This window comes from Dryas octopetala, chromosome 1, assembly GCF_963921425.1.
Source record: "Dryas octopetala chromosome 1, drDryOcto1.1, whole genome shotgun sequence".
Lineage (NCBI taxonomy): Eukaryota > Viridiplantae > Streptophyta > Magnoliopsida > Rosales > Rosaceae > Dryas > Dryas octopetala.
Window position 1 is genome coordinate 25,859,220 of NC_141366.1, and position 144,179 is coordinate 26,003,398.

The window sequence follows — 144,179 nt, forward strand, 5'->3', positions numbered from 1 at the left end:
TAATGCATGGCCTTATGTTAATGCAAAATTTTGAAGTAAAGACTTCAAAATTTGGATTACTAATTCAAAATTTGGACTACTAATGCAAAATTATAATAATGCATGGCCTTATGTGAGACCCCGTATTTTTCCAGATAATTATTTTAAATATTTTGAATATTTATTTTAAGGGTTTTGAAAATTTATTTGGAATTTAAAATGGTTTTGGGTTAATTTTTATTTTTTGTTTTAAATTGGGCGTGACCCAAAGTTGACTGTTAAATTAAATGGGCTTTTGATTTTGACTTTGGGTCCGTTGGAGAGGTCTCGAGTCCACGAGTTCGTAGACACGTAGCACGCGTCGATTGGAGTTACGGTTCGAAAAATATGGACATGTGAAGTGAGTGGCAAACTTGTAATTTATACGAAAGTGGGTTTTAAATACCCAAAAATCAGATTTCCTCTCTCTCTCTCTCTCTCTCTCCTCATTTCTCTCTCCTCTCTCCCCGGTTCTCTCTCCCCGCACCTCTCTCTCTCGCGCCTCTCACCTTCGCTGATCTGCCACCGGCGCGTGGCGGCGCGTCCGGTAGCGGATGGGCTGGGTTTTCGGCCCACCAGCCTCGCCGTCCCTCCCTTTTGCCCCGCTTGGCCTCCGTTCAACCCAGAAAAGCCCCGAAACCCGAGACCCAGTTTTAGGCCGGTTTGGAACTCCGGTGTTGACCCAATTTTTCCGGCGGATTCGAGGCCGGCGACCACCCTCATCCTCTTCTTCTCGTCCAACCAAGCACGGTGGTGTACTCCAATCGTCCACCCGACGCTCCACGACGGCGGATCGAGGCTGAGAAGACCAGTGACTTCTCCGGCCAATTTCGAGCTTTTCCGACGAGAATTGACCGTCGATCTAGGTATAAAAGTTGATCCTCTCGACATCTCCTTCGTGCCTGTGTAATTCGTTTACGTTGATTTTGAGTTTTGAATTTCGTGCAGGTCGACCACCGCGGGTCCCGCCGCGTTTGGCCGTGTCGATGGCTGGGATTGTTAATTTTTGGCCTCTGGCCAGTCACCCGAAGCTTGTGGTGAGTTTTCGGTGATTTTTGTGTGTTGTTTGGGGCGGGGCAGCCACCGTGTGTGGTGGCAGCCGCCCATTTCGGTCGTTTAGTGGCCCAATTGTGTTTCTGAATTGTATTTATTGATTGTTTGGTCTTAACAGGTACACAGCATCGGGAATGAGGGTACACGGCCTCGGGAAATCTCATTCCCGATGCCGTTATGCTGCCGGATTTGATATCCGAGCAATGGCGCCGTGAAGGTCACTTCGGTCATTTCACGTGGTTGCACTCTGAGTGAAACTTATATGTTTATATTGTTGAGTACCGTGGATTAATTGTCTGTTTGTGTGATTTGTTGCTTTATGTTTAGAAGAGGCTAAGTGTAGGATTTGAATCATGAGAACGTAGTGATGAGGATTTGAGATTTAGGGATTAATTGGGAATTATAGAGATGCTATAATGATAATTGCTTAATTAGAGAAGAAATGTTTATTGTCGAGGTAAATGAATGAGGATTAAACAATTATTATGCAGAATGATCAAATTAATTATTGAGAAAGTATTGGTATGATTTAAGTGGCAATATAAGTGAGGAGTCGAGAGTAGGAATCAATTTCGGAAAGGATTCGGTATAGTTCGGAGTAGACAGCGAGTGGACTTTTGGTTTCCGAAATATTTTGCACATTTCATAATTCAACTCTTTTCTTGATTTGATTAAGTATGGATAGTTTCTGGAAATGGTTTTTGGCATTATTTTGGGGAAGATTTATTATTAAATTTTCGTCTTTTGGAAAATGATTTTTGATCGAGCAACTTTCAAAATTTGAGGATAATTTTATTTAAGCGGGTTAATTAGAAGATTTAAATTTCAGTTTTTATCTGAAGAAGTATTTTCGAGATGTGGTTGATTGAGATATCCAAAAGCAGTTTCAAACCGCCATATTAGTACCTCTTTCAGCAGGTATAGATTCGCTCTGCACTCGCCTAAAGATGACTCGGCGGTGTATGACCAGCACTTGCTCTGCACTTGCCTAGTTGGCGGTGTACGACCAGCACTCGCTTTGCACTTGCCTAGTTGGCGGTGTATGACCTGCATGACATTTGCTCTGTACTTGCTTAGTTAGCGGTGTACGACTAGCATTTGCTCTACACTTGCCTAATCGGCGATGTATGACCAGCATCACAGCAGGTATAGATTCGCTCTGCACTTGCCTAGAGATGACTCGGCAGTGTATGACCAGCAGTTCCCCGGGTACTAGTGTGGCGTGAGTTTTCAGTTGTGGAGTATTTTGAGAAATGATATTACATCAGTAAATATTTTAAATCACAGTTTCAGTAAGGCATTACATTTTATTTCAGACATTTTAATCGTTTTACAGCTTGAGAGTATTATTTTTTTTTTCAGAATTTGATTTACGGTTTGAGAAGATTTGAAAATGGATTTGAAAGAAGAGAGTTTGAAAATAGTTTTAAAGCTGGAGGATTTCAAAGAGCGACATGAGTGAAATTAGATAGTCTATTTCGTTGCTTTGTGTGCTTGTGTGCATTTGTTTGCTAGGACTTGGTAAAGTCTAAGCTTGAATCATGGTGGAATTATGATGTGAACTTGAGGAATTATATTTGTCTTGATGCTTGGATGAAATTGTTGATGAAATTATTATGAGATTTGAGTAATTATGGGTTTTATTGTGGATTATTTTTTAGCATGGAAATTGAAGGATTATTTGAGGATTATTGCTTAAGTCATTTCCCTCATACGAGCTCTAGTGAGCTTACCGGGTTGTTTGTTTGAATGACCCGATGTACCATGAATATGGTGCAGTGTGGTTGTTGGTGTTTTGCAGGTTAAGCAGGCTGAGGAAGCAGTGAGGAGAAGTTGAGGCAGCGGGACTCATTTTAAATTTAACCGATTTTATACAGTGAATTTTACATAAATGTTTTGGGCTCACACTATGAGTTATCAAATGTATTTATTTATTATGTTAAGTGCATGGCTCATTGTTTGAAAAAAGGTTTAAATGTCAAGGTTTCAGTGCATTTATGGTCCCGAGGTTTGGGGCGTTACACCTTATGTTCACAAAATGTCCTTTTCAAGTTCTAAATATATAAAATATGTGTGAATTAACGATTAATAATTTCTTTTATGTCAAAATTACACTGATTTGCACTTATAGAAAAGCCCACCAAGCATAGGAAGAAGAGAGGTTTTTGCATAATGAGGTCTATGTTCTTCATCCTTACACATAAATAATTTGTCTCTCAGTCCAACATACATAGAGATAATGAAGTAGATAAAGAAAAAATTATAGAAGTCATTGAAATTCCATGAAAGTCTACCAATGTCTATGAAATTTTTTTAATAAACTCTATGAAAGTTTATGAAAGTTTGATACATTTATAAAAGTCTATGAAAATCTGTCACTGAAAAAAAGTCTTTAAAAGACATTATAATTCTGAATTGAGTACAACCCCCTAAATCCCTAATAGGGGCTTTTGAATTAATTTCATTAAGGATGGGGGTTTTTAATTAATCAAATTCAATGCAGGGGGTTATGAATAGTTTACATTAATATAAATCCTTAAGTTTATATAATTTCATTTACTTCCAAAAAGTGGTGCGAATTCATTTCATTTTTTATTCTTTATACTTGAATAATAAATATATAACTAAAATTAAAGTCAAGCAAACAAGCAAAAGAATAGCAAGAAAAAACAAGTGGATGATCTGGATCTTTCTTTATGACATGTTTACTTACTTGAAATAATTATGGATAAATCAGAATCAATCAAATTCATGTTATTTCATTATTTATTTGCATTAATAAACCAAAAGTCATGTGTGGGCCCACATAACATGAGGAATCTCATTATTAAATAAAAGACTAGAGAACGGGAATTAGTTGACAGGCCTTCCACAATGGTTGTGTTGTGTGAGTATGATAGGCTCATAGACATACAGTGGCCTGATAAGTGATTTTGTGATATGAGAGAGATAGTCATATGTGCTAAAGCTGCAGTGGTGCTGAGAGTCATATATGTGCACTTAATTAAATTAAGTCTAATTGAAATTAAGTGATGGTTAAGTTATAATTCATAACTTAAATATTTATAAAAATTATATTATTGGTTTTATTTTAAAGAAATCTTCAATATAAAGTCAATATTTAATATATTTAAATATTTTATATTATTACCCAAATTGTAATTTCTATATTTTCTCCCCACCAAATTGTCTTTTAAGTTTGTTATTTTTTCTACAAAAAGTTAGTATGCAAAAGATATCTAATGAGTGAAAATATGAGGTGAGAATAACCAATTTATAGAGGAAATATTAAATTTTTCAGAATTTTTATGGATTTTTTATGATTTTTTTATTTGAAATTAACGGACAAATAATGTGAGCCATTGGATGAGTAATTGTCACTTTTTTGGAGGGCCCAGATTTCGCCAGTACATTACCCAAGTTTGAAAAACAAAAAATCAACGATCAGTTTCTCACAACCGTTGATCGCTAACGGCTCAAAGATCCCAGCCAGGGGCGCAGGGAGCCCTGACACACGTGATGCAGGAGTGGACCAAGTGTGATCGGCCACATGCATGCTAATGGTCTTCACTTTTGGTGCGTGTCCCACTTTCTATTACTCTAACTCTCTATTAGTCTTATATGGACCCATACATGGCCCTCATTTATTGGACTCACTCACTCTCTCTCACTCTCACTCACTTTTTCAGGCCAATGTAGGAGCGTGATACCCATACATCACAATTGTATCACTCTCACTCTCACCGACCCACTGCTGATGGCCTGGCTATCAACGGTGGACCTAAAAAGTGAGAGTCATATCCATATATGGGTACCACACTGGATAGTGGATGGAAAATGAGAGCCGAACTCAATTTATAATCATTCTACATAATTCGAATGGAAAGAAATTGAGAGCTGCGAGGGATCTTGCAAGTTTCATTTTCTTTTCTCAGCTACCAAACAGATAGTACAGTTCATGGAAGTAACTATCACATAGATAAAAAGAAATTTCTTTTAATCATGGAAGTAACAATCACATAGATAAAAAGTTGAAAGAACAAGAATTTTAGTATCCATCATTATGACATTATCCAATCTCAGCGGTAATGCACTAATGAAAATGAAAAGAGATATGTAGTGACGTATCACGTATATATCTCACCAATTAATTACTCATGCATTTCATATGCTCTAATGCCTAGGACTAGCAAAGTAATGAAACAATAGTGTGAATGCGATTTTATAAGGTTGATGAAAGAAAAGTTTGAAGCAGTCACGTTTCACACAGCTCGCAGCACTGCATTGGTAGTATTTTAACGTTTTCATTTACAGACAATATAAAACTGGCAAAATAGGAATACATTTTCAATATAAATTTTGTTTTTTTTTTTTTTGGCTAGTGTGCATTTTCTTTTCAGTAAATTTTTCTTGTGCTGCCAAGGTTATCAAAAACAAAATAGAAAAATACATATCTTAATTAATAAGACACAAATCACAATACTAATTTATATCGAATAAATTGCATCTTAAATATAAAAATTAGGCTCAAATACAAATACAAATACATCTACCAACTATAGGGGAGTATTTCAAATTGGTCCACCAACTAAAAAAACTTCCAAATTCATCCATTAACTAAGGAAAATGTACTTAAGAGAAGATGAATACCTTATTTTATTAAACGATGAATACCTTATTGAAATGATAAGAAGATTCACATAATCAAGAAATTGGTTCTGAAGTTTTATGTTCTTCTGGAGAAGAATACACGTAGGAGAGACCACTAACAATTGCTCATTATCAAAGAATCGTAATCAAATTTCAGACACTATCCCAATGAGGAAAGGAATGTTATAAGAAGCGGAGGGAGGGAGAAAAAAAAATCCAAAACTCTCATAGGATATGGACTCCACTTATTTTAGAAGAAGGTTAGAATTTCGATCATACCAAGTTAGTTATTTCTGTTATGTAGTGATTGCCATAAATACTGTTAGGAAGCTTTTTACTTTATAGAAGCACTTTTACTGCATTTTAGGGAAGCACCTGACAGGTGCTTCCATAGGTAGGGCGTTCAAGTGCATTTACCAGAAGCCCTTGGAATTTTAACAAAAGAAATTTATGTGCTTCTAAGCAAATGACTACTGAGGAAAAGCACTTTCCGTAGAAGCACTCCCAAAGAAGCCCTTGCTAGGTTAAACAGAACAAATGGACTCCTATAGTGTCATATGCCCCCCTCATCAGTAAGTCTGTAGCAGCCAACTCCAATGGTATCCATCAGGGAGAAAGCTTCCTAGGAAAAGATACTGACATTAGCAGTAAAAAGAATGGAGACGAGTGCAAGAGGATTTCAACTCATAAGACTTCCTCGGTTTTACCAAAATCACTTGTGAGACACTTGTCAATGGTTTCATTATGAAGCCTTGAAACCAAAACAAGTAAAGGAACAGATTTTGCAATGGAGAAACTCCAACCCAAGTATCCTCCCAGAATCTCACCCTATCTCCTTCGCCAACTACTAACTGACAACCTTGCAGAAACTGTTCTGAGGAAGTCTCTGCTTTGCAACTTTTATTGTAAAGGGTTAGACTTTCTGAGGCCAGATCAGATTTGGGGAGGCGGAGATGGGGATCTAGCATGCATTATATATATGCTTGTTCTTCACCGTCTTAGCATAAATATCCAGTCCAAACTCCTAACATATCATTGGGCATCACTTGAATAAATTAAAGCATAAGATCTGAAGCTATATAGACTGTTTAAGTGGGACTGTGGGAGTGCTAAAATATCACCATCTTTTTAACCATATCTTATTTGCCCAACACTAACAGTACCCCAACTACCTTGTAATATGGTATAGTTTTTTCTTTGGTTGTCTGGTCCAAATAAAATTTGTCCCCATCTACTACTAGTACTGAGGTTCATTTTCTGTCAAATCTTTTTTGGGAGCTCATGATGCAGCTTCAGTTTTCCATCCAGCTGGGTAATTAGGAAAGCCATATCCCTTCCAAAGATGAAGGTTCTAGCTTAGATAGTGGGCACATGCAAGGGTCAATACGTGCAATATGCTTCAAAGGAGAAGGCCAAATTGGTGTCTTTCCCCTCATTGATGCATTATGTTTAAGAAGGCTGGAAAAGCTGTTGACCATACTTTTGTGCATTTCCCTGTAGCTCTCAGTTTGTGGCAGAACTGTTTTATTAGAGCTTGGGTGAGTTGGGTGGTACCAGGTGGTTGCTATGCTTTCTTAAGCAAAAAACACTCGGTGTTTGGGAAGAGAAGAAGGCCAAGATTCCTCTTTAGGATGCAGTGTGTTGGCTGTGCTTTGTTTTATATTTTTTGGGTACATTGGGGCGCCAAAGCCAAACAAGCAAAAAGAACTACTTAGGGATTGCCTTGGGCGGCTTTGGGTCATTTGAAAGGAGAGGAATAGGAGAATATTTGATGGCAGTCCAGGGGCTGGAGTGGAGGAACTATGAGATAAGAGTAAGGTTATGGGCTTCTCTAAGAGCGTCTGTCTCAGTAGCTTTCAAGGATTTATCTTTTTCAACCATTCTTTTTTATTGGAAGGCAGATGTGAGTTAGGTTTATTGTATAGATTGGTTAGTTTTGGTTTAGCTTTGTTTGCTGCAGTGTAATGTCTTTAATGATTTATTTTGTTGTGGACTACTTGTCCTCAGCTTTGTATACTAGTTTGAGTTAATGAAATTCAGTTGCTTTTCAAAAACTAAAATAAAAATAACTTGCGGGACACAAGAACTTGTTCGAATAAGAGAGATCCCTATGTGGCTCAATTCATCCCATCATTTAATACACACGAAGAAGAGAAGAAGGGACACACCTATGTTCTAACAGAGGAAACTCACTTTTGGAAAAATCCACTAACTGGCTGCTCTATGTATCAACACTAAAACGTTGGTAGTCTTAAATCCGTCCATTCCCCCACTCTTTATTGGCTCCTTTCATAGGAAAAGAGTAGTAAAAGTAGTTGCTTCTATCCCTGAAGGCAGTCAAAAGTCACTCAAAGCTTTAGGACTACACTACTCAGCTCGTTACAGTCCATTAGTGTTTGAAATCCCTGACATCTGTAACACACTACTTGCCTGGAGTAGTAAAGAGTGTTCCATCTGTTTCTTAGCCAGTCACTGGTAGTGCTGGTGTTCCTTATGGCTCTGATACCAATTTGATGCAGGACAGGAGCAAAGGCTGCTGTCTTGCTGCTATACTAAGGCAAAAGTCTAGAATAGACCAATCTTCCAGCAACAAACAGTAGAGAAAATAGAGATTTAAGCTATGAAATCAAAGATGGAGCGTTGATAGATGAGTTCTAGGGTTTAGGAGCCCAAAAGAAACTCTCAAATCTGAACTATCAGAAAAATATAATGCATAAACTGTCTATTACAACTAAAGCATTTAGCTTATATAGGGGAATATAAACCTAAGATGACTAGGAAAGCATAAACCTAAACTTACTAGGAAAACATAAAACTTAGTTAACTAGGAAAGCATAAAGGTAAATCCATCTAATAATCAAGAAACTAGACTCCTAATCAAACTAGGAACTGAAAATTGGAAAGTTACTAAATTCTGGAAACCCTAGCAGATGCTCCTGCATCAGTATGTCCCATGGTGGCTGGCATCAACAAGAATTCTAATTATCAACCAGCTGAGCAGGTGCTACAAACTAGTAAACAGTGAGGCACAGAGCCACTGGTACCTTCAACTTAAGATTGATAACATTCTTCAGTAAACAAGTGGAGATACTCTTTCGATTTGGGTTGAGGTATGTTTTTCAACTTCTCTCCAATATTTTTTTTTATCACAATTTATAATGAGAAGCCCAAGTATATGATAAGGCACTATGCAAAATAAAGTGGAGGCCTACCCCCTTTTGCCTTCAATCTGTGAGACCGTACACCATCTGATGCAGTAGCTAATGCTTGGTTAGAAAAGAAATATCCTCTTTGGAAGCCCAAGATTAAGCATGTTGGACCAAATCTAACAATAAGGCTTTTTTGATCTAAAGAGAAATGATCCTGGGTAGTGTACGAGTCAGTCAATAAAAAATAATAACTAAATAAGCCAAAGAGGGAGCCCAAGATTAAATATTAAATTCTATTAAGAGTCAATGTATTTGGGTCTTAGAAAGACTCAGTGTCTTTATAAGTTTTCTCAGAGTCTTTTAGTATTTTAGCGAGTCTTTCTAATATATAATGAGTCTTTTAGTATTTCTTCATTATCTAATGAGTATGTTAGCATTTTAGTGAGTCTTTGTATTTGTAGGAGTCCCTGGCTGTTCTATTGAAGCCTATAAATATGGCCATCTCTCTGGCTGTTGTATTTGTAGGAGTCTCTGGTTGTTCAAGGTTGGTGCCTTGATATCTCCTTTAGTTTTTGTTCTCTCGTCTCCTCCCTATTATTCATCTCTCTAATTTCTCTAAAATTATAGCAACCCTAAATCTTCTTTTCCTAAACCTCTTTGATTACTGAATTTCTACCACCTATATAGCCCACTATAATCCTAGGCAACAACCCACCTTTTCCCCACGTTATCCTACATCATTATTCAATTGCAGTTACAAAGTAAATTGTCAATGTGGAAAAACTATAGTAACCATCAATTTCGCATTGATACATATACAAATCACAACCATGTAAATGTCACTAAGACTAAATAGTTTTTACATCCATATTTTATAGAAGGTGGCAAACTAAGACAAATATAAAGAGAAAAACTTAAAAAGAAGACTAAGGCATCGGAAGTTCTATAAACAATCAATTTACCATCCGGCAGGAATGCCATAAATTTATACCTTAATGCTAACATGAAGACCAAGTATCCTGAATTCATATCTTAGCTAAGGGTAACCAGAGTGACTATACTCTCTATATCCAATATTCCCTGTATGACAAATAAATTTGTATCTCCATTAGTTCAAAAATCATATCTATTAAAATGTGTTTACCAAGGAGAAAAAGAGCCCACCTTCATAAGAAGCAAACAGAAGAAAAAATAAAAAAAATAAATAAAAAAAAGGCATGTAAAATGAAGAATCCAAGTCCCTGCATGTAATCAGGAGAACATATAATCACAACAACATTTTAGTGGCATAGATGATTAAAATAAAGAGTGTGAGAAGATTAGAATAGAACATCCAACCTTCATCTGCAACTAGAATTCATCATCTGGGGCAAATCCCCTTTGCAGCATTTCATCATGGAACCGAAATGCCTCCCTCAAATTGTCCTGGGTCACATGTCCATTTATCAATGACGTATAAGTGGATCTACCAGGTTGAACACCTCTCTCAATCATCTTCCGCAATACTAGCTCAGCTTCATGCATTCTGCCTTGTCTACAGAAACCATATAGAATTACATTGTATGTAATCACATCTGGCAATAGTCCTTGCTTTTCCATCTCCTTAACTGCAAAAAAAGCTTTTTCCAGATTCTCTTCTTTTACATATCCATTAATCAGGGTGTTGTATGTAATACTATCAGGAACAATTCCTTTCGAAATCATTTTGCCTACGAACTCATCCGCCTTTTCTGAGTCACCAGAGCAGCAATAGCCTTTTATGACAGTGTTACAAGTCACTAGAGTGGGTTTGATACCTTCTTCAATCATCTGGTCCCACAACCTGAAAGCCTCATGCACATGTCCCATGCTACAAAATCCATTGATAAGAATGCCATATGAAATGTGATTGGGGGATATTTTTCTAGAAACCATGTCATCCCATAACTCCTTAGCTTTATTCATTTCACCTACTTTGCAGAAGCCATCAATCAATGTGTTGTATGTGACAATGTCAGGCTTGATATTTCTTTTAGTCATCACCTCAAACAAATTTAGAGATTTGGTCATATTCCCATGCTTGCAATATCCATGAATTAGTGTTGTGAATGTATAAAAATCAGGAAAGACACCCCTTTCCTCCATCTCATTGAAGAGCTCATCCGCATCAGCAAGCATCTTCTCCCGGCACAGTCCATTTAAAATAGTATTGAACGTAACAACATCCATAACACAACCTTGCTCAAGCATTTCATCCCGCAACTTCAAAGCCTTTGACATCATCCCATTTCTACAATATCCATCTATAAGGATAGTATAGATCACATTATCTGGAACCAAGCCTGCCCTCTTCATATCTCGAAAATATACTAGCGCATGATCAATCTGTCCATTCCTCGAAAACACCCCAATTAGTGAACTGAAGCTAACTAAATCAGGAACGACACCTATACGTGACATTTCATGGAAAAGTCCTTCAGCCTCTAAAATATCATCTTTTCTACAACTCTCTGCGAGCAGTGTATTGTACGTGGTAGTATCAGGACTCAATCCAAGCTGCAACATCTCATGCAAGGCTTCCTTTGCTCGTGCATAATTTCCCACCTTACATAAGCCATTTATGATAGCATTATAAGTGAAAAGCTCAGGTCTCAACCCCTTACAAGACATAGAGTTTTTTAACTGAAAAGCTTCTTCTAGAAGCCCTTCGCGACAATATGCATTGATTAGTGTATTATATGTCACAATATCTGTGAAAACCCCCTTCTCTTCCATATTTGATAAGAACAATTTAACACTATCGATTTTGTGATCTTTACATAAAGCATTAACCATAATATTTAGTGTATAAACATTTAACTGAATCCCACTACGAACGACTTCCTCATATACCTCCCATGCCAAATCAACCCACCCAGCCTTCACAAGCCCGCCAAGAAGACTATTACAAGCATTTATTGAAACACAAAACCCCTTGCTTCCACATACCCGGAACGCCTCAAACCCTTCTCTCAACTTCCTAGCCTGCACATAAGTTCTAACCAACAAATCGAAAACCAAAGAACTTGAGCCGCAATCGCTATAAGTTGAAACCAAAGAGTCAACTACTTCAACACGCGTAACGCCACTCTTTCTAACCATTCTAAGTATTAAAGCTTGTGCATCCGACACCCTTCGCCCGCGCACCAACATGTGAATCATTGCACTCAAGGACCGTGATGAATGCTTAAAATTCGGGCAATTTAGCACAATGCAATCAATAAATTTCAGACCCAGTTGCACATTTTCACGGCAACGATAAAGAACTTCAACCACAATAAATGGGTTTAACCGAAACAGATAATTACGCAAAGAATTGAGATTACCTTGCTTCAAACCCAACAAAATCTTCTCCACCATAAGAGAATCCGATAGAGAAGCTGATGAGAACGGTTCTTGGCTTGGAATGTTAAAGGCCTCATGGGATTGCGTAAGCCTAACACCATTTTGCAAGTCACGGTTTGATGGACAATAAGATAAAGAATGAGGTCTATGCGAGTGAAAGAGTGGGTGTTGCGTTGGTTTTGAGAAGGTTGTGAGAGTTCTCAAAGTAAGATTTTGAAGAAGCAGCCGATGAGTGCGCATATTTGAAAGTAAAACTATTCGGTTAGATTTCAGAAGATAGTTGGTGTTCTGGTTCGTAGTGAGCTCCAGACTCCTGGGTTTTTTTTTTTTTTTTTTTCGGTCGAGGAGTCCTGCCTCCTGGGTTGAGAACAGCAACAGATAAAAGGTTAGAAGTATCATTTTAATTTTTTTAGAAACATACTTTATTTAACACTTCGGCCCTTTTGGCTTGAAAAAGCTTATTGGCCAATTTTTGCTTGGCCAAGGAAGCTTGTTGGCCAATTTCCATGTACTGGCCAAGAAAATGTTGTTGGCCCGTATACTCTTGTTTCGTTGGCCAAGAGGTGATGGCCAAGAATAGTTTGTGGCCAACTCACTTTGGGGCCAATGGATGTTTTAACTTATTTCCCTTTAATGTGGTTCAAGGGCCGATGATTGTTTAGAAATATTGGCATATATGACCTAAGACCCAAAGAAAATTTTTAAGGCCAACGACGGAGCCATAAAATGGATAAGTCCATCTCAATAAAAAGGTTGGTAGAAATTTTTGCGGCCCATTCACGCAATGAACTTCGAATTATGAGTCCAAGATCACGAGGGAAAAAAGACGTTAAGCAATGAGTCCTACTATGAAAAGGATTTATATCCTCATTAATGATGAAATTCAATCCAAGATCCTCCTTGAGTCCAACTTTGGAAAGTATTTGGAAAGTTTGGTGAACAAGTCACTTAGTTGGACAAGGATTCAATACAAATCAAGCAAGGACTCCTACAATGGAAGTAATTTCAATCATCATCAATGACAAAACTTGGCCGCTAAGAAAAAATCTTAGAAGTTCGAGCCCTACTCAAACTAAGAAAAAAGAGTTGATATCGGGCCAAGAAATGGCCCATTATCTAGGGTTGTATCCTAGCACCCTTATAAATAGATACATTTGAGGAAAGAAAAACACACACTTAGCATTCACATAGACAAGCTCTCAAGTCTCAAGAAACTCTCAAAATTCTTTTGCTTTCAATTGTTCTTACTTGCTACCATTCGAGATGCCTTTAGGTTTTCATAGCCTAGTTTCAAGATCATTAGGTTTGTAGTTCTACCATTTCCTTCACATAGATTGTGGTATCGATTTATTTTATGCACTTTTGTTTTATGCAATTGGGTTGTTCTTATTTCAATTCTTGTCCAAGTTCTTTGCTCAATACATAGATATTTATTTTGTTCATTGTTCTTTTTAACATTGAGGTTGATTCGGTTGGCAACAATAGTGATGAGTTCCATTATAAGTTCATCGTGCATAGTTTCTTTCATCTATTTGGCCAATTTCATCATTGCATTCACAAGTTCAACCACACCGTTCTAAGGAGGCCGAGACGTTACTCGGACTCTGATTCTGACTAAAGGTCTTATCCTCGAGGCTTGAAAAGAATCTAGGCCAAGAGTGGTTCCTAACTTGACCGAGCAATCGTTTAGATTAAATTTCAGATTTAGGCGCAAAACCCCAATATCACCATCCCAATTCTATTGAGGCCTAGTTTGAGACCTAATAGTGGCACGCTCCACACGTTTACATCCAAACAGACCAATTCACTTTTGGCCAACCTTGGCTAAAAATAAGTAAACATATTTTTGACACGCCCCGCACACTCACATCTGAACGGACCAAAATTCACTTTTGGCCAACCTTGGCTAAAAAACAAGTAAACATATTTTTGACACGCCCCGCACACTCACATCCGAACGGACTAAAATTCACTTTTGGCCAATCTTGGCTAGAAAACAAGTGAACATACTTTTGGCAAGTCCAGTGGGATTTTATTTGTTGTCTTTGCTACCGTTGCATGGTTGCTAATATTCGTGCGTTTTCCAATCATGATCAGGAGTTTCCTTATCGTGATCCAATGACGAAGGGTCAAGCGAACCCAAGCAACCCCTCGGTGGCAAGACAATCGGTACTGTGAATCCAAGTAACCAACTCGGTGGCAAGACGACCGGTGGTGGGAGTTCGAGCAAAATCCTAACCTCGATTCTGGAAAGAAGCCTTAAGTTGGCCAACAAGGCCAGAGCGATCATGTTCAACCCACTATTGATCCAAAATTGGACCAGAAATTTGAGGATGGAACTAATGATGATGTCAAAGTTGAGGATGAGCCGGAAGAATCAGGTTCGTTTCTTCACCCGAATCTGACTATGGCTGAGGATGTCCAACAACTTCTCCACTTAGTGAGGGATGAAAGTCGCATCAACCAAGCCCATATACAGACCGTAGCTACCCAAGTGAACACTACATTGGACCAACTTGAACGGACTAACAATTTGATGGCTAATAACATAACCGACATGGGTGTCCAAATTGGTCAGCATATTGTCCAAGCCATCCAAGAAGGCCAGGGCCAAAATCCACCTGTGGCAAATCAAGTGCAAATTTCTGAACCCTATAAGCCGCTACCTTTGACAAATCAAGCACGAGCTAGTTCAATTAGGATTGGGGGGCAATGGTAACTGTCAGAATAATGACCATGCTTAGAACTAAGAGGTGAACCAACAAGTAGCCAACAACTAAGGTGGAGGCAACTTATGGCTTATCCATCATGTTGGAGCTAATCAGGCCAGATTCAGCCAAGTCCCAGTAGGAATCGATTGGAACATGATTGAGATGATTGTTCAAGACATGTACGGACCTCAAGCAAGGACAACTTGACCGGTATATTGTAGGCCTTACTCTGATTATGTGGACCAAACAAAGTACCCAAACGGTCGAGTGGGTTCATGACTTCACTTTGTTCTTCGGCTAAGACTGTCAATCTTCCGTTGAACATATAGGCCGATTCATGGCCCAATGTGTTGAAGTTGGTAACAATGATAATTTGAAGCTGAAAATGTTTCCCAACTCACTTACCGAAGCTGTTTTCACATGGTATGTTAGTTTACCGACCAATTCAGTTCCAAATTGGCAATCCATGAAACGATTTTTCCATAAATAGTTTTATCGCCATGAGCCCGAAGTATCCATGGCCGACTTGGCATGCTTGGTCCAAGGTTCAGACGAGTCAGCCCAAGGGTTCATTACTCGATTCAGACTTGCAAGAGGTAGGTGCACTGTGCCTTTGCCCGAGATCAAGTTTGTAAAGTTAGCCTACAATGGCTTGTCTTTGGAGCTTTGGAAGAAGTTTGAGGGAATGGAGTTTCGAAACCTTTATGACCTAGTTATGAGTGTGGATAGGTATGAGGCTATTTTGAAGGAAGAACGTCAAAAGAGAATTGCGACTAAGGCTACATGGAATAATAATAAATCAAGCGTCCAAATGGTGGACATGCAAGAAGAGCTGGAACAATTAGAAACTGAATCAGATGAAGAATTGACCGAGATCAATGCGGATGAGATTGTGATTTCCAAGCCACATGTGTGTAAGGCCTTGGTAAAGGCTTCTAAAGACCAAAAGGTGCATCAAGTTAGTTTCTTTTCCAAGCAAAAATGGTTAACTACTAGAATGTTCACCTTTGACCTTTCAAAGGCCGAACAAATATTCAATCAATTGTTGGCTAAAAAGCTTATCAAGCTCACCAACGGCCAAAGTGTCACCAACTAATGAGCTTAAGGATCAAACTTATCGCAAATGGCACAATGCGTGAACTCACTCAATTGCTAATTGCATTACTACAAAAACTTTAATAGACATCACATTTTCATTATTGGTCATTAAAAAAATTGATATCGTAAAATTTTAAATATCGGTTGATTTATCGGCTCATATGTAAACTAATTAACATATCACCACAATTGTAAACTGATATTTTAAAATATTCCCTTTCACCATCTACATCCTAAAAACTGAAAACTAAAGTCCTAACCGATAATTTTAGTTGACCTAAACAAACAGGCGCTAACTTTTCCCTCCCACTTAATATATTTTTTTTTACTACTATTGACTTAGACACGATTTGAAGAAAACTCTCTGCACTCACTCCCTCAGAAAAGCACTCACTCTCTCAGACCCCCAAGACTGAAATCCTTCAAACCACCTCACTCTCTCACTGTCGTTGTCCCTGAGGTCGCATTATCCCTCTCATTATTGGTCGAGGCGAAGCTCCACTACTATTCGTGGTTTTAGGGTCGGTGAAGCTTCGTCACTGGAAATCTACTAAAAGGTATGGGTTCCAGCCTCTATGTTTCCTCTATATCTTCCTCTCCGTCTTCTATGTTTCCTCTATCTCTTCCTCTCCATCTTCTCTGGCTTCTATTTACTTAAATTAGGGCTTTGGTGGATCTAGTTGTTATTTAATTTGGGTTTAGAAATTAGTTTTTCCTGGCTAAACTATTTTCGATTTGATGATAATTTTTTGATAAGATGCAAAGTGTTCTGAATTTTTGTCATTCCCATGCGTGTGGTGGACACTTTGGAGCTAAAAAGACAGCAGCAAAAGTTATTCAAAGCGACTTCTATTGGCAAACTCTATTCAAGGATGCGCATGCCTTTTGCTTGACTTGTGATCGGTGCCAAAGAACGGGTAATATTTCTTCTAGACAACAAATGCCTTTAACTAATATCCTTTGTGGAGTTGTTTGATGTTTGGGGGATAGATTTCATAGGGCCGTTCCCTCGTTCTTATGGCTGTCTATACATTCTCGTGGCGGTTAATTATGTAAGTAAGTGGGTGGAAGCCATTCCTAGCAAGACTAATGACCATAGAGTGGTCCTTAATTTTCTTAAGGACATGATTTTTGCAAGGTTTGGAACGCCAAGGGCAATCATTAGTAATGGAGGCTCTCATTTTTGCAACAAGCCTTTTGAAGTCTTAATGAAGAAATATGGCGTTACTCATAAGGTTGCTACGCTTTATCATCCTTAAACAAGTGGTCAAGTGGAGATTTCTAATAGAGAGCTTAATTAAGCATATTCTTGAGAAGACCGTTTGCTCTAATCGGAAGGATTGTATCTTAAAGTTAATGAAGCTTTCTGGGCTTATAGGACGGCGTACAAAACTCCAATTGATATGTCTCCTTATAGGCTTGTTTTTGGTAAAACTTGTCACTTACAGGTGGAAATTGAGCATAGAGTTTATTGGGCTTTGGAAACCCTTAATTTTGATCTCCAAGAGACGGGTAATTTGAGGAAGCTTCAAGTTAATGAGCTTGCTGAATTGAGGAATGAAGGTTATGAGAATGCTAAAATACACAAGGAGAGGACTAAGTTGTTTCATGACAAGCATATTGTAAGGAAGACATTCGAGCCTCATTACAAGGTCTTGTATTTAATTCTCACCTTCATCTATTTCTAGGAAAGCTTAAATCTCGTTGGTATGGTCCATATGAAGTAGTGGAAGTTTTTCCCCATGGTGCCGTGATGATTTAAGATTTGAAGACGAGGAATGTGATAAAAGTAAGAGTTCGTTAATTACAAAGTATTGACAATCTTTAATTAACTAAAAACACCCAAACAAAAATAATTACTCAAATCTCACCTTCTACTTACTTGCAGCCCACCCCCTATAAAGCCTAACAGAAAACACGTGACACAAAGATAAAAAATGACACAAAAATGCACAAGCCCACAAAAACTAACTTCCAAGTAATATATATTAACCCAAATTTCAACTTTAAAATTGAATCTAGTCAACCATGAAAGCGGAAAGTGATGAACACTACCTGCAAGCTAACGACACATGCAAACAAATTCCTTTGACTGCGCGCCCAAATCTAAAAACATTAAAACTAGGACTCCATATTTCAGAAAATTATTAGATATGCAAACCCAAAAAAATGGAAAAAAAAATGAAAAAAAAAAAAAAACACACATACAGAATAAGAAAGCCTTTATGAAAATGTTACGGTAATGAAGAATTTAAGAATTATGAGACTTCAAATTCAAACTAGTACATCAAATTCAAGAATTTTCATAAATGAAATTACAATTGAAACTGAAACTGCAATTGAATTTTTTCAACTTCAACTGAAACTGTGAATTGAAACTGAAACTGTGAACTGAGAACTGAGAACTGAAACTAAAACTGCAAACTGAAACTGAAACTGTGAACTGAAACTATGAACTAAAACTATGAACTGAAACTGCAACTGCAAACTGAAACTATGTCACACCCCAATCCTGAATAAAATCTAATATCTAGGAGTGAAGCGTGACTTACGTCTTAATCGCAGATTAATAAAAAATTTTCTACAATTAAGACGTGAGAAGAAAATAAAAATAAAATAATTGAAGAGACTAAGTAAAGTGAAAATGAAAAATAGACTTTATTTAGCAAAATACTATTCCAAGAGTACCATACTAGATGTTCATCTTCTTATATATTACAATGTATTGTTAAACAAACAAAACATAGTACTCCAGCAAATTCTTTAAATTTCCCTTGGGTATTCCACATCATTGGTCATATTTCCGTCACCTGCATGATTTATTAGGGTGTGAGCTTTTAAGGCTCAGTAGGGTATATTGATCCCTCATGGTCAGTTATCACATTTAATCAATGTCTCAGTAAAAGAAAATAAATACAGATAATGATTTCAATTATATGCAATGCGAATGTGTGTACTCACTCCTTAACCATTCCCGTTGACACATACCCAAGACAAACAGGCCTACACGTCCCATACCGTGCATCCTTCCACTGTGGCCCCGAATGTCCCAACTATGAGCCAACACCCATCCGTCCCTTAAGCCCAAATATTTTGAATATAATTAATTCCACTTTTTCTTCAATAATTCTTCCACAAATCATGAGATCACCAGGTACATCTCCCTTTCTCCATGGTGTCTCTAATAAATCACGAGACCACCAAGTTCATCTCCCTCTCTTCTTGGTGTCTCAATTAATCATTTTCTTAACCTTGTTCACAATCACCCTTTCCTTATGCACTTATGATTATGCATGTAAAGATAAACATTAATGCATGTATAGAGAAATTAAATAGTACATGCATAATAATTTAACCTTACGCAATTTGAGTATAGATAAATTAAATAGTACATGCATAATAATAAATATCACAGACTTAGGAATTTCACAGTGCACACACAAGATTAATAATAAAAGCTTATTCACAAATATAGTGCACTTGATACATTTAATGAAGAAATAACATCACAAGTAATAAAGATAAATTATCACAAGAAAATAAATCACACAACATGACACAAGGATTAATTGTAATATAGTCCAATCATTGGGGAATTAGAGACCCTACCTTAATCTCTTGAGCTCGAGTTCCTTCTTGGTCCGTTCCTATGTGTTCGGGTCTAAAAGTTTAAAAAAAATATAGTTTAGATATAACTTAATTAGATTTAAATTTATTTCACTCTCTTTTTAAGGAGAGTGTAACTCACACTCTAACTTAGAGGTGTCGGATTGACGCGAAACTTAATACCATTGGACTCATATCGAAAAATAGAGTTAGGGGGGGTGAAAATTGGGCGAAAAAGGTCGCCGGAAACAGCCGCACGCGCCACCACGCGCCGGCGGTGCGAGTGGGGTGGCTGGCCGGGCACTGTTCATCGTCACTTTAAACAGCCCCTGTTTTTTTCCAGATTTCCAGTTTTTTTATCTCATTTTTGACTCGACTTTTGACCTATCAAACGTTCCCCAAATTGAGCAAACTTATACTTGTTTTAAAGCTCTGTATCACCTCTTTACAACCATATAAAGAACATGAAAAACGGACTGTTAAAACTCAAGTTATAAGGCTCGAAAGGAGGCCATACAAACATGCGAATTTTCTGGAAAAAATTCCAGATTTTTCATATTCCTTTGTTTTTCATTTTCCTTCAATTCCAAACCGCAAAACATGTTTCTAAGGCTATAATAAGACTATCTACAACCAAATTTTAGTTTTACAACATAAAAGAAAGGCATGTAAATAAAATTATAAAACAACAAGTTTTGAGAAAATTTGTTAAGGACACCCATGTTTCCATGGGTTCCTTAAGCTCACCTTTTTATACCCCCCTTGAGTTCTAGAGAGGCTAAAAGCTGTGAGTTCCTACAGTAAAGAAAAACACAGAGACTAAGAGAGGTTAGTTTAAGGAAAGTTTAAAGAAAAACTTTTAAGATAAAAATTTCAGTTTCTAACCTTTAGAGTTTCTAACCTCTCCTTCTTTAACTCTTTCTAGTTCACTCTCTCTCTCTCTCTCTCTCTCTTTCTCTCTCTCTCTCTCTCTTTCTCTTTTTCTCTCGGGTTTCTTCTTTGTCTCCTCTGTTCAGTTTTCTTTGTGCTGCTCTTTTTGTTGCTCAAGACTATTCTTATAGTCTAATTGGCAAACATCTTCAGTTAAGAGGGATGTATCTAATGATTATTTAGATAAGGATTATCCCTAAAGGAATCACCACCCTTGATCAAAGCTTAGGTGTGCTAGTTTTGAGAAAGCTAATGGCGTTGGTGATTATCTTCAAACCCTTTCAGATTTTTTTTTTTTTTTTTTTTTTTTTTTTTAAGTTGGGCTTTTCATTTCTTGTAAAACAATTGGGCTAAAGCCCAAACTTAAGAGTTTAACCCAAATTTAAAGCCCAATAAATATTATTATTATTATTATTATTAATATATATATATATATTTTTTTGGACATTACAAACTATGAACTGAAACTGAAACTGAAACTGAAATTGAAACTGTGAACTGAAACTATGAATTGAACTGAAACTGCAACTGCAAACTGAAACTGTGAACTGAAACTGAAACTGTAAACTACAACTACGAACTAAAATTGAAATAGTGAACTGAAAAATCGATTTCAGTACAATCAATTACAGATTTAAGCTAAAAAGAAAAGATAAATATAGATCTGCAATCGAAATCAAATAAACTATAAAATTGAAAACGGAAGTTGCTATAAAACAAAAAGGACAACCATAGTCTCTGACACATTTACAGACAGAGCATTATTTCACAGAGAGAGAGAGAGACTTGGTTGCTGGTTTGGTTTTTTCTTCTTCTTGCTTCTGTTGTTTTTTTTCTCTCCGCCTATTCTTGATCTCTCTGTGTGTAAACTGAAGCTCAACTCAAAAGGTACACGGCAAGCTAATATTAATGCTTCAATCCATTAATTCAACATTCTTTATTATTAAAGTATTAAATATTGTATGGTTGAAATCAAAGGCAGCTAATAAATTTTCCACCAAGAGACAACAAGGCAAAATGACACATAAAAGGATTTGACATGAACAGTATGATCATCTGCTATGTGACTAATACTTACAAAGGTTTCCTTATAGTTAAATTTGAACAATAGGTGTAGTAGAAGTTAAATAAAATGTTTGTCATGTATCCTACGTTAATTAATTCTAAAAGTAAACGGCCATAGACTTAAACCTTACTTAAAGTTAGTTTGCATGGCCAGTGAGAATGAGGCGTGTTGCCTTGACGATCCTACTCTTTCTTGAGGAAGTTTTATGTTTGGTTGAAGATGTAAAACTTAGCGCTTCTTGGGAGGCAACCCAATGTTCGTAGAACACCCTTTGAAGAAGATGGTTTTGCTGCGCGTACGACTTTTGCTTGGATCGTCCTACTCGCATCAAGGGGGAGTTTTCTTTACACTTTTGCCCATTTACTTTTACCTCTATCTTTGTCTTTACTCATTCGTTGCATGCTTTTCTTGTTTTAACATTGAGGCCAATGTTTGATTTGAGTTTGCAGGGAGAATTTAAGATTTTTTTTTTGTTGTTGTTTTGTGTTGCTTATGTTTAACTGAAACTGCACAACAATAAAAACGAAAATTCAAAAGCATATAGCAAATCTCAGTTAACTTAAAATTGAAACTAACAAAATCATGAATAAATATCAAATAACCAAAACTATAAAAATCGTTCACAAAATTAAGAAACAAAAAATCTCGAAATCGATTTCTACTGCATGCAACTACAAAATCAAAATTAATAACAAATTAGAAATACAACTACAAACTAAGGGTTTAAAATCAAATCATCGAACACAAAAACAGAACCAACTGAAACAGAGCAGTAAAAATTAAACACTATAAACTTCAATATGAAACGCCATAAACTGGAAATCGAACAAACATATCGATCTCGATCTTCAGAAATCAAAAATCCAATTCAAAAATCAAAATCAAACATTAAAATATAAAATCAAATCATAATTCAAACAAAACCAAACTTGCAAGTCGATTAGCAAAGCTTCAAAAGCTCGAGCGCATAATTTGCGTGATGAGATATTGAAGCACAAAATTTGAGAGAGAAGAGATGAGAGATCGACTCGCGAAATCGACTCAGGGATTTGAGAGAAGAAAATTGAATTCAAAATGAAAAACAAAAAAATTGAAACTAAATCAAATTAACTAACGAAAAAAAACTAAAAAACGGAATAAAGGGCAAAAACGTAAATGAAAAAGTGGATAGTTAGCTAATGAATTGACCTAGGTGACTTGGAGGTTACAAAAGTAACCTTATTGTTACATTTTACAAGTAGGTGTAGTGCAGCTTAACCCGTTTGACACTGCTTCTTAGAAAGCGCTTATACTCAGTAGTGTTTTTGCTGGAACGCTTTTACTTATAAGCACATAAAAATTTTTATAAAAATTTCAAGTTGTTCATGCAAAAGCACTTGGAAGTGTTTCTAAAAAATCTTAAAAGCGTTTTTATAATCTATAAGCACTTTTATTTATTTTTGCCAAACAAAATCATAAACACTTTTACTAATCTGAAAACACGTACTTTTGATAGTTCTAAAAGTAGTCCCAAATGGGCCCTAAATAGGATGTTTGTCATGCATCCTACACTAATTTATTCAATTAAATATTTGGTAAAATCTCCAAAAATTAAGATAAAATCAGCAAGGTAATTATCAATAGTCATAATTATCTTGATTTTCTTCCAAATCTTCTCCAAAATCTACTAAATCTTGGTCTAATAGTCAAAAATCAAGATGCTAAAAACGGGTGTAAGTAATAAATCTTTTTATTGTCTAAGGTAGTACCAAGGAGTAAAATTTCGGTTTTGAGAAAATTTTCGTTGGAAATTTCGATTAAAATTTTGATTTCGACAAAATCGGACAAAAACGACAAAAAATGCTATCAAAATACGAAAATTTTGAATAAAACTTGACCATATGTTTATTTAACATATTATTTACTACACTGATAAAACACATTGAAGAAACCAAATTATATAGTAGGTTTCATGTGATATAAGGTGAATATAATGCGCACTAGAGGCAAATACTATTAAAAAAATAGGTCACTAATTAATAATTAATCTCTATATACCTTAATACTCTTTATAGTTTATAATCTATACATTAAACCCTATATACTCTATATTGTTTAAGATATGGTATAAGATATTAGAATTTAGGCCCTTTAGAGTATTTTTTTAATAATTTTTTATATAGAAATGTATTAGGGTTTAAAAATAAACGAAACACCAAAACAGCCAAACGAAACCCTAAACAAAACCTAAACCTTTTTTTTTTTTTTTTCTTTCCAATTGCCCAAAAGCTCCAAACCCCAATCAACCATAAACTTTTTTTTTCTTTTCTTTTCTTCCCCCGTGACTCTCCAGTAGTCTTCCTCTCATTTCTCTTCTCTGTGAAACCTTATATTTCTCTCTCCTCTCCCAGTCCTTCACTCCCTCTTCCCTCTTCCCTCCTCCCTTGTCCCCTCCCTGATTTCTTCTCCCTCCCCGATCTCTTCCTCCCCTGATCTCCCTCTCTTCCTCCTCTCCCTCCCCGAATCTCTTCTCTCCCTCCGGTGACGGCAACTCTGTCTCTTCCTCCCCGATCTCTTCTCTTCCTCTGGTGACGGCATCTCTACCTCTTCCCCCCCTCTCTGGTTTTTGCCTCCCTTCTCTCCCTCTGGTCTCTACCTCCGAAAATTTCGCCGAAATTTTGGCGAAATTTTTCAAAATTAATTTGATATGGTGTTAAAATTTCAATACCCCAAAAAACGAAATTTTACTCTTTAGACTTCAATTCTCTCTCTCTTTTGTTTTTTAGAGGACTCATTCTTTTTATTTTCAAGGGTTTATTTCATATTTAGTACCTAAACTTTGACCCTTGTCTTAATGTGGTACCTAAACTTTTATTTGTCCCAATTGAGTACCTAAACTTTTATTTTGTGTTAATAGGTACCAAAATGAATTTTTGTTAAAATTGTCAATAAAAATTAAGGGCAATATAGTCAAAGTATATTTTAATTATTTTCTTTATATGTTTAAAATTATTTAAAAAAAACACACAACAAACAAAAAAAATTAAAAATTAAAATTAAAAAATAAATTTTTTGAAGTGACTATATTGCCCCCAACTTTTGTTGATAATTTTAACAGAAATTTATTTTGGTACCTATTAGACACAAAATAAAAGTTTAGGTACTCAATTGGAACAAATAAAAGTTTACGTACCACATTAAGACAATGGTCAAAATTCAAGTACTAAATATGAAAAAAACCCTATTTTCAAAATAAAACTTTTTGGTCATTTTTGTTTTTGTTTTTTTGTGCAGGGTGCGTTCGTTAAAACTTAAAAGTCAATTTGGATGAAGAAAATTAACAGAAAAAAGGGAATGAATAGCCAAAATTGGATTTAAATATAAACCAAAAATATCGGATTTAAATAAATAAAGCTAAACCGAAAACGGCAAAAGAAAAGAAAAAGCCCAACTGTGAGAGTTAATTTGGATTTTGGTTGAAGAACCAAACCAAATGAAGGAAAACAGAGGAAAACAGAAGAAAGAGAATTCCCTCTACCTTTGAACCTTTTCTTTCTCTCTCTAAAACCAAAATTTAATTGGGTGCAAACAAAAACTTGCAGACTCAATTGTATACTCTTTTGCTTCAATCTGTTTCGCCAAACGGTCTAATGGGTTTCGCATTTTAGGCCTTTAGAAGTAAAAAACTAACAGAGGAGAGAATCCTCGGAAACTCACACCATGGAAGGTATTGTTGCTTTTCTCTCTATCTAAGATATTTTTGAGATATGGATTTTGTATTTTCTGATTGATTTATGTGAATTCCTTTCTTTGGATTGCTTGTTTGTATTTGGGATTTTGGTTTATTTTATGCATGGAGAGTTTGTTCTAATGGTGAAGAGGGTATGTGGCTTTTGAATATTGGGTGTTTGGTTATTGAGGAATTAAGATAAGTGCAGGAAATTGGGGCTTTGATTTCTAGTTGTTTTGTGTTTCCTTCTGTCTTATCGAGTACCAATGCTAGTAGAGTCTAATATTTCATTTTGTTTGGCCGTGAGTCTAATATATTTTTAATGCTTTACGTTTCCTACATTTTATTTTAGACACAAAATTCGGCCTTAGGGTTTTATTTTAATTTTTAAGTTTACTGAGTTGTTTTCTGAGCTGCATTTAGTCTATTGGCACAAAGTATGGTAACATTATTAATCACGATGATGTGGAAATGTTAGGAAATTCTTCACTGTTTGTAGAAATTATCCCTTTATGATTTTTCCTGGTAGGCTTGTTCGACCTTATAAATTCTCTGTAATTGCTATGGTTAATATTGTTATGTTTTGTCCTTGTTATATATTTGATTGTCAAATGTTCTTGTGCTTCACTAGCAAAGCTCAAGTATTTGGATCTGTTTTATATGATTGTATCAATCAGTTACGAAACAAGAATGTTTCTACAAAAGGGAAAAACTGGTTTGTGTTTGAAATTTTGAATTAATATATGAAAAGCGAGTGTATTAGCATCACATAAATTTTGGTGAAGTTAGTGAAAGAAAAAACAGTTAAGCATTTGTAAGTATTTTTTAGGGCATCATGAAATGCATGAATGACAATATCATTTAGGTTAACTTAAAAAGTTTGTGTTGATTGAAAAAAAAGACTTGAAAACAGCTTGTGAAACAGGATGCTGTTTGGCATGTGAACATGACCTGCCTACATCCAGAAACAGGCTCTTACACCTATGGGTACACTTGACTCATAGGTCAAGGCTTTGGAAGGGACTCGTGTAATAAATAAGTTTCAATACTGTCAGTGTGAGAATGCCCTACTGTAAGAGTCCCGCTAGTTAATATAGGGGATTAGGGAACTCTATTAAAATTGAAAAAAAAGAAAGGAAAAAGTTTACATGACCACCGTGTTTACTGAAGTTAAGGCAATCTAATATCTTTCCTGAATACTATATTTGTATGCTTGAACTTTGAATGTACAGAAATAGGTTGCAAACCTGTTTATAAGTTACATGTTTTTTAGTTCATGAACAGAAATACTTTAGATGTTTTTGTAAACTAAGCCATTTGTAGGTGTGACCTTCACAATCCAAGTTTTTGGCTGAATGCTTCTGATCTGAAGAAGCATGAAAGATCAGAAGCATGAAGTTGCATAGGTGGGAGGTTTAGCTTTGCAATTATCATGCTCATTTGTCTTGTTAGGAGTGAGAATTACAGGGAATCTTCTAATTTTCCCACTTGAATATCGAGAATTGGAGTGGTGACTAGTTTTGGAAGATTTTGTTGGAAAGGTTCAGTTTAAGCAATCATTTCATATAGAAGATTCCTGCAACCTAGGGAGGGAATTGCATATACTTCCCACCATTTTATGTTTCTGTCAGGAGGTCCTTAGCTGAGGAGACCGTTTTATTATTTGTTGTCTCAAAAAGAAAAGTCAACGGGCATAGCCACAAATATTGTAAGGGTGGGGCTATTTGAACCCACAAAATTACTTTCTCTACCCACCTGATTTTTTTTTTTTAAAAAAACTCTAAATCCACTTTTACCCCTAAAATAAAATGAAAAACAAAAAATAAGAAAATAAAAAACCTTCCTCTCCACTGCAACCCCTCTGTTGGGGTTTGAAATCCAGAAGCATCCTCGCCAAGACTTCCATTCTAACTTGTTTTAAAACAATGAGAAAATATAAGCTATTAATTCATTCTTTGCTTCCTTCATCTGCAAAGACAAACCCATCAGATTTCTTCATTCCAAATCTACCATGGCAAGGAGCTCGGAGCTCGGAGCTCTCAAAGTGACACATGAAGAGAGAGAAAAGAGGGAAAACGTTTCAATTATAGAGATTAGGAACCACCTCTTAGTTTCTCCAAACCCTTATCTATCTCTCTGTGCTATGATGGCAGAAAAGAGCTTCAATGTTCTCCAGGTTCTAAAGCCCAAGAGGGATGCGTATGAATTTGCTTCATTGTCCTCCACCTCTTCCTTCCCATTTCTTTTTCCTCTATCATTATACCCACCATCAACCCTGACCCCACCTCCTTTTGCAGAGGCAACCCAAGGCATTGGCTGGTGCCAGAACTCTGCGCCTCTCAACCCAAAGTGGCTGGACTTGGGTGACACCATGACCATGCTACTTTTTAAGTTAAAATAACAGAAGAAAAAATATGGAATAAAAATAATAAGTAAGGTTGAAGTTGTACTTTTACTAACAAAAACAAATGGAGGGGGTCAAATGAACAATATTGTGGATTCAAATAGCCCCATCCTTATTGTAATCTTAATAAAGAAAGTTATTCATGTGAATATTACTGCTAGAATAACTTTGTAAGAGTCCTAAAATTTAGGTTTTTAAACTTTGGAATTGTTGAATCACAATGCAACCATTTCCTCCTTTGCTTCTTTCTCACTCCTCCTTGGTTGTTTCTTGGAACCTAAATTGTATATGAAAATTAAGTGAAGAATTGTGGAATTTCCTGACTTGTGGAATTGTTCTGAGAGGAGAATTGGGGCTATTCAGGGATCTGGGAAGAGGGAAGGTTTGGTCTGTAAGGCTGACTTTCAAAAAGCAGATGACCATGTTGACTAGACTTTCTTAGACCATGTGTTAGCTAGATGGAGGACCTGGATTGCCTTTATCCTTTGAAATCTTCAGTGATAGTTAATGGAATACCAAGAGGGAGATTTGGTGCTTCTTGGGTGTTGAGACAAGGAGATCCCTCTCCCTGTTTCTTTTAACAATAGTATATGCTCCATAGGTTCATGCCGAGAGTTATTGATTGTAATTTCATTGAGGGTTAGTGCTGGCTTTTATTTGGACTGTGTGATTGGAGACAAATAGAAGGATCTTCAACAATAGGGCAGAGGAGATGACTTTTATTTTTGACTTTTAGGGACATATTCCTTTTAGGGTTATGTTTCTTTATTGGACGAGAGTTTTAGGTTAATGGTTGGTTGCTAGCTTTATGTTTGTAGTTGGTTTGCCCTAGGTGATTTACTTGCAGTTGGTTTGTCTTGGGTAGACTACTTGTCCAACTCCTTAGATATTTTGTTTCCTTTTTCAATAAAGTTCTTGTTTCCCATAAAAAACTTGGGTTGACTAGGCAGAAAGTATCGTTTGCACTTTACTCATATTAGGTAGAGATCCAATAAATCAAAAGGGACGTTTTAGCAGATCAGAAGTAAGGGAAATTGTTTTTGGTCAATAGAAGTAAAGGATTTAAAAGAGCACAAAATATATACTTAACAGAAGATGTGGCTCACACTTAGGGAGATATGGCAAATTTTTCTGTGGTTGAACTCAAGTAATAGGGATGAGGGTTTTGTCGAGTCCTATTTGCATGGATCATGCGCATGTCCTGAAGTTAGCTACAGTGTTTTTAGCACCAAACTTTACTATGAGTACCACCACCACGAAACTCATTTATTTGTTTTACATTTGATCAAATGGAATATTATATTCATACAGGGAAGCCAATAGGGTAACAAATATGTGCTGATAGATATATGTTTATCCTATCATAGATTTCATTTTGTGACTAACATAACCTCTTCACTCTTCGGTTGATGTTTAGAATCGAATGAACTGAATTCTGAGGAGAATAAAGCTTCCCTAGATAATAATAAAAAAAGACGGCTCAAGACACCATCCCAGGTTACAGCTTTGGAGAAATTTTATAATGGTAAGAATGCTTCTCTTGTTATATTTTTTGTCTTACTCAGTTTTGAGTCATCAAATTTCTCAAAGTAAAATTCTTTTTCCAGAGCATAAATATCCTACAGAAGAAATGAAATCACAACTTGCGGAGCAGTTAGGATTGTCAGAAAAGCAGGTATCTGGATGGTTTTGCCACAGAAGGTTAAAAGACAAAAGATTGTTGAGAAATGAAACATGTGCTAATGGACGGCAAGATCGTTCAAGTGGTGTTATTCAGGATCGAGCTAGTGGACTTGGGCAAGACTCATGTGGCAGTACCAAACATGGAGATTATAAGTTTGTTGATCCAAAGGAGGTTGAAAGTCGAAGGCTTTCTGGGCATGATTTCCCAGCTGCAGATCTAAGCCATGAGCATAGGAGTCATTATACAGAAAGAGTTGGTGGCATGGATAATACATCTTCAGAAAGTAGCTCATCTTTACAAGATAGATTCTTTACTCAAAATGACGATCCATATGATATGGAAACTTCTAGATTCCTAACACATGATGGAGTCTTTTCACCCATAAATTCCAAGGGCACAGGGAAAATGGGATATAAGCCTTCAGGGTTTTTGAAAGTGAAAGGTGAAATAGAAAATGCTGCTATTACAGCTGTTAAGAGGCAACTCGGGAGGCATTATAGGGAGGATGGTCCTCCATTAGGTGTAGAATTTGATCTGCTTCCTCCTGGTGCATTTGAATCCCCAATTATGGATCCTGTCCATGGTAAGTCGTAACATAATTTCTGGCAAGAGAACAAATTTTACATTCCATGCAATTAGTCGTCTGAGAACGGTAAGCCTGATTACTATGTTTTAGATCATGCTGCTTAACCTGTATTGGTGTTCTCATGTTTCAATCATATTTTACTTTGTTTTTGAGAATGATTATCGAGTGCGTTAACTGGCTCAAGCAGTGTTGAACAAACCGTGAGATGGTGTAAGTGTTGCTTTCGGGAAATAAGATGATGATGGTTTATGAGAAAAAAGTAGGGTGTAGGTTTTATTTTGACTATACAATGGGTTAATCTGGTTTGCGCATAGGTGATGTAAATACTTCCATTTCAAGTAAAACCATTGAAACAAAATTTTGAAGTGTTTGACAGTTTATTGTATTATAGTACAGTTTCATGAAGATTATGCAAATTGTTCTATATGGAGGGCTGATTTTATGGTTTACCTGATACCAGTGTGTTTTGTTCAGTGTAGTAGCATAAATCTTGAATTGTGTTTCTATTTTTGGCTTCCTTTTATTTTTTTGGACTCTTTTTAATACATGGATAGTTGTGAGGAATGTGGAGTTAGTGGAATTTTACCGGCAAATATTACATAATGGTAGTTTTGTAAGATTGACATTAAAGGGCAAACTTTGTCTTTTTGGTCTCAATAAAATTAAGGGGATAAATGGACAAGATTGGTGACTATCTACAGTGTATGGCCCCAATAAAGCTAGGGCAATGAAAAGAGAAGTGAAGGTGGAGTCATTGAAGATTGGGAATTACAGATCTATAAGTTTGGTGACTAGTCGGTACAGTATAATTGGTAAGCTGTTGGCCTCGAGGTTAAGGGAGGTGTTAAGTGACACTATTTAATTTGCTCGAAGCCTGTCAAGTAATGTTTGTTGGGGGATTGAGCACTTCTTGATGGGAGCTCGAGCATTACTTGAGGGTTAAATTTCTAAATTCTTAAAAAAAGGGTTAAAAGTCTTTAATGAAAACAAATAAGGGCTAGCACTTCTCGATGGGAGCTCGAGCATTACTCGATGTTTAAATTTCTAAATTCTGAAAAAAATGGTTAACAGTCTTTAATGAAAACAAAAAAGGGTTAGTTTTCAAAACTTCCCTTGTTAATGAGGCTAAAAAATTGCTTCTCTCCCTCGCTCTTTTATTTCAAAGTTACTCTGGCGGAGTGTGGTATGCTTTTATTCACAGTCTTCAGTATCTTAGTATTAACCCTGGATATTTGTTTGAATATCTATATATTAGGTTCTTGCAGAGTAGTCTTATATGTCTCATTTGTTCAATGCTATGGCAGAACCGTCCATTGTTGGTAATCCTGTTCTCCTCCATTCTCCTGACATTTCTGGAGTGAAAAGGCAACCAAGTCCAAGCACTGTAAGTGGACCTTCTGATACATTTTGTGTTATATTTTGAAAGATCTGGTGGGGAAAAAACTGTTTCTATTTGAAATATGATGGTTGTGTTCGAGGGTGTAAATATATGGAAGAGCTAATTTCGTTGTTCATTTTCATCATATAAGATAATAATGACGGGGAAGATTTATGAAATCAATTGATATTGATTCTGAATGCTTATGTGCCAGATGCTATTCAACATAAATCTTCAGGAGTCAAAATGTTTATTCAACATAATTATTCCAGTTAATGGAATATATATAACTTTAGGCTCAATTCTTGCTGTAACACAATCTTCTCCATCTCCAATGCACCACAATTTCTGTTACTGGAGAAGTGTGGCCTGCTGTTACACTGAACCCCATGAATCCTGTCCTTTACTGCCAAGTCCCTTTCACCCTCTGAAATGTAAAATAAAATCCCCCAACCTCTACTGTTACATTACTGTGAACCATTGCATCTCCTGCATTTTTGCATGGTACAAAATTCATAGAATCAGTGGACAAGATGTCCACAAACATCTAGTTACAAATAAACCACCCCAAAGACACTTGCTCTCTAAATAAATCAAAACAAAGACACTTGCTCTCAAGGTCTTTGTATTTATTTTAAAATGTTGACACTGTTGAGATATTCTCTCTCTTCCCTCCCTCCCTGTTTTAATAATTTTTGCACCTTTTCATGCCCTTGCAGAGATATGAAGTATGCAATTCCAAGTTAAGTTCCCAGGATTCGTATATGCAGCAGGCAAATCCTAGCATCATCCATGGGTTTGATCTTCTGGAGAAGAAATCTTGCAAGAAATTTAGACAAAAGTCGACTTATCTCAACCATACCAATTCATCCCCTGGCCAAAACTCTTCCTTGGACATTTATGATAAAACTGCTGGAGGAGCCTCTGCTTATAATAGCAATAAGAAAAATAGAATGAGCTCTAAGCAGGGTCACTATGGTAGGAAAATTAGCAGTGAACAAACAGAGCCTTGGTTACATGATTATGATAAAGTTAGTAGGCCCAAGTTTGTCCAAAGGAGTGATTACTTGAAGTCAAAGCCTTTGAATTCTATAGTTAAGCATTCTGAGACTGATGACACAGAGAGAGGACTATTTACGATGATCGCAAAGGTATTTCTCTATGCCTTTCAACTTCTATGCTCTATTATTCAACAACTCCCATATTGAAAGTACTTGGCTTGTGACTATTTTTTGCTATGTGTTCAAGGAGGAGAAACTTGATGGAGAATGTAAGGTCATGAAAGACTATCACAATCCACTTAGAGTAAAGATGAATTCTACAGATGAAATGGCGGTGAGTTTGAATTTTGATGGCACATTGTTAATATGCATGCATGGCATACATACATAAGTACATACTATTGCTTGTGTATGCATGGTGGTTTGCTTTATGTTGACATCCTTTTTCCTTACTGATGAAGGCTGCAAAACAAGCCAGAGTTAATTTCCCTCAACGAGATTATGCGACAAATTCATCATTTGTTCAATTGCCACCTCGTAAAAATCAGATTAAAAGGTTGGTATAATTTATGGCATTTTTTTTAATTGTGCATGTGTGCCTTTGTTTTTGTTTTTGTTTTTTATTTTATTTTTTTTATTTTTTAAATTTTACTAGGGCTTTGTTTCCTCTATTGTCCGGTTAAATTAAGTCTGCAAAGTCACATTTTCCCCCAGTACATGTTTAAATAATGTCCACTTGAGTAATTTGGCTTTAGGGTGGTAGAATCTTTTTGTGCACTTTCCCGACATGAAGATTTAATAGAGAAAAGTGTTTATCAATGGAGTAAAATACTCAAAATGGTAATGTGGAGTTAACAGCAGCCCTGGGGTGTGGTACGGGGAGGTGGCCCCTGAAGTATTTGGGTTTGTGGCAAGGAGGGAATCCAAGGGCAAGTAGTTTCTGGGACCCAGTGGTGGAGAAAGTGGAAAAGGAAGCCTGTCTATCATTGGGAGGCAGACTAGCATTAATTCAATATATTTTAAGTAGTTTTCCGATTTATTATCTCTCACTATTCCAAGCAGTGTGGCCAAAAGGATAGAGAGCTTGATGAGAAATTCTTTATGGGAAGGTGTGGCAGAAGGGAGGAAAGACCATTTGGTTAGACGGGATGTGGTATGAGTGAAAGAAAAAGGGAGATTGGGGGTGGGAAATTTGGTAAAAATAAATGGGGTGTTACTTGGGAAATGGTTAGATTCCTGGAGGAGAGGGATTCCCTTTGGTTTGCTGTCATAGAAGTAAATATGGCTGCATGGAACAGTTGGGATTCCAACATTTTGATTAGTGTTCAAGTCGCTGCCCATGGAAAGACATCTCTCGAGGCATTAATTCTCTCTCTTCTTGTTGTTTGGAGGTGGGTATTGGGAATAAGGTGAGGATTTGGGAAGAATGTTGGGTTGGAGAAACTTCGTCCTGCCATTCTTTTCCTCGGTTGTACAGGTTGTCACTATCCCATACTACTTCCATTGCTAGTATGTGTGCTTATCCTCTTTCCTATCCATTGACATGTGATTTTGGGTTCCGTAGCAATCTAAATGATGAGGAAGTCGGGGAGTTTGTTTTGGAGTTATGAGTCATTGGGGGTGTTTTCTTCTAACCCTTGGCTTTCTCCTTTTATTCCCTCTTTTGTAATTTGGAAGGCTAAAGTACCCTCTGAGGTACAGGGTTTAGCTTGGATTATTGCTCGTGGGAGGGTTAATACATGTGCCATGGTTCAGAGCAGAAGACCTTTTGTCTGCCTTTCCCCCATTGATGTTTTATTTATAAAATGGGTGCTGAGACTGTGGATCATTTGTTTCTTCACTGCCTGATTGCAACTTTCTTATGGTTTAGGATGTTTAGAGAGACTGATTTGAACTGGGTTATTCTAGAATCTTGTGTGAGTCATAAGTTTTTTTGGAGGACAGTAGAGAGGTGTGCTTCTGGGGAAATGTGCTGTAATGGCTGTTTTCTGGGTAATTTGGATGGAACAGAATAGGAAGGTGTCTGATAATGTTAGGGGAGAGATGGAATTTTTTGGGAGAGGGTTCGATTTTGGGCTTCCTTATGGGCTTTGGTATCGGCAGAGTTTAGGGGCAGTTCTTTCTTTGCTGTCTTTTTGGATTAAAGAGCTAACTCTCCTAGACCCCTTTGTGCAGTGGATATATATTTGATGTGCAGTTCGTTTTTCTAACTACTGTTAGGAGGAGGTTTTTTAGTGCAGCGTACTTTCTTCTTGTCCTCTGTTTTTGTATTTGTTTCTTTTAATCAATGAATTATTATTTCTTATTAACAAAAATTATTTGTTGTATGTTAAGCTAGTAATTTTAAATATCAGAGTTAATATACAGATGTGGTAGATGGCAAGCTATTCTGGGTTGGACTGTTATCTTTTCCCAACTGGCAACGGATTTCATAGTGATCCGCTCAACTTTCTTGGTCAAGCAACAGTAGCATTTCTCTTTACCATGATGACATGCTATTATTAGTAATAACTCTATTAGGCATCTTTCACAATATCTGACACTCTATGAGGCTCCGACTTTTGATGAGTTGATTCTTATGCTTGTTGATGTCCATATAAATTAAGCTCGGATGATGGAAGGTGGGAATGCCTTTAGAATGAAGGTGTCACTGTGATTGGAATCTTGATCATCCACTTTATCTAAGTTTTTGCACGAGTCCAGATGCATGAGACGAGAACAGTATCCTACTTCCGAGTACTGTCTAAATAGAAAATAAATGGTTTTGTTGTCGCTTGATTGTGATTCCTTTTCGTGTCCTTTCGAGGATTAAAGTTCAACAAAGTATTACTCTATTCATGTTGCAAGCGTAAGAATATCAAGGAGTATAATTAATTGCCTGCATAAATATTTTATGGATCCTACATGGCTATCTGCCTTCTGACTGCATTGTTCATCATTTAGAACTGCCATGGAGATGCCATCTAGCTTCAGTGAGGATGAGACTGCAGAAACGAATTCTTCTGTGGATTGAGATCCCGTACGTGAAGAAAGATGATAAAATTGGAGGGGATTCACAAGGCTCTAGGAATGAGGAATGTACAGTTGAATAGAGCATGTATTCTATATAAGCACATCAGGAGCATATCAGGAGCATTGTTGTCATCAGCAGCAAAATTTGGTTAATATTCTGGTCTGTTTTTCCCTTCGAGTGATCACCTGTTAATATGTGTAGAAAATATTTTCTTTTTCTACAACTTTTACTGCTTTTGCGGAGCGTGTGAGAGAGATGATAGTTCAATTGTAAATCTCTGCTAAGGGTAGTGGTATTAGAAGCAAAGCTGATCCAACCCACATTACAGATTCTTGTTGGCTAAATGATAGCAGTGCTTTCTGCAACTAAATTTGGGCTTGCTTTAGTTTGTAAACTGGAAGAGAAATATTGTCACTTATTAGTGTTTTCCAGTTCACCGAGTATTGTCGATAATGATAGTTCTTTTCCATTGTAATTTGTGTAGCAGGTCCCTCAGTGGAGGGTAATTGTAGGTTGTAAAGGACTCAGTTAAAATTACAACCTACAATTACGTCAAAACAATGGTGATTTACTTTATTTTTTTACATGTTACTTGTGAAATGTTGATTCACAACCATCCTACAAGAAAGTAGTACATACAAATTTAAATAAAAATTTTGGCATAAATTCAATTTAGACACGTAATTATATAAGTTATTTCAACGGGATACATGAACTTTAAAATATTTCAAATATACACCCGATTTATTATCTAAATTGAAAAATAAATTTATGTTCATTGATTCGTTGAGAGATCAGTTAAATGACAGCTTGGCTTTTGCTGACCAGGATTACTTGGCGATGTGGCGCTATTTCAGCAAACATTTCCCTCCAAATGAGCGACACAGGCTCACAATTTAATAATAATAGAGAGAGAGTTTGTGGGCTTGTGTCAGGGGTTAGGTGGATCCGTGTCGCTCATTTCCCGCCAAATGAACGACACAGGTCCACCTAACCCCTGACACAGGTTCACAAACTCATCATCTTTTTCTCACTCATTGAACACAAATGAGAGATTTATATTCAAATTTGGGGGAAAACGTGATGTTTTTGGGAGACTAAATGGTCAGGAGAGCGTTTGACAAGCTGGAAAGAGGTGATGAGTGTGTGGGCCCGTGTCAAGTGGACATGTGTTGCTCGTTTGGCGGGAAATATATGCTGAGTTGGTGCCACGTCGCCAATTAATCCCCGTTAGTAAAAGCCAAGCTGACATTTAACTGATCTCTCAATAAATTGATGGACGAAATTTCATTTTTCAATTTATATAATAAATCATGTGTATATTTGAAATATTTGAAAGTTCGTGAATCCCGTTGAAATAACATATATAGTTATGTGTCTAACTTGAATTTATACCAAAAATTTTAGAAAACTGTTTGTTTTTTTTTTTTGGTAATCTTTGATATATAGGGACGAAATAAGAAACAAAAATTTTTAAACCGTTTTAGAATAGAATATCATATGCCCCCTTTATATGGTGATTACTGTTAAACATTTACAATAACATATGCTTGTAATTGGTCAATAGTTAAAATGAGCGTTTGCACGCCCGATAAGAAGTGTTTGAGCGTTTGAACATTTGTTTATGAAGTAGATTAGATTGATTTTAGGGTCCTTTAACTTTCAGCCCAAAATAACTAATTTATTTACTTAACAGAACAGTTGGTTGCATCATTAAGTTCCAAGACAAAAATTATCGACAAGCGCTCAGCTATTGCTTCTTGCTACATAATATATTTTCAATAAAACTACTAATTTCAAATTTTCAACCAAAAAATTCCCCTCCAGCAAATATTAAGAGTTAAGTAGAAAACTTCGAAGAAAAAGAATCGAGCGATAATTATAGATGCAGATGCAGCTCAATGATCTAATTTACATAGACTGATGCGCTTAACGAGCACCACTTTTCTTTAACTTAATTTTCTTTATGTGACGTCCCAAACCCTCAGGCTAGAAGATTCGGGTGTATTACAGCGCCACACTGACCCTTCAATCCTAGATGGAATTACCAAGCTCGGCAACTCGCATGTAGAACCGAACAATCAATGTAAGGCTGCGTTTAAAAACAAAATACAGGGTTGGATCAGAATGCAAATTACACAGCAGAATAAATCAATCAAATACTTTGATCAAAAAACCAACCTCCAAGATTACTTAAATAAATAGTAATCTTGTACAACTGTTTCGAATATTAATGAGCTGAAGTAAATACAAACTACTATTTTCAAAATAAAAGAGAAAACCATTTCTGGATTTACCAATTGCCACATCTCCTCCACGCTGCTTCCTCAGTCTTACTTAACCTGCAAAACCAACCGCTGCAGCGTTGAATGGTGCACCGGATTAAAGAATAAACCGGTAAGCTTTCGCAAGCTCGTATGGGTGAGCCAGCCCATAAGCAAACAGTAACAATTAACACTTAGCAGTATAGTACATAAAAATACCCTGCAACACTAATCTTGGAATCAACATCCAGGTTAAACAGTGACAACAACCATCATAAATCAACATGAAGTAATATCAAAGCTGAATAAACAACCACATTTAAATAGTAGTAAAACATCACCATCATCATCAACAATAAACACGTAATGACATCTCAAGCTCATTACAAATCACACATACATCATACCGTTTAATAGTTAATCAATAATTTAACTATTAATCAACATCTCATAATCAAATTCACATTTTAATGATTATGATGCCATATGAATTATATGTCATGCACACCAATGCATGCGTACCTGGCCTGCAGAAGAGGCAACACCTGTATACCTGTACAAATGACAGTGGACCCCACATTAACCGATTATCAAATGTATCAACTACCTCCTTGTCCGTAAAAATTGTACGGGTAGCGAGACGTCCAGACCATTTGATCCTCAGATCAAAACAACCTAGCTTACTCTTAAAAGTAGTAACCACACGGTTGTATACATTACAACAACCGTCCATGGGGAGCCGCAGCTCACTAGGTAACCCCACCGGTGGATTTAGGGGATCGAACCCAAGGTCTACACTATGTGACCCTTCGTCTCAAGTTAGTGGTCCAAACACTTCAACATCATTAGTGTAATCAATATATCAATAATGATTGATATGTTCAATGCCATGCCTACTTTTAATGCACTCTAAGTAGCATATCCAATAATCATTCACATAAACAATTTATTAATTATTGATTATCATGCTCAGTTGTCATACCAATTATCATGTAATATAGGCAACAAACCAATCAATCACCAACCTAAACTATTCTCGAATAAATTGTATATCAATTTATATATCTGCCTAACCTGGCCCAATTTTTGTGTCTCTGCTCAAACGGCTCAAATAAGACACAAATAAACAATAGTTCTCTAACAGACATTAATCGTCATTACCGAGTAACTATTTAGTCAAATTATAATATCCAATTATGAGATATAGTAGGGTCTCACACACACAACAACAAGAGCTTAAGTGAAGTCTCTAGAGTGTGCCCTAACTCATTTTAATTTATTAACAAATATACGACTTGTAATCTAACAAGTAAAATGCCAAGACAATGGCCAATAACAATTTATATAGAAAATAGCTTAAAATGAGCATTATTGGAAATTAGTAAAGCCATCACAAATCCGTTCTATTAGCAAAGCAAATTGGCAACTAATGTGTCATCACATCCATTTTGGGTATCATTCCAATTAATTGAATACATATGATTCACCTTTCAATAACAATAATACAATTTATCATGTGACTTGTTTAATAAGTTGAATTCCGACCAGAACGGTTAATCATGCATTTACTACTTAACTCAGTAAATAAATCATCTTTGGTATTAAATCATACCCATATAGCAATTCATAAACATGATGCACAATCTAGCATCTCAGGAATATACACAATCAAAGCATATAATCTTCAAACAAACCTTTTCATTATAATAACCGAATGATTATTTAATCAGATTATGATGTTCGATTATGAAAAGTAGGGCTACACAATAATTAAACAGGTTATGTGAATTCACTAAAGAATTCCCTAATTCATTTTAATTAACAATATTTTCTCTACTTGTAAAATAACAAGTAATTTGCCAAACCATTGACTAACAACAATACAATCAAATAAATAACTCAAACAAGCATCACCGACATCTAGATGTGCCATCACAATTAACTTGTATACCGTTCTAATTATGGTATCAATTAGTTGAACAACAACAGTTCACTATCATAAGGAATAAGGTGTTACCTACAAAATTAAGGTTTCACACACCATCACTAAAATAATAAGTCAAATAAGGTAGACTTACCTTACACAATTAATTAAATAAATGATTTTCACAATTCCACAAATTAAACAACAAAGGACTAATGACAAAACCACAAAACTAGGATCACAAATCACCCACCTGAATTTCGTGGATCCTATACGTACTCTACACCACCTCACCACCACCACAGGCAAAGGAATTGCCAAGCAAGCTCAAAGGATTGAGTAATCAATCCATATCCTCATTCAACATCCTCTGCCAAACTAATTAACAAAAGCTAAGTGATTAATCTAAAGAAATAGGTGAGTTAGTGTTTGCAGGTGAGGAAAATGAAGTTGCTGGACAGAGTTGAGATTTTAGAGAGATGAGAGATAATTTTGAAATGTGAAAACGAGGGGTATATATAGGCTGGTTGTCGAGCCCTCGGCAAGGCTTGCTGAGCCCTCGATGGGGGCTTCCACCAAATTCCTCTCTTTTCTCCATTCTTCTCCTTTCTCCCTTCGTGACAGCTGCCCATCCATCAGTTCTTCATGGTTGGCATCTTCCCAACCATTTGATCAAAAGTGATCAATGGTTGTGATCTTGCCACTTCATCCACTTTCACTTCTCTACACTTTTCCAACTTCAAACACTCGCCAAAAATACATTCAGAAATCCAAGAATATTTCGAAAAATACTACGTACTCGTAAAAACGAATACAAACTTCCTATTGGCTCACAAACAACTATTGATCTCCAAACCTTTTGAAAATCAAACACGAAAATTTTTTGGGACCTCACACTTTAGCTCAATGAATTATAGTTAAGATTTTTAATTGTCAGATAGTATGGAGTCATAAACTTTTGGTTTTATTATATCTTGATGAGTTTATTTATCATGAAAAGCATGTTGTGCCTTAGGTGTTTGGATTATTAACTGAAATTAAAACCCCTTGCTGGAATGAAATAATTTTTGTAAACTTTGGTTTAGGGGTCACCAAAAAGCCCAAGGCCCGAAGCCCATCCGAAGCTCTCCCGGTCCATTGGGCCCGAACCCCGAACTGGCCCGAAATTTGGGCCGGCCCGCCCCGGCCCGAATAGTCATTGGGCTGGGCCATTCCCTTGAAGCCCACGGGCTGCCTGAAGCCGGGCTCGCTTAGGCCCGCCCCAAAGCCCATTACACATAATATATCTTCAATTAAAAAATATAGGATTAAGGCTATAATGTGAATCAAACATGAGACCTCATGGAACAAACTTCAACTCTCAACCAACTGAGCTGACTACTTTATTTGTCTAACTGGTGAATCAGAACATATTTAATAGGTTTTTTGTTTGTATACTCTGATAAATTATTAATATGTTTATTAAGTTATTATATAATACTATAATCATATAATGTTAGTAAATAGTAATAGTGTAAACTGTGCAATACCATAAATAATAAACTTTCAAAATTATATACAACATTACAAATTTACAACTATAGTTATTAATCTTATTATAACAAATTTTTATAATACAATTATAATTAAAGTTATTAAACCACGATTGTTCATTAATTCAACGATCTGAACCGTTCATTTTATATGTTGATAGTCAAAGATCATTCTTACAAAAAATCGGCCAAATAGGAATTCATCTACCTATTCGAATGTTCGATTATCATTAGAAAAACTACGATCATTCATTAATTCGACCACCGTTACGTCACTTTTACATCTCCGATTGAGCTAATTTTTTGCAAGGATTCTCTTTGAGTGGGGAACTGAAGTTTGAATGGTTCGAAACGTTGAAAACACGATCGATATGTGAGCTTCTACATATAAATACACTTAAAAAGTAGAATTCTAATAACTGTCCAGTTGAAACCTTGTCGTTTCCATAATTATGAAGACCACAACATGATTTCAACAATCTGACCCATTCATTTTCTATGTTCATAGTCAAAGATCATCCTTACAAAAAATCGGCCAAATCGAAAATTCATCTACCCATTCGATCATCATTAGAAAAACCACAATTGTTCATTAATTCGACCACCGTTATGTCACTTTTATATCTCCGATTGAGCTAATTTTTTGCACGAATTATCTTTAAGTGAGGAACTAAAATTTGAACGGTTCGGATTGTTAAAAACACAATTGCATCGTTTGTTTATAAAAATGTGTAAGAAAAAATATAATAAAATATATGTACATTTATGTTTTATTATAGTTGTAATGTTGTATATAATTTTAAAAGTTTATTATTTATGGTATTACACTATTACTAACATAATAATATTATATAATAACTTAATAAGCATATTAATAATTTATTGAAGTAAACAAACGAAAAAGCTATTAAATATGTTATGATTCACAAACTTGACAAATAAACTAGTCAGTTCAGTTAGTTAAGAGTTGAAACTTGTTATGTAAGGTCTTATGTTCAAATCACAACATATCCAAAATCCTATATTTTTTTTTATTGAAAATATATATGTGTCTAAACAGGCTTTGAGCCCATTCTGGGCCTAGCCCGGCCCGGCCCTCCAAGCTCGGAAGCCAAAGCCTGATGGGCGGGCCTTGAGCTTGTGTATTAAAGCGCTAGCCCAGCCCAGCCCGGCCAGAAAGCCCTATTGGGCTCCTATAATTCAAGCCCAAGCCCGACCTGAACCAAAAAAATTTAGGCCGGGTTGGCCCGGCTCGGCCCATTGCCGACCCCTACTTCGGTTGTTGTAGCCAAGGCTAGCCGTGGACTACGCCCGCACAGGGCCTCCTATTTGTTGTTCAACCCAATAGTACAATGAGAAAACATGCATCTTTTGTAGTGTTGACTGATACCTTGGGTTTCCTTTTTATTTGCATCATAAGTGAGCCTCTTTCTGCTTAAGTTACCAGCCCAATTATAGTATCTACATTTCTACATATTGTATAAAATAATATAATCTAATTAAAAAAAGAAATCTATATGATAAGGAATAAAACTTAGGGAAAAATTTTCAAAAAGGACACCTACTTAGGGGTCAATCTTAGTTTAGGACACCAGTTTGGGTTTGTGTTAGTTTAGGACATATATTTTGGGTTTGTATCAGTTTGGGCTTTTCCGTCACCTCTGTCAAGTCCCCCGTTAAAAACAGACCACGTGACTTGCACCTGACTTATTTTAAAGGGCAAAATTGTCACTCCCTTGCTTTTAAGACAGTTCCAACTGCAAGCATCTACCCCGTTCGTCTTCCCGCCACAGAACATGGAATCCCTCCAATTTTCTGGGATTTCCCCCTAAAATCTGACCTTAAGTCTCTATAAAAACACACTTGCGAAAACATAGAGGTTTTGGGTTTTGAATAACATACTTGCGATGATGGAACCTGCGATGATGGAACCGGTGGGTCGGAGGTACTGCTATTGTGGTTTTCCAGCTGCAAGGGTCACGGCTTGGACTGATGCAAACCCTGGTAGAAGGTTCGATGGCTGTTCCAGGGTAGGGTGTATAAAAGCTCTGTGTTTGTTTGATTTTCGTTACACATGTAGATTAATATGGGTTGTTTAGGTAAGTAATTTATGTTTTTATTTGCAGAAACCCAGGGGAGGATGTGATTTTTTCAGATGGGTTGATCCTCCCATGTGTGCAAGGTCAAGGCAAGTGATACCTGGATTGCTAAGGAAACAAAGTTTGCTGGAGACACAGGTTGATCGAGGTCAAGCAAGGGTGAAGAAGCTCTGGTTTTGTTTGATATTGTCTTGGTTGTTTTTTGTGTTTTCCTGGATGAATGACAAAAGCAATGGACCATAAATGTTGAATGAAGTATTTTCGGGTTTTTGTATTTTTGGGTTGTTAATATTCTGGGGTTGAATAGAATAGATCAAGGCTATCCGTTTTGGGTTGATAGCTTAGATTAAGGCTATCTTCTTTTGTGTTGTGTATGGCCAGACATTTCAGATTGCCTTATATTGTAATGGCAATGTTTAAGTTTAAATGAAAGGATATTTTGGCAATGTGCTGGTCTTGGTACCTTTTTTTTGTTGGATTGTATCAAATTGGATTGAAGATAAACACATAAACCTCTTAAAGGGAAGAATTGACCATTTATTTTGCAACACCAAAAATAAGTTGATTTCATTCGAAATGCAAATGAGCCTTATATTTTCAATCCAAGACAAGTCATATGGACAAAAATCAAATTAGACCTGTTATATATGCATTCAAAGGAAAGCATTCCAAACTACTTGAAGCCAAAAATGGTTCCATACATTGTCATCCCATTAAGTACAACATATAGCTAATCATGACAATGTAAAATGTTTAACCAAAAGTAAGATGCTTAACCAACTTCACACAAACAGAATTCCAACCCAAAAGTAAAATGTTTAACCCAAAACCAGTAGTACAACTCAAAAAAACCTTGTGGTCATATTCCTAAAACCTGCACAAAAAAAACCTGGTGATCATCCTAACTTCAAACTACATTTCAGATTTCAGAATACAACATATCAGTATTGTCTTCATGGGATCCTCGACCTTAATGCTTTCTTCTTGACAGGTGATTTGAACCTTTTTTTGGGGAGCACAGAGGCAGTCACATTTGAAGGACAAGGTTGTGATGAACTTTGTGGCAAAATGAATGTTGGTTGGGATTGTGGTCTCACAGAGGATGATGGTTGAGATGACACTTCTCTGGTTTGGGAGTTGGATGAACCTGCAGATGGTGGTCTTAGTGAAGCCTTTTTTGATCGCTGCATTGCATGCCTAGACCTTAGTCTTCGAATTTGGGGTTTCTTTCTTACCTGCAAGCAAACTCAAGTCCATAAATAATGTGTTCTGACAATAATTAAAAAGAGAACAAAATAACAAGGCTCTTGACTTAGATCACCTTCTTGGCTTGCTGGTCTTGGTCCTGGCCTTGCTCTTGTCCATCACCTTCAACCTTCCTCTTTCCCTGCATACAGAAAGCAAAGCACACACCAAAAAGAGTCATCAGTTATTTTCAAATCTAGTCAATGAATATGTCAGTTAAGCACACACAGTCAGTTTGGTACCTTCTTTTGTACATCATTTTCTCTCCCACAGGTCCTTGAATTGTGACCCTCCTTACCACATTTCTTGCAGGTAATGGTGACATCAAACCTTATCAATTTTGTTGGATTTTGTGGCTTCTTTGGTTCATTTGAATCTCTGGCCCTTACTTTCTTGGGTCTTCCTGCTTGCTTCTTATAGCATGGAGGCTTGAGTGGTGGCTTTCCTGTTCTAATCCACTGGTCTTTCCCAGGCATAGGGTTAATCATTGGTGCATATGTTGCCTGGTAAGCAGTAACATGATACTTTTCATATGTGAATTCTTCAATTGTAAGGTCCCTGCCATGCTTCCAAATAGATGATATTGCATGGCAACAAGGTATACCACTTACATCCCACTGCCTGCAAGAGCATGTTTTGAGATCCAAATCAACTGCATACTGATGCTCATCTGTGATTACTTGATATTTTTTTCCACCACACCAAAAAGCCCTACACATACAACAGTCCTTCTTTCGTTTGTCAATTATGCCTCTAATCCTTGGCCCTAGTTGATATTTCCACTTCTGAGCTTGCTCTCTTCTTCTTGCAAAAAGCAACATTACATACATTCTCAGCCTCTCAAGCAAGGTAAGTATTGGCTGGTCCCTTGCTTTTAAGATTGCTGCATTGAATGACTCGCATAGGTTGTTTAGAATCAAATCACACTTTGCTTCTGTTTTGAAGAATGCCTTGCTCCAATTGTGTGGAGGCTTATCATCAAACCACTTGTATGCCTCACCATCTATTTCCTTCATCTTGTTCATCTCTGACCTCCACTTTGCCTCATAAGTTGACCTTGCTGCACTCTGAAAAATCTCTTTCAATAAGAGGCTCGGAAACTTCTTTCTGAAGTTCTCCCCCAAATGCTTGACACAATGCCTGTGTTCTGCATTGGGAAGCAAGTCCTTCACTGCATCAATTAAACCCTTTTGTTTGTCACTCAGTATCACATAATGGTGTGAATTCTCCAAGTTCAAATCCATAATCAAGTGCTGCATAAACCACCCCCAACTGTCTCTGTTTTCGATTTCCACAACTGCATATGCCAATGGAACCATTCCATTGTTAGCATCCACCCCTATGGCAGCCAAAAGCTGCCCCTTGTGAGGTCCCTTCAGGAAGCACCCATCCATACCTATCACAGGTCTACATCCATCAATGAAGGCCCTCTTGCATGCACCAAAGCATATATACATTCTCTGGAACTGTGGTTCATCCCCAGGAAGAAGGTTACTTTGAATCTTGACAGTTGTGTTTTCATTCGTCCTTTGTAACTCCTCAGCATAATCCCACAGCATGCCAAATTGCTCCTCAATCTGTCCCTGAATGTTCTTGAAGGCAAGCCTTCTAGCTGTGTAGCACACTGTCCTAGTAACCTCTACATTGAATTGCTTCAAGATTTGCTCTTGGAAAGCCCCAACATCCCATTTCGGATTGGTCCTAAAATCATCCCCATATCTTTTAGCCAACCATTTTGCATTGATATGACAGTTATATCTAGGCCCTGTGCAAGTATGCTCATCAAGGAACTGTCTCACAATCACATTGTCACTCTTGTTATCCTTGACAGCATGGATATGCCAAGGACAGTTTGGTGCACACCCTACTCTACACCACTTTGCATGGTTCTTCTTAAAACTCAGCTCTCTATCATTCAATATGGAGTATTTGTAACGACCCGACCCAAATTTTTACTAGAAATTTAAATTTTTATTTAACTATGTTTTTAAGAGATATTTTTTTAAGGTGTGGAATTTCATTTTAAAGATTTTGGGATTTATTCGGAAAATAAAAAGGGTTTGGATTTAAAATTTTTATTTTATTATTGTTTTAATTTGGGGTTTGACCAAAAGTTGACTTTTAAAGTGAATGGGTTTTCGATTTTGACTTCGGGTCCGTTAGATAGGTTTCGATCCCCCGAGTTCATAGACACGTAGCACGCTTCGATCCGAGTTACAGATTGGAAGATATGGGCGTTTGAAGCGAGGGGCAATTTCGTAAAATGACAAATTGGGTTTAAAAATCTGATTTTTTTTTTTTTAACTTTCTCTCTCTCTCTAGAACCTTCTCTCCCTTTCTATTTATCACCCCCGCACTCTCTCTCTCTCACTCTCGGTTTTCCTCTCCCCCGCACCCTCTCCCCTGCGCCCACCAGCCCCAGCCACCCCACTCACCATCACCGGCCATCTCTGGCCAGCCTCTGGCTCCGGCGAGTTCCCCCAGGCGCCGACCACCCCTCCGGCCTTCTCTCTCCCCGAGTTTTCTCTCTCCCCCTTTTCTCTGTGCGCGACCAGCTCAGCTTAGCCCAGCCCAGCCCGGTCAATTTCGGCCATTTCCCGACCAGCCCAGGCCACCGGCGAGCCTTCCCGACGCCGCCTATCTTCCCCGACGCCTTCTTCAGCCAGCCCAGCCCTCCCTGCGCGTCGGTTCTGCTCGAAAAGTCACACAGGGCCGTCGACTTTTCCCTCCATTTTCAGTCAAATTTCACCTCAAATCTTCGAGATTCTTGGTGGATTTTTCCGCTCTAGGTATGGGCTTTCTTTCCTATATTATTAGCAGAGTAATTTTTGAAGAAATCTGAAACTTAGAATTTGATTTAGGAATCCATTTCGGGTCCCCTTAAATTCTGGATTTTAGGTCGTTTCTTGATGTTTGTTTGGATAATTATACCTTATGAAACCTCTGTGATTGTTTAGAATTAAAAAGGGTGAGTAGATTTTCGGAAATTAGGTATTTTGGCTAAATTTGGTCTTGTAGCCGCCACTTGGGGCGGCAATCGCAGTGGTCTCAAACACCCACTGTTATCTCTTGAATGTAGGATTATTTAGAGCCACTGTTGAGTTGGTTGTTGATCTTGGGTAGGTTGGAAGTGATTAGAGGGACCGAAAAGTGTTTCGGATTGTAATTGGAGACTAATTTTACGGTTTTGTTGTGTATTTCTAGGCGAGACGACCGTGGTTCGTGACGATCCGGCGGAGGATCGAAGCTAGGGCTATCACTGTGAGTGGACATTTGTTTTTAGAAGCATTTTATAAAATCTATGAATTTATTTATTGGCTATTTGAGTTTTGGTTTAGACATAATGAATGTGGGTGGATTCTTGGTTTTTAAATGTATTTATGAAATTCCTTTGAATTAACTGTTGTTGATAAATCTTGATTTTGATGTGGGGTTTGGTGGACGGAGTTGAATTTCGGGTTTTCAAATACTCTCGTATATAAGTTTTAAAACATAATTTTATTTGATGGTTTGTTTAAATTTATGGACCTTTTTGGAAAGAACTCTAGCTTCCCACTAAATCAATATGGCTCATTTATTACTTTGGGTTTTGATCGAAAAGAATGGATTAGATTTATGCCTATTGAATTTAAATTGAGCTATGAATTTACGTTTATGGATTTAAATTTTTTCTTGGAAAAGTACGATTATTTTATTCTTGGTGGAAAAAGGATTTATTTGGGCTATGGAAAAATGGTTTTCAAACCACCCTTTGCAGTACCCTCCAGGTTATCAGATACATAGGTCTTTGGGACCCATCACGGCACACATATAGGCTTTGGGCCGTGTGTCGGGATGCTTCGCCCTTTGGGGGCTGCTCTGCGTGCACGTATGACCAGGATTTGCCTGCACGTGCTAATTTTATTCACACGTGTGTATGGCCAGGATATTGCCTGCACGTGTTGGATTCATTCCACGCGTGTGTATGGCCAGGATATTGCCTGCACGTGTTGGATTCATTCCACGCGTGTGTATGGCCAGGATATTGCCTGCACGTGTTGGATTTCACTCCACGCGTGTGTATGGCCAGGATTATTCAGGGTATATAGCATGGTGGAAAATGAAATTGGTATTTTCAAGAGTTTGAATATGGATTTTAAGTGAGAACCTACTTTCGAGTTTATTAATGATTTTGACTTTGTTAATTTAGACGGTTGGTTATTGAAAAATGTGTTTGAAATACTTTTTCCACGAGTTCCATTGAATTTAAAATTTTCTTAAGTTTAAAAATGATTTTTAAACTGGGGGGATTTCAAAAACAACTTGAGGTTTTAGAATTTAAATTTGGCTACAAAGGGTTTCTGAAAAGATACTTACCTTTGATTTTCATTTTCATTAAACCGTCCACTCACTGAGTCATCTCACGGTTTATTTTCTTTTGTCTTAAATTGTCCCCCAGGTAGTAGCTTTGGTGGAGGTCGAGCCAATAACGTCGAGGTAGTCACAACCATCTCCCTAGTCGGAACCTGTAGGCGCCATTTAATTTTTATAGAGATTCCTTGTAATAGAATAGCAGCTCTGATAACCACTCTAAAATCTTAAGTTGGATTTCTGTGAGATTGTTGGGTCTGAGACCCTATTTGGTTGTGGTAGAGGTGGTTGCTGTTTAGAAGTGTTTTTAACAGGTTTGAAATTTCTGGGTTAGTCCATTTTCAGGGGAGGTTCTGCCGAATTTTCGGTAGGATTTTCCTTGAATTTGGATTCCCGCAGGACCTCTCCGGGTTTCTGGGTGAAACTCGGGGGCGGTCCTGTCAACTTGGTATCAGAGCATTAGGTTTTAGATTCCTCAATTCTGCACTGAATGTGCATCCCCATTATTGATAAGAGTTTGTTTTCTTATAGGTATTATGCCTACTCGACGTGGCCGACCTCAAGAAGTTGTGGTAAGTTTTGGGGGTATAGTTTATTCGATTAACGTGAGTGTTAGGACTACGGTAGCCTATATTTCAGCCTTGACTCCTTAGTTCACGATCAGAATTTATTCTTCATTTTCATGGATACGTAAGGAATGGTGAGGAAGATATAGTAATTAATGATACTTGAAGTTGCGATCATATTTATGTTGGATACATTTAGAGATCAAAGGGTTAATCAGAGTAGCGCAGCGGAAGCGTGATGGACCACAGAGACTAATCACTTGGAGCAAGACTTTTGTTTCTTTCAAGTAAGGAGAAAGGTTATTTGCATTACGATGGTTAATCGCGCTAGTTGAGGATTTATGAGTCAAGTCAAGCAAATAAGTTAGCATACCGATCTTGAATTGTCACGAATGGACAGCGTAATACACAATCATGCACTGATAACGATCCTAATGTCTCATCTTGATTTTTATGGACACGAAGACGCTCTCTCGTTACCTATTCGTGATGTATACTTCCATGGTACAATGATGAAATTTTTAATGGATCACCTAACGAATTTCAGGGTACGTCATCACCATAATTTCGAGACAGAAGCTTGTGGCTCACCTCTGGATATCGACATAGCCACAACCTACCTTTGTTCGGATCAGAGAAGCGAGGTACAACATATAAGGAGAGATTAACTTTGGTCAAGTCTTTCGGTTGGATCATATATTGGAGGATCTTCGGGATTGGCCCCCCAACAGGGACAGACTTCAGGTGCCCAGAGTTAGAGGCAGAGAGCAGTGGAGACTGCAGGTGCTACGTCTAGTAGTGGAGCACGGTCTAGTCATGCTAGTAGAGGTGGAGGACAGCATAGGGGTCAGCCAGGACGCCCCAGAGCCCAGGGCAGAGTCTTCGCCATGACGCAGCAGGACGCTTTGGCTCAACCGGATGTCATCATGGGTACGTTATCCATCTCTGGGCATAATACAATATTTTTTTTATAGACTATGGGGCACACACACACTTTGCGTATCACGTATTCTCGTTTTGATTGTCGATAAAAGATGAACTTTCTCGATTCTTGAGTTAGAGTGGTTTTCAAATGATTTAAAGGTTTTAAAATGGATTTATTTCGTAATGGTTTTATCCCTGAAAACTTTATCTAGGATTTGGCGTTCTATCACATTTTTAAGTTTTTATTTTTGAGGCTTACTTAAATTATTCAGGTTCGTTGAGGAGACGAATCGGTTTTAAGGGGCAATAAGAAGTTTGCAACTACAATTAAAGATTTCTACTAAATTTCGAGGACGAAATTTTTGTAAGGGGGGAAGGTTGTAACGACCCGACCCAAATTTTTACTAGAAATTTAAATTTTTATTTAACTATGTTTTTAAGAGATATTTTTTTAAGGTGTGGAATTTCATTTTAAAGATTTTGGGATTTATTCGGAAAATAAAAAAGGGTTTGGATTTAAAATTTTTATTTTATTATTGTTTTAATTTGGGGTTTGACCAAAAGTTGACTTTTAAAGTGAATGGGTTTTCGATTTTGACTTCGGGTCCGTTAGATAGGTTTCGATCCCCCGAGTTCATAGACACGTAGCACGCTTCGATCCGAGTTACAGATTGGAAGATATGGGCGTTTGAAGCGAGGGGCAATTTCGTAAAATGACAAATTGGGTTTAAAAATCTGATTTTTTTTTTTTAACTTTCTCTCTCTCTCTAGAACCTTCTCTCCCTTTCTATTTATCACCCCCGCACTCTCTCTCTCTCACTCTCGGTTTTCCTCTCCCCCGCACCCTCTCCCCTGCGCCCACCAGCCCCAGCCACCCCACTCACCATCACCGGCCATCTCTGGCCAGCCTCTGGCTCCGGCGAGTTCCCCCAGGCGCCGACCACCCCTCCGGCCTTCTCTCTCCCCGAGTTTTCTCTCTCCCCCTTTTCTCTGTGCGCGACCAGCTCAGCTTAGCCCAGCCCAGCCCGGTCAATTTCGGCCATTTCCCGACCAGCCCAGGCCACCGGCGAGCCTTCCCGACGCCGCCTATCTTCCCCGACGCCTTCTTCAGCCAGCCCAGCCCTCCCTGCGCGTCGGTTCTGCTCGAAAAGTCACACAGGGCCGTCGACTTTTCCCTCCATTTTCAGTCAAATTTCACCTCAAATCTTCGAGATTCTTGGTGGATTTTTCCGCTCTAGGTATGGGCTTTCTTTCCTATATTATTAGCAGAGTAATTTTTGAAGAAATCTGAAACTTAGAATTTGATTTAGGAATCCATTTCGGGTCCCCTTAAATTCTGGATTTTAGGTCGTTTCTTGATGTTTGTTTGGATAATTATACCTTATGAAACCTCTGTGATTGTTTAGAATTAAAAAGGGTGAGTAGATTTTCGGAAATTAGGTATTTTGGCTAAATTTGGTCTTGTAGCCGCCACTTGGGGCGGCAATCGCAGTGGTCTCAAACACCCACTGTTATCTCTTGAATGTAGGATTATTTAGAGCCACTGTTGAGTTGGTTGTTGATCTTGGGTAGGTTGGAAGTGATTAGAGGGACCGAAAAGTGTTTCGGATTGTAATTGGAGACTAATTTTACGGTTTTGTTGTGTATTTCTAGGCGAGACGACCGTGGTTCGTGACGATCCGGCGGAGGATCGAAGCTAGGGCTATCACTGTGAGTGGACATTTGTTTTTAGAAGCATTTTATAAAATCTATGAATTTATTTATTGGCTATTTGAGTTTTGGTTTAGACATAATGAATGTGGGTGGATTCTTGGTTTTTAAATGTATTTATGAAATTCCTTTGAATTAACTGTTGTTGATAAATCTTGATTTTGATGTGGGGTTTGGTGGACGGAGTTGAATTTCGGGTTTTCAAATACTCTCGTATATAAGTTTTAAAACATAATTTTATTTGATGGTTTGTTTAAATTTATGGACCTTTTTGGAAAGAACTCTAGCTTCCCACTAAATCAATATGGCTCATTTATTACTTTGGGTTTTGATCGAAAAGAATGGATTAGATTTATGCCTATTGAATTTAAATTGAGCTATGAATTTACGTTTATGGATTTAAATTTTTTCTTGGAAAAGTACGATTATTTTATTCTTGGTGGAAAAAGGATTTATTTGGGCTATGGAAAAATGGTTTTCAAACCACCCTTTGCAGTACCCTCCAGGTTATCAGATACATAGGTCTTTGGGACCCATCACGGCACACATATAGGCTTTGGGCCGTGTGTCGGGATGCTTCGCCCTTTGGGGGCTGCTCTGCGTGCACGTATGACCAGGATTTGCCTGCACGTGCTAATTTTATTCACACGTGTGTATGGCCAGGATATTGCCTGCACGTGTTGGATTCATTCCACGCGTGTGTATGGCCAGGATATTGCCTGCACGTGTTGGATTCATTCCACGCGTGTGTATGGCCAGGATATTGCCTGCACGTGTTGGATTTCACTCCACGCGTGTGTATGGCCAGGATTATTCAGGGTATATAGCATGGTGGAAAATGAAATTGGTATTTTCAAGAGTTTGAATATGGATTTTAAGTGAGAACCTACTTTCGAGTTTATTAATGATTTTGACTTTGTTAATTTAGACGGTTGGTTATTGAAAAATGTGTTTGAAATACTTTTTCCACGAGTTCCATTGAATTTAAAATTTTCTTAAGTTTAAAAATGATTTTTAAACTGGGGGGATTTCAAAAACAACTTGAGGTTTTAGAATTTAAATTTGGCTACAAAGGGTTTCTGAAAAGATACTTACCTTTGATTTTCATTTTCATTAAACCGTCCACTCACTGAGTCATCTCACGGTTTATTTTCTTTTGTCTTAAATTGTCCCCCAGGTAGTAGCTTTGGTGGAGGTCGAGCCAATAACGTCGAGGTAGTCACAACCATCTCCCTAGTCGGAACCTGTAGGCGCCATTTAATTTTTATAGAGATTCCTTGTAATAGAATAGCAGCTCTGATAACCACTCTAAAATCTTAAGTTGGATTTCTGTGAGATTGTTGGGTCTGAGACCCTATTTGGTTGTGGTAGAGGTGGTTGCTGTTTAGAAGTGTTTTTAACAGGTTTGAAATTTCTGGGTTAGTCCATTTTCAGGGGAGGTTCTGCCGAATTTTCGGTAGGATTTTCCTTGAATTTGGATTCCCGCAGGACCTCTCCGGGTTTCTGGGTGAAACTCGGGGGCGGTCCTGTCAGTATTCCTTGATAGCTTCTTTGAATACCTCCATAGATGCAAAACACTGACCGAATGTAAATTTAGGATCTTTCATATCCACATCTTTTCTAAAAACAGTAAGCCTTGGTCGCTTTACCCTAGGTCTCTTCCTTGGAACATCATCTTCTTCAAAGTCATCTGATGAACTTTGTACACTCCCCATGTTGTCAGAATCAGCCATGTCCTCAGAGTCAAACTCACCAAAACCCCCACCATCATCATCACTATGAACCTCAGGGTCCACATCATCATCCCAATTTGTTTCATCTTCACTCTGCTCATAGTCACTATCCACATAATCAAAATCATCCTCATCTGTTTCATCCTCATCGTTTTCATCCTCACTTGCAGAGTTTCTTCCTTCACCACCTTCCTCCTCAGGCACCTCGGCATTCTCATCTTCATTCAATCCAACATGTACCTCTCCTTGTTGGTTGACTGATGGCTCTGCATCAAACTCTCCAAATGCCTCATTCTCACATGGTCCCTCATTCTCACATGGTCCCTCATCAGCATTAACCTCTCGTCCCTCATCAAACTCTCCAACATGACAGAAATACACCACAGCCACTCTCTGAGGTGTTTGAAAACCACACAGTCTCAATATACAAGCATCAGTTATAGCAGCTACCCACCCCCTGTCTTCTGGATGTCCTGGTTCCTTGTAATAATATACAATGTTGTCATTGTACCCTAATAACTTAGCTAGACCATCCATCTCCAGTAAAGACATATAGTCAATGTTGGCATAATCCCCCCAAGTGATCATGCCACCAACATATCTCTTTTCACTACCATCAGCATTTAAGTTCACTAGCCTACCACCATGGTGAAATTCTAAAGTGAAATGGTCTGGATTACCTGCCAGAAATAAAGCCATGTCATGCTTATTAACAGTAGCCTATACACTAATGTAGAAAACTAATGTCACTAGCCTATACACTAATGTAGAACATGCAAAAATAAAGACATTATTCTAAGTAGTAAACCCTAAAGTAAAACAAAATCAGAGTCTAAACTACAATAAATACATTATTCTAATTAGTAAACCCTACGACATTCTTCTAATCCCCTTTACATTATTCTAATCCAGTAGCAATCCCAACATGACTCAAATGTTACACCATACCAAACCAGGAGTCTCATTTATACTACACCTATCAATATTTTACTCTACGCCCACCATAGCAGACCATGTGGGATTCCCATTACTTTCAATTATTTATTCAACATCTCTGGTCCCCCCCATCTCCCATAAAGACAATAATGAAGCAGAAAAGGTCAAAAATGTTTAAACAAATGGGTCACAATTGAAAAAGACAGTCACTACACAACACAACATCACACAGACCCAGCCAAAAATAAATTCTTTATCGATTCACCAACATACACCATCAAACCCCACAAAGAGAATCTTCAAACAGTAATTAATAAGGGGACAACTTACTGTATTCGGGTGGAACTCCATCTGTCCTCAGGAACTCCATTTCGAATCTCCACAGAGAATATCACTTTTTGTTGCAGCGGATATCACTTTCGCAGTGATTAGAAAGCCAAAATCCCCTTTACCCCTTTAATCGAAGAAGAAAGCGTCCAAAACCCTAACCAGCGAACACTTTTGCGCGACCAGATTGAATTCTAAATCATTAAACTGAATTCCCTTTTGTTTAAAGTTAATCTTGCAGTTGGAACTGTCTTAAAAGCAAGGGAGTGACAATTTTGCCCTTTAAAATAAGTCAGGTGCAAGTCACGTGGTCTGTTTTTAACGGGGGACTTGACAGAGGTGACGGAAAAGCCCAAACTGATACAAACCCAAAATATATGTCCTAAACTAACACAAACCCAAACTGGTGTCCTAAACTAAGATTGACCCCTAAGTAGGTGTCCTTTTTGAAAATTTTTCCCTAAAACTTACCTATCCTTGGGATACCACTTGTGTGGTATCACTAGGGAGAGAGAAAGAGAGAAAATGAATGAGAAAGGTGGAGGGAGAGAAAGAGAGAGAAGAGAGAGGTGGAGGAGAGAGAGAGAGAGAGAGAGAGAGAGAGAGAGAGAGAGAGAGAGAGAGAGAGAGAGAGAGAGAGAGAGAGAGAGAGAATCTATTGGTATCCCCGGTGCAGGTAAGAACTCCTCTATGATAAGATGGTATCAGAGATTCTCAAAGTTTTTTGAGTAATTTAATGAAATAGCCCCTTTTAATTAATGTTAAGCTTTTTTTGACCCCTAAGGCCCAAAACTTACTTTTATAGCTCTTTTGTATTTTCTGTGACCAAAATACCTCTCTCTCTATATATATATGTTATAGACCGAGAATTTCACCAGTAGACCAAAAAATCCACATCTCTCTCTCCCTCCCTACCTCCCTCCCTCCCTCCCTCCCTCATCTGATCGAAGACTGCAACAAATCCAGATGGAAACCTATAGCTTGCATGGATCTGGCCATAAATATAGGCATACGGATTGTGCAGAGAACATGTTGAATATTCGTATGCCATATATCCTTGGATTTGAACATGTTGAATGTTGAATATTCTTTTGTTGAATATTCGCATGCCATACTGGTGGAATTCGTATGCCATACATCCATGGCCATAGAATTCTATATAACTCATTGAATAGCCAGATGGAATTCCCATTCTTTCTTTCTCTTTCTTATTTCCTTTATTTTTCTTATTTCCTTTCTTTTTCTTTCTTCCAGCGCCGCTTTCTCTTCTTTTATTTTTCTTTCCTTTCTTTTTTCTTTTCAATTCGCTGCACCTCTCTAATTTCTTTCTTCTAATAAAAGTTATGAGAGGTTTATTGTAATTAATATATATATATTTATATCAATAATTACAAATACTACAAAGAATCCCTCAGTTATTACACCATTAAATCTGCAAGTGGCGAACATGCCTACCCTTAACTGCCCCAGATCTGAATTTAATGGAGAAGAAGAAGAAGATGTAAAAATTGCAGATGTGGAATTTTTAGTGGATAGAAGAGGTTGTCGACCGAAAATTACACATTGTCTACCGAAAATTCCACATCTGCAATTTTTGCATCTTCTTCTTCTTCTCCATTAAATCCAAATCTGGTTTTGAGATACCTTGAACACATTGCTTGTGATAATTTCAACCATAATCAAATGAGATCAAATTACACAATTATTTCTTTCTCTTCTTTCTTCTTCCTCTTATTCTTTACCCAACCCCAGCCACAAAATAAAGAAAATAGAAAAACAAAAAATTTCACCAAAGCAATGGAGGTGGGTTTTGGTCTGATCAGATCTTGCACCATTATTAGCAGAGAGGGGCTGGTTGACTACATAATAGAATGGGAATGTTGAATATTCAGAGAACATGGATCTAGCCATGGATATATGGCATATAGATTCATGGATATAGTATGCCATTATTTTTGTTCTCATGATCTGGTAAGCAAAAATAATGGCAAAAGTAATGTTGAACAAAAATAATGGTTGAAGCTATGGATTTGGTACCATAAAGTAATGTTGAATACGGATTATGAAAAAAAAAATCCAAAGAGTAATGCATGAATGACTTTAGAAAATTAAAAAGTAATGCAAGATAGACCCAGATTTTAGATGGGGGCATACGCTAAACCCCATTTCAGTGTCTTCTTTTTTCTTTAGCTTTCCCCTTCTAGTTTGACCTCTCTCTCTCTCTCTCTCTCTCTCTCTCTCTCTCTCTCTCTCTCTCTCTCTCTCTATCTATCTCTCTCGAATTCGCAACATGTTGTTTGTTGAATTTGAAAACTAAATCAAGAAGTCAAGAACATAGAGGTAAAATCCCTAATTTTCAACGTTCTATTTTCCATGTTTAAATAGATACTCGAATGCTTTAATATCATCAACTAAATTCCCCTTTTTGCTAGTCATCTTGTTCAACTCTCTGTCGTCAGTCCCGAATTACCCAATAATAACCTTGTGCACACTGGGCTGACCTGAGATATTATACCTATTGAGAGTTTACACTCAACTATGCAAAGATTTCCAATAATCCCATAATTTCATTCCCCAATCAATCTCTCACAACAACTTATTTCATCCTTATGTTCATGCTCAAATGAAAATAATATAATAACATTTAATCGAAAATAAATCCAAATATATCATATACGATGAGAGAAAATATAATTCACAAAAACTACACAAATAAATTTTTTCATAAAGTTTAATAAAGTCAAAATTTCAATTGTAGAAGTTCCCCAATTATTCCCTACCTTGATTCCGAGCTAGCTAGTGCTTAAATTTCTTTTCCCTAGCTTCTAGAAATACTTCCAAGTCTAGACCTTAAACGAGTCGGGTGAAGCGGGTTCAGGTCAAACCCAACAAGACTTGTTAGTGATAACGGGTGAACCCGACCAGACCCATTAATCAACGGGTGGCAAAAACTTCAACTCGAACCCGACCCAAAAAATAACGAGTATACACTACTCGACTCGTTTTTACCCGTCAAGAAAAAAATATACATTTTTCAACAAAAAAAACTTGAATTAAATATACTTTATTACATAAATAAATACATTTTATCACATAAATAAATATATTTTATTACATAAATGTATATTTTAAATATTTCACATAAGAAATATCTAAGAAATGTACAAATTAAATGATAAATCTCATATAAAAAAATATATTTATTCCTTAACGGGTCATAACGGGTACTCGCAAATTAACCCGACCCGTTATTTTAACGGATTACTAACAGGTGACACTGATATCAACCCGGCCCGATAACCTCAAACCCGAACCCGTAAATTTTCGTGTCGTGTGTGTTTTTGCTAGGTCTATTTGAGTCTAACCCGAACATACAAGTGCATAAAAATATTTTTTTAAAAAACCAAGTAGATTATATTCTATTTACTTTTACTCTCTAAAAAGAAATAGTGTAATTCACACATATCGCTACGGGTCTCATATGGTCTCCAAACCAATTCCATTGGATTCGGGATGAAAAACAGAGTGAGAATATGTTAAATAACTGGCCGGAAACAACCTCACGCTGCGCCACTCTCTTGCGGTGCGAGTAGGCATGAACAATGTTAGTATTCATCATCTTCTTCAAAAAAGAAATTGCAAAACTTATGGAGTTTCATGAACCCAAATTCACACCCTATTTTGACCTATCAAAACTTAACGAAATTTGGAAAATAAATACTCGTTTTGAAGCTTATACAACCAGCCATAAAATGAACCCAAGCTAGGGGTACGAATAACATACTAACAATCTAACTTTGAATTTAACCTACAAATAAACCATGAAAATTTGGACCTCAATAAGATTTTGAAATTTGATTTGGACACCCCAAAACCAATTTCAGAAAAAGAATGAACTTTCAACAACTTTAAATCACAAATATAAGTAACTGAATTCAACTTTAAGACCTTTCTCCTTCAAAACTCAAGCTTCCTTACTTTCCCTCTCTTTTTGTTGTAAAACAAGATTGAATGAAAAATAACAGAGTATTCCCAGGTATTTATATGAGAAGAAGAGAAAGCAAAATTGAATTGTTTGTTCAGTAAGAGGTTGCAAAATTAAGTTCTGACTTCTGAGTCTCTAAGAATCCTCCACCTCTTACTATATATGTAACAAGCTCTTCCACCTTAAGCTATTAGACTACTAGATGGCTGTTGTTATGTTGGACACATTTCATACTATCTTTTTAGACATTATTTCTCTCATTTAGGTTGCTAGAAATTGAACTTTTTGTAGGTTTTACTTTGGTTTTGTGTTTTTAGGCTTTTTAGGGCAATTACGTTAGAACAGGCCAAACTAAGCACATTTGGAGACTATATGGGCTTTCGATAGAATAAAGGAGCTGAAAGAAGGCCTAAATGGGCCTTAGGGCCTACGCAAATCAACCGGCGAGATTCTATTACAGCCTAAAACCTTGCAGCCCATTAAGCTCACCAATGCCACAAGAACCAAATTGGAGAAGGCCAAGCATAAAGCATTCCCACCCTAGGCCGTATGCACCAATGCAAGCTTTTATGCTTGTCAAGTTTCCTTGCAGCTCATCACTCTAGTACACAAGAGGGAAGGCCCAAGGAACGAGCCCATCAATTTCCACACATGCACACCCAAGGGAGGAGCAGAGTTGGCACATCATGCATGCAAACTCAATAGAGGGACAACATCCATCAAGTACGTCATAGCCCATATGCATGAGAAATGCGGTAAGTATAATACAAGACCCAAGTGCATGAGAATGTATGGGAGGAGCTCACATAAGCACTAAGCTCGCAAGAAACAAAAAGATGGCCTTGAAAGGCCCAACTTCTTATAAGCTTGCGCCTAGGCCCCCATGCGTGCGTAAGGTAGAGTAGCAGCTCGCGAGCAAGGCGCAAGGCCTTACTGCCAACATGCTGTGCGCGCACACCCAACCCACACAAGCAGGCCCGGGCACAAGGAAGGAGAGAAGGAGAGAAGGAGAGATGCCAATCCCCCTTAGCAGCCCAAAACGCAACTTCCTTGCGTTGCAAGGAAGCTTGTGGGGCAATGTTGTTGTTTTTTAGAGAAAAAATCAATCGATTAAAACATATTAGGGCTTTAAGTATACTCGTAAGTGCATGAATCACATTAATATCAAAGGATGCAAGTACGTGGTCGATCCCACGAGGAATGTTTAAATACACAACAAACCAATTTTACTTATCAGCTAGAATACACCAACACACACATACGACAAGGGGGGTTGTAGGTTTTGAAACTCACACACACACACACACGTGATTATCTTGCAATATTGAGAATCCAAAATCCATTTCAAGCATGTAATCCCCTATCACAAACCTTACTACCAATCAGTTGAACACAACATAACAAAGTTTGACTACTAAAAGTTTTGATTATTATCTTTTAGCAATAGTTCCTCTATGACATAACTAGGAGCTTCCTAAGCTTTGCCCTAATTAGTTAACTACACATGTTTCCTAAAGCTTGATTATACTTAGGACTGTTAGTCATGCAAGAGTCATTATTATTCTTGGGGAACGTCAAACACATAGAGCATAGAGTATCTTGATTATCGATCTATATGAACTTCGATGAATTCTAATTATCACGGATAGGTTCTTAGGTAACCCACTTGTTACCAATTGAAATTATCATCCTTTTAAGCTTATTTAATTTTATAACTTAAACTAGATGCAATTTTCCTAAGGTCCCAGTCAAAGGAATCATATAAATAGGATCAATTCTAATAAATAATAGAATTTTGTTACATGCAAACATCAAACCAACAACTAGAAGACTGATAGACTTGTGGTTAATTACATAATTAAAACTTTAATTTTCATCTCAACATGCAAGAATAATCAACTAATTAATCATAATAAACAAATTCAAAAACCAAAGATGCATAATATAAATAAATTTTCAATCGATTGTCAACAAAATAAACTAAACTAAACAATTGTAATAAGAAAAACAAGAGAAAACATTAAATAAACACACAAGGGATTTCGGCACAAAGAAGGAAGCAAGAGAGAGACCATAAGCAAGGAGCCTCACGGCTAGGGTTAGCTAGGGCTTGCGACAAGCTTTCTCCTCTTCCTCTCAATGTCGAAATCCTCTCTCTCTAATATTCTGAAATTCTAAAGTTGTAAGCTCTCAAAAGTCCCCCTATTGTGAGAGAATGAGGGTCCTTATATAGAGTGAGGAGGTGGAGAGTCCAAAACCAACTAGGAAAAAAATTTTCCTTGTCCCTTAAGCAATGGGATTTGTGGTAAGGCTTAGGGTTTCCCCTTGGGCTTGCGGCATCACTTACGCCCACTCTCCCATGCGCCAACTCCTCTAGGGCTTCATCTAGTCCATGTGCATGCTCCTTAGGCCCAATCTTCAATACTTGCTTGTATGGAGGCCCAATAACTTGTGGAAGCTTCTAAAACCTTTGACCATATGAGTTGACTTTGACCAACTTTTCCTAGTCCACCTAGGATTCCTTGTAGAAGTAAGATTTCTAGTCCAACATGGATTTCACTTTTACCATTTTTCCCATCTTAATTCCCAATGAAGTTAGGACCCCTTTTCCTACTAGGGTTAGGTTTTTCTAGTCTAACAAGGATTTCTCATTTTTGACCATGGAAAATCATAATTTCTTCTTCTTCAAGTTTGATCTTTCCTTGTGTGACTAGGAATCCTCATTCGATTAGGATTATAACTTTTCCTGATTTGACCAGGATTTCTCCTCTTTTCCTAGTTTGACTAGGAAATGTCCTAAAACGACTCTTTTAGCTTCTTTTTCCATCTTTGCTTCATTTAATCTACAAAATACTAAAACAAACCCAAACACACAAAAATGTCGAGTTCTAGCACTCTAAATTAGGGAGTTAGTAACATAAAATGTCATCAAATGCACACTCAATACACCCTCAAACTTAGACTTTGCTAGTCCTCGAGCAAACAAAACAAAGAAAATACTCAAAACTGACTCATCTAAATCCAACAACTGATTTCATGAACATAACCATCAATAACATAGAAAGCAAGGCATATAAAATATTAATTCTTCAAATTCTAATACTGCTTCAAACAACATACCTGTTCGTATGATTAATCGTCTGGGCATAACGATAAGTCACACGAGGCTTAACATCATGTTGTTTGGGCCTAGGCCCAAAAGACTAAGCCCTTCCTGGGCTCCTAGCCCCTGACCTACTAGGCTCTGGCCTCCTAGGCCACGACCTCCTAGGCTCTGGCCTCATAGGCTTCGGCCCCTTGGGCCCCGACCTCTTAGGCTCCGACCTCCCAAGCTCAAGCCTCCTGGGCCCCTGACCCATGTCAACTCACTCGGATCCTCGAGACCGGTGACACGTGGCGCTTCTACAGTGCAAGTCATCACAAGGGACACGTGTCATTACCGGATTGGTTGACACTCTTCCAAAGGTACTATAAAAGAGGTACCTTCTTGTCACAAAAGGACAATTCAATCAATATTATACTATTCATTCACTCTGCTCTCAGATCTCTCTGAACACTGACTTGAACGTCGGAAGAGCTTGGGCCGGTACCACACCGGTGCCCTTCCCGCTCACTTTTGTGTACTTGCGCAGGGTGCTTTGGATATCATTCTCTCTCATTACTCACTAGTCGGACCCAGCTATCCGTTCCTGCCCCACTTCGACGTGTCATCCACTCAGTGGTGGGTCAACGGGCCTACGTGGTTCGACTCGACGTTGACTGCTTTACCATTTTTGAGCATCAACAGTTTGGCGCCGTCTGTGGGAAACGTAGCAAATTTTCCCCATTTGATTCTCTACCCTCAGTTGAGGTGCACGGACTTCCGACCTTCCGACCCCTGCAATGTTTGACGGAGGTCCTATTCTCGACCAAGTCGACAACACCCCGCTGGGTGACAAGCGAGGCAAGAAGACTGCCGAATCTGACCAGGAGGCGTACATCCAGCGATTGGAGGCTCAACTTCAACGAACCCAGAAACAGCTCGACCTCCAAAAGGGTACAACACAGTTGTATGAGCGACTCCTCCGCGACAGGGAAGAACATACCACTCCCCGGAGTGGTGAGAGGAGGAACCCCCACGACAGGGATGAACACACCACTCTCCGGAGTGGTGAGAGAAGGAACCCCCCCCCAAAGGGACCAAAATGTTCCGCGTCAATTGGACGCAGGGCAAGGTAGCCACCCACCCCCAGGTTTCCAAAAGAGACTTGTCCACCCGGTCAGCCGGGCCCGATCTGGCGAGCATCCTACCCGCTCTGAAGAATTCCATATTTATAGGGATTTTCGTCATTTGCTCGAAGACAACCGCTCTCGACGAGAAGAGTAGCGGACGAACCGGGGTGAATCCAACCCACGTCCCCAAGACTTTGAGGTGGAGGAGGCTAGTCGTCCCAAGCGACGACGGGGAGAAGAGCAGGTTTTCTCGGCTGGGCGCCGTGCGGAAGATGACACTTTCACAAGTGAGCAAGTCGCTGACTCCGGTAACAGCGGCTCTCTTCCACCAGACCAGCTCCAGCAACTCCTCATGGACATCAATGAGCGCCTGAGGGGAGTGGAGGGGGGAAGTTGCGGTGGGCACCCATCTTTAGAAACAAGGGTGCTGCCTGGACCTTTCACAACTCGCATCTTGTCCACTCCTCCGGTCAGCGACGTTCGGCCTCCCAAGATAACTCTGTATACGGGAAAGGAAGACCCATATGACCACCTCATGAGTTTCCGATCAGCCCTGGAGTCCAAAGGTGTTGACGACATTACGAAATGTCGAATCTTCCCTTCCACCCTCTCTGGCAGTGCAAGGGACTGGTTCTACCAACTTCCTCTGGGCTCGGTTGATTGTTTCAACGAGCTCCGAGAGCTCTTCTTAGGCCAGTATATCATCCAGACCGATAGGATTTACACCACGGATGACCTGACTCGGGTCCGACAGGGCAGCAGGGAATCCCTTCAGGAATACATCACCCGATTTCAGCTAAAGCGATCTCGGTGTCGCGACTGTGATGAGAAGGTAGCCTTCGCTGCTTTCAAGGGTGGTCTCCTGGAGGGAGACTTCTTGTTTGAAATCAACCGCCGCAATCCGCACACCTATAAGGAACTCATGCAAGAGGTCATTGCCTATGCCACGGATGAATTCAAAACATATGGAAAGAAGCCGCCCACCATGGATCGCCCAAGTACTGACCAGGCCATCATAGTGCCACCCCAGCCCAAGCCCTACTCGGGTAACCAGTATGGGGGGTCCGGGAAAAAGTTCAATAAATTCACCAAGAAACAATTTGGTGATGGTAGAGGCGGAGGACAACGAAGGGAGGAAACTTATTAGACATCCTATGCCTCCAAGTTCAAAGTCTACACAATTCTCACTGTTACTTATACAGAATTTTATCCCCAGATCAAGGACATACTTCCTAAGCTCCCACCCCGGCCACTACAAACACGGTATCGGGCTAATAAGAACTTCTTTTGCCTTTACCATGACGACCATGGCCATGACACTGAAGCATGTAGAGCCTTTAAGGAGGCAATAGAAATTTTGGTACAGGAAGGGAAGTTAGATGGTTTTATAGACAAGGAAGCCACCGAGAAGGCCAAGACCGAAGGACAACGACGGGAGCGGGTCAATACCATCTGTGGGGGCCCCAACCCTCGCTGGCAACTCCAACAGGGCTAGGAAGGAATATGCCCAAACTGCTCAGCAATGCTCCGGCGTTATGGCTGTATACTTCCACCGTGGAAAAAAGACTCCTAAGCTCGGGTGGTCGCCCATTTCCTTTGCTGAGGAAGAGGAACGTGATTTAATCTTTCCACACGATGACCCTTTGGTCATTGAGGCCACCATAGCTAATTTTGATGTGGCTCGGATCCTTGTCGATTGTCGTAGCTCCGTCAACATCCTCTTCGCCTCAGCCTTCACAGCTCTTGGAATTGACCAGGAGAGGCTTGACCGGTCGGTCGCTCCTTTACTTAGCTTTTCGGGCGATATAGTCACCCCTCTTAGCGGGATCTACCTTCCATTCACCCTCGGGAGGTATCCTTTGTCCGCTACCACAACCACTCTTTTTTTGGTGGTCGACTGCCCCACAGCGTATAACGTCATCCTAGGACGACCAGCCCTTAACCAACTGAAGGTTATGATATCCACTCACTTGCTTTTGATCAAGTTCTCAACCCTATGTGGCACGGGGGTAGTCAAAGGCAACCAGGTATCAGCCAGGTCCTGCTATACGACTTTCGTCAAGAAGAAGAAAGAGGCCAAGCCCTCTATGGCTGTTTCTGTTTCCCTCACCTGCCCTACCCCCGATCCTCCTGAAGATCCCCGGGATTCATCTTTCAGAGCTATTGCCCAACCAGATGACAATCATGTGGCAGAAGTTCTCATCTCACCTGCCTACCCAGACCGCAAGGTACGGGTCGGAACCTAGCTCAGTATTGTTCTCCGAGAAGAACTCATTCACTTCCCTTGTGCCAATGCTGAAGTCTTTGCATGGTCCTATGATGACATGCCTGGGATCTCTCTGGAGGTGATCTCCCATCGCGTAAGTCTTAATCCGCGGCACCGCCCTGTCCGACAAAAGCGTAGGCAGTACAAGCCTGAAATCTATGCTGCTATGAAGGACGAAGTCGACAAATTACAGAAAATTGGTTTCATCAGCGAGGTTTCCTACCCGGATTGGCTAGCCAATGTTGTGATGGTCAAAAAATCAAATGGCAAGTGGCGGATGTGCGTGGACTTCACCTACCTCAACAAGGCCTGCCCCAAGGATAGTTTTCCTCTTCCTCGAATTGACCAACTGGTTGACGCCACAGCAGGCCATGCACTTCTTAGTTTCATGGACGCCTACTCCGGCTATAACCAAATCCTTATGCACAGCTCCGACCAGGACAATACGGCCTTCATTACTGACAGGGGCGTATATTGTTACAAAGTCATGCCTTTCGGACTCAAAAATGCCGGGGCCACCTACCAGCGTTTGGTCAACTCCATCTTCTCAGAATATATTGGTAAATCCATGGAAGTCTATGTGGACGACATGCTTGTCAAGAGTGTCCGGGCGGAGGACCACGTCCACAAACTTTCTGAGATGTTTTCCGTGCTCAAGAAGTACCAAATGCGCCTGAACCCTGCCAAGTGCACATTCGGCGTATTTTCGGGAAAATTTCTTGGCTTCATGGTAAGCCAAAGGGGGATCGAGGCCAACCCTGAAAAAATCAAAGCCTTGATCGATATGCAATCTCCCAGGACTCAGAAGGAAGTCCAGAACCTAATGAGCCGGGTCGCCGCCTTGACACGATTCATATCTAAGGCCACCGACCGTTGCGCCCCATTCTTCAAAACCCTCAAGGCTCGGACAAAATACATTGACTGGACTCCGGAGTGTGAGAAGGCCTTCCAAGATCTGAAAGAGTACATGGGCAAATCACCTCTACTTTCTAAACCCGAGTCAAGGGAAGAGCTACTCCTCTACTTGTCTGTTTTCCTGACAGCCACCAGCTCAGTCCTAATTCGACTTGAGGATAGGATTGAGCACCCAGTGTACTATACCAGCAAGGCCCTGCAAGATGCTGAGACCAGATATCCAGAGATAGAAAAATTAGCCCTTGCCTTGGTCACATCAGCCCGGCGCCTCCGCCCATACTTCCAGGCTCACTCTATCGTGGTTCTCACTAATCAACCACTTAGGCAAGTATTGCAGCGACCTGAGGTCTCTGGCCGACTTATCAAATGGTCCATTGAGCTGAGCGAATTTGACATTTCCTACCGCCCACGACCCACGATCAAGGGACAAGCCATTGCAGACTTCATTTTAGAGTCTACATTCCTACCCGAGGCTGAGCCCTCCTCCGCCATTGTGTCGACCACCGACCCACCAACTTCTTCAACTCCAGCAATCAGGTTAGATCGCCCAATCTGGTCTTTATATGTTGATGGATCTTCTAACCAGCAGTGCAGTGGAGCCGGACTTGTTTTGATCGCCCCTGACCAGACCACCATCGAGTATGCTCTTTAATTCAGCTTCCAGGCATCCAACAATGAGGCTGAATAAGAGGCCCTCATCGCCGGCTTATCTTTGGCACTACATATGGACGTTGAGCAACTCAGAATGTACAACGATTCTCAACTTGTGGTGAACCAGGTCACGCAGGAATACCAGACCAAGGGTGAGCGCATGGCCGCCTACTTCACAAAAGTTCAAAGCTTACTCAGTCAATTCTCAGCATACCAGCTCATACAAATCCCTCGGGCAGACAATGAGAGGGCGGATGCTCTAGCTAGCCTTGCCTCGGCAGTTGACCATGAAGCCGGGAAGTCTGTCCCAGATGAGTTCTTACCTCAGCGCAGCACTGATGTTATGGAAGTCTGCCAATCTGAGTAACAAGCTAGTTGGATGGACCCTCTCCTCGCATTTCTTAGGCATGAGAACCCACCTGCGAACAAGACTGAGGCTCGGCGCCTTCGCCATAGAGCCTCCCGGTACACCATTATCAACAACAAGTTGTACAAGCAGGGTTTCTCCATGCCATACTTACGATGCCTTACCCCCGAGCAAGGTGACTATATCCTCCGGGAGATCCATGAAGGGGTATGTGGCAATCATGCAGGGGCTCAATCTTTAGCCCACAAAGCCATTCGCCAAGGCTATTATTGGCCAACCCTCCGCGCTGATGCAAAGAAGCTCACCCATAAATGCATAAAGTGCCAAAAATTTGCAACTTTTCCGCACAACCACCCGAGCCCCTAACTACCATGAACAGTCCTTGGCCCTTTACCTAATGGGGCATCGACCTAATCGGACCAATGACAAAGGGGAAAGGAAAATTCAAAATGGCAGTAGTCGCAGTGGACTACTTCACTAAGTGGGCGGAAGCCGAACCCTTGGCAAAGGCAACCACCCAGACCATCAAGAGCTTTGTATGGAAAAACATAATTTGCCGCTTTGGTCTCCCCTACGCCATTATCACCGACAATGGCAAACAGTTTGACAACAAAGAGTTCAAGTCATTTTGCTCCGCATTCAACAACAAGGTTTTCTTTGCCTCTCCTGGTCATCCTCAGGCCAACGGGCAGGTTAAGGCCGTCAACAAGACCAAGCTCGATGCAAAGAAGGGAAAGTGGCCTGACCTCCTACCCGAAGTCTTATGGTCCTACCGGACGACTTGTCGATCCTCGACCAGGGAAACCCCATTTTCTTTGGTCTTTGCTTCTGAAGCCGTCATCCCAGTTGAGGTCGGGCTTGCCTCTTACCGCCTCGACACATTTCAGCCTGAGCACAATGCTGACCAGCTAGCCCTCAGTCTCGACCTAGCTGAAGAGCATCGGACCCAGGCTGAGCTACACAAGTATGCCTACCAGCAACGGGCCACTCGATAGTACAATTCTAAAGTTAAGCCTCGCCACTTCCGAGTGGGGGACTGGGTCCTGTGCAGCACTACCTTGGCCAAAACGGGTGCTCTGAAACCTAACTGGGAAAGACCATATGAAATCATTGAAGTCATCCGTCCAGGCACATACAGGCTCCGCGCCACAACCGGCAAGGAACTCGGCCACCCTTGGCACGCCAAGCACCTCCGCTACTTTTACAAGTAGACAAATGTTGTACCCCCCGGGGACTTTTTTCCAATTTCATCTATCTTATCGCTTTAAATAAATACAAGTCCTACTACGGACACGTTTTTCTTCATTTTTATTCACAGTGTTAATTGTCTGTATGGACCCCCGGGCCATCCGACATCCGACATCCGACCCTACCCATATCCGCCCCATGCATTCAAGGGAAGCTAAGTACCATGCATTCAAGGCGCGGCTATGACCAATGCATTTAAGGGAACCTAAGTACCATGCATTCAAGGGAAAATCAATATCATGCATTCAAGGGAAACTAAGTACCATGCATTCAAAGAAAAATAGGTTTCATGCATCCAAGGGAAACTAAGTACTATGCATTCGAGAAAATTCCGCAATACCATATATTAAAAAGAAGGGCATCCTACCCCATAACGGGTCGGACACCCTCCAAATCATCAAAATAACAATAAGTACAAAACTTAATAATCAAAAGAGTTTGCAAGTTGGTACGGGCCACATCCGACCCGACCATACAACTCAAACCAAAATAGGGCAATGGTCCGCCCACCCTTGCCCCTGGGCCATGAGTGCTCCAGATATCTATTTGGGATCCTCTCCCATGTCACGCTCCCCACCTGTGGATGCTCCCATGTCACGCTCCCCACCTGTGGATCCTCTCTCATGCTCTACCTCCTGGGTACCTTCCTCCGGAACGTTGCCATGCACCTCATTACCAGCCCCTAGCAGACCACGCACGCGGTCCCAGTCAAAGTCAGGGCACATCTTCTCGAGCTCTAATTTGCAATCGCCAAAGCCCATGACATAGTCGCTGTTATACTCATTGTCCAACTCTTGCTTGGCTTGGCTCAGCTCCTGCCCGCACTGCTCCAACTCTTGCCTAGTCTGGTCCGCCTCCTTCCTAGCCTGCAGCAGCTCGGCCTGCAACGCATGGTTCTGGGCGACCAGGGTACTGATCTTCTCCTCGGCTGAGAGCGCTCTGTCCTTCCACACCACGAAGCTCGACATCTCGTCTTTCATCTTCTCCACCGTGGCCAGGACACTAACATGTGCCTGATAAGTAAAGAACAGTGCCTGCCAGGTCGAATGCCACGAAAGTGTTATCACAAGCTATAAAGTTTAAACTTTAGAAATCTCATCATGATATACCACTTTCCCTTACCTGGGACTGCTCGGAAAAGGCTCGCTGCAAAACAGATAGCGGCTCAACACCATCGCCAATCACCCGGTCATCCCTCCCCTTCTTCAAGGACTCTCCAAAGTCTGTCACTGCCTGCTGTACCAGACGATCCTCCTCTGGGACCGGATTAGACGCAGTGGCTGTCCTCTTGCCCTCTCTCCCGTGCTCGGCCGCATCTAATCTAGTCTTCCTTTTCCTCCCGAGAGAAGCCGCCTTCGAAACATAGGTGTTGGTAGACCCACTATTCCTCATACCCCCGGGCACCGACGCACCTCTATTTGTATTCCCTTGGGACAAGGCACCCCCGGCCAACAACGCCCCCATCATCATCCTCCTCTGAGTAGGTGGGGCAGGACCAACCGGTCTACTTGTTTTCTTCGTATTGGCCATTTTCACTGAAAGACCAACAAAATCAATGAGCACAAGTTATTATCTCATCAACTAATACTCCAAGAGGGGAAAATACAGAAACTCACTTGGAGCTCCGAATCCGTACTTGGCCAACTTTTCAGGAGACAAGAGGTATGCTGGGCTCAACTTTCGGGCGGGTCGACTAAGCACCCTTCGCACCTCTTCCACGCTATCCTCCGACAATGGAAGCCTCTCCCACTTGCCCCCTGCAAAATCAAACAACAAAAGACTCCTATTAGTACAAGCACATTATCAGCTACTAATCTAAGTGTCCACAGACTAATGCATCGGCTGAACCAGACAACCTATTATGTGGAAATTGGTCGGCACCCTATTCATGGTCCTCCTCTCACTCCGGCCGAATTCTCAGGCTCCACTCGCAAAGAACCATTTTTTCTTCCACTCCTTGTGAGCGTCTGGGTGGCCTACCTGTATTTGGCGAGTTGTCCCATCGGTGAACTGCCCGTTCTCCAACTGTGAGCAGTACACCCACCCTCGCAAATTGGGACTCGATTTAATTTCAAACAAGTGTGAAAATTGAGCCATACTCAGGGCACCATATCCCTCATCCCGGAACGACACATACAGCCCAATTAATGTTCTCCAACTATTGGGCGTCAGCTGAGCTGGTTCAATTCATAACTTCCTTAACATATACTGGAAATAGGGGTGGAGAGGAAGTCTAAACCTATGGTGAAAACTCTTGGCAAAACACAAAATGTGCCCTTCCGGCGGGTCACTCAAGACATCACCCTCTCCCGGGAGGCTCAGATGGATATAATCAGGAATTTGGAACTCCACCCTCAATTTTTCAAGCTCCTCCTCCTTCATCCTGAACTTACACAACCCATTCACGGACAATATGTCCTAGGTACAATGTGCCTACCCATATCACCACAACTGGTGGGCGTCTCTCCGTCATCGCTGTCCTCACTACCAGTGCCTTTTCCCTCACTTTCCATCACCATGGATAAGCTCTCCTTGACGGTCTTGAGCACTTTGCCCACCCCCATGTTTCCACACCCCATCCGGGGTCGGGGCATATTGGGCCTCATCGGCGTCCCATCACTCGTGGACGCCCGATCAGACTCCTCCTCATCCATAGAACTGTTATCATCTGAGGAAGCCATGGAATGTCCGACCTCAGCGCACCTGCCCATCCAAGACAAACCACAAATCAATATGGGAAGTGCTCGGAACACCAAGACAACACCATTGACATATCAGATTAATACTGGTTTCCCACCCCTCCCCCCCAATATGTGCTCCTCTACCCCAATTTGGGAACATTCACTCTATCACCTTTTCACATGCTCAGCCACCAATCATTTATCAAAGCCAATATTCACAATATCAATTCAAGAAAAAGAGCAATAAAAACCCAAGCCTTTACCTGTATTTCGCGGCTCCAACAGCTCAGACGGGTTCCGACCCACTTATCTTGTCTCCTATGTACCTGGCCAAAAATACAACACCCAATAAATTACAAAGTCCCAAAATGAAGGCATGTTGCCTACTTAGTGCTCGGCAAGGCTCATACCCACTTGCACCCACTTGCACCCACTTGCACCTCCACCTGCCCCTACTCACATTATCCACAAAATTAACAAACAGAATTCCAAGGTCTGCCTCGGGCTGGACGACCACAGTTGCTCACAGTTCTCAATTTTTCAAGGCAAAATCGATAAATAAAGTGGGTAGGAAGAATTTTGAATTGCCTACCTTAAAGTGCTCGAAACAAACAGCCCGACCCACGCCGATCGGAGTAGCCCACGCTGCTGCCCGAGCACCCGAGCACCTGAGCTTCCGAGCAACCCTTGCGCAGCAGCCAGAGCCGACACCTCAAAACCCGAGCCCAGCAGCCGCCCCGAGCCGACCAGCACACACGCGAGCTGCTCTGGCGCCACCCACTGTGCAACCAGCCCCGCTGCGCCGACCCGCGCCGATCCGCGCTGCTGCCCGAGCACCACAAGTCCAATCCGGCCCCTTCTACACAACCCGAGCCACCCCTGCGTGATCGGAGCACCTAACCCGGGCCGAACCCCCGTGCCGCCCCTGTCCAAAATCTGGCCCGAGCCCAAACAAGATCCGGCCAGAGAACCAAGCCGAGACCCCATGCTCTTCCGCCCACCCGGGCACCCGAGCCCGTGTTCAGGTCCGGCCCAAGCCCACCACCTTCGCGCCAAGGCAGAGCAGCTACCCCTCCAGACACACCCGAGCCGCGCCGCCTCTCCAGAACAAACAGCCCCCGCGCCGCTCACCTGCCCTGAATCCGGCCCAAGCACCCCGATCTGAGCCCTCCACTCCGACCTGAGCACCACGATCCGAGCACTCCCCCCCGACTCGAACTTCCCTTCCCCAACCCGAGCTTTCCCCTGCGACCCGAGTAGCTCCGGCCACTCCGAAAGTTTCGGCCCGAGCTCAGTCAGCCCCCCTCACACCTCTCACCCGAGCAGCCTCCCTCTGTGTTGTTTCCTCACACAGCTGTTGAGTTGTTTTAATATCTCTCTCTCTCTCAAAAATATTTGTACAGTACCAAGTGTGAGATTTGGGGTGGGTATTTTATATCTGAGCTATACCATGTAGTTCCAACATCTTATTTACAGAAGGCAACATCCCACCATTAAAATCGGACGAGATTCACTGGGATTACACGAAGCGTCTACTGCTCGAAATACAGGGTGATCAGAAATTTTAAAAAAAAAAAAAAAAAAGGATCTTTCATATGTAACCCCCAAGCTTTCCTGCAGTACAGCTTTTCTTGCTAAAGAACTTGGGGGACTTCTAGACAGTAGCTTAAGCAGGAACAAGTGTGTGGTTACTTGTCGTTCTGCTCAGACTTTTTTATGTACAAAGTTCCCAACCAAGAAGTATCTTTTGCTCGGAAACTTGGGGGACTTCTGTTCGTATGATTAATCGTCTGGGCATAACGACAAGTCACACGAGGCTTAACATCATGCTGTTTGGGCCTAGGCCCAAAAGACTAAGCCCTTCCTGGGCTCCTAGCCCCTGACCTACTAGGCTCCGGCCTCCTAGGCCACGACCTCATAGGCTCCGGCCCCCTGGGCCTTAGCCTCTTAGGCTCCGACCTCCCAAGCTCAAGCCTCCTAGGCCCCCGACTCGTGTCAACTCACTCGGATCCTTGAGACCGGTGACACGTGGCGCTCCTATAGTGCAAGTCATCACAAGGGACACGTGTCATCACCGGATTGGTTGACACTCTTCCAAAGGTACTATAAAAGAGGTACCTTCTTGTCACAAAAGGACAATTCAATCAATATTATACTATTCATTCACTCTGCTCTCAGATCTCTCAGAACACTGACTTGAACGTCGGAGGAGCTTTGGCCGGTACCACACCGGTGCCCTTCCCGCTCACTTTTGTGTACTTGCGCAGGGTGCTTTGGATATCATTCTCTCTCATTACTCACCAGTCGGACCCAGCTACCCGTTCCTGCCCCACTTCGACGTGTCATCCACTCAGTGGTGGGTCAACGGGCCTACGTGGTTCGACTCGACGTTGACTGCTTTACCATTTTTGAGCATCAACAATACCTTACTCCTCTATTGTGCCTTAGGCTATTCTTATCATAAATCTAAGTGTTAGACAAGCAAAGAATAGATCGACATACACAAAATAGATTCAACTCTAATTCTAGCTCACAATGGTAACTCTCCACAATAAATCATTCAAGAATTTGGTTGATTTGTGCACTCAAAGGTGTATGTGAGAGAAGTATGTAATAAAAAACAAGTAGCTCACATAACAGCATGAAAGAAAGGCACATTTGAAAAACATGATCTCATAAAAGGAAAATCATCATACTTGAAATAAAATCAATAACCATAGACTTCCCTCTCATCTAGACTTTCACATTATGAACCACACTTCATCTAAGATCAAATAGGGCTTTTACAAAAGGTTATAATGAAGGCTTAGGTAAAGGTGTGATATTGAAAGAAATAGGATAAACAAAGGGCTAAACTATATGAAATTGCAACTCAAAATAACACTTAGAGGCATGCTTTGCATATTAGCACTTCATAGCTCGAATCTTGCACATACTAATCCTTTGAAAACCGTCCCTTCACTTCTCTTTATTTTTATTCTCTCTCTTTTTCTTTTTTCTTTTTTAACATAAGGGCTCGGCTTACACATTCAAGCATAATTCAGTTCCTTTTATATCAAGCTACTCATAAATATTTCTTTTCAATCTCAAAAATTATAAAATCAAATGCAAAACCATAGACGAAAGGGTACACAGGTTGAGGGATATAACACCCTCAAACTTAGGGTTTGATATGGGTAAACGAAGAAAAATGCTTATAAGGCTCAAAAGGGGTAACTAGGGATAAAAACACAAAATGGTTAGCTTTCTGGCTCTAGGTAGCATAAACAAGGCCTAAAATCATCTCATAGGATCATGTGGTCATAACAAACTTACTGTAGAATAAGAAAGAAGTTCTAGCTCATTGATTCACAACAATGCATATTCCAAGTATTTGAACAATAGGAAACAATAATGAAATCAAACAACGACTTAAATGACAAGAATATAATAGAATGGGTGTATAACACTCAACAAATAAAGAACAGAGCTCAACAACTCACATAGGTCATATAAGTCTATTCTACAATGTAAATGAATTACTAAATCATGCATATCATAACTTAAATTCATGAAAACAATGCCTAATCACATAGAATTGCAAGATAGGTTATGAAGCTATATTAGAAAAAAAAAAAAAAAAAAAAAAAAAAAAAGAACAAATATTATATATTACAAAGCTAAGCATGCTTCTCAATGACTATAAAAAATCAATCAAATGTGTTGGGACTCTAAAACTAACCAAAACAAGAAGACTCAAAATTTTGTTTTTATTTAAAAACAATATCGTAATAACTGTAACGCTCTGAACCTCAGGCCCATAAACACACTAAAACTTTGCCATTTAAACCCTCTTTTCAAAGAATGAGTCATGCACTTAACATAATAAATAAATACATTTGATAAATCAGAGTGTGAGCCCAAAAACATTTATGTAAAATCACTGTATAAATTGGTTAAATCAAAATAAAATGGTACTACCTCGTTTTCTCCTCACTGCCACCTTAGCCTGCTTAACTTGCAAAACACAAACCCTACACCATATCCATGGTGTACCGGGTTATACAACAAACCCGGTAAGCTCGAAAGCTCGTATGAGTGAAATGACTTAATTAACTAACCTCAATAATTTTCTCAATTTTCATACTAATAAATAATCCATAATAACATCAAGCATAAATAATAATTATCCAATCACATAATATTTCATTCACCAATGATCCAAGCATCAAGAAAATCAATAATTCCTCATATTCACATCAAATTCCATCAATAAATAATAATAATCATTCTACAATTGAACTGCCTAATCGTCAACTATTAACCTCAACCTTAAATCATTCACATCCTAATTAACAACAGAATTGCATAATCATCATCAATTCCATCCTCAAGATTCAAGCCTATACTTTACCAAGTCCTAGAAAACAATGCAATACAAGCACACAATACAAATAATCATCTATCTAATTTCACTCACTGTGCAACCACGTGAAATGATCGAGATGCCCTTCACGGCACCATTGCTCGGATATTAAATCCGGCAGCATAACGGCATCGAGAATGCGATTTCCTGAGCCCGTGTACCTGTTAAGACCAGACAACCAACAATTTAATATCCAGATCACAACTTGGCCGTTTAACAGCTGAAATGGGCGGTAACCACCACGCACGGTGGCTCTCCGGCCCCAAACAATACACAAACACTCACCGAGATGCAAACAGACCCAAGAATTGGCCTTTGGATGTCCTGGGGAGGTTGTTTGACAAGAAAAACCACCCAACCTGCCGCCACAAGTGGCGGAGCTGGCGGTGGCAGCGGTGGTGAAGCAGACTTATACAAGAAAATCAACAAATTCGAGCCCAAAATCAATTCAAAGACTTCAATTCAATTGAAATGGGTCAAAAACAACTCAAAAATCCGAAATGGGTACAAGCCCTAGAATTTCAACCTCCAAATTCTCAAAATTGTCCAACTAAACCAAGGGGGAAAGAAAGTCGATACCAAGAGGATAAACTTTCATAACTGGGTCGACGACCAAAAGTCGCCGGAAAAGCCAAAAAATCGCCGGAGAAAGCGCGGCTTCTCAGTCTTCGTATTGCCGTGTACGGTGGTCATCAGCGTGAGGGAACGACACATAAAGGCTCGCCGCGACGAGGGGAAAGGTGTTCCGGAGTCGCGTCGTGCCCAGAAAATGCAGATCACCGGCGGGGAGGATCGGCCATGTTCTGCGTCGATTCTCTGTCTATAGTGGTTGACTGGCGAAGGGGAGGGCTACTGGGGGTCGGCGACAGCAAGAGGAATTCGCCGGTGCCCGTTGTTGGTCGTGGGGTGGCCGGACGGCGAAATTGTTGAGGGGGAAAGGGTGGGCGGAGATGGAGGAAAGGAGAGAGAAAGGAGAGACTTGGGGAGAGAGAAGAGATGAGTGAGAGAGGAGAGATAAATGGGATTAAAAATTTGATTTTTGGGTTTTAAAACTCACTTTTGTAAAAATTACAAGTTTGTCACTCACTTCAAATGCTCGAAACTTTCAAACTGTAACTCGGATCAATACGTACTACGTGTCTATGAAATCGTGGACTCGAGACCTCTCCAACGTGCCCAAAGTCAAAGACGAAAGCCCACTAATTTTAAAAGTCAACTTTTGGATAAAGCCCAAATTAAAACAAAAATTAAAAATTAAACCAAAACCTTTTTATATTCCAAATAAATTCCCAAAATTCTTTAAATAAATTCTCAAAATATTTAAAATAAATCTTTGAAAAATACGGGGTCTCACAATAAGGTTCTAAAGATTAATTCCATCACAAAGATGAAATAAATCTCTAGAGAATTGCATTTTAATGTGGGATTTGACTCCATAATTTGAAAACAAAAATTTTTTTTTTCTATGACCTAAAAACTAAAACTAACACCTTAACAAAAAAATTGTCTTTCCCCCCAAACTTAAATGACATATTGCCCTCAATGTGAAAGAAATAATAACCATGCATGATAAATTAAGGGAAATCAACAATATCCGTAAGATAAAACAAAAATTGAAATTGGTTCATAAAGCAAAGATAGACTAAAATGGTTACTTGCATAGGCAAGCAAAGGATCCTCCAAAGTGTAGGCACAGCCTCCTTGTGATCTTCTTGACTCTATCTCTTGATTTTCTCAAAAACTTAGGTTGCCTCCCAATCAGCGTTTGATGTTACGTCTTCAGCCAGACGTTGCCAAATCTCTACTTACGGCTTTTCTTCCTCTTTTCTCCCATGTTGCTACTCTCGGCGTCGTCGATCATGAAAGGCTTGAAAAACTCTATCATCTCTTCCTTCTCATTCTCATACAACATAGGCACTTCGTTCTCGGGAAGATCGTCAATGAGTTGGAATAACTCTTTTTGACCCATATGAGAGAAAGTCATCATGCAAGTTTGCACTCAAAACTTCATCTCATTAGTGCACAGAAACGGCCTCCCAAGAATAAGATAGGTGTTGTTTGCAATCCCTAGCACATCAAGCACTACAAAATATGTAGGGGTTAGTAACTTCTAACATTTAACCAAAACATCAACAATCTTACCCATGGGATTTTCAGTAGAAGAATTCCCAAAACCAATTGTGTACTCGTACTCTTGCAAGTCAGCCTTCACAAATTCAAGCTCCTTAAATACACTCAAAGGCATGACATTGATAGCGGAACCATCATGACAGAACCACCCCCGGATTCCACCATGAAACCTGGAGAGGTCCTGTGGGATCCAAAATTAAGGAAAATCCTATCGAAAATTCGGCAAAACCTCTCCTGAAAATGGACTAACCCAAAAATTATAAAACCTGTAAAACACTTCTAAAACCAACAACCGTCCCTACCACAACCAAAAAGAGGTCTCAGACCCAACAAATACAAAATAACTTATAATTTAAGTATGGTTATTAGAGCCACTACTTTTGTTACAAAGAATTCTATATTAAAGTGAAAGGAATTTTTCAAAATGGAAGTGGCGCCTACAGGGTCCGAGTATAGAAATGGACGTTAATGCTTCGACGTGATTGGCTCGACCTCCACCACCGTTACTACCTGGGGGAAAAGATTAACAAATCGAAAAAAAAAATGAGATAAACTCAGTGAGTGGACAAGTCATGAAAACGAAGCACAAAATTTAATTATCTTTTCACAAGAATTAAAATTTAATTAACTCTAAGGCCTCACCTCGCTCTTTGAATTCCCCCAGTTTTAAAATCAATTTACAAATCTTTCTAAAAACATCATAAAGCCTTTAAATGTAAAGATTTAACTAACTCGAGTATATTAGAGACTTCAAAATTTCTCACAAAATATATTAGGTAGTAATATAAATTAAAACCTCAAATGAGAATACTCATAATCAAATAATTAAATCTCACAACTTAAAACTCAATCAAAGTAAGATCACAAGGACTGCATAAAATCACATCGTACTAGTACCCGGGGAACTGCTGGTTATACGTGCACGCAGAGCTCATAATACTGGTCATACACCGCCGAGTTATCTCGAGGCGAGTGCAGAGCAAAATGTTATGCTGGTCATATACCGCCGAGTGGGCAAGTGCAGAGCGAATAGGTAATGGTTGTTATACACCACCAACTAAGCAAGTGTAGAGCAATATAATGTTGTTCATACACCGCCGACTAGGCAAGTGTAGAGCCAATGCTGGTCATACATCGCCGAGTCATCTCTAGGCGAGTGCAGAGCAAAATTATACCTACTGAAGGGGTACTAATAGGACGGTTTAAAACTGCTCATTTTAATATCAAAATCATTTGTGCTCAAACAAGATTTCTGACCGTTCAAAGATCACCTCGTTTCAAACATCTCTTATAAATCTATATAATTTATGTTAATTGGAACCAATCCGTAAAATCATATTGAATTGGGCCTTTCCGTAATATTCCATTTGCAACATATTTGACATAAGTAAAAATATAAATATATATATATATGTATATAAATACACCATTGTCCATTTAAATTCATAAAACTCATAACTTAAATCAAACCCATGTCAAAAGATACTTAAACCATTGAAATTCACTACATATGTTCATAAAGAAAAATGTCTAACTCTCGATCAATATTTCTAAGCTAAAACTCATGATAATCAAAATAAATAATAAAAACATAATTTAACAAAAACACATTCAAGATAATAGTCCAATTCAATTTCTATTTCTCAAACAAATTCAAAAACCAATATAAATCAAAACATAAATTTCATAAAATGTTCATAAAATAAAGTCTACTCACATTTAAGATTCCTAGCTTTGACCCTCCGCCGAATCGTCTCGACCCACGGTCGTCTCGCCTGTAAATAGAACCATAAAGTATATCATTAGTCTCGACTAAACCACAAATAGAGTGTGGGTACGAACCTAACGTCACACCCCCTTACTTGTACAGCCCAACGATTAATTTACTTACTCACAAAAATCCCAAAACACTCCCTCCTTCCTCGAAAACTGCTCGGCTCAAACCAACTTCAACCACAACTCCAAAACATGGTCTAAACTTAAGGAAATCTACGTAAAGCATACCTCGATCGAAAAATTCGTCCTAAGGTGTGAGTTTGGTATCGGCAAAGTCTCAAACTTTTGTCCAAACACCTCTCGGCTTCTCCAACAACTTCGGACCTAGCCAAGGTCAACCACCAACTTAGAAATCACTCTAAAACATATCTTATTTTCAAGGATTGACAGTGGGGGCTCGAGACCGCCACTGGTGCCGCCCAATGTTGTTGTTTTCAAGACCAAAATAGCCAAATAAAACAATTTCATCAAGACCCACTCAACTTCTCAAAGTTAAACATCAATTAAAGTTCCTATGATTGAAATCTTTCCAAATAAGCATAAAGAACAGCCCTCAATCCGAAAAACCCAAGCAAATTCTGAAATGGCTTTTCCCCTCAAACTCAATCTTACCCAAAAGCTCAAAATTAAACAATCTATAAGAAAATGGAAACTCATAGTGGGGAAAGGAAAACCCACCAGAAAATTTTGAGGTTGAGGGTTGTACTCTAACGGAAATTGGAGGAGGAGCCAGCGGTCCTGTTGGAGGTTTCCCGAGCAGGGGTCGCGCAGGGGAGTTGGGCTGGCTGGAGGAGAGGCTAGGGAAGGTGGTCGGCGTCGGGTGGCTATGGTGGCTGGGCCATGTGTGCTTGCAGGGGGTGTGAAGGAGAGAGAGAGAGCAGAGGAGAGAGACAGCGGCAGTCTGAGATGGTTTCTGGGTGTTTTCGCGTGCACAAAGGTCAGCCGGTGTGGAGAGGGGTCTGGAGGAGTTGGCACCGGCGAGAGGAGCTCGCCGGCGATCTCGGTTGGTCGGGGTTGGCTGTGCCGGAGAGAGAGAGAGAGAGAAGTGAGTGCGGGAGTCAGAAAGAGAAAGTGAAATAAGAGAGAGATAAAGGGTTTTAGAAAGGGGGAGAAATTTCTAAATTTAGAAAAAACCCCAAATTCAAAAGTCTAAAATGCCCTCGACTTCACACGTCCACAACTTTTAATCTGTAACTCTGATTGACGCATGCTTTGTGTCTACGAACTTGTGGACTCAAGACCTATCCAACGGGCCCACAGTCAAAAACGAAGGCCCACTAATAAGAAAAGTCAATTTTGGGTCAAGCCCAATTTAAAAAGAAAAACTAAAAAATTAACCCAAAACTTTTTTATTTCTCAAATAAATTCTTAAAATAATCAAAATAAATCTTGAAAAAAAATACAAGGTCTCCAAATTAAAAAAAAAAAAAAAAAAAAAACTTTTAGCCAATGAGTTTTGAAATATTGTTAAACCAATTGTTAGTGAACACACCAAATAAATTCTTAAAATATTTCTAAAGTAATTTAATAAAAATTTTCCAAGGTCTTTCAAATTTTGTTTCCTTATAAAATCTCTTAAAATGAATAAAGTTAAATAAAAATTTTAAATTTCTAAAGAAATTTGGGTCGGGTTGTTACACATCATCAATCATAGCTCTCTTAATTTCATGCTCCCCTATGCGGCAAGACATGATAAAGACTCCAGGGTGCTTCTTTTTCATCAGAAGATGGTTGAAAAGATAAGTCTCAATCTCCCTTGGAATGTTGAAACTACGACCTTACTCTCTAACCTTCCTCTCTATAGCTTCCATCTCCCTCGCTGTGGGTAGAAACTTGGTGACGTCGACTTGAGGCAATGGAGGTATCTCGGACTCACTTGTGTATTCTTCATCCATGCTCGGTTCCTCTTCCACATCATCATCATCAAAAATTTTGATCACCTCTTTAGTCTTGGTGACTTTGTCTCTTCTTCCCCTTTTAACTTTCTTTGTAGTTTTCAACATTGCATTGACATCTCAACACCCTTAGGGTTCACAACAGCTTGACTTGGGAGCTTTCCTTGCTCTCTTTGTCCCAAAGTAGTCACAATCTGCCCCACTTGCACTACTAGACTAGCGATGGCCTGGAGTTGTTGCTCGGTTCAATTCATGAACGCATTGGTGCTTTGAGCAAGAGAGGTAGTGCTTTGAGCAATTTGTGCAATTTTGTCCTCCAAACTTGACTTATCAACATTTGGATGCACATAGGGCTGAGAATTGTTACTCACATTAGCTTGCTGCCCATTGTTATTACTCCACCTAAAAACGAGATTATTATTCCAACCACGGTTATAAGTATTCGCAAACGGATCATTCAGTCCTCTTTGGAGGCTTCCAACTTGATTAACTTGCTCTATTGAACTCTCTTGATCTTGCACACTCATCTTCTCTTGAGTAAAAGTCAAACTTTGCACCATATATACCCTTGATTTCGGCAATTTGCTTCTCAATAGTACTTGGCACGGTTGTAACTTCATACATACACCTCTTTGGTGCTCCTCTTGCATGATTGAAGTTCTATTGTTGAGAATTTAAAGCAAGTGACTCAAACAACATCTTTGCTTCATCATTGGTTTTTGCCATAAAAGAACCTCTACAAGCCGCATCCACCATAGATTGGTCTTTTTCCAACAATCCTTGATAAAAACAACACACCAAGTACCAAGGCTCAAGATTATGATGCGGATAAATGTTCAACAACTCATGAAAATGCTCCCAAGTCTCATGGAATTGTTACTCTGCCTTTTGCACAATTCCTAGAATCTCCTTCCTTGTCTCATTGGTCTTAGCTGCGGGAAAGAACTTCTTCAAGAATTTCTGGACAAATCACCCAAGTAGTGATTGATGCACTAGGAAGAGAAAACAACCACTTCTTGGCCTTATCCTTTAATGAGAATAGAAACAACCTGAGACGATATTAATTCTCATCCACCCCTCGATGCTTGGTGGTCCTACATACTCCAGAAAATTCCTTCAAATGATGAATAGGATCCTCACCATTCAGCCCATGGAAACTCGGCAATAAATGGATTGTACGTACCACTCTTGATCTCAAAGTCGTTTGCCACGAGTGCATAACTAATGCATAAGGGTTACGCGGACAGAGATGGAGATGAGTAGTGGCTCAAACGATGGCATGGGTTGGCATTATTCTCATTGTTATCACCCATCTCTTCTTTTTCAAAACTACACTCGGATGAACTACGAGGTGATAGACTTCTCGGACGTTTCTTTGATGTTTCAAGAGCTTGTGCTAGGGCTTCCTCGTACCTTCTTTCAAGATCGGAACTTATAAACAAGTTCAAAACACAAATGACACATCCAATATGTAGAAAAGAAACCTAAATAGAAATCAGCATTATTAAAACCTAACAAGCAAAAATACACAAAAACAACTTCTCTAACCTAACTCTACTGATAAGTAAAACCAATTCGATGATATTTAGCACCATTCCCCGGCAACGGCGCCAAAAACTTATTGTTTTCTTAGAACAAAATGAAATCAATCAATTAAAACATATTACGACTCTAAGTATACTCGCAAGTGCACAAATCGTATTAATAGCAAATGATGCAAGTACGAGGTCGATCCCACGAGAAATGGTTAAATACACAACAAACCAATTTTAATTATCAACTAGAATACACCAACACACACACACACACGTGATTATCTTACAATATTGAGAATCCAAAATCCATTTCAAGCATATAATCTCCTATCACAAACCTTACTAGCAATCAGTTAAACACAACATAAAAAAGTTTGATTACTAAAAGTTTTGATTATTATATTTTAGTAATAGTTCCTCTATGACATAACTACAAGCTTCCTAAGCTTTGCCCTAATTAGTTAACTACTCCTAAAGCTTGATTATTCTTAGGATTGTTAGCCATGAAAGAGTCATTATTGTTTTTGGGGAACGTCAAACACATAGAGGGAACATTAAACACATAGAGCATAGAGTATCTTGATTATCGATCTATATGAACTTCTATAAATTCTAATTATCATGGATAGGTTCTTAGGTTACCCACTTGTTACCAATTGAAATTATCATTCTTTGATCTTATTTAATTTCATAACTTAAACAAGATGCAATTTCTCTAAGGTGGCCAGTCAAAGGAATCATACAAATAGGATCAATTCTAATAGATAATAGAATTTTGTTACATGCAAACATCAAACCAACAACTAGAAGACTGATAGACTCACGATTAATTACATAATTAAAACTTCAATTTTCATCTCAGCATTAAAGAATAATCAACTAACTAATCATAATAAACAAATTCAGAAACCAAAGATGCATAATATAAATAAATTCTCAATTCATTGTCAACCAAATAAATTAAACTAACAATTGAAATAAGAAAAACAAGAGAAAACATTAAATAAACACACAAGGGATTTCGGCACAAAGAAGGAAGCAAAAGAGAGACCACAAGCAAGGACGCTCATGGCTATGGTTAGCTAGGGCTTGCAACAAGCTCTCTCTTCTTCCTCTCAATGTTGAAATTCTCTCTCTCTCTCTAATATTCTGAAATTGTAAAGTTGTCAGCTCTCAAAAGTCCGCCTATTGTGAGAGAATGAGGGTCCTTATATAGAGTCAGGAAGTGGAGAGTTCAAAACCAACTAGGAAAAACATTTTCCTTGTCCCTTAAGCAATGAGATTTGTGGCAATGCTTAGGGTTTCCCCTTGGGCTTGCGGCATAACTTAAGCCCACTCTCCTATGTGCCAATTTCTCTAGGGCTTCATGTAGTCCATGTGCATGCTCCGTAGGCCAAATCTTCAATACTTGCTTGTATGGAGGCCCAATAACTTGTGGAAGCTTCTAAAACCATTGACCATATGAGTTGACTTTGACCAACTTCTCCTAGTCCACCTAGGATTCCTTGTAGAAGTAAGATTTCTAGTCCAACATGGATTTCACTTTTACCATTTTTCCCATCATGATTCGCAATGAAGTTAGGACTCATTTTCCTACTAGGGTTAGGTTTTCCTAGTCTAACAAGGATGTCTCATTTTTGACCTTGGACAATCATGATTTCTTTTTCTTCAAGCTTGATCTTTCCTTGTGTGACTAGGAATCCTCATTCGACTAATATTACAGTTTTTCCTGGTTTGACCAGGATTTCTCTTCTTTTCCTATTTTGACTAAGAAATGTCCTAAAACGACTCTTTTAGCTTCTTATTCCATCTTTGTTTCATTTAACCTACAAAACACTAAAACAACCTCAAACACACAAAAATGTTGAGTTCTAGCACTCTAAATTAGAGAGTTAGTAACATAAAATGTCATGAAGACTAGGAAACCTAGTCCTTGCCACACACTCCTAGGTTTCCCTTGCCTTAAAGCAACTCTCAACCAATCAGAAACACTCTCTCACCCCTATATAAATCCCCTCACCCTCACCCTCACCCTCTAATTCTCAACATCACCAATTCCCATTGAGAATTCAGAAATTAGAGAAAGGAGAGAGTGAAGTGAGAAGAAGAGAGAGAGAAGTCGAGAAGGGAGAGAGAAGAGGAAAAAGCAACCGAGCCTTGAGCTGCCGTCCGAGCTTCCACTTTCGATCGACCTCCTTGCTCCGCCACTGTTGCCTTTGTTATCCGGCCACCCTAGTTGCTACCGCCGATCTCCCTTCGTGATTTTTTTGGTTTTTCTTGTACTCCAACTCTCAATTATTTATACAAGTTGGTTATTTGATCTTAGTATTACAATGTTTAGCATGATTTTCTTGTTGGTTATGGATCAATTACCTTACGTAATATGAAATAGTTAAGAATCTCATTGCCATGCTAGAACTAGGATAAAACCTTAATTTAAAGTATTCATAAACCCTAGAAGCAAGTGATTGTTTGATGCCTATATTAAATTCTTAATCTCTGGTTTAAAGATATGTTAGTTTGTTTAATCTCTAGTATTGATCATCTTAGTGTTTTATGCATCTAGTTAATGTTATGGATCTGTGTGAAATAATCAAAGACACTAAAACCACAAGTAGCAAATGAATCAACGAGTTCAAGGGATTAGGTTTTGTAAGCTTAGGGGATTCGCCTAGAGTTTGTGTGAGACCCCAAAAATTTATTTTCGCATTTTATATGAGTTATGTTTTTCAGAGATTGATTGTAATTTATGTTTGAAGTGTTGGGATATTTATGTGTAAATCATGGAGATGAAAAGTTGGTTTTGAGTCCGTATGAAATTAGTATTCGTTACAATGAGTCTGTAGTATTTTTCAAAGTCCGAATGTATTTTTGACCAATTGTTGAAGTTGGAAGGGTGTAGAAAAGTAGGATTAAATGAGGTGGTTGGATCACAACCGTTGATCATAGGATTGATCCAATGGATGAGAAGGACCTAGCCATCACAGACATTTTCTACAGGTTTTATAAATTTGGGTTAGTTCATTTTCAGCGGAGGTCCTGCCAAATTTTTGGTAAGATTTCTCTTGACTTTAGATCTCACAGGACCACTCCGGGTTCTCAAGGTGAAATTCAGGGACGGTCTTGTCAACTTAGTATCAGAGCTTTAGGTTTCAGATTTCTTGACTTTGCACTGAATGTGCATCCCTATGATTGATAAGTCCTTGACTTTCATATAGGTACCATGCCTCCTCGACGTGGCCGACTGCGGGGGACCCACCATAGAGTTGCTGAGGTACAGATGAGACCGAATAGGGTTTTGAGCAGTCAATTAATAAATTAGCAGAAGCAATGACTACAACTATGCATACTAGAGCCTTTCCTGACGACGAATACAGTATTGAGCGTGCCCGCTGACTTGGGGCCTCAATTTTTTTTGGCACTACTGACCCTAGTGAAGCCAACGAATGGAAAATACAACTTGAGAGAATTTTTGAAGTTATGGGATGTCCTGATGAACAGATGGTTACCTTAGCTACATTCTTGCTTGTGGGTGACGCCTATCACTGGTGGGACTCTGAGCGTTTGGGACTCACAGCAGTTGAGATTACTTGGGACAGGTTCAGGGGAGCTTTTTATGAGAAGTACAACCACAGAGTTTATTGCAATGAGAAGAGGGCTGAATCCTTGAGTATAAAACAGGGGTCTAACTGAATATAATTAAATTAAGGGCAAACTGCAATTTAGTACCTCAAGTTTGCCTCGTATTGCAAGTTGGTACCCCCAGTTTAATTTTCAACGATTTAGTACCTCAACTCCAATTTTTTGGCAACTACATACCTCCGTTAAATTTTCCATCCAAAACTTTATTAAGTGATGACGTGGCACACTGCTGGCATTGAGTTGATTTTTCAAAAATGGGCACATTGACAAATAAATAATAAAAAATTACAAAAACTTTTAATAATTTAAATAAAATATTAAAAAAGTAAAAACAAAAAGAAAAAAATAAATCCAACTAATCCTTTTTTTTGTCCTTTTTCTTTCTTCTTGTTTTGTTTGCACAATTAAAAGAACAGAAATTCACCTTTTGCAGATCATCAACAACACAACCACCTGCAGATCGCCAACACCCCCACCTTTTCCTTTCTTTTTTTTTTCTTCTTCTCCACCTCTTTTGCAGATCACCCCTATGCACCTACACCCACACCCTCCTCCTCCTCCTCCTCCTTCTTCCTCTTCCTCCATTGTGCAGCCCCAACCCCAACCAATACTGCCTAAGGCCGACCGTCAGCCAATAAACCCACAACAGCGTTAGCCTCCCCCCTCACCACCAACCAATCTATACACTGGCGACACTGCCTAAGGCCAACCATCGTCGTCATTTTATCTCTCCCTTTCTCTCTCTTTCTCTCCCCTGGATTCCACCTTGAATCTCAGAGAGGTCTTGTGAGAATCCAAAATCAAGGAAAATCCTACCGAAAATTCGGCAAAACCTCCCCTGAAAATGGACTAACCCAAAATTTGATAACCTATAAAAACACTTCTAAAAATATTAGACGCCTCTACCACAACAAAAAAAAAAAGTCTTAGACACAAACAACACCACAAAACAGAAGGTTCCAGTATGGTTTTCAGAGCCACTACTTCTCGTGCAGAGCAGGCAAGAATGCTCGCCACTTCTCGTGTAGAGCGAATCAATGCATGAGCAGGCAGGTGAGTGGGCTCGCCACTTCCCGTGCAAAACAAATCAATGCACGGGCATGCAGGTATCCTCGCACAAACTCTAACACAACATTCTCAAATCTAACTCATAACTATCATTGTTTCACAATATAATGCCTCTTGTATATTCAAATTCATCACCACGTACGCAACATTCATCAACACATACTTGTGAGAAGATTTATACTTAAATCATAGATTTGAAACCCAAATCAATACTTAATTTAATAACTAAGAAGCTAGCTACACCCATAAATAAAGGTAAAGCTTCCAAAATGTATGTATAAAAATCCAATTTAAACATTCACCCTCCACCAAAGAGAATCTTCTCAAATAAATAAATCAAAGTTCAAAAAAAATCTAAAGATATGAATATGGATTTAAATCACTTTCGAAAACCAAAGTCCAACTCACTATGAAACTCCTAGCTTCGATCCTTCGCCGGATCGTCTCAAGCCACAGTCGTCTCGTCTCGTCTAAAGAAAAAAAAATAGAACAATAAAATAAAATTAGTCCCGACTCAAAGATGTATGTGTGTAATAAACCTCATGTCCCACCCGACACTCGTTCCAACACAACGATTTACAACATTCACAAGTTAAACCCACAAGACCTCTTCAAACACCCCGAAAGCTAGCTTCTCGACTCAAACTAGCGTCACCTAACAATCCTAAACTTGAAAGAAACTTGTCCGAGGTTTACTTCGATTGGAAAGCTCATCCTAGAGTAAAATCGGTATCAATAAGGTCCCAAATTAGTCCCAAATAACTTCGACTTCTCTAACCACAATCAACACAGCCAAGACCAACAACTCACACAAAAATTGCCCAAAAATAATCCTTTAATCTCGAAATTACAATGGGGTTCGAAATCACTGTGAGTGCCGCCCAAAGTGGTTGCTTTCAAGATCAATTTTGCCAATTAACAACTACTTCACCCAAGCCCATTCAATTTCTCAATGCTAAACATCTATAAGGTCTCCTAGGGAAGAAATTTGTCTAAATTAACCACAAGAACATCCCTCTAAAACTAAAAATTTAAGAAATCTCGAATGGCTCTAAAGATTTTTGTTTTCACAAAACTCAAATTAAACAATGAAATCAATGGGGAAAGAGGAAGCCCATACCTTAAGGAGAAAACCCACTAAAGCCTATGAAGATTCGTGGTGAAAACTTGCTAGAAATTGGGGAATAAGGTCAGCGGGTCTATTGGCGATTTCCTGAGCAGAGGTCGCGAGCAGGGGGCTGGTTGGCCGGAGGAGAGGTTGGGGAAGATGGCCGGCATTGGGGGACTCGCTAGGTTGATCGGAGAGTAGCCGGAGAAGGTGGCCGGCTGGGCTAGGTTCTGGCAGGAGCTGCCTCTTGCACAAGGAGAGTTGCGAGAGAGATAGAGAGTGTGAGATTAGGGGAGGGTAGTCGGCGTCTGGGGGTGCTCGCCGGAGGTCGGGGTCGGCGGGGGTGGCCGACGGTGGTGGCTGGGAGAAGGGTGTGGGCGCAGGGAGGAAGGTTCGAGAGAGAGAGAGAGTGATGTTCGGAGGGAGAGAGAGACATAGAGAGAAGAAAGAGAGAGTGATATAGAAATGAGTGTTGCTATTTGCACACCCTTTTTTTTCTTTTTGCACACCTTTTTCTTATTTTTTTTCACTTCACACCCTACACTCCTTCCACAATTGAATTTTCTCATACACACACCCCTCCTAATTACCCTAATATCCTCATTTTATCTATTTCAAAAAAAAAAAAAAACACACCCAGCCAGCTCTCCTCCTCCCTCACCCGGCCACCTCCCCCCTCTACCTGACCCACCCAGTCATTCCCCTCTCTCTCTCTCTCTCTCTCTCTCCACTCCGAACATCCACTTAAAAAAAATTGCAGGTTGGGCTGGGCTTAAGCTTTCTGGTAGGTGGGGGTGGCTAGCCGGTAAAGGAGTTATGGGAAGTGATGGCCGGCCTCTAGGGAGTATTTTCTAACCGGTGGGGTGACTGGTGGTGGCCAGAGAAGGGAGTGGTGGTGTCGGGATAGCTGTGCGTGCTAGCTGGAGGTGGAGGTTAGGTTGGGGAGTCACGCTGGCTGGTGGTGTCGGGATCTTTCGGCTAGGTTCTCGCCGCCTGAGGAGGGGCTGGGGTGGTCGGCGGGTAAGAGGGAAGGAGAGAGAGAGAGAGAGAGAGAGAGAGAGAGAGAGAGAGAGAGAGAGAGAGAGAGAGAGGAGGGCCGGAGCGAGGCTGGGGTGGTCGACAGTGGTTCTTCACCGGGGGGAGGGGGTGGGGTGCTGTGACAGGGAGGATAGAATGAAAGATAAAGGGATGGGGTTTTGGGTAATTTTATTTTGGGTGTTTTTGGTTATTTCACAAATTAAACTTTTGGGGTGTGCAAATTAGCAGCACTAAAAAAAAAAAAAATTACAATGCAAAATTACAAAATTACAAAAATACCCCTCACTTTGTGTTATTAAAACTCTTCAATGCAAAATTACAAAAATTACAATGATTTTTGTGTTATTAAAACTCTTCAATGCAAAATTACAAAAATACCCCTCACTTTGAACGTCCGCAAAATTACGCATGCTTTGTGTCTACGAACTCGTGGAATCAAGACTCATCCAACGTGCCCAAAATCAAAGACGAAAGCTCACTAATTTTAAAAGTCAACTTTTGGTCAAGCCCAATTTAAAACAAAAAATTAAAATTAAATCAAAACCCTTTTTATTTCTCAAATAAATTCCCAAAATAATCAAAATAAATTCTCAAAGTATTGAAAATAAAACTTTGAAAAATACGAGGTCTCACAATTTAATCTCTCACTACGTCTCTAAATGGCCATTACGAATAAAAATTTAAATTTCTCGTGAAATTTGGGTCGGGTCGTTACATTTTCTTTCTTCCTTTCAGATTTCCCAACCTTGTTAGTATAATAATAAATTTCAGATTTCTAAAAAAAAATATAAGAACAAAATAAATTTTCAGATTTCCCAAAAAAGAATCAGAAAAATTCTCAACATACTTGGTAAAAAATCCATGGAAATCTGCTAGAAATTCACCATAATCAAACCCAAAAACAGAAAATAAAACCCAATCAGAGAGTGGGAGAGAAAGATGAAGGAGGAGAGACAAAAATGAGAGCAAAATAAAGAAAATGAAATTGGGAAAAAGAGAAAGATGATGCTGGTTGACCTTGAATGATGTCACTACAAGAAAACCCTTAATATATATCAGTGATCAACCAATATCTATTTAGGTTTCTAGCCGATATATTGAGTGGTGATATATATCTATTCTCCCATATTACATATTGGATATACACTGATGTCTATACTATATTAGATATCGTATTTGTTTGATAATCTGATATGATATAACACCATCGTTATCGGATATTAATCATTTCTGATATCTTAAAAACTGCATTCCGATATGTAAGATACTTATGATATCATTAGTAATTTTGAAACCGATATAAAAAATGTATTCAATATCGTCTTGGTACTTAAAATCAGATATAAAATGAGTATAGCACATCGGTTTTGTAATTAAAATATGATATAAAAGGTGTATAACATATCGGTTTTCTACTTAAAATATGATATAAAAGGTGTATAACATATCGGTTTTCTTCTTAAAATATGATATAAAAGTATAATTTAGATATCGGTGTTTTGTTTTTTAAATGATGTTGAAACTTCATTCCTTATCGTTGCATTTTTACATAATCTGATATGCAATAGGCTTCTGATATTGATAAAAATTAATTGGTAAATATGCATCCACGCAACAATTAATAAGCTTCTAAAGTAATCCAACTTAAATTCTTCCATTCATATAAATGAATCCAACATCCAAACTCAGTAATGAAGTTAACAAAATAAGATTACAAATCCATATAAAAATATGGATAGCCCTCATCATGTATACCCCGAAAATCACTATCCTATATCCTATCTCCATAACTTTCACAAAATCCATCTCTAGCTAGCTAGATCCTAATTAAACACATGCCAACATGTACAAAAATAATGAAGGCATGACAGTGCAATTCAGCTAGGCCTAAATTCTAGGGGTGGGCGCGGTGCGGTTCGACTCACTTTTCCCCCGGAACCGTGCGCCGCGCCAGACATTAATACACGGTGCGGTTCGGTGCTTAAAACCATGAAAGAAATAAAAAAACCAAACCAAACCAAACCATTCAAAGTGCGGTGCGGTGCGGTTCTCTACCGCGGTTCTGGGCCTAATGGGCTACTATTCAGATTATCACTTTTGGGCCTCACATTTATTTTTTTAAGCCTAAGCCCAATTATTTAATGATGCAAACCCATCCTAATTAACAAGTTTTGGCAACAAAAAAACAAATTTACAAGTTAATTCAATGAACTTAACCAAAAAGACTCACATATTAAACTTTGCTTAACCTGCTTAGTACTTAAAACTTAAAAGTTAAAAACAAAATCAATAATTATACAAGTATACAACCAATGACTACAACTACAAGTTAAGAATCTGCTTAAAACAAAGTTACTAACTTACTAGTTACTACAAGTTATAAACCTTATATGGCATATACCCTATACACTTATATAGTATATAACTATATATTATACCCTAGAACTATAAACAATTAAAAATTTTAGTATATAGAGTATAAACTATAAATAATATACTAATTTTTTTTATATAGAATATAAAGAATATACTAATTTTATTATATAGGGTAATGGGTATAACTAAAATTATATACTAAAATTATTGATTTATTATTATATTATATATCTAGAAAATAGGTCATAGGGTTATATAAAATATATTTCAGGGTCTAAACCCTAAAATATAGCTACGTTAATATTAATTCTAATATTTTATTAGGATTTAGGGTTTATGGTCTAAAGTGTACAAAAAGTGTATAAAAAGTATATAATAATCGTATAAATATATATAAAAATATATATAATGGTGTATATATGTATAAAAATATAAAAAAATATATTTTTTGCAAGTATGCGGTGCGGTTCGGTTCGGTGCGGTTAAATAAGGTGTAGAACCGGAGAGAACCGGTGCAGTTCGGTTTTTTTGGCGGTGTTAACTTTTTTTGATCAACGCGGTTTTTTAGCGGTGCGGTTCGGCCGGTTTTGGCAGTGCGCGGTTAAAATGCCCACCCCTACTAAATTCTGCCTATACAAAAGATTTGAATGTGAACTAACTAGTATATATCTTCATATCTACAACAAAATGCTCAAAAAGGTACCAAAAACATGCATGTTAGTCTAAATAAAATTCATGGAAACATAATCTCCCCATTCAACTCGGACTTCATTTATTTGTTCCTGTGTGTAACTGCTCCTCTTGTTCTTCAGGTGACTCTACTGAAAACAAGAAAGAAAAGTGCATTAATTAATAAGATTGCAGCAAGGATCCCAAAGTATTGAAAAGTGCATTCAGCAAGGATCCCAAAGGACATTAAGAAAATATAGGCCAAAAGCATTAATAAGATTGCAGCAAGTATTGAATTTAGATAGCTGCACATATATATGATTCAGATGGCTTTCAGATAGCCTACATTTCGTGCATTCAGCAAGGGCTTTCAAATGGCTGCACATATATATGATTCAAAAAATGGATCATGCAAGTATAAATAGTCACAGTATCAGCCTAGAGTTCAGCAATAATGCAAGTAAAAAATAATGGAAATAAAAGAGAAATGCAGACCCTGTTCTCAGCCTTTCCAGATGACCAAACTGACAAATCTCTATCTCACTCTTTAATGCACACACCACCAACCCAGACACACATACACAGAGAAAAAATTAAAAAGAGGCAAAGCCAAAAAACAAAGTTTTAAAAACCACACACAAACTAGTATCCTAGGCCATCCCCTCCTCCTGTAATTCCATTTTCCAAGTTTCCCACTTACTTTATTAATTCAATCAATCCCAATTATTTATAATCATAGATACATAATCAATCCCAATTTTCGGTAACTCGAAATTGGAAAGCTTCAATATAATGGTTATCAAATCAAACGATAAGCTACTCATTTATATTTGGTTTGATTGTCTCCAAAAGAGGAACCATCAAAGAAAATCATTAACATTAACGGCAAATAATATATAGAACATAATCGCTTTATATTATGAACCATCAGTACAAATATTACACGCATATGCTCAAGCACAAGCACAAGTGTAACGCCCCGATCCTAGAGCCCAAAAATACACTGAAACTGTCCTTTAAACCTCTTTTCAAAGAATGAGCCATGCACTTAATATAATAAGTAAATACGTTAAATAAATCAGAGTGGAAGCTCAAAATATTTATGTAAAATTCACTGGATAAAATCAGTTAAATCAAATTAAAAAAAGGTCCCACTGCCTCGTCTTCTCCTCACTGCCTCCTCAGCCTGCTTAACCTGCAAAACATTAACCACACTGCACCATATCCAGGGTGCACCGGGTCATTCAAACAATTAACCCGGTAAGCTCACTAGAGCTCGTATGAATGAAACGATGTAAATATTTATCCCTGATGAGAATTCACAAGACCTCAAAATACTTTTTTCAATTATCTCAATTTACAATCTACAAGATATTCGCAATAAATCCAAGGCGTAACTGATTAATCCTCATAAATCCGAAATTCTTCAATCACCTAATGTTCCATCAATAATAATAATTATACTCTGATAAATCAATTGCCTAACCATCGACAATTAACCTCAACCTCAATCTTTCACATCCTAATTAATATCCTCAACGCATGGACACCATCATTTCCGTCCTCGCGATTCAAGCCTAAACTTACTAAGTCCTAGCAACAAATGCAATCCAAGCAACCAAACAACCATCAATCTAATTTCACACACTTCGTTCCTTGGAATTTCTCCAGCTTTATAACTACTTTCAAAAATCTTGTCTTTCAAAATCATTTTTTAAATCCCCTCAACCGTAAATCAAACTCTGAACTGAATTTACCCCTGGAAGCTGATATCTCGAAACACTTATTCTTAGAACTCACATCATTCTCGTACCGGTACTGTAGACAATGTCCTGGCCACAATCCCGCCATCGGGCAGGCCCGTATCCTCGTCATAATCTCGTACATAGAGGTCATTCTGTAAGAGCAGAACTGTATCCTGGCCACTATCTCGTACGGAGGGGTCGCTCCATACGAGCAGGCTCGTATCCTGGCCACAATCTCGTACGGAGGGGTCTCTCCACACAAGCAGGCTCATATCCTGGCCACAATCTCGTACGGAGGGGTCACTCCATACAAGCAGGCTCGTATCCTGGCCACAATCTCGTACGGAGGGGTCTCTCCGCACAAGCAGGCTCGTATCCTGGCCACAATCTCGTACGGAGGGGTCACTCCATACAAGCAGGCTCGTATCCTGGCCACAATCTCGTACGGAGGGGCCTCTCCGCACAAGCAGGCTCGTATCCTGGCCACAATCTCGTACGGAGGGGTCTCTCCGCACAAGCAGGCTCATATCTTGGCCACAATCTCGTACGGAGGGGTCACTCCATACGAGCAGGCTCGCCCAATCAGTACTCGCATTTCCAACTCACAACATTTCACCCACAGTTATTCCGAACTATGCCAAATCCCTCCGTTATTGATCCCCGCTCATAAAATATCACTTGTCTGTCACTCGAACATACTAACATTTCCTCAATAATTAATTTGATCATTTTGTATATAATAACTGTCTAATCATCAATCATAAATCTTAACTATAAACAATCTTTCTTTAATTTGGTGACTCTCCTCTAAGAAACTCTATAATTCCCAAATAATTCATTCATCTCAAATCATCGTCAATTCATTCTTCCAATTCAAATCCTACACCTAATCTTCTCTAGCGTAAAGCAGCAAATCTATAAAACAGACAATTAAACCACGTAAAAGACCAAAATGCCCTTCACGGTGCCATTGCTCGGATACCAAATCCGGCAGCATAACGGCGTCGGGAATGAGATTTCCCGAGCCTATGTACCTGTTAAGACCAGACAACCAACAATATACAATAGATTCTTCAACTAGCTATTAAACAACCGTAACGATCGGCCAACCACCATACACGGTGGCTGCCCGGCCATAAGCAGCACACAAAATAACCCCAAATAGTCACCGAATCTAAAATTAAGCTACTAGGACCCTAGGGAAGTGGAGAATACGAAAAAAAACATCCAACTCGCCGCCACGAGTGGCGGAGCCGTCGGTGGCAGCGGCGGCACAATCTAAAATCAATAATTTCCTAGAGTTTTCAATTCCAAATAACAATTTTAGGTTATTAGGGTTGAGAATTGTCTAAAAACCATCCATTATCAATTTCCAAAATCGAAATCAAAGAGAACCCGAAATGGGTTTAAACCCCTAAAATCCAACTTCACAAATTTCACAAAATTAACAATCAACACCTTAGGGGAAAGAATACTCGTACCTAGAGGGTCATTTTTGACAACTGGACCGACGGCCAACAGTCGCCGGAAACGCCGGAATCGACGGCGGAAGTCGCCGGCCTTCACAGCGTCGATTCGTCTTCGAGAGGCGTCGGATGGACGATCGGAGCACACCACTATGCTAGACTCGACGAGGGGAAGCTTTCTGGGCTGGTGCTAGGCCGTGAAGACGCCGGAAACGGCGAGTCAACGCCGGAACTCCAATCGGCGAAGTCTGGGTTCTCGGGTTCTGAGGAGTTTCTGGGCTGCGCCGACACCAGGGGGAGGAAGAGGGAGGGACGGCGACAAGATCTGGGCCAGTCCCGTCGCCACCCACTGCCGGACGCGCCGCCACGCGCCGGTGGCAAGCGCGGCAAGGTGAGAGGGCCAGAGAGAGAACAGACGCGAGGGAGAGAGAGAATGTCCGAGAGAGTGGAGAGAGAAAACTGAGTTTTGGGTTTTAAAACCCCTTTTGAAAAAATTACAAGTTTGCCCTTTACTTCAAATGCCCGTAACTTTCAAACCATAGCTCCGATCGACGCGTGCTACGTGTCTACGAACTAGTGGACTCGAGATCTATCCAACGGGCCCAAAGTCAAAAACGAAAGTTCATTAATTTGAAAAGTCAACTTTGGGTCGGGTCGTTACAACAAGCACACGCACCTGCACAGACACACACACAACTTAATATTTCACTAACATTTAAAAAGGTAATATTTCAAAAACATAAATGTTTGAAAGTTATTGTGTATTGTGTATGTCTGTAAGTGTGTATAAATGACCAAATAGGAATTCCATTTTACACAGTAGACCAAATTGTTAAACCAATTAAGACTACAGCTAGGTAGCTAGCACCTTGTTCCATAGGCATAGAAGCATACCCTATTCCTGTACCACTGCTACAATTCCCAATCATACCCTAAACAACTAAGAGAATAGGCAATAGACCAAAAAACATGGCTAGTATACAAGACATATAGACCAACAAAGCATTAATTAAAACAACGAATCTAGAATTTAATACAAAGAATATCAAGATGAATAGTGTTTTCCCAAGCACTAAACTTAAGATAAATTGTAGGATAATGGGAAAAGAATAGGCAAACACCTTCCACTTAAAAATCTTAGCCTCACAAACAGCCTCTGCATCTTCAGTACTGCCCCCTTGCTCTAGTTTCAGTAAGGCTGTTCGAACAGCCTAAATACATAGAGATGACATTACAAAACCCATGATATGAGAAATTATTCAAAAATAACAGTAATTACATAATGAAATAACACTTTAAATTTTCAACACATGTACCTCAATTGAGCCTTCAACCTTTCCTAGTGAAATTTTCTTGTCCACAACATTTTTTAATGAGTATGCATGAGTCGAAGGAACTTTCTGCTTTTGTATAACATCTTTCAAAGTTAATGAAGATGCAACATCATTCAGTAAACCCAATAATCTGAATTACAAGAAATCTAACTTTGAACCAAACAAACCCTAAACTAATATTGAAACCTAAAATCATGATTGTCTGCAGCCATGATAAATTCAAAAAGAAAAAAGGATATTAAATGAAGGGTGTAATTATACCAAGATAGAAACATAATTGGAGAAGTGAAATAGATTTACCTCCTCTTGGTATCAACATAAGGTGTATCCGGATTCCCAAGCTTCTCTTGCTCTCAAACCCCTTCATGAAAGCAAATGGCTTGTATAATTTTTCTAAGGAAATCTTGTTCTTCGTAGACTCAACTTTCTCCCTCTGTACAAGGAACTCTGACGTCCTTTTTCTCTTTTTCTCTTTAACATGAGGGAATTTTATGTAATCTCTCAATCTAGCTCCAAGCTCATGTTTTCTAGTTAGAAGAAATGACAAAAAGCATTCAACAAAATTACAGCCAACAAAGTAATAAATAAAAATAGCTCATAAAATTAATAATACTTACGTGTAGTATATTAGTATACGGTTAGGTAATAGACCGTCCCAAGCTCTTGTTATTAATCCTCCTTCTTTTTCAAAAGGAATGTCCCTGATACAAATCAATTCAAGCATCAGCCAACAAGACACTATACGTAAAGGACTATGATCTCATAATTGCTTATTTAAAAAGAAGACAAAAGAAAATACCATTAAGAGTACCTTGGCAAGCATTTCCTGTGGTATGATTAATTAGGACAATGCATGCACACGGCAAACTGAAGCTCGTGATCCTTCTTATTCTCTCCTTCTTTACAAATGCAACACTTATGAATTGGGCAAGTAAAAGATTTCCCCCCATGGCAATCTGTTTCCCAAGTTCTTCATTGAAAATTCCAATATCTTGACAAAGTAACTTTGCAACACAATGTGGATGGTAAAATAAACCACAAATGGCAGAAACACAGGGAACAACCTAAAAGAAATTGAAAAGAATGTTTTAGTGCAAACCAAAAATAAAAATTATAAATTAATAACACTTATTGTAACGACCCGACCCAAAGTTGACTTTTAAAACTAATGGACTTTCATCTTTGACTTTAGGCACGTTGGAAAGGTCTCGAGTTCACGAGTTCGTAGACGCGCGGCACGCGTCAATCGGAGTTATGGTTTGAAAGATACGAGCATTTGAAGGAAAGGGCCATTTTGTAATTTTATAGGAGTGGGTTTTAAATACCCAAAATCCAGAAATTTCTGGACATTCTCTCTCCTCTCTCCCCGATCCTCTCCTTCTCCCGCGTGTCTCACTCTCTCACTCTCGCCGCCATTGCCACCGGCGCGTGTGGGCGCGTGCGGCGGCGAATGGGATCGGGCTTTGGCTCCCTGCCATCGCCGTCCCTCCCTCCTCCTTCCCCTGGCCTCCCCTTGCTCCAGCGACCATCGTCGACGGAGAAATGACGCGAGACAGAGAAGATGTCCTCACCGGCGATCTGTGTTTTCCGACGGAGTTGCGGCGCCAGACCACCTGGGTTCTCTTCCCCAGGCCACGGCGAGTCTTCCCATGCCCTTCCCTCACGCCGGTAACGCTCCACGACGACGATTCGACGCCACAAGGGATGCGGCTGCACCACCGCAATTTCACTGTTCCGGCAGAAATTGGATGGCCGGACCTACTGGGCTTTGTTCCCCTCGTCATGGTGAGTTCAACCATGGTCTCCGTTCGTCCATACGAGGCTCCATGACAGAGCAATGAGCTCGGGAAGCCAAGCCAGCCGCCGGCTTCCGCCGTCGATTTCGGCGTTTCCGGCGACTTTTGGCCGTCGGTCCAGTTGACAAAATCGATCCTCTAGGTACGGGTAATCTTTCCCCTAAGGTGTTGATGTTAAATTTTAAGATTTTAGAAATTCGATTTTTGGTTTTATGTCTATTTTGAATATCTTGAAATCGGACTCAAATTTGTGATGTTTATGTGAAATTGAAGGTTCTCTTATATGATTAGGATTGTTTGGAGTTGAATTTGGATATTTCTAGTTTTGTGCCGCCGCTGCCACCGACGGCTCCGCCACTTGTGGCGGTGAGTTGGGTGGTTTTTCTTGTTAATCAGCCTCCCCAGGACTCTTAGAGGCCAACCATAGGGTTTGTTTACATGTAGGTGAGTATTGTGTGTAATTTGGGGCTGGGTAGCCACCATGCGTGGTGGTTACCGCCCATTTCGGTCATTGAACGGCCAAATTGTGAAACCTGAATATATAAATATTGGTTGTCTGGTCTTAACAGGTACACGGATTCGGGAAATATCATTCCCGGTGCTGTTATGCTGCCGGATTTGGTATCCGAGCAATGGCACTGTGAAGGGTATTTCGGTCTTTTACGTAGTGGAACTGTGAATGATGCTTATCGGATTTTAATATAGAGTACTGTTATTGAATGGTCTGTTTTGTGTGTTTGTTGCTTTATGTTAGGAAGACTAAGGGTAGGATTTGGATCATGAGAATGAATTGAGGAGGATCTGAGGTTAAGGAATTAATTTGGAATTTTTAGAGTTTGTCCTGAGGATAATTGCTGAATTAGGAAAGAAATGTTTATTGTCGAAGTAAGTAAATGATGATTAGGCGATTATTATACCGATTTGATCGAATTGAGTATTGAGGGTATGACTTGAATGACAAACAAGTGAAGGGTCGTGAGTAGAAATCAATCTCGGAAAGGTTTCGGTGTAGATCGAAGTAAACAGTGAATGGATTTTGTTTATGATTGATTATTTATACAATGATGATTAAGACGTTGTGATTTGAGGAGAGACACCTCCTTTTGATGAGTGGGTTTGATAAGGAGAATTTAGAAAAGAATACTTAAAGACTGCTGTGTAAATGCACGTGTTGACCGGTCGAGCCTGCCTGTGTTAAATGCACGGGATTGTGGCCAGGATACGAGCCTGCTCGTGCGGAGCGACCCTCCGTACGGGATTGTGGCCAGGATGTGAGCCTGCTTGGCGGAGTGACCCTCCGTACAAGATTATGGCCAGGATGTGAGCCTGCTTGGCGGAGTGACCCTCCGTACAAGATTGTGGCCAGGATACGAGCCTGCTCGTGCGGAGCGACCCCTCCGTACGAGATTGTGGCCAGGATACGAGCCTGCTCGTGCGGAGCGACCCCTCCGCACGAGATTGTGGCCAGGATACGAGCCTGCTTGTGCGGAGAGACCCCTCCGTACGAGATTGTGGCCAGGATACGGTTCTACTCTTACAGAATGACCTCTATGTGAGAGATTATGGCTAGGATTTGAGCCTGCCCGAGTGCGGGATTGTGGCCAGGACATTGTCTACAGTACAGGTACGAGAATAATGTGAGTTTTAAGAATAAGTGTTTCGAGATATCAGTTTCCAAGGATAAATTCAGTTCAGAGCTTGAATTACGGTTAAGGGGATTTAAAAATGGTTTTGAAAGGAGATTTTTTATAGTAATTATGAAGCTACAGGATTTTCCAAGAAACGAAGTGTGTGAAATTAGATAGATGGTTGTTGGGTTGCTTGCATTGCATCTGTTTGCTAGGACTTAGAAAAATCTAGGCTTGAATCGTGAGGACGGAAATGATGGTGTCTATGCATTGAGGATATTAACTAGGATGTGAATGATTGAGGTTGAGGTTAATGGTTGATGATTAGGCAATTGATTTGTCTGAGTATAATTATTATTATTGATGAAATATTAGGTGACTGTAGAATTGTGGACTTATGAGGATTAATTAGTTATGAAACGCCCCACAACCTCGAGCCCATGAAAATACTGAACATCGATCTGTTAAATCTGCTTTCTCTTACTTTTGAGCCATACACAACAACATAAGTAAATATAATTCTGTCAAAAACATTTTAACAAACCACTGAGTAAGAACAATTAAATAAATCTCTCTGGGTCCCACTGTCTCGTCTTCTCCCCACTGCTTCCTCAACCTGCTTAACCTGTAAAACACAAATCCTACACCGCATCCATGGTGTACCGAGTTATACAACAAACCCGGTAAGCTCACTAAAGCTCGTATGAGTGAAATTACATAATAATAATTGTCCTCAATAATTTCTTCAATTCCATACTCAATAAATAATCCACAATAAAATCCATAATTATTCAATTGCATAATAGTTCCATCACCAATCATCCAATCAACAAGATGAACCAAATTCCTCAAATTCACATCAAAATCCCACCAATAATATTAATAATCATTCCAACCAATCAATTGCCTAATCATCAACCCTTAACCTCAACCTCAATCATTCACATTCTAATTAATATCCTCAACGCATAGACATTATCATTTCCGTCCTCACGATTCAAGCCTAGACTTTACTAAGTCCTAGCAAACAAATGCAATACAAGCAACCAAACAACCATCTATCTAATTGCACACACTTCGTTTCATGGAAATCCTCCAGCTTTATAACTACTTTCAAAAATCTCTTCTTTCAAAACCATTTTCACATCCCCTCAACCGTAAATCAAACTCTGAACTGAATTTATCCTTGAAATCTGATATCTCAAAACACTTATTCTTAAAACTCACATCATTATCGTACCTGTACTGTAGAAAATGTCCTGGCCACAATCCCGCACTCGGGCAGGCTCAAATCCTAGCCATAATCTCGCACATAGAGGTCATTCTGTAAGAGCAGACTCGTATCCTGGCCACAATCTCGTACGGAGGGGTCTCTCCGAACGAGCAGGCTCGTATCCTGGCCACAATCTCGTACGGAGGGGTCTCTCCATACGAGCAGGCTCGTATCCTGGCCACAATCTCGTACGGAGGGGTCTCTCCGAACGAGCAGGCTCGTATCCTGGCCACAATCTCGTACGGAGGGGTCTCTCCATACGAGCAGGCTCGTATCCTGGCCACAATCCCGTGCATTTTACACAGGCAGGCTCGACCGGTCAACACGTGCATTTACACAGCAGCCTTTAAATATTCTTTTCTAATTCAGCCATTATCCTCAGGACAAACTCTAAAATTTCAAATTAACTCCTTAACCTCAGATCCTCATCAATTCATTCTCATGATCCAAACCCTACCCTTAGCCTTCCTAACATAAAGCAACAAACACATAAAACAGACCATTCAATAATAGTACTCTACATTAAAATCCGATAAGTATCATTCACAGTTCAACTACGTAAAAGACCGAAATACCCTTCACAGTATCATTGCTCGGATACCAAATCCGACAGCATAACGGCATCGGGAATGAGATTTCCCGAGCCCGTGTACCTGTTAAGACCAGACAACCAACTTAAATATATACATAATTCACAATTGGTCGTTTAATCGTCCAAAACGGGCGGCCGCCACCACACACGGTGGCTGCCCGGCTTATACAACACAGAAATTTCACAGAACTCACCAAACAACCTCCAAGGATCTTCTAGAAGTTCAATGTGGGCAAAAAGAGACATACGGCCGCTGACCCGCCGCCACAAGTGGCGAAGGTAGCGGTGGCTGCGGCGGCACAATCTAAGAAACTGATTTTTCAACTAAAAATCAACCCAAATTCAACCTAGGCACTTCAATTGGATGAAAAACAACTCAGAAATCATTCAAGTAGGCTCAATTCAAGGCAAACCCGAAATGGGTACAAGCCCTAAAATTTCAAATCTTTAGATTCTCAAAATTGACACGCAATAACAAGGGGGAAAGAAGGCCCATACCTCGAGGATCATTTTTGACAACTTGACCGACGGCCAAATCTCATCGGAAATGGCCGAAAACGGCGGCGGAAGCTGGCGGCCGCCCGTTTTGGACGATTAAACGACCAATTCTCTCACTTTCGCCGATCTGCCACCGGCGCGTGGCGGCGTGTCCGACGGCGGATGGGCTGGGTTTTCGGCCCACCAGCATCGCCGCCCTCTCCTCCTTGAAACGCCCCACAACCTCGAGCCCATGAAAATACTGAACATCGATCTGTTAAATCTGCTTTCTCTTACTTTTGAGCCATACACAACAACATAAGTAAATATAATTCTGTCAAAAACATTTTAACAAACCACTGAGTAAGAACAATTAAATAAATCTCTCTGGGTCCCACTGTCTCGTCTTCTCCCCACTGCTTCCTCAACCTGCTTAACCTGTAAAACACAAATCCTACACCGCATCCATGGTGTACCGAGTTATACAACAAACCCGGTAAGCTCACTAAAGCTCGTATGAGTGAAATTACATAATAATAATTGTCCTCAATAATTTCTTCAATTCCATACTCAATAAATAATCCACAATAAAATCCATAATTATTCAATTGCATAATTGTTCCATCACCAATCATCCAATCAACAAGATGAACCAAATTCCTCAAATTCACATCAAAATCCCACCAATAATATTAATAATCATTCCAACCAATCAATTGCCTAATCATCAACCCTTAACCTCAACCTCAATCATTCACATTCTAATTAATATTCTCAACGCATAGACATTATCATTTCCGTCCTCACGATTCAAGCCTAGACTTTACTAAGTCCTAGCAAACAAATGCAATACAAGCAACCAAACAACCATCTATCTAATTGCACACACTTCGTTTCATGGAAATTCTCCAGCTTTATAACTACTTTCAAAAATCTCTTCTTTCAAAACCATTTTCACATCCCCTCAACCGTAAATCAAACTCTGAACTGAATTTATCCTTGAAATCTGATATCTCAAAACACTTATTCTTAAAACTCACATCATTCTCGTACCTGTACTGTAGAAAATGTCCTGGCCACAATCCCGCACTCGGGCAGGCTCAAATCCTAGCCATAATCTCGCACATAGAGGTCATTCTGTAAGAGCAGACTCGTATCCTGGCCACAATCTCGTACGGAGGGGTCTCTCCGAACGAGCAGGCTCGTATCCTGGCCACAATCTCGTACGGAGGGGTCTCTCCGAACGAGCAGGCTCGTATCCTGGCCACAATCTCGTACGGAGGGGTCTCTCCGAACGAGCAGGCTCGTATCCTGGCCACAATCCCGTGCATTTTACACAGGCAGGCTCGACCGGTCAACACGTGCATTTACACAGCAGCCTTTAAATATTCTTTTCTAATTCAGCCATTATCCTCAGGACAAACTCTAAAATTCCAAATTAACTCCTTAACCTCAGATCCTCATCAATTCATTCTCATGATCCAAACCCTACCCTTAGCCTTCCTAACATAAAGCAACAAACACATAAAACAGACCATTCAATAATAGTACTCTACATTAAAATCCGATAAGTATCATTCACAGTTCAACTACTTAAAAGACCGAAATACCCTTCACAGTATCATTGCTCGGATACCAAATCCGACAGCATAACGGCATCGGGAATGAGATTTCCCGAGCCCGTGTACCTGTTAAGACCAGACAACCAACTTAAATATATACATAATTCACAATTGGTCGTTTAATCGTCCAAAACGGGCGGCCGCCACCACACACGGTGGCTGCCCGGCTTATACAACACAGAAATTTCACAGAACTCACCAAACAACCTCCAAGGATCTTCTAGAAGTTCAATGTGGGCAAAAAGAGACATACGGCCGCTGACCCGCCGCCACAAGTGGCGGAGGTAGCGGTGGCTGCGGCGGCAGAATCTAAGAAACTGATTTTTCAACTAAAAATCAACCCAAATTCAACCTAGGCACTTCAATTGGATGAAAAACAACTCAGAAATCATTCAAGTAGGCTCAATTCAAGGCAAACCCGAAATGGGTACAAGCCCTAAAATTTCAAATCTTTAGATTCTCAAAATTGACACGCAATAACAAGGGGGAAAGAAGGCCCATACCTCGAGGATCATTTTTGACAACTTGACCGACGGCCAAATCTCACCGGAAATGGCCGAAAACGGCGGCGGAAGCTGGCGGCCGACTTGGCTTCCCGAGCTCATTGCTCCGTCGTGGAGCATCATCGGAGCAGGAGGACACCACGGCTGAACTCGCCGTGGTGAGGCGAACAAGACCTAGTGGGTCTGGCCACCCAAATCTCGTCGGAACAGTCAGATCGACGGCGAGGCTCAAATCGGGTCTAGGCTGGGTTTCGGGTTTTCGGGGCTTTTCTGGGTTGAACGGAGGCCAGGGGTAGAGAGAGGAAAGGGCGGCGATGCTGGTGGGCCGAAAACCCAGCCCATCCGCCGCCGGACACGCCGCCACGCGCCGGTGGCAGATCGGCGAGAGTGAGAGAGGGAGAGACACGCGGGAGAGGGAGAGGATCGGGGAGAGAGGAGAGAGAATGTCCAGAAATTTCTGGATTTTGGGTATTTAAAACCCACTCCTACCAAATTACAAAATTGCCCTTCCCTTTAAATGCTCGTATCTTTCAAACTGTATCTCCGATTGACGCGTGCCGCGTGTCTACGAACTCGTAGGCTCGAGATCTATCAAACGGATCCAAGGTCAAAGACGAAAGTCTCTTAGTTTTAAAAGTCAACTTTGGGTCGGGTCGTTACAAGTTACGCCTTGGATATATTGCGGATATTTTGTGGATTATTTTTGAGTTTGGGGATTGAGAAAATAATTGAGGACAATTATTATTATGTTATTTGACTCATACGAGCTCTAATGAGCTTACCGGGTTTGTTGTATAACCTGGTACACCATGGAGGTGGTGTACGATTTGTGTTTTGCAGGTTAAGCAAGCTGAGGAAGCAGTGGGGAGAAGACGAGGCAGTGGGACCCAGAGAGATTTATTTAATTGTTTTTACTCAGTGGTTTGTTTAAAATGTTTTTGACAGAATTATATTTACTTATGTTGTTGTGTATGGCTCATAAGTAAGAGAAAGCAGATTTAACAGTTTGATGTTCAGTATTTTCATGGGCTCGAGGTTTGGGGTGTTTCACTTATTGACAGGACCGCCCCCGGATTCCACCCTGAAACCCGGGGAGATTCTGCGGGAATCCAAAATCAAGGAAAATCCAACCAAAAATTCAGTAAAACCTTCATTGAAAATGGACTAACCCAGAAATTTCAAACCCTGTTAAAAACACTTCTAAGTTATCAACACCTCTACCACAACCAAAAAGGGGTCTCAGACCCAACAATATAAAATAACCTTATAATTTAAGTATGGTAATCAGAGCCACTTCTCCTTTTACAGAAATTTTTTACAATTAAAGAAAAGGAACTTCCACAAAATGGCAGCGATGCCTACAAGATCCGGGAACGGAAAATGGATGCTATGCCTCGACGTGTTTGGCTCGACCTCCACCAAAGCTACTACCTTGGGGGACAGTTTAAGACAAAACAAGAAAATGGTGAGGTCAACTCAGTGAGTGAACAATTAATTGGAAATGAAATAAAGTTTAAATATTTTCAAAAAAATCCCTTTAAAATCGCATTAGCTTTAAGACCTCACGTCACTCTTTGAAATCCCCCAGTTTTAAAACTCTATTGAAACTTCTTTCCAAACAAAAACAACGATTTTTCCACATAAATATTTTTATCATTTAAGTAAACACAATTAGTCCGATAAGAACTTCCATAAAATATGCAAGGTAAATGAATAAACATGAAATCACACCACAATAGACAATAATTTAATTATCTCAAATCCTCCATTTGTCATTCATGTAAACTATCCATCTCTAGGCTACGAAATGAAACTTCACATTATATAAGTATCCGGGAAAGCGTCTAGTCATATTCTTGGGTAATTAAGCTCGCCACATCCCGTGCAAAGCGAATCGATACACGGGCAGGCAGGTAAGCTCGCCATTTCTCGTGCAGAGCGGATCGATGCACGAGCAGGCAGGAATGCTCGCCACTTCTCGTGCAGAGCGAATCGATGTACGAGCATGCAGGTAACTAGGCTCGCCACTTCCCGTATAGAGCGAATTGATGTACGGGCAGGCAGGATTCCTCGCATAATCTCAAATCACAACATTATCCAAACTAATGTATCTGTATACATGCCTCTTAAATTTCAAATTTCATCTCCCTTAAGCAAAAATCATTAGAACATGTTTGTGAGAAATTTATAATTAATTCGTCACCCCAGAACCCAAATCAAAGTTTCCAAAGCGCATATATAAATAAACATCCAATTTAAACAACCACCCTCCACCAAAGAGTATTTCCATAACTAAATAAATACATCGAAGCTCATATAAGTCTAAAGATACGAATATGGATTTAAATTATAGAATTTATTAAATTTTCTTTCGAACACCAAGTCCAACCCACAATGCAACAATCCAAATAACTCAAGATAACAATTAGAACGAAAATCATGAAATTCATAAATCGTTTATTAAAAACAAGGGGTCCACTCACAGTGCGAAATCAACGTCGATCCTCCGTCAGATTGTTTTGAGCCTCGTTGATATAACCTATAATATAAGCATATAAATATGAAATTAGGCTCGGCTCAACAAAAGAAATAAGGTGAGTGTGTAAACCTACATGTCCCGATGAAATCTATATTTTCTCACGGTTATAATAAAAATTCCGTTTAAAGCCCCAACACTCAAAAGCCTTGTAGCTCTTTCCCGGCTCTAAATCCAACAACACCCAAACTTTTTAATCCGCTCAAATCACTCAAATAAACCTTATACACACTAAACCTTAGCCGGGGTTTGTCTAGGAGTCCTTCGGTACCGAAAAGTAACCAAATTATGGTCCAAATTGGGGTTTTATCACGTCGAGCAACCTCAACCCATTTAAACTCAATAACCAACTGAAAATTAACCTAAATTTCATAAAAATTAAGAATTTGATGGCTGGGTGGTCGGAACCACTGCCATGGCCGCCTAAAGTAGCGATTCATAACCCCAAGGTCATAAATTCTCAAAAATCCATTAAATTGTCGATTCTAATCACCATTAGAGGTGGAAATTGCCCAAGAGTTAACCAAGAACCACCCCTATGGCCGAAATCAAAGATAACCCAAAATGGGTGTTTAAACCCCAATTTTTCAATTTTACAAAATCCTCAAAATTGATCAACTAAACCAAAGGGGAATGGAAGCCCATACCTAGAGGAGTATAACCCCTCAAGAATCACAGCTAACGGTGGCCGGAAACTGCCAAAATTCGACGAAATGACCGGTGGTGCTCGCTGGCTTCTCCGGCGGTTTCTGCGTGTGGGAACAGTTGCCCGGCTCGGGAAGGCTTCGGGGATGGACGGCCGGCTCCAAGGGATCACGCCTGTGGCTCCGCGCCGCCGGGAAAGTGGCCGGGCCACTACCTCTAGTGGTGAGGCCGCGCGCACAGAGGAGGTCGCGAGCGAGAGAGGGAGAGAGAGATAGAGATCGAGGAAGAGAGAGAAAGAGAAGGGGGGGCTGAGGCAATGCCGTCGCCATCTCCTGACTGGACGGCGAGGGAGGGAGGCCGGAGAGAAGGAGAGAGTCCCCAGGGGGGGTTTCGGGGAGAGAAAATAGGGAGAGAGAGAGTGAGTCGTGAGAGGGGAGAGAAAAATCCAGAATTTTCTGGACCCCTTTGGGGTTTTAAAACCCATTCATGAAATTTACAAAATTGCCCCTCACTTTAAACGTCCGTAAAATCCAAACCGTAACTCCGATTTACACGTGCTTCATGTTTACGAATTTGTAGACTCGAGACCTTCCTAACGGACCCAAAGTCAAAATCAAAAGTCCACTAACAAGAAAAGTCAACTTTGGGGTCAAATAAATTAAAATGAAAATTAAAAATTAACCCAAAACCCTTTTTTATTTCTCAAATAAATTCCCAAAATAATCAACATAAAATCTCAAATATTTAGAATGAATCCTTAAGAAAAAAATACTGGGTCTCTCAATTTCATTTCCCACTATGCCTCTACATGGCCATCAGAATAAATTTAAATTTCTCGTGAAATTTGGGCCTGCTCATTACACTTATGATTATAATATGGAAAATCCATAAAAGAATACACTGATTTTTTTGAATTATAGCTGACTGATGTTTCCAAATAAAAAATAAAACATGAAAAAAGTCAGATCTTTTACACAAGAAGAAATTTAACATTCTTAGGAAAATGAAATTCAATAGAGATATAAATGTGTAGAGAACACAACAGTGACCAATTAGGGTTTAGGGTTTAGGGATTGCTGAAATTGCAGAACAACTAGTGTGGCATCATACTCATAAAGCGCAAGATGGTAAAATGAGACATCCGGTTGACTCTCTTGCATGGGACACCATAAATAGGAAATGGACTTCTTTTTCTTCAGATGCTCGAAACATTCGTTTTGGCATTGCTACAGATGGGTTTAATCCATTTCAAGATCTTAGTTCGAGGTATAGTTGCTGGCCAGTAATTTTGGCTACATATAACTTGCCTCCATGGTTATGCATGTCCAAGGAAAATTTGATGCTGACTTTACTTATCCCAAGACCAAACCAACCTGGTAACGACATAGATATTTACTTGGAACCTCTTATAGAAGATTTAAAAGAGCTATGGATCAATGGAGTTGAGATGTATGATGGATTTAGTAAGTCTACATTTAACTTAAGAGCAATTTTGATGTGGACCATTAATGATTTTCCAGCTTATGGAAACATGTTTGGATGGCCTACTAAGGGATCATTTGCATGTCCTGTTTGTCGTAAAGGCACATGTTCTGAATGGCTACAACATAGCAGGAAATTTGCTTATATGGGCCATAGGCGGTTTCTTGCTCTTAATCATCCATTTCGAAAAAAAAGAACATGGTTCAATGGGGAACACGGAAAGGGGGTCAGGCCTAAGTTATTTACTGGTGAAGAAATTTTCTTGGAAGTTGAAAACTTTGTGAATGATTGGGGAAAAGCAAAGAAAAAAAGGAAAAGAAAAGAGAAAGAGAAAGACTCAAATTCAGAGAAATTATGGAAAAAAAGATCAGTATTTTTTAACTTGCCATACTGGAAGGTATTTTTTCCTAAAACTCATGTTATTTATAATATCTTTCTTCTCATGTTTAGCATAATTTGTTTATTAACTAATGACCTCATTATAATCTTTGATGTTTGATTCATGCAGACATTACTTGTGCGTCATAACTTGGACGTCATGCATATTGAGAAGAACATTTGTGACAGTATAATTGGTACACTTTTGGATATCAAAGGGAAAAGTAAAGATGGGCTTAATTCTCGTCGAGACCTAGAATGCATGGGAATAAGAAAGGAATTGCATCCTGAGAATAGGGGAAGTAAATACTACTTACCAGCTGCATCACACACTCTCTCAAAGGAAGAAAAAAAATATTTTGTAAGAGGTTGGCTAATTTGAAGTTACCTGATGGTTATGGGTCAGATATTAGAAAATGCATTTCAGTGGCTGAATGCAAGGTAATGGGGCTTGAGTCTCATGATTGTCACATGTTAATGCAACAACTCTTGTCCGTATCTTTGAGAGGTCTTTTGCCTAAAGGACCAAGAAATACAATTTATCGACTATCTTCCTTTTTCAATGAATTGTGCAAGAGAGTGATAGATAGAAATATACTTGAAAAATTGGAAGAAGATGTGGTTGAGACTTTGTGCATGTTGGAAAGGTTCTTCCCTCCTTCTTTTTTTGATATTATGGTTCATCTAACCATTCATCTTGGACGAGAGTCTCGACTTTGTGGACCAGTGCAATACCGTTGGATGTACCCAATGGAGAGGTAGTTAATTAGTCGTTCTCATTGTCATGTGTTTATTCATATATAACTATTTTATTAGATTATAGATGAAACACCTCAAACCTCGGGCCATGAAAATACTGAACATCAAACTGTTAAATCTGCTTTCTCTTACTTTTGAGCCATACACAACAACATAAGTAAATAAAATTCTGTCAAAAACATTTTAAATAAATCTCTCTGAGTCCCACTGCCTCGTCTTCTTCCCACTGCTTCCTCAGTCTGCTTAACCTGCAAAACACCAATCCTACACCGCATCCATGGTGTACCGAGTTATACAACAAATCTGGTAAGCTCACTAAAGCTCGTATGAGTGAAATTTCATAATAATAATTGTTCTCAATAATTTCTTCAATTCCATACTCAATAAATAATCCACAATAAAATCCAAAATTATTCAATTTCATAATAGTTCCATCACCAATCATCCAAGCAACAAGATGAACCAAATCCCTCAAATTCACATCAAAATCCCACCAATAATATTAATAATCATTCCAACCAATCAATTGCCTAATCAATCAACCATTAACCTCAACCTCAATCATTCACATTCTAATTAATATCCTCAACGCATAGACACTATCATTTCCGTCCTCACGATTCAAGCCTAGATTTTACTAAGTCCTAGCAAACAAATGCAATACAAGCAACCAAACAACCATCTATCTAATTTCACACACTTCGTTTCATGGAAATCCTCCAGCTTTATAACTACTTTCAAAAATCTCTTCTTTCAAAACCATTTTTAAATCCCCTCAGCCGTAAGTCAAACTCTGAACTGAATTTATCCTTGGAGGCTAATATCTCGAAACACTTATTCTTAAAACTCACATCATTCTCGTACCTGTACTGTAGGCAATGTCCTGGCCACAATCCCGCACTCGGGCAGGCTCAAATCCTAGCCACAATCTCGTACGGATGACCCTTCCGCACGAGCAGGCTCGTATCCTGGCCACAATCTCGTACGGATGACCCTTCCGCACGAGCAGGCTCGTATCCTAGCCACAATCTCGTACGGATGACCCTTCCGCACGAGCAGGCTCGTATCCTAGCCACAATCTCATACGGAGGGGTCTCTCCGTACGAGCAGGCTCGTATCCTAGCCACAATCTCATACGGAGGGGTCTCTCCGTACGAGCAGGCTCATATCCTAGCCACAATCTCATACGGAGGGGTCTCTCCGTACGAGCAGGCTCATATTCTAGCCACAATCTCATACGGAGGGGTCTCTCCGTACGAGCAGGCTCGTATCCTAGCCACAATCTCATACGGAGGGGTCTCTCCGTACGAGCAGGCTCGTATCCTAGCCACAATCTCATACGGAGGGGTCTCTCCGTACGAGCAGGCTCATCCAATCCGTACTCGCATTTCCAACTCACAACCTTTTTTCCCAAAATTTCTCTGAACTCTGCCGAATCCTTCCGAATTTGATCCCCGCTTATAAATCATCACTTGTCTGTCACTCAAAACATACTGATTTTTCCTCAATAATTAGTTTGATCATTTGTATATAATAACTGCCTAATCATCAATCATTAACCTCGACTATAAATAATCCTTCTCTAATTTGGTGACTCTCCTCTAAGAAACTCCATAATTCCTAAATAATTCCTTCACCTCAAATCCTCGTCAATTCATTCTCCCAATTCAAATCCTACACCTAATCTTCTCTAACGTAAGACAGTAAATCTTTAAAACAGACAATGAAACCACAGTACTCAACAATATAAGCAGATAAGTTTCACTTAAAATTTAACTACGTAAAAGTCCGGAATACCCTTCACCGTGCCCTGGCTCGGATACTAAATCCGGCAGCATAACGGCCTCGTGAATGAGATTTCCCGAGCCCATGTACCTGTTAAGACCAGACAACCAACTTATAAATATCCAGGGTTCACAATTTGGCCATTCAACGACCGAAATGGGCGGTAACCACCACGCACGGTGGCTGCCCGACCTCTAACAACACACAAACACTCACCGATACGCAAACAGACCCTAGAATTGGCCTCTGGATGTCCTGGGGAGGCTGATTGACAAGGAAGACCGCTCGACCCGCCACCACCAGTGGCGGAGCTGGCGGTGGCAGCAGCAAAACATCACCTCGACAGAAAATTTCAATCCAAAACAAGCCCAAATTCAGTGCAACAATTTACAAGCAACAAATAAAATAATTTAGGACAGAATTTAGTAACAACAACTCAACCCGGCCACCACATGCGGAGGAACTCGCGGTGGCTGTGAGTTTCAAACAGGGTTTTTCTATTTTATTGATAATTGAGTCAAACAAGTACAAATTCATGTAGAGGAGAGAGAGAGGATCAGTTTGGGTACCTCACTCGACGGAAACGCCGCCGGAAAAACCAGAAACTGGTCGGAGAAGACAACTGGCCCTGTGACTTCGCTTTGCGTGCTGCGGTGGTCCGATGAACGATCGGGAACCACCCCTGGACTCGCCGCGACGAGGGGAAGAAGACCCCAGTGGTCCGGCGTCGCGTCTTGGCCGGAGACGGCGGATCGTCGTCGCTTGGCTTCGATCGGGTTTGGCCTGGATTCGAATTTTGGCTGGGTTTTTGAGTGATTCAAGATCAAGGGAAGAGAGAGGAAGGGACGGCGAGCTCGGGGAGCTTTCGTCCGCCTCCATCCGCCGCCGGACGCGCGCCCACGCACCGGTGATAGATCGGTGGTACTGAACGGGCGAGAGAGAGAGAGAGAGAGAGAGAGAGAGAGAGAGAGAGAGCATCGGGGAGAGAGGAGAGAGAGTGTCTCGAAATTTCTGGATTTTGGGTATTTAAAACCCACTCATGCAAAATTACAAAATTGCCCCTCCCTTCAAATGATCATATCTCTCAAACCGTAACTCTGATTTGTACGTGCTTCGTGTCTACGAACTCGTGGTCTTGAGATCTATCCAGCGGATCCGAAGTCAAAATCAAAAGTCTACTAATTTAAAAAGTCAACTTTGGGTCGGGTCGTTAAAATAGATTAATTATTTGTGTACATCTTGTCTTAGGTATATGAAAGTACTCAAAGGATATGTTAAAAATCGTGCACGACCTGAATGGTGCATAGCTGAACGCTACCTTGCTGAAGAGTGTACAATGTTTTGTAGCAAGTATATAAAACAAGTTGTTGAAGTAGGAGCTCGACATGCACGCAATGAGGAATTTGAGAATGAATTATTAATAGAAGGGCGTACAATAAAGCATGGCAAGTTAATCATTCTTCCAAATGAAATGTTACAAGTTGCTCACCTTTACATCTTGTTAAACACTTCAGAAGTCCAACCTTATATAGAGTAAGTGTACTGCAAGAAATTTTTTTATTATTTTCATATATCAAATTAGGAGATAATTAACAAGTTTTTTGTCTATTAGAATGCATTTGGATGAACTTAGGAGTTCAAATCGACGACTTTCAAGGAATGAAACCTTGTTACAGAAGAAACACACTAACTCATTTAGTGCATGGTTCAAGAAAAAGGTAATTTTAATTCTCTTAATTAATTAATTGTACCTGCACATCAGATATGATCCTTGACTATCACTAATATTTCTCATTCTTTAACAGATTGAGTGTCAAATGAGAAACAATAATGTTTCAAAAACTCTACAGTGGCTTGCAAAAGGACCTAGAGAACAAGCAAAGTCATATTTTGGATTTCTTATAAACAACATTAGATTTCACATTCAGGGTGCTAAGAGGTCTCAACAAAATAGTGGTGTTTCGGTTGAAGCATACACACCTTGCAGAGCTAGTGCAAAAGACAATTCACAAGTCATTGGAAAAATTTGGTATTATGGGGTTTTAAGAGAGATTTTAGTGCTCGATTACAATATGATTCATGTTCCTATCTTTAAGTGTGATTGGGCAAATATTGTAAATGGTGTCAAAATTGATGATGGGTTCACTTTGGTTAACCTCCATGAAGAACAAAGCCAATTTAAAAGAGATCCATTCATTTTGGCCTCACAAGCTAAGCAAGTGTTCTATTCTAGGGAGAGTGAGGAATCAAATTGGTATGTTGTATTGCAAGCACCACCAAGAGGTTATCATGAATTAGAAATATATGAAGAGAGTGATGAAGCGCCATCTATGTCAATTGGTGCATCTAAATTTGGAACAAATGATGACAATGAGAATGAACTTTGTACAAGAGTTGATGTTGAGGGCATGTTTTGTGATGCATAAATATAAGCTGCATTTATAGTGTTGAAAGCATTAGTTAAATTTTGTCATTTTTTTTCTTGTGTTCTATTGTTACAATCATAGTTAAATTTTGAATTTTCTATATTTTAAGATATGTATGTTGTGTAAAAATTCTTGGTGTTACTGATATAGTCAGGTTTTAATTTTTAACAGCTTTTACCTATTGGAACAATTTAACAATTGAAGATGAGCTCTGTAAGTTCCTTTACTCCTTTGGTTTTGATTTACAAACTCATTTAATCATTTGTCTTAATTATTATACTAACTATGATATTTATTTATATGTGCATGTGATGTAAGACTTCTAAAAAGGGTTTGAAAAGAACAACTAAGCAAGGTCGAGCATTATTGGCTGCATTTAATCATCAAAAGAAAAAACGAATGAAAATTTCAGAGACTGCTGCAGCAACTACTCCAGTCAGTCAAGATGCTCCAGTTGCTCGAAATGATCATAGGGGCGATTCAATTGAGACAACTATTCCAATTGTACAACAAAACTCACAGACTTCAGCTACTACTTCTAGAGAAACACAGAAGAAGCGAGGTCCTACTAGAATGGGAATGATGAAAAACAATGCCAAACGCTTGGAGGTTGGATTTAACACTTTTGGTCAATGTGAGTCTGGACATTCTGATAAACTTGCTTCTTATATTGGAGTTGTAGTACGAGAGCATGTTCCTGTTTGCATAAAAAAATGGAAGGATGTTACATCAGAACAGAAAGATGATCTTTGGACACTCATTAAGGTATTGCTAATTTCCTTAATTTTACTCTTTTTATAAGATTTTAGACTACATAAAAATCATTAATTTACACTTTCTATAAGCTTTCATATTTATTTTATGTATTTTGGTAAATAGCAAAGATTTGTCGTCAATGATACCAACAAAAAAATGATATTTGGAATGATGGGATGTCATTGGAGAGAATTCAAGTCAAAGATAACACGTCTGATAAGGGCAGCTGCTAAAAAAAAAAGATAAAGCACGTTCTTTGTCCCTCATCAAACCAAAAAATATAGTCTGCATCCAAGAATGGGAAACATTTGTGAATGGAAGACTATCTGCAGGTTTTGAAGTATGTTTTAGACTATAACAATAGTATGTTCACTATATTTGACACTTACGTCTATACATTTACTACATAATCTATCTTCTTTTTACAGGCAAAAAGCAAAAAGTTTAGGGCAATGAGACTTGGTCAAAAATTTCGACATACAATGAGCAGAAAAGGATATACTCGCTTGGAATATGAAATGGTAGGATTTTATTAATTGAGGGATATTGATTTTATTAATTTTGACATATATCTGATATTGTAGGATAAATTAATTTTTCATTATTGTTATATTTCTTTTGTCATAAAGGAAAGAAAGTTCAACTCCATCATCAATACGTAGGTCTGATGTTTGGATTAAAGGACATCAATCAAAAATAGGTGCATCTCTTAATGAAATAACCAACAAAACAATGGTGAGAAATAATATATTTACATAAATCTATTCATTTTATTACTGTGAAAATGATAAATAAATGTATATTTCATGAATGAACTTTTAGGATGAAATCAGAGATCATGTCAAAGCAAATCCAGAAAGGCAAGAGAATATACATGAAGACGCTCTTGCATGTGTACTAGGACCTGAACAGCGTGGAAGAGTACGAGCTGCTGGATTTGGAGTTACTCCTTCTAAAGTGAATGCACATGTTCAGAGCATTGGAAAGGTGAAAGAACTTGAACAGATTTTGCAAGCCCAAACTTCCTTGGTACATGCACAAAATCAAAGGATAGAGATACTTGAAAATAAAATAGAAGAATTTATTGCTAAGCTATCTCAACAGGTAAAATTCTGATGTATTCTTGTTAAGTTTATGCATTAATCTGAGCATATATTGATATTTTTATCTTAATTTTTACAGCTCCCAAATAAAAATGTTGATGAAGTGACAAGTTCTCATGCATGTACTTCTCGGGTAAATATCGATCTTAGTACTCTTTTTTATGCTTATTAATAATGTTTGGATCGTTTGAGTACAATCATACATTTTTACTATTATGGCTTGTGTGAATTGTAGTCCCAAAAGGGTAGTGGCCCAGTGCAAGGAAGTTCTCAATATGAAGATGTGAAATGCCAATTGTTGAATTGGTACACATTTGATGAAGATGAGGTTGTGGTAGAAGGAAAGATAGCTTCAACTGACCCGAGCGCAAAAGTGCATCACGTGCCTCTTGGAAGAGATTGTTGGAAAGTTTGGGTAGAGTTAGTAAGTACTCCTCATGTGAATGTTTATAGACCCACAGAAGAAATTAAAACATTGGACGATGCTTTAGGAAGTACTGTTGCTTGGCCACGAAGCTCTATCAAAATTCTATAAAAAGGTAATGTTTCTATATACATGGGCTGGAATGGACTTAAATGTAAAAGGAAACTTTGATTTTCTTACATTATCTATCACATAGCTTTCACCAATAAACGATGACAAGGCAGCTGACCATATGTATAGAATATATATAGTATATATACATATATACATGCATATGGAATTAAATGACTTGGTTTGGAAACATATAGAGCCACATCGCACATTGTTTTTTCATTGCCAAAGAACATATATAGGGGCACTTTGATAATCCAAGTCTAGAGCATTGCAGTGAGATGGGTCACATGCACCCTCTGTATGTTTCCTAAAGCAGATAAGTGAAGCCGATATAATTTAATTGGCCAGTTTTGGGTTGCAGGTATATACATACGTCATGGCGTGCTTGGGATGCAATTGATCATGCATTTCATTAGTAACTAATATATAAACAAAGAGGCATGTTTAGACAGAAAATATCATATTAGATATTGATGTGTGCATGTGACTGTCTGCAAATGAATATTTTTAGATTGCTATAGGAGAAACTTTGGTTGTGCCATTTTTTTTTTTTATTGAAATGTCAGGTTCATGAAAAGGAACTGCTGATAAGGAAGAAACTTTGGCTGAAAGGAACTTTTGCTTTTTTGGATATGGAAACTTTGGCAAGTGGACTTTTGAGAAACTTTGGCTGACTTTTGCTCTTTTGGATAAGGAAACTTTAGCTATTTTGAGGAAGAAACTTTTGTAAGGTGGAATATATGTTGCTCTTTTGGAGAAGGAAAAAAGATATTCAAAGAGTTAGTGTAACGACCCAACCCAAAGTTGACTTTTAAAACTAATGGACTTTTGTCTTTGACCTTGGGTCCGTTTGATAGATCTCGAGTCTACGAGTTCGTAGACACGAAACACGTACAAAACAGAGTTATAGTTTGAGAGATACGAGCATTTGAAGGGAAGGGCAATTTTGTAATTTTGTAGGAGTGGGTTTTAAATACCCAAAATCCAGAAATTTCTGGATACTCTCTCTCCTCTCTCCTCTCTCCCTGACACTCTCTCTCTCGCCCATTCAGCACCGCCGCACTGTCACCGGCACGTGGGAGCGCGTCCTGCGGCGAATGGAGGCGGACGAAAGCTCTCCGAGCTCGCCTCTCTTCCCTCCTCCTTCCTCTGTGCATCGTTTAGCCCAGAAACCCCCCAAAAATCGAACCCAGTTCAAGCCGATTGGGCCTCCGGCGACGACTCACCTTTTCCGGCAGATTTGAGGGCGGCGACCACTTGGGTTTTCTTCCCCAGGCCCCGACGAATTCAGCCATGCCACTCCTTTGCTCCGGCGACCACCCCCGATGGAGAAACGACGTGAATTTGGGCCGATCCTCCTCGCCAGCGATTTGCGTTTTCCGGCCACGATGCGACACCGGACCCACTGGGTCTCATTCCTCTCATCACGGCGAGTTCAGCCGTGGTGTCCTCCTACCCTGACGATGCTCCACGGCGGAGCAATGAGCTCGGGAAGCCAAGCCAGCCGTCGGCTTCCGCCGCCGATTTCGGCCATTTCCGGCGAGATTTGGCCGTCGGTCCAGTTGTCAAAAATGATCTTCGAGGTACGGGCTATCTTTCCCCTAAGGTGTGTTTTCCCAATTTTGAGAAATTGAAAATTTGATTTTTAGGGTGTTTGTTATATTTCGAATTTCTTGAAATTAGACTTGAATTTGAATTGTTTTTGTGCAATTGAAGATTTTATTATGCAATTAGGATTATTTGGAGTTGCATTTGGGTATTCCTAGGTTTGTGCCGCCACTGCCACCGTCGGCCCCGTCCCTCGTGGCGGCGGGTTGGATAGTTCTTGTATTTTTTTCCACTTCTTTAGGGTTCTAGTAGCTTAATTCTAGGTTCGGTGACTATCTGGGGTTATTTTTGTGTGTTGGTTATGGCCGGGCAGCCACCGTGTGTGGTGGTTGGCCGCTCGTTTCGGTTGTTTAACAGCTAGTTAAAGAATCTATTGTATATTGTTGGTTGTCTGGTCTTAACAGGTACACGGGCTCGGGAAATCTCATTCATGATGCCGTTATGCTGCCGGATTTGGTATCCGAGCAAAGGCACCGTGAAGGGTATTTTGGTCTTTTACGTAGTTGAACTGTGAGTGAAACTTATCGGTTTGTAATGTAGAGTATCGTTAATGAATTGCAAGTTTGTGTGTTTGTTGTTATGTGTTAGAGAAGGCTGAGTGTAGAATTTGGATCATGAGAATGAATAGATGAAGATTTGAGGCTAGGAAATTAATTAGGAATTATAAGTTAGCCCGAGAATAATTGTTGGATTAGAGAAGAAATGCTTATTGTCGAGGATTTATGAACGAGGACTAAGCAACTATTAAACAGTAGACTGTGAGTATGAGTGGCAAACAGGTGAGGAGTTGTGAGTGGGAATCAATTTTGGAAGGGGTTTGGTGTAGCTCGGGGTAGACTGTGAGTGGATCTTTGGTTTTCGAAATGCTTAGCAAATTTTATAATTCAACTTTTTTCTTGATTTATTTGAGTATGGCCAGTTTCTGGAAATGATTTTTAGTATTATTTTGGGAAAGTTTTATTAATGAATTTCTGTCCTTTAGAAAATGATTTGGATCGAGCAGCTTTCACAATTTGAGAATGATTTTATTTAAGCGGATTTATAGAAGGAATTAAATTTCAGTTTTTATCTGGAGGAGTGGTTTGGGATGTGGTTAATTGAGATATACAGAAGTGGTTTCAAACCGCCATATTAGTACCCCCTTCAGCAGGTATATATTGCTTTGCACTCGCCTAGAGATGACTCGGCGGTGTACGACCAGCACTCGCTCTGCACTTGCCTAGTTGGCAGTGTACGACCAGCACTCGCTCTGCACTTGCCTAGTTGGCGATGTATGACCAGCATGACATTTGCTCTGCACTTGCCTAACCGGCGGTGTAAGACCAGCATCATAGCAGGTATAGAATTGCTCTGCACTTGCCTAGAGATGACTCGGCAGTGTATGACCAGCAGTTCCCCGGGTACTAGTGTGGTGTGAGATTTCAGTTTGTGAAGCATTTTGAGAAATGAAATTACATCAGTAAATATTTTAAATGACAGTTTCAGTAGAGCATTGTGTTTTTATTTCAGTTATTTTAACAGTTTTACAATTTGAAAATACTATTTATTCTTCAGAGTTCGAATTACAGTTTTGAGATGACTTAAAAATGGATTTGAAAGAAGAGATGGAATTGAGAAATAGTTTTAAAGTTGGAGGGTTTCAAAGAGCGTCGTTAGTGAAATTGGATAGATGTTTGTTTGTACCGTGTGTTGTATGGCTTTTGTTAGTTAGAACTTGGGCTGGTTAGAACTTGGTAAGGTTTAGGCTTGAAGCTTGAGAAGGGAAGCGAGGGTGATTATGCCGTGAGGTTATTAATTAGGATGTGAATGTTTGAGGTTGATGTTGAGGTTAATAGTTAACGATTAGGCAATTGATTTGCCAAAATGTTTTATTATTATTATTGATGAGATTTGATGTGCATATGAGGAGTTTTTGGTTATCTTGATGCTTGGATGATTGGTGGTGGAATGTTTTGTGATTAAGTAATTATGGATATTTTGTGGACTATTTTTGAGTTTAGGGATTGAGAAAATTATTGAGGACAATTATTATTATGACATTTCACTCATACGAGCTCTAGTGAGCTTACCGGGTTTGTTGTATAACCCGGTACACCATGAATGTGGTGTAGGATTTGTGTTTTGCAGGTTAAGTAGGCTGAGGAAGCAGTGGGGAGAAGACGAGGCAGTGGGACCCAAAGAGATTTATTTAATTGTTTTTACTCAGTGGTTTGTTTAAAATGTTTTTGACAGAATTATATTTACTTATGTTGTTGTGTATGGCTCAAAAGTAAGAGAAAACATATTTAACAGTTTGATGTTCAGTATTTTCATGGGCCCGAGGTTCGGGGCGTTACAGTTAGCTAGACGCAGTAGGAGCTTATGTTTGTTTTGAGTTGTTAGCTAGATTTCCAAGAAGACATTGAACTGCATTTTGTGCTAGCATGTTGATAAATATAGTTGACTTGTGCAGGCTAGTATAGTTGGTTTTTTTATTTTGATAGGTACTGAATGTTGTATAAATTATATTGGATCTATTTAATGAATGATATTTGATCTATTTAATGAATGATATTGGTGATTGAAACTTATGCTAATGATATGCAAAAAATATTCATTGCACCTTGAATGAACCAGGTTTATGATTTTAAATTTGTTTTATTAAAAAAATGTAAATTTTTATTTAACAACGTTCATATTTATGTTATACAAAGAACAATAACAACAATAAAAATATGTTGTAAAATGCAATAAGAAAACAACATGCACAAAATATTGTGGAAAATAAAACAACAACGTTTAAAAAACGTAGTTATAAGATACAACGTTCCTTAAACACAGTAGAAAAGTATTTAGCAACATTCATTAACATTTTAGACAACTTCAAAAGTGTGTTGTTGAATGGGCAAAACTTTTAACAACTTCAAGATACGCAACGCGCATATGAACGTTGTTAAACGGCTTTGACAACATTTCTCGCACGTTGTCGTATCTTATTTTTGTTGTAGTGCAAACATCATGTATTGAAATTTGCATCAGCAGCAGTGTGATGCACTAAATTAATGCTCTTACTTTATAGGAAACAATCACTTTATTAAACAAGTCAGAAGGACAAGCAGTCCACTATCACAATTCACAGCATAACTAAAAGAAACAAACATACTCTAAAGAGCCTACAATTCCAATTTATCCTTACCACAAAATTGTCACAGCAAACATAAGACAAAACAATAATTAATTTACTGGTCCCAAGCACCATGAAGAGATAAAAAGGAATATCTCTAAATTTTGTAGCTATCAATGCCCACAAAAAAGCTCAAAACCATGCTTTACCCACAATTTAATAACCTCATCCTCATTTTTGAAAATTCTGGTATTCCTTTTAGACCAAATTACCCAAAAGATAGCTGAAACACAACATCTCCATAGAACTTTTGCCTTGATACCTGCACCAAGGCACAATGTTTCTCCACAAGTAGTAATATACAAGATGGCAGGATAACCCAGCTCAATCTTATCTCCTCAAATAGCTTATGCCACAACCTTTATGCTATCGGGGATTGGATAAAGAAATTATTAATATTCTCTGCTCCACTTTTAAACTTAATACACCATGCAGCGAAAGACACACACTGGGCCTTCTATGTTGAACATTATCACAAGGGAAGTAGGTAACTTGGCCTTCCAAATCAATGATTTTCTTTGATGCAGAACATTAACCCAAATTATCATGCAAACATAAATGTAAACATTTAATGAAACACCAAAGATACATGCAGTGTATTTTTATAGCAATTAATCAGACAAACAAGATACAAGTTTAAGTATTGTACTAAGAGAATATACCCATATACTCACCTTCAACTCAATCCTTTGAGGTTGATAAACGATTTTTCCTGAGAAAGTGAAGGAAAACCCAGAGATATCCAAGAAACCCAATCGAACCCTGTTGAAAATAGACCCAAATTGATCCAATTATTCACCAATAAAACTTAAAACCCGTAGGAGAAAGAGAGAGAAACTGAAAACCAAGAAAACCCCTAATTTCAACAAGAAAACAAACCCAAGAAACCCCCAAATTTGAAGAAAAACAAAAACCACAAAAAACCCTTACTTTGAAACCCTATTTTCAGAAATAAGAAACCGATGAGGAGGAGGTACATAGAAGGGGAAAGAGTGAAAGAGATCGAGGAGGGATTAAGCTTACAATTTCCATATTCGACGCCGTAACCTAAGACGCCACCGACGAGAAAGAGAGGAGGGAGAATGAGAGCCACCGACGCCAAGGACTTCCGGCAGTGGCGACACTGGAAGTCTGAGGGAGAAGGATCGAGCTGGCCTAGGCGAGAGAGAAGGATCGAGCTGGCCTGGGTGAGTGATTGTGGAAAAACGAGTCTGAGAGGGAATGTGTCGTGACTGGTGGGGTTTGGAAACTTGGCTAAAATTTTGAAGTTGGAGCCCCATGTTTTTTATGTGAAATAGTACTTATTAGATATTGAATTTACATATCAGTTTCACAAAAAGTTAATCAAAAATGTAAAATTAAGATATTAGAAAAAAAAAAACCTAGTGATATGGTAATGAATTAAGACATCGTCTAAAAAATCAACCGATATCTAAAACTATACAATATCAGTTTTTATATAACAAGTGATGTCTATTAAGGATTTTCTTGTAGTGTGTCATTGCGTCGAGATCGATCGGCAGTCGGTGAGGGAGACAGCGGCGGTTAGCGGTGGGGATTTGTGGGGGAGGGAGGAGGAGGGAGCGGCGGGAGGCTAGAGAAGGCAAGGGAGAAGGCTAGGATTTCTCGAGCTTGAACTTCCTAGGAGTAGAGGGTATGTTATCAAGGTGTGATGAGACTTGCTTCAGCTGTGACATCACCCAATTCACAAAACCCCTATGGTGAAGAAGAAGAAGATCACCGATCTGCAAGGGGTGGGATTTTTTTTGGGGAATAACCAATCTGCAACAAGGTTGGTGGATTTTTTATATTTTTTTACTTTAGTTGTGTGTTTTTCTTTTTTTTAATTTTATTGTGGGGTTATAAAGTTTTTTTTTGTTTTTTATAATTTATTTATAATTATTTATTTATTTGTCCACATGACAATTTTTTATAAATTAAAGTCGCGCCACATCAGCACCATATTTGCATTTAACAGTCTTCTTAACAGAGAATCTAACGGAGGTGCGTATTTGTCAAAAAATTGAAGTTGAGGTACTAAATCGTTGAAAATTAAACTAGGGGTACCGACTTGCAATATGAGGCAAACTTGAGATACTAAATTGCAATTTGCCCTTAAATTAATGGAATTTCATAAAATTCATTTGGAAGGTAAAATTTCACTCACATTTACCACTTCTCAAACAAATCTCAAATAACCAAAATAAAACACAAATTTCATAAATCATTTAAGGAAACAAAGGTCCACTCACAGTGAGAAAATCTAACTTCGATCCTCCGCGGGATCGTCACGAACCACCGTGGTCTCGCCTATAAAATAAATAAGAAAACACAATTAGTGTCTACTCGACAACATTTAAAGTATGTGTGTGTGTATACGAGACCTAACGTCACACCCGTCTCTCGTCCGGCAGAACGATTTACGACGCACAAATTAAACTCACAAACATCTTCTTAATAACCCCCAAAAGCTTCCCGGCTCAAACCAACATCACCCAACCATCCAAAACAAATCCTAACTTAAAATGAAACTTGTCTGAGGCTTACTTCGATCGGAAAGTTCGTCCTAGAGTATTATCGGTAACAATAAGGTCTCAATTCTTCAACCACATTCAACAAAATCAAAAGCAACAATTTACTGAAAATTTGTCAAAAAATAATTCTATGATAACGAAATGGAAGTGGGGGTTCGAACTCACAGCCCAAAGTGGCTGCTCCAAATCCATATTTTAACCAAATATATAAAGATATCTCAAATCTTCTCAAACATTCAATTCTAAACATCAAATTTGGGTGTCCTAAAGATGAGATTGTCCAAAACCACACCAATAGTAACCCCCTAACCAAAAACCCAAGGTAATCCCGAAATGACTCTAAACCCCCACATTCAATCTTCATATAAACTAAAAAATTACATAGCCATAACATAAGAGGTTGAAAGCCCATTAAGAAGGAAGGAAAACCCACCTCAAACCTTGAAGATTGAAGGTGGAACTGGCCAGAAATTTGGAGGAAATGGCCGGCGTTTCTGTGGGGGATTTTCTGAGCAGAGGTCGCGCAGGGGCTAGCCAGGTGAGGTGGTCGGCGTCGGGGGAGGCTTGCCGGAGATCTGGGTTGGGATGAGTGAGTGCGGGAGGAAGGAGAGAAATGGAGAGAGAGAGAGAGAGAGATTTGAAAATTAAAAAAAAAAAAAAGTTTTGGGTCTTTCTAGAAAGACTCTAAAATATAAAAGTCTAAAATGCCCCTAAGCTTGTTCGTTCGTAAAAATTCAAACTATAACTTCGATCTAAAAACCGTTTTCGCTTATGCATTTGAGAACCCAAGCTCTAATTAACCATCTTCAATTAATGGCCAAGATTCTTTTTTTTTTAATCGCTTGTCCTAACATTATAGCTCCTTTCTAAAACTTAAATAAAACCCAACAATTAAAAAGTTAAAATTTTAAATCCCAAACAAATAAACTTGGGTCGGGTCGTTACACCTTTTATGGCATGTATTATGCTAATAAATATTGATACATGTGAAAGTTGCATTGTTTATGATTGTCATCTGTGGCGTGGTTTTTATGTAGTTGTGATGATAAATTTGTTAAGATGACTTGAGAGTAAGGGTCACATAATGATGACCTTGGGTTTCGATCCCCTAAACTTCCGGAGGGGTTTTGCGATTTAGATTGGTAGATGTCAGTGTGGACTTCCAATCTAAAGTTGATAACCATAAATGGATGCTTTCGCTACCAGTTTAATTTTTACTAATAACCCAGGTAGGGTGGTAGTTGTACCAGTTGAGATTCGGTCATCAAGTAAGGTATAGAAGCTTCCAAAATTGTTTGTGAAATGTTGTGTGAGCATACAACTGTTTTCAATAACTGATTCGGATTTTATGGTTGTGCATTGTACTAATTTTTTATGGATTTCATGGACTATTAGTTATTAAATATATTCGTTATTATTACTCCTGAAGCTATAAACGTATGTGATGCTTACTCCCTACTGTACTATGTTGAGTGCAGATTTCTCTCTAGTTAACGACTTGGACTGAGGGTACGGTTTTGCTGCTTGTCAACTATATTATTCTATCTGGTTTAGATCCTTTTGTTGGGCAAGTTGTTCATGGTCAATGCCAAATCTTTTGTGATAGATTGGCTGTTGTGTTATTTTTGTGGGTTGTTTTGTAAAAACAAATACTTATTTTCAGGTTGGTTATTCTGTAAAATATTGGATATTTATCCTTGTGGGTTCCTCGAGGTTATTTGAAACCTTATAGTAACCTTGGTGGGTTAGTTTTAATAAAAATGTTTAATGCATATTTTGTATTTTCCGCTGGCAAAATAAACTCTTATTCAACCCTATCTATTTATTGAAACTCAAAAAGGGCTTATTCCATGCACCTTGAAAATATTTGGGATTATAATACTCGAGGTACGTGTAACGACCCGACCCAAATTTTCACTAAAAATTTAAATTTTTTATTTAACTATGTTTTTAAGAGGTTTAGAATAAGGTGTTGGATTGTATTTTAAAGACTTTGAGATTTATTTGGAAAATAAAAAGGGTTTTGATTTATTTATTTTGTTTTAATTTAAGCTTGACCCAAAGTTGACTTTTAAAATAAATGAGTTTTCGATTTTGACTTTGGGTCCGTTAGATAGGTTTCGATCCCACGATTTCATAGACACGTAGCACGCTTCGACCCGAGTTACAGTTTGAAAGATATGGGCGTTTGAAGCGAGGGGCAATTTCGTAAAATGGACAAATTGGGTTTAAAAATCAGATTTTTTTAGAACTTTCTCTCTCTCTCTAGAACCTTCTCTCTCCCTTTATTTATTCTCTCTCACCCGCACTCTCTCCTTCTGTCTTCCCTCCCCCGTGACCGGCCCTGCACACAGCTGCCACAGCCACCTCCACCTCGCCGTCGACCACCCCTCGCCGACCCAGCTTCACCAGCGAGACCCCCCCCCAGCCTACTCTCTCTCCTTATTCTTTCTCTTCCCGAGTTCCCTCTCTCTCCCCCCTTTTTCTGTGCGCGACCAGCTCGGCCAATTCCGGCCACTACCCGACCTGCCCAGGCCACCGGCGAGCCCCCAGCAACCTTTCCCTTGCAGCCCAGCCCCTACACGCGCGAGAACGAGGCCAGAGGAAGCCCAGCCCGCCGCCACTGCCCGCCCGATTCCGGCCAAATCCCAGCTCCTTTCATCCCTATTTTTGGCGAGACGACCGCGGCCCGAAACAATTCGGCGGAGGATCGGAGCTAGGATTCTCACAGTGAGTGGACATTTGTTTTTAGAAGCATTTTATAAAATTTGTGAATTTATTTATTGATTACTTGAGTTTTGATTGAGATATAATGAATGTGGGTGAATTCTTGGTTTTTAAATGTATTTATGAAATTCCTTTGAATTAACTGTTGTTGATAAATCTTGATTTTGATGTGGGGTTTGGTGGACGGAGTTGAATTTCGGGTTTTCAAATACTCTCGTATATAAGTTTTAAAACATAATTTTATTTGATGTTTTGTTTAAATTTATGGACCTTTTTGGAAAGAACTCTAGCTTCCTACTAAATCAATATGGCTCATTTAATACTTTGGGTTTTGATCGAAAAGAATGGATTAGATTTATGCCTATTGAATTTAAATTTAGCTATGAATTTACGTTTATGGATTTAAAGTTTTTCTTGGAAAAGTACGATTATTTTATTCTTGGTGGAAAAATGATTTATTTGGGGCTATGGAAAAAAATAGTTTTCAAACCACCCTTTGTAGTACCCTCCAGGTTATCAAATACATAGGTCTTTGGGACCCATCACGGCACACATATAGGCTTTGGGCCGTGTGTCGGGATGCTTCGCCCTTTGGGGGCCGCTCTGCGTGCACGTATGACCAGGATTGCCTGCACGTGCCGATTTTATTCGCACGTGTGTATGACCAGGATATTGCCTACACGTGTTGGATTTACTCCACGCGTGTGTATGGCCAGGATATTGCCTGCACGTGTTGGATTCATTCCACGCGTGTGTATGGCCAGGATATTGCCTGCCTGTGCGATGCAGGAATTCCGTACAGGTGTATGTGTAACGCCCCGATCCTTGGGCCCATAAATACACTGAAACTTTGCCCTTTAAACCTCTTTTCAAAGAATGAGCCATGTACTTGACATAATAAATAAATACATTTGATAAATCAGAGTGCGAGCCCAAAATCATTTATGTAAAATCACTGTATAAAATCAGTTAAATCAAAATAAAATGGGTCCCACTGTCTCGTCTTCTCCCCACTGCTTCCTCAGCCTGCTTAACCTGCAAAACACAAACCCTACACCACATCCATGGTGCACCGGGTTATATAATAAACCCGGTAAGCTCACTAGAGCTCGTATGAGTGAAATGACGAGATAATAATTATCCTCAATAAAATCCTCAATTAAATTCCATACTTAATAATAATCCACAATAATATCCATAATTACTGATTCACATCACAATTTTATCACAAATCATCCAAGCATCAAAATAAACATAATTCCTCAATTTCACATCTTAAATCCCATCAATAAATAATAATCATCATTCTGGCAAATCAATTGCCTAAACGTCAACTATTAACCTCAATCTCGAATCATTCACATCCTAACTCATAACCTCAAAGCATAGTCACCATCATTTCCATTCTCAAGGATTCAAGCCTAGACTTTACCAAGTTCTAGTCAAACCAATTCCTAACAAAAAAAAGCACACAAGAAATCAAGCAAATAATTAAACTAACTAATTTCACTCACGTCGCTTTTTGAAATCCTCTAGCTTTCAAAACTTAAATTTAAGTGAATTATAGTTGCAAACTTCTTATTGCCCCTTAAAACCGATTCGTCTCCTCAACGAACCTAAATAATTTAAGTAAACCTGAAAAATAAAAACTTGAAAAATGTGGTAGAAACATCAGACCTTAAATAAAGTTTTTCAAGAATAAGACCATTACGAAGTAAATCAATTTAAAAGCTTGAAATCATTTGAAAACCACTCTAACCCACAAATCGAGAAAGTTTACTATCTATTAACGACAATCAAACGAGAGTACGTGTCATGCAAGAATGTGTGTGTGTGTGTCCCAGAGTCTATAAAAAAAATATTGCATTATGCCCAAAGATGGATTACGTACCCATGATGACGTCTGGTGAAGGCAAAGCGTCCCGCTGCGTCATGGCGAAAACTCTGCCCTGGGCTCTGGGGCGTCCTGGTTGACTCCTCTGCTGTCCTCCACCTTTACTAGCATGACTAGACCGTGCTCCACTACCAGACGTAGCACCTGCAGTCTCCACTGCTTTCTATCCCTGACTCTGGGCACCTGAAGTCTGTCCCTATTGGGGGGCCAATCCCAAAGATCCTCCAATATATGATCCAACCGAGAGACTTGACCAAAGTTAATCTCTCCTTATATGTTGTACCTCGCTTCTCTGATTCGAACAAAGGTAGGTTGTCGCTATGTCGATATCCAGAGGTGAGCCACAAGCTCCTGTCTCGAAATTATGGTGATGACGTGCCCTGAAATTCGTTAGGTGATCCATTAAAAATTTCATCATTGTACCATGGAAGTATACGTCACGAATAGGTAACGAGAGAGCGTCTTCGTGTCCATAAAAATCAAGATGAGACATTAGGATCGTTATCAGTGCATGATTGTGTATTACGCTGTCCATTCGTGACAATTCAAGATCGGTATGCTAACTTATTTGCTTGACTTGACTCATAAATCCTCAACTAGCGCGATTAACCATCGTAATGCAAATAACCTTTCTCCTTACTTAAAAGAAACAAAAAGTCTTGCTCCAAGTGATTAGTCTCTGTGGTCCATCACGCTTCCGCTGCGCTACTCTGATTAACCCTTTGATCTCTAAATGTATCCAACATAAATATGATCGCAACTTCAAGTATCATTAATTTCTACGTCTTCCACACCATTCCTTACGTATCCATGAAAATGAGAAATAACTTATGATCATGAACTAAGGGGTCACCCTCAAGCTCCTATCATTTCCTTAGCAATGTGTGATGTATTTAAGTCTATCTCGACTCCAACTACCCAGACTTCCATCGCAAGTTACTTATGTCTCCAAAATGGTCTAGCTCCTCATCACCATCCAGAAGTTATCTTTAATCCATCGAGTACTCACATGCCCCAAGTTAAGAAAGCTAGATTAGTGGAATTACAACAATTTCAAGCTTACTCTTTTAAATAAAAACATCACTTCATACGTCATCGCTTTGTGATGTCTTTTCTCTTCTAATATCAACCCTTACTTAAATCCAATACTTGGATCTCTTGCTTTCCATAAGCCTACCACCTTCTAATTTCTCGTATCATCCCTTTACGTCACGTCTCTCTCTACCCAAATTCCTTCATTGTCCTCATTAGACTCCCAAAATAAAAACAATTCATTTATCCATTAATCGTTATTATGATATCTTTATCCTAATACACACGTATGTATCCTTCTCCATCCTTATTATAACTATCAAAGTTTAACTAAGCTTCACTGTGTCACATCTTCGATACTTAATCTCTAGGAAAATCTATAATTCTAATAACGTTAAATTCCATAAAATTCCAACTTGATTTCCTCGAATGGGCTTCAAACGAAGTACTGAAACATTTAACAATGCATTCTCAATTCCGCAGTTACTAATTATCAAAAAGAAATCCTCACGAGAACGACCCAATTTGTAATACTAGCATACTGCAAACGTAACACTCACGTTAATCGTATTAAATCTACCCCCATAAACTTACCACAATCTACCTTGAGGTCGGCCACGTCGAGGAGGCATGTCCATACTAGCTGAGAAAAACCTTTCCATTCCTCGAAGGATGCACACAAGGTGCCTAGTCTACAGAAATTTAAAACCTAATGCTCTGATACCAAGTTGACAGGACCGCCCCCGGATTCCACCCTGAAACCCGGAGAGGTCCTGCGGGAATCCAAATTCAAGGAAAATCCTACCGAAAATTCGGCAGAACCTCCCCTAAAAATGGACTAACCCAGAAATTTTAAACCTGTTAAAAACACTTCTAAACAGCAACCACCTCTACCACAACCAAATAGGGTCTCAGACCCAACAATTTCACAGAGAAACCAACTTAAAAATTTTAGAGTGGTTATCAGAGCTCCTATCCTATTACAAGGAAATTTTATATAATAAAGTGTAGCCTACAGAGTCCGACTAGGGAGATGGACGCGAATGCCTCGACGTTATTGGCTCGACCTCCACCAAAGCCACTACCTGGGGGGACAATTTAAGACAAAACAAAACAAACCGTGAGACAGGCTCAGTGAGTGGACACTTAAATGGAAATGAAAATCAAGTCTAAATATTTTTAACTCTAAAACCTCACGTCGCTCTTTGAACACCCCCAGTTTTAAAATCATTTTCGCTCTAAGAGTATTGTAAAACTAAACCAAAGCACCAACTCTTTATCGAATAAAACTTCAAACATTAAAAGTTCTGAGTAGTTTATAAATTTAAAATAAAATATCGAAATAAAACTGTATAATACATTTGTAATAAAATAATTTAAACTGAAAACTTCTTTCTCAAACCACTCTCAATATACAAAAAAAATTTATAAAACTGTTCAACTGAAAACGTCATACTTAAAAACCCTTTTTTTTTTTCTGCCATAAACCCATCACTTAAAATACTTAACAGTCGAAAACACACACCAGTCAGTTACCCGGAGAATCTGTCATACATGCGCAGAGCCGAGAATCTGTCATACACATGCAGAGCCTAAAAATCTGTCGTACGTGCACGCAGAGCGGCCCCCAAAGGGCGAAACATCCCGACACACGGCCCAAAGCCTATATGTGCATCGTGATGGGTCCCAAAGACCTATTAAATCTGATAACCTGGAGGGTACTGCAAAGGTGGTTTGAAAACCATTTTTCCATAAACCAAATACATCCTTTTTCCACCAAAAATAAATATCAAGGTACTTCCCCAAAAGAAACTTAAATTCCATAAGCCAACATACGAAATCCGAATTAAATTCAATATACATAAATCAAACTAATACTTTCCGACAAATTTGAAATATTAAATGAACCTTGTATATAAAATGAGAAACTAAATTCTTTTTCCAAAACCCAACAACTCACTAAAATCAACATGTAAATATATGTTTTAAAAACTTTCTTATAAAGCATTTGAAATCCGAAATCTAACATTTTTATCAAATCCCAAATCAAATTCAATTAGCCAAGATAAAAATGCAAATTTCATAAATCATTTTAAGGAAGTAATGTCCACTCACAGTGAGAAAATCTAATGTCGATCGTCCGCCGGATCGTCGCGAACCCCGGTCGTCTCGCCTATAATTAAACAACAAAATATAGATTAGTCTCGGTTTTACAACCTCTAAAGGATGTGTGCGTAAAGTCTAACGTCCCACTCGACTTCGTTCCTATGCGATTGGTTACGATCTACACGAATCGACCAATAACACTTCCACAACCGCCCCTAGATCAACAACCAACTCAACAATGGCTCTAAATAATCCTACATTCAAGAGATGACAGTGGGTGTTTTGAGACCACTGCGATTGCCGCCCAAAGTGGTGGCTCCAAGCCCAAATTTGGCTAAAATACCCTATTTCCTAAAATCTACTCATACTTTACATCCCCTAGGGATGAAAATTTCTAAACAAAACAACAAGAATAATCCCCCAATCTGAAAACCCAAACAATCCCGAAATAGCATCAAACCCCAGAATTTACAAATTCTCAATTACTCGAAATTGAACAACATGAGTTTAGGGAAATGGAAGCCCAAAGTAAAAGGAAGATGACTCACCAAAAATGGGGATGAAAAGAGCTGGGATTTGGCCAGAAATCCGACGAGACAGAGAGGCGTTTTTGGCGTCGTTACTATGCGCGTGGGTCTGGACTGGAGGGAGGAGGCGTCGGGCTGAGCTGGTCGGCCAACGGGGGAGATCTCCGGTGGTCGGCGTCGATGGAAAAGTCGCCGAAAGTGGCTGGGTGGCTGGGTTGGTCGCGCACAGAGGAAAGGGGGAGTGAGAGAAAACACGGAGAGAGAGAGAGAGAGAGAGAGAGAGTAGGCTCGGGGGTGGTGGTGGTCGGCGCCTGGGGTGTTCGCCGGAGGTCGAGACCGGCAAGGGTGGCCAGCGATGGTGAAGGGTGGTGGCTGGGTGATGGCGCAGGGGGTCTCGCGGGGGAGGAGAAAACCAGAGGGAGAGAGGGCGGGTGGGAGAAAAATAAAGGGGGAGAGAGAAATTGGTAGAAAGTTCTAGAGAGAGAGAGAAATCAGAAAACAAATTTCTGATTTTGGGTATTTAAATCCCACTTTGTCAATTTTACGAAATTGCCCCTGGCTTCAAACGCCCATATCTCACAAACCGTAACTCGGATCGAAGCGTGCTACGTGTCTATGAACTCGGGGGATCGAAACATATCTAACGGACCCAAGGTCAAAGTCGAAAACCCATTTATTTTAAAAGTCAACTTTTGGTCAAACCCCAAATTAAAACAACAATAATAAAATAAAAATTTTAAATCCAAACCCTTTTTATTTTCCGAATAAATCCCAAAATCTTTAAATTACAATTCAACATCTTTAAAAAAAATCTCTTTAAAGCATAGTTAAATAAAAATTTAAATTTCTAGTGTTAATTTGGGTCGGGTCGTTACAACCTTCCCCCCTTACAAAAATTTTGTCCTCGAAATTTTGTACAAAACTTAAATTTAAGTGAATTATAGTTGCAAACTTCTTATTGCCCCTTAAAACCGATTCGTCTCCTCAACGAACCTAAATAATTTAAGTAAACCTGAAAAATAAAAACTTGAAAAATGTGGTAGAAACATCAGACCTTAAATAAAGTTTTTCAAGAATAAGACCATTACGAAGTAAATCAATTTAAAAGCTTGAAATCATTTGAAAACCACTCTAACCCACAAATCGAGAAAGTTTACTATCTATTAACGACAATCAAACGAGAGTACGTGTCATGCAAGAATGTGTGTGTGTGTGTCCCAGAGTCTATAAAAAAAATATTGCATTATGCCCAAAGATGGATTACGTACCCATGATGACGTCTGGTGAAGGCAAAGCGTCCCGCTGCGTCATGGCGAAAACTCTGCCCTGGGCTCTGGGGCGTCCTGGTTGACTCCTCTGCTGTCCTCCACCTTTACTAGCATGACTAGACCGTGCTCCACTACCAGACGTAGCACCTGCAGTCTCCACTGCTTTCTATCCCTGACTCTGGGCACCTGAAGTCTGTCCCTATTGGGGGGCCAATCCCAAAGATCCTCCAATATATGATCCAACCGAGAGACTTGACCAAAGTTAATCTCTCCTTATATGTTGTACCTCGCTTCTCTGATTCGAACAAAGGTAGGTTGTCGCTATGTCGATATCCAGAGGTGAGCCACAAGCTCCTGTCTCGAAATTATGGTGATGACGTGCCCTGAAATTCGTTAGGTGATCCATTAAAAATTTCATCATTGTACCATGGAAGTATACGTCACGAATAGGTAACGAGAGAGCGTCTTCGTGTCCATAAAAATCAAGATGAGACATTAGGATCGTTATCAGTGCATGATTGTGTATTACGCTGTCCATTCGTGACAATTCAAGATCGGTATGCTAACTTATTTGCTTGACTTGACTCATAAATCCTCAACTAGCGCGATTAACCATCGTAATGCAAATAACCTTTCTCCTTACTTAAAAGAAACAAAAAGTCTTGCTCCAAGTGATTAGTCTCTGTGGTCCATCACGCTTCCGCTGCGCTACTCTGATTAACCCTTTGATCTCTAAATGTATCCAACATAAATATGATCGCAACTTCAAGTATCATTAATTTCTACGTCTTCCACACCATTCCTTACGTATCCATGAAAATGAGAAATAACTTATGATCATGAACTAAGGGGTCACCCTCAAGCTCCTATCATTTCCTTAGCAATGTGTGATGTATTTAAGTCTATCTCGACTCCAACTACCCAGACTTCCATCGCAAGTTACTTATGTCTCCAAAATGGTCTAGCTCCTCATCACCATCCAGAAGTTATCTTTAATCCATCGAGTACTCACATGCCCCAAGTTAAGAAAGCTAGATTAGTGGAATTACAACAATTTCAAGCTTACTCTTTTAAATAAAAACATCACTTCATACGTCATCGCTTTGTGATGTCTTTTCTCTTCTAATATCAACCCTTACTTAAATCCAATACTTGGATCTCTTGCTTTCCATAAGCCTACCACCTTCTAATTTCTCGTATCATCCCTTTACGTCACGTCTCTCTCTACCCAAATTCCTTCATTGTCCTCATTAGACTCCCAAAATAAAAACAATTCATTTATCCATTAATCGTTATTATGATATCTTTATCCTAATACACACGTATGTATCCTTCTCCATCCTTATTATAACTATCAAAGTTTAACTAAGCTTCACTGTGTCACATCTTCGATACTTAATCTCTAGGAAAATCTATAATTCTAATAACGTTAAATTCCATAAAATTCCAACTTGATTTCCTCGAATGGGCTTCAAACGAAGTACTGAAACATTTAACAATGCATTCTCAATTCCGCAGTTACTAATTATCAAAAAGAAATCCTCACGAGAACGACCCAATTTGTAATACTAGCATACTGCAAACGTAACACTCACGTTAATCGTATTAAATCTACCCCCATAAACTTACCACAATCTACCTTGAGGTCGGCCACGTCGAGGAGGCATGTCCATACTAGCTGAGAAAAACCTTTCCATTCCTCGAAGGATGCACACAAGGTGCCTAGTCTACAGAAATTTAAAACCTAATGCTCTGATACCAAGTTGACAGGACCGCCCCCGGATTCCACCCTGAAACCCGGAGAGGTCCTGCGGGAATCCAAATTCAAGGAAAATCCTACCGAAAATTCGGCAGAACCTCCCCTAAAAATGGACTAACCCAGAAATTTTAAACCTGTTAAAAACACTTCTAAACAGCAACCACCTCTACCACAACCAAATAGGGTCTCAGACCCAACAATTTCACAGAGAAACCAACTTAAAAATTTTAGAGTGGTTATCAGAGCTCCTATCCTATTACAAGGAAATTTTATATAATAAAGTGTAGCCTACAGAGTCCGACTAGGGAGATGGACGCGAATGCCTCGACGTTATTGGCTCGACCTCCACCAAAGCCACTACCTGGGGGGACAATTTAAGACAAAACAAAACAAACCGTGAGACAGGCTCAGTGAGTGGACACTTAAATGGAAATGAAAATCAAGTCTAAATATTTTTAACTCTAAAACCTCACGTCGCTCTTTGAACACCCCCAGTTTTAAAATCATTTTCGCTCTAAGAGTATTGTAAAACTAAACCAAAGCACCAACTCTTTATCGAATAAAACTTCAAACATTAAAAGTTCTGAGTAGTTTATAAATTTAAAATAAAATATCGAAATAAAACTGTATAATACATTTGTAATAAAATAATTTAAACTGAAAACTTCTTTCTCAAACCACTCTCAATATACAAAAAAAATTTATAAAACTGTTCAACTGAAAACGTCATACTTAAAAACCCTTTTTTTTTTTCTGCCATAAACCCATCACTTAAAATACTTAACAGTCGAAAACACACACCAGTCAGTTACCCGGAGAATCTGTCATACATGCGCAGAGCCGAGAATCTGTCATACACATGCAGAGCCTAAAAATCTGTCGTACGTGCACGCAGAGCGGCCCCCAAAGGGCGAAACATCCCGACACACGGCCCAAAGCCTATATGTGCATCGTGATGGGTCCCAAAGACCTATTAAATCTGATAACCTGGAGGGTACTGCAAAGGTGGTTTGAAAACCATTTTTCCATAAACCAAATACATCCTTTTTCCACCAAAAATAAATATCAAGGTACTTCCCCAAAAGAAACTTAAATTCCATAAGCCAACATACGAAATCCGAATTAAATTCAATATACATAAATCAAACTAATACTTTCCGACAAATTTGAAATATTAAATGAACCTTGTATATAAAATGAGAAACTAAATTCTTTTTCCAAAACCCAACAACTCACTAAAATCAACATGTAAATATATGTTTTAAAAACTTTCTTATAAAGCATTTGAAATCCGAAATCTAACATTTTTATCAAATCCCAAATCAAATTCAATTAGCCAAGATAAAAATGCAAATTTCATAAATCATTTTAAGGAAGTAATGTCCACTCACAGTGAGAAAATCTAATGTCGATCGTCCGCCGGATCGTCGCGAACCCCGGTCGTCTCGCCTATAATTAAACAACAAAATATAGATTAGTCTCGGTTTTACAACCTCTAAAGGATGTGTGCGTAAAGTCTAACGTCCCACTCGACTTCGTTCCTATGCGATTGGTTACGATCTACACGAATCGACCAATAACACTTCCACAACCGCCCCTAGATCAACAACCAACTCAACAATGGCTCTAAATAATCCTACATTCAAGAGATGACAGTGGGTGTTTTGAGACCACTGCGATTGCCGCCCAAAGTGGTGGCTCCAAGCCCAAATTTGGCTAAAATACCCTATTTCCTAAAATCTACTCATACTTTACATCCCCTAGGGATGAAAATTTCTAAACAAAACAACAAGAATAATCCCCCAATCTGAAAACCCAAACAATCCCGAAATAGCATCAAACCCCAGAATTTACAAATTCTCAATTACTCGAAATTGAACAACATGAGTTTAGGGAAATGGAAGCCCAAAGTAAAAGGAAGATGACTCACCAAAAATGGGGATGAAAAGAGCTGGGATTTGGCCAGAAATCCGACGAGACAGAGAGGCGTTTTTGGCGTCGTTACTATGCGCGTGGGTCTGGACTGGAGGGAGGAGGCGTCGGGCTGAGCTGGTCGGCCAACGGGGGAGATCTCCGGTGGTCGGCGTCGATGGAAAAGTCGCCGAAAGTGGCTGGGTGGCTGGGTTGGTCGCGCACAGAGGAAAGGGGGAGTGAGAGAAAACACGGAGAGAGAGAGAGAGAGAGAGAGAGAGTAGGCTCGGGGGTGGTGGTGGTCGGCGCCTGGGGTGTTCGCCGGAGGTCGAGACCGGCAAGGGTGGCCAGCGATGGTGAAGGGTGGTGGCTGGGTGATGGCGCAGGGGGTCTCGCGGGGGAGGAGAAAACCAGAGGGAGAGAGGGCGGGTGGGAGAAAAATAAAGGGGGAGAGAGAAATTGGTAGAAAGTTCTAGAGAGAGAGAGAAATCAGAAAACAAATTTCTGATTTTGGGTATTTAAATCCCACTTTGTCAATTTTACGAAATTGCCCCTGGCTTCAAACGCCCATATCTCACAAACCGTAACTCGGATCGAAGCGTGCTACGTGTCTATGAACTCGGGGGATCGAAACATATCTAACGGACCCAAGGTCAAAGTCGAAAACCCATTTATTTTAAAAGTCAACTTTTGGTCAAACCCCAAATTAAAACAACAATAATAAAATAAAAATTTTAAATCCAAACCCTTTTTATTTTCCGAATAAATCCCAAAATCTTTAAATTACAATTCAACATCTTTAAAAAAAATCTCTTTAAAGCATAGTTAAATAAAAATTTAAATTTCTAGTGTTAATTTGGGTCGGGTCGTTACAAGTACTCTACATTACAATCCAATAAGCATCATTCACAGTTCCACTGCTCGGATACCAAATCCGGCAGCATAACGGCATCGGGAATGAGATTCTCCGAACCCGTGTACCTGTTAGGACCAGACAACCAACTTCAATATATACAGAAATTTCACAGAATTTTCCAAACAACCTCCGAGAGTTTCCTAGAAGTTCAATTTGGGCAAACAGAGACAAATAACCGCTAACCCGCCGCCACAAGTGGCGGAGGCAGTGGTGGCAGCGGCGATAGATCCTAAAAAAAAATTGGTTTTTCAACTAAAATCAACCCCAATCAACCTAGGCACTTCAATTGGACCAAAATCAACTCAGCATTCATTCAAATATGCTTAATTCAAGGTAAAACCGAAATGGGTACAAGCCCTAAAATTTTCGATCTCCAAATTCTCAAAATTGACACGCAAGAACAAGGGGGAAAGAAAGCCCATACCTAGAGGATCATTTCTCATAACTGGATCGAGGGCCAAATCTCGCCGGAAAAGCTCGAACTGGCCGGAGAAGCCTCCGGCCTTCTCAGCCTCGATCTGCCGTCGTGGAGCGTCGGGTGGACGATCGGAGCACACCACCGTGCTCGGCTCGACGAGAGGAAGCTTCCAGGGCCGGAGCTGGGCCGCGAAGACGCCGGAAACGGCGAGTCAACGCCGGAGCTCTAAACGGGCGAAAACTGGGTTCTCGTTTTCTGCGCAATTGCTGGGTGATCCGAGACTAGGGGAAGAGAGAGGGGGTAGCGGCGAGCAACCTGGGCCAAACACCCAGCCCAGCCGCCGCCGGACGCGCCGGTGACAGGCGCGGCAAGGGTGAGAGGCGAGAGAGAACAGAAACGCGAGGGAGAGAGAAAATCGGGGAGAGAGGAGAGAGAATCCCTAAAAATCTGATTTTTTTTTGGGTATTTAAAACCCCCTTCCGTAAAAATTACAAGTTTGCCACTCACTTCATATGTCCATATCTTTCGAACCGTAACTCCGATTAACGCGTGCCGCGTGTCTACGAATTCGTGGACTCGAGACCTATCAAACGGACCCAAGGTCAAAGACGAAAGTCCCTTAGTTTTAAAAGTCAACTTTGGGTCGGGTCGTTACAACCTTCCCCCCTTACAAAAATTTCGTCCTCGAAATTTAGCATATATCGTAACCGACAAGTGATGCCCAAACTCGTACCTCCTATCAACCTCGCTGATCCCTCTATTGACCACGTGCCAACTTGATTTGTTTAAGTCTCACCATGCTTCCGCTGCGCCACTCTGATTGACCCTCTAACCTCTTATTAATAAGCTTACTAAACCTTCCAACTTTTCTATCTTCAAACCTCATACTAAGTCTCAAACTTCCAACTTTCCTGAACTTGCTGAGGAGCAGAGAGACGATGACAGTGCAGGGGATATTTCTCAAAACTTTCTCAAATATTTTCACGGCTCAAATAAAATACATTTCTAAAATCACTCGAAAATCATTTTATTTCTCAAACTGGCTTCTCAAACCTTCTGTAACATTACCAATCCTCACCCGGGCAGTGTGGGATCACTCACTTCTCCTCACCTGGTGGCTCGCCACTGCCTCGCGCAGCCGCCCACTCAGGGTCTTGGTCCCTGGGTCTTGCAATCCACACACTTCCGGCCGGGTCTAGCTCTGATACCAATCTGTAACGCCCCGATCCTTGGGCCCATAAATACACTGAAACTTTGCCCTTTAAACCTCTTTTCAAAGAATGAGCCATGTACTTGACATAATAAATAAATACATTTGATAAATCAGAGTGCGAGCCCAAAATCATTTATGTAAAATCACTGTATAAAATCAGTTAAATCAAAATAAAATGGGTCCCACTGTCTCGTCTTCTCCCCACTGCTTCCTCAGCCTGCTTAACCTGCAAAACACAAACCCTACACCACATCCATGGTGCACCGGGTTATATAATAAACCCGGTAAGCTCACTAGAGCTCGTATGAGTGAAATGACGAGATAATAATTATCCTCAATAAAATCCTCAATTAAATTCCATACTTAATAATAATCCACAATAATATCCATAATTACTGATTCACATCACAATTTTATCACAAATCATCCAAGCATCAAAATAAACATAATTCCTCAATTTCACATCTTAAATCCCATCAATAAATAATAATCATCATTCTGGCAAATCAATTGCCTAAACGTCAACTATTAACCTCAATCTCGAATCATTCACATCCTAACTCATAACCTCAAAGCATAGTCACCATCATTTCCATTCTCAAGGATTCAAGCCTAGACTTTACCAAGTTCTAGTCAAACCAATTCCTAACAAACAAAAGCACACAAGAAATCAAGCAAATAATTAAACTAACTAATTTCACTCACGTCGCTTTTTGAAATCCTCTAGCTTTCAAACTACCTTCAAAATCTCTTCCTTCAGATCCATTTTTCAATCCCCTCAAAATTGTAAATCGACCTCTGAAGAACAATTTATACTCCACAACCAAAATCTCACTCCACAAACTGTAAATCGCTCGCCACTTCCCGTGCAGAGCGGATCAATGCACGAGCAGGCAGGTATGCTCGCCACTTCTCGTGCAGAGCGAATCAATGCACGAGCAGGCAGGATGCTCGCCACTTCTCGTGCAGAGTGAATCAATGCACGAGCAGGCAGGATTTCTCACACAACCTCAATCACATCATTCTCAGAACCATCTCATAGCCATCCTTGTATCAGAATGTTTAAATGCCTCATGTATTTCTCCTCAGATTCATCTCTACATATGCATCATCATCAACACTTGTTGTCAGACAATTTATTCTTTAAACATTTACTCTCAGTTTACTCCGAGCTATGCCGAATCAAGGAATCCCTTCCGAAATTTATTCTTGCTCATGACCTTACACTTGTTTGTCACTCAAATCATACCAAATGCTTCCTCAAAAGTAACTTGATTATTCTGTAAGATAATTACCTAATCATTTTCATTAATCCTCGACAATAAGTGTTTTTTTTCTCTAATCCAGCAATTATTCTCGGGCAACCCTATAATTCCTAAATAATTCCCTAACCTCGAATCCTCATCAATTCATTCTCCTAACTCAAAATCGTACACCTAGTCTTCTTTAACGTAAAGCAACAATCACACAAAACAGACCATTCAATAACAGTACTCTACATTACAATCCAATAAGCATCATTCACAGTTCCATTGCTCGGATACCAAATCCGGCAGCATAACGGCATCGGGAATGAGATTCTCCGAACCCGTGTACCTGTTAGGACCAGACAACCAACTTCAATATATACAGAAATTTCACAGAATTTTCCAAACAACCTCCGAGAGTTTCCTAGAAGTTCAATTTGGGCAAACAGAGACAAATAACCGCTAACCCGCCGCCACAAGTGGCGGAGGCAGTGGTGGCAGCGGCGATAGATCCTAAAAAAAAATTGGTTTTTCAACTAAAATCAACCCCAATCAACCTAGGCACTTCAATTGGACCAAAATCAACTCAGCATTCATTCAAATATGCTCAATTCAAGGTAAAACCGAAATGGGTACAAGCCCTAAAATTTTCGATCTTCAAATTCTCAAAATTGACACGCAAGAACAAGGGGGAAAGAAAGCCCATACCTAGAGGATCATTTCTCATAACTGGATCGAGGGCCAAATCTCGCCGGAAAAGCTCGAACTGGCCGGAGAAGCCTCCGACCTTCTCAGCCTCGATCTGCCGTCGTGGAGCGTCGGGTGGACGATCGGAGCACACCACCGTGCTCGGCTCGACGAGAGGAAGCTTCCAGGGCCGGAGCTGGGCCGCGAAGACGCCGGAAACGGCGAGTCAACGCCGGAGCTCTAAACGGGCGAAAACTGGGTTCTCGTTTTCTGCGCAATTGCTGGGTGATCCGAGACTAGGGGAAGAGAGAGGGGGTAGCGGCGAGTAACCTGGGCCAAACACCCAGCCCAGCCGCCGCCGGACTTGCCGCCACGCGCCAGTGACAGGCGCGGCAAGGGTGAGAGGCGAGAGAGAACAGAAACGCGAGGGAGAGAGAAAATCGGGGAGAGAGGAGAGAGAATCCCCTAAAAATCTGATTTTTTTTTTGGGTATTTAAAACCCCCTTCCGTAAAAATTACAAGTTTGCCACTCACTTCATATGTCCATATCTTTCGAACCGTAACTCCGATTGACGCGTGCCGCGTGTCTACGAATTCGTGGACTCGAGACCTATCAAACGGACCCAAGGTCAAAGACGAAAGTCCCTTAGTTTTAAAAGTCAACTTTGGGTCGGGTCGTTACAGTATGGCCAGGTTATTCAGGGTATATAGCATGGTGGAAAATGAAATTGGTATTTTCAAGAGTTTAAATATGGATTTTAAGTGAGAACTACTTTTTGAGTTTTAGAATGATTTCGATTTTATTATTACTATGACTTTGTTATTTAGATGGGTGGCTTTTGAGAAATGAGTTTTGATTTATTTTTGCTTTGAGTCTCATTAGTTTTATAACTCTCTTAAAGTTTGGAAATGATTTTAAAACTGGGGGATTTCAAAGAGTGACGTGAGGTCTTAGAGCTAAATGTGTTTTTGAAGGATTTTTCTGAAACATGAAGTTTACCTCAAATGTTCATTTCTATTAAACTGTCCACTCACTGAGCCTATCTCGCCGTTTTCTTGTTTCATCTTAAATTGTCCCCCCCGGTAGTAGCTTTGGTGAGGTCGAGCCAAACACGTCGAGGCAGTTACATCCATCTCCCTAGTCGGACCCTGTAGGCGACACTTTATTATATATAAAAAATTTCCTTGTAATAGGATAGGAGCTCTGATAACCATTCTACAAATTTTAAGTTGGATTTCTGTGAAAATGTTGGGTCTGAGACCTTATTTTGGTTGTGGTAGAGGTGGCTACTGTTTAGAAGTGTTTTTTAACAGGTTTGAAATTTCTGG

General features: G+C 39.5%; 6 protein-coding genes and 4 long non-coding RNA genes across 12 annotated transcripts; 4 read left to right on the plus strand and 6 right to left on the minus strand.

Annotated features, from left to right (window-relative positions):
- Nucleotides 1-9,659: 9,659 nt before the first annotated feature.
- Nucleotides 9,660-12,564, minus strand: LOC147299436 (Tetratricopeptide repeat (TPR)-like superfamily protein). Of its 3 annotated transcripts, XR_015119581.1 has the most exons (3): nt 10,209-12,564; nt 10,035-10,111; nt 9,660-9,950 (listed from the first exon to the last, which is right to left on the minus strand). XR_015119581.1 is itself a non-coding variant. In XM_086227485.1 (2 exons), exon 1 carries the CDS (start codon nt 12,471-12,473, stop codon nt 10,221-10,223), a length of 2,253 nt encoding a protein of 750 aa, XP_086083611.1. In that variant the 5' UTR covers nt 12,474-12,564; the 3' UTR covers nt 9,660-9,950; nt 10,209-10,220. The 3 variants fall into 3 exon arrangements, 2 of the variants coding, with proteins under 2 accessions (XP_086083611.1, XP_086083600.1); XM_086227485.1 differs by lacking the exon at nt 10,035-10,111; XM_086227474.1 differs by having other exon boundaries at nt 9,660-10,111.
- A 6,245-nt stretch (nt 12,565-18,809) lies between these two features.
- LOC147299437 (uncharacterized) lies at nt 18,810-20,475 on the minus strand. The gene is made up of 3 exons (XR_015120056.1): nt 20,396-20,475; nt 19,652-19,703; nt 18,810-18,852 (listed from the first exon to the last, which is right to left on the minus strand). It is a non-coding gene; the product is annotated as an uncharacterized LOC147299437 (long non-coding RNA).
- Nucleotides 20,476-25,081: 4,606 nt separating this feature from the next.
- Nucleotides 25,082-35,894, plus strand: LOC147299438 (Homeodomain-like superfamily protein). The gene is made up of 8 exons (XM_086252021.1): nt 25,082-25,350; nt 29,175-29,282; nt 29,365-30,024; nt 31,332-31,411; nt 32,125-32,556; nt 32,654-32,740; nt 32,868-32,962; nt 35,350-35,894. Exons 1-8 carry the CDS (start codon nt 25,344-25,346, stop codon nt 35,417-35,419), a joined length of 1,539 nt encoding a protein of 512 aa, XP_086108147.1. The 5' UTR covers nt 25,082-25,343; the 3' UTR covers nt 35,420-35,894.
- An 8,297-nt stretch (nt 35,895-44,191) lies between these two features.
- LOC147299439 (uncharacterized) lies at nt 44,192-55,072 on the minus strand. The gene is made up of 6 exons (XM_086230545.1): nt 55,033-55,072; nt 53,593-54,446; nt 47,233-47,288; nt 44,726-46,391; nt 44,560-44,625; nt 44,192-44,473 (listed from the first exon to the last, which is right to left on the minus strand). The coding sequence occupies exons 1-6, from the start codon at nt 55,070-55,072 to the stop codon at nt 44,192-44,194; spliced, it is 2,964 nt and encodes a 987-aa protein (XP_086086671.1).
- Nucleotides 55,073-67,437: 12,365 nt separating this feature from the next.
- On the plus strand, nt 67,438-67,791 carry LOC147299440 (uncharacterized). The gene has a single exon (XM_086230564.1). It carries the CDS (start codon nt 67,438-67,440, stop codon nt 67,789-67,791), a length of 354 nt encoding a protein of 117 aa, XP_086086690.1.
- Nucleotides 67,792-69,215: 1,424 nt separating this feature from the next.
- On the minus strand, nt 69,216-70,932 carry LOC147299441 (uncharacterized). Its single transcript, XM_086230588.1, has 3 exons — nt 70,290-70,932; nt 69,796-70,208; nt 69,216-69,707 (listed from the first exon to the last, which is right to left on the minus strand). Coding segments are annotated over exons 1-3 (906 nt in total). The 5' UTR covers nt 70,291-70,932.
- Nucleotides 70,933-77,147: 6,215 nt separating this feature from the next.
- On the minus strand, nt 77,148-80,680 carry LOC147299442 (uncharacterized). Its single transcript, XR_015119925.1, has 3 exons — nt 80,344-80,680; nt 79,607-79,664; nt 77,148-78,399 (listed from the first exon to the last, which is right to left on the minus strand). It is a non-coding gene; the product is annotated as an uncharacterized LOC147299442 (long non-coding RNA).
- A 16,528-nt stretch (nt 80,681-97,208) lies between these two features.
- Nucleotides 97,209-98,480, minus strand: LOC147299443 (uncharacterized). The gene is made up of 5 exons (XR_015120023.1): nt 98,341-98,480; nt 98,159-98,242; nt 97,842-98,068; nt 97,524-97,671; nt 97,209-97,418 (listed from the first exon to the last, which is right to left on the minus strand). It is a non-coding gene; the product is annotated as an uncharacterized LOC147299443 (long non-coding RNA).
- A 12,544-nt stretch (nt 98,481-111,024) lies between these two features.
- Nucleotides 111,025-115,443, plus strand: LOC147299444 (uncharacterized). The gene is made up of 4 exons (XM_086230599.1): nt 111,025-111,231; nt 114,266-114,550; nt 114,630-114,735; nt 114,823-115,443. The coding sequence occupies exons 1-4, from the start codon at nt 111,110-111,112 to the stop codon at nt 115,441-115,443; spliced, it is 1,134 nt and encodes a 377-aa protein (XP_086086725.1). The 5' UTR covers nt 111,025-111,109.
- Nucleotides 115,444-116,708: 1,265 nt separating this feature from the next.
- LOC147299445 (uncharacterized) lies at nt 116,709-118,609 on the plus strand. The gene is made up of 4 exons (XR_015119982.1): nt 116,709-116,899; nt 117,022-117,186; nt 117,382-117,435; nt 117,538-118,609. It is a non-coding gene; the product is annotated as an uncharacterized LOC147299445 (long non-coding RNA).
- Nucleotides 118,610-144,179: the final 25,570 nt, after the last annotated feature.

Excerpts from the sequence above, each read along its gene's own strand:
- LOC147299436 (XM_086227485.1), bottom strand. The coding sequence starts at position 12,473 with ATGCGCACTCATCGGCTGCTTCTTCAAAATCTTACTTTGAGAACTCTC.
- LOC147299438 (XM_086252021.1), top strand. Across the intron at positions 32,557-32,653 it reads TATTTACGATGATCGCAAAG|GAGGAGAAACTTGATGGAGA; the intron begins GTATTTCTCTAT and ends TATGTGTTCAAG. Across the intron at positions 32,741-32,867 it reads ATTCTACAGATGAAATGGCG|GCTGCAAAACAAGCCAGAGT; the intron begins GTGAGTTTGAAT and ends TTACTGATGAAG.
- LOC147299439 (XM_086230545.1), bottom strand. The coding sequence starts at position 55,072 with ATGGAGTTCCTGAGGACAGATGGAGTTCCACCCGAATACA. Across the intron at positions 47,289-53,592 it reads AGTGTTTTGCATCTATGGAG|GAAAGAAAGCCCATACCTAG; the intron begins GTATTCAAAGAA and ends CTAATAATATAG. Across the intron at positions 44,626-44,725 it reads AAAATGATGTACAAAAGAAG|GGAAAGAGGAAGGTTGAAGG; the intron begins GTACCAAACTGA and ends TTCTGTATGCAG.
- LOC147299440 (XM_086230564.1), top strand. The coding sequence starts at position 67,438 with ATGGACCCTCTCCTCGCATTTCTTAGGCATGAGAACCCACCTGCGAAC.
- LOC147299441 (XM_086230588.1), bottom strand. Across the intron at positions 69,708-69,795 it reads CCTTTTCCGAGCAGTCCCAG|GCACTGTTCTTTACTTATCA; the intron begins GTAAGGGAAAGT and ends TCGACCTGGCAG.
- LOC147299444 (XM_086230599.1), top strand. The coding sequence starts at position 111,110 with ATGTTGGAAAGGTTCTTCCCTCCTTCTTTTTTTGATATTATGGTTCAT. Across the intron at positions 111,232-114,265 it reads TGGATGTACCCAATGGAGAG|GTATATGAAAGTACTCAAAG; the intron begins GTAGTTAATTAG and ends ATCTTGTCTTAG. Across the intron at positions 114,551-114,629 it reads GAAGTCCAACCTTATATAGA|AATGCATTTGGATGAACTTA; the intron begins GTAAGTGTACTG and ends TTTGTCTATTAG.